We start from the raw sequence: 118,917 nt of genomic DNA on the forward strand, positions 1-118,917 counted from the left end.
TTGAGACAGAGAGAGACAGAGCATGAACGGGGGAGGGGCAGAGAGAGAGGGAGACACAGGACTGGAAGCAGGCTCCAGGCTCTGAGCCATCAGCCCAGAGCCCGACGCGGGGCTCGAACTCACGGTCCGTGAGATCGTGACCTGAGCTGAAGTCGGACACTCAACCGACTGAGCCACCCAGGCGCCCCCGTTTCTCTGTATCTCAACTTTTACTATCCATTATCTGAAACTCAGGACCTGAATACATTCAGAAAACTTAATATCCTTCACAATCTGAATTCACTACCCAGATTTTAACACTTGCTCTCTGAATTTAGAAATAAATAAATTTGGATAGCCAGGCAAAATGGTACAAATACTTTTTCTGTTACAAAAGTTGAATTGTAATATACACTATTCAACAATTTGCCTTTTTTGCTTACATGTATATTTTTGACAACATTCTGTGTTAATTCATAAAGACCGATCTCATTTTTCATGTCTTCATAGTATTCCACTGTATAGTTATATCATAATTTATTGAACACATTTCTTATTGATGAGCCTTTACTGGTAACTTAAGTATATGCACTAACATGGAAAAGTGTCCAGATAATACATATATTTTTCTCTTCCCTTCCTCTCTATGACTGTGGGTCTACTTTTAATTGAGAGCTACATGGTTTGGCTCTTAATTATAAGCTAGGTTATAATTATATGTTTAATGGAGGCATGTTTATCTCATCTTTCCATACGCTGTAAATTGTAGGCTCTTTGGAATGAAGGATTATCTTCACTTAGGTGTCTTCCAAAATACTTATAAAAATGCCGGGCACACATTTTTGCAGATTCTCAAAAAGTTACACATAGTGTTACCCTCTGATCCATCAATCCACCCTTTTTAAAAACAATTTTTAAATATGAATTAAAATTTCTGTTTTGTATCAACTGCATGTTTTTCTTTTTACCTTTTGACTTCCTCCACCCAAACAATCTTTTTAAGTTAAAAAGTATATTGGGCGTGGGGGGCGCCTGGGTGGCTCAGTTGGTTAAGCGTCCGACCCTTGACCTTGGCTCAGGTCATGATCTCATAGTTCATGAGTTCAAGCCCTGCGTCGGGCTCTGCACTGGCAGCGTGGAGCCTGCCTGGGATCCTCTCTCTTTCTCCCTCTCTCTGCCTCTCCCCTGCTCTCTCTCAAAACAAATAAATGAACTTTAAAAAAATTGTTTAAAAAGTATGCTGGATAGCGTGTATAGTCTGTCTAAAATTTTATGAAAGAAAAAAAAAAAGCTGGTTAATATAGATACAGAAAACAATTCTGGAGGAATACTACATCCAACTGGTAACAGTCATCAGAGGTACAGATTGGGACAAGGGAGAGTGGGCAACATGAGAGGTAGTTACTTTTTGTGTTAGAGTTTTCAGTTATGTTTAAATGTTTTTACTATGCAAATATTATTTTAGAAGCAGAAAAAGTAAACGTAAAAAGTATACAAAGGTACTACAAGCAGGGCCCCTGTGTGGCTCAGTTGGTTAAGCATCCAACTCTTGATTTTGGCTCAGGTCATGATTCCATGGTCATGAGATCAAGCCCCACATCAGCCTCCAGGCACTGAGCGTGGAACCTGCTTGGGATCCTCTCTCCCTCTCCCTCTCCCTTTGCCCTCACCCCCACTCACACTCTCTCTGTCTCTCAAAATAAATAAACGAACATTAAAAAGAAAAGCACTACAAGGATGTTTCTTAAGAGAAATTTTTTTTAATGTTTATTCATTTTTGAGAGATAGAGCATGAGCAGGGGAGGGGCAGAGAGAGAGGAAGACACAGAATCCGAAGCAGGCTCCGGGCTCTGAGCTGTCAGCCCAGAGCCCGACGTGGGGCTCGAACTCACGGACCGCGAGATCGTGACCTGAGCTGGTCGGATGCTTAACCGACTGAGCCACCCAGGCGCCCCAGGAATGTTCCTTGTAATATTGGATGCCATAAATAAGAACTGCGTAAATATATCATAGTACATCCATATTGTGGAATATAATTCGGCTCTTCCCAGAATATAGTTATCATGTCACACTAACAAAAATAACCGATAACAACAACGTGGGTCTTTTTAATTATTATTTTTTAATTTACATCCAAATTAGTTAGCATATAGTGCAACAGTGATTTTAGGAGTAGATTCCTTAATGCCCCTTACCCATTTAGCCCATTCCCCTTCCCACAACCCTTCCTGTAACTCTCTGTTCTCCATATTGAAAGTCTCTTACGTTTTGTCCCCCTCCCTGGTTTTATGTTATTTTTGCTTCCCTTCCCTTGTGTTCATCTGTTCTATGTCTTAACGTCCTCATATGAGTGAAGTCATATGATATTTGTCTTTCTCTGACTAATTTTGCTTAGCATAATGCTTTCTAGTTCCATCTACATAGTTGCAAATGGCAAGATTTCATTCTTTTTGGTTGCCGAGTAATACTCCATTGTCTATGTATACCACATCTTCTTTATCCATTCTTCTATCGATGGACATTTGGGTTCTTTCCATACTTTGTCTATTGTTGACAATGCTGCTATAAACATTGGAGTGCGTGCACCGCTTCGAAACAGCACACATGTATCCCTTGGATAAATACTTAGTAGTGCAATTCCTGGGTCCTAGGGTATTTCTATTTTTAATTTTTTGAGGAACCTCCATACTATTTTCCAGAGTGGCTGCACCAGTTTGCATTCCCACCAGCTGTGCAGAAGAGATCCTCTTTCTCTGCATCCTTGCCAACATCTGTTGTTGCCTGAGTTGTTAATGTTAGCCATTCTGATAGGTGTGAGGCAGTATCTTATTGTGGTTTTGATTTATATTTCCCTGATGATGAGTGATGTTGAGCATTTTTTCATGTGTCGGTTGGCCATCTGGATGTCTTCTTTGGAGAAATGTCTATTCATGTCTTTTGCCCATTTCTTCACTGGATTATTTGTTTTTTGGGTATTGAGTTTGATAAGCTCTTTATAGATTTTGGATACTAACCCTTTATCTGATATGTCGTTTGCAAATGTCTTCTCCCATTCCGTCCGTTGCCTTTTAGTTCTGCTGCTTGTTTCCTTTGCTGTGCAGAAGTTTTTATTTTGATGAGGTCCCAATAGTTCATTTTTGCTTTTGTTTCCTTTGCCTCTGGAGACGCGTTGAGTAAGAAGTTGCTATGGCCAAGGTCAAAGAAGCTTTTGCCTGCTTTCTCCTAGAGGATTTTGATGGCTTCCTGTCTTACATTGAGGTCTTTCATCCATTTTGAGTTTATCTGAGTTATTTTGAGTTATTTGAGTTATTTGAGTTTATTTGAGTTTATTTTTGTGTATGGTGTAAGAAAGTGGTCCAGGTTCATTTTTCTGCATGTCGCTGTCCAGTTTTCCCAGCACCACTTGCTGAAGAGATTGTCTTTATTCCATTGGGTATTCTTTCCTGCTTTGTCAAAGAGTAGTTGGCCATACATTTGTGGGTCCATTTCTGAGTTGTCTATTCTGTTTCATTGATCTGAGTGTCTGTTTTTGTGCCACTTAAAACAATTTTTAATGTTTATTTTTGAGAGACAGAGAGAGAATGAGTGCGAGCTGGAGAGGAGCAGAGAGAGAGGGGGAGACACAGAATCCAGAGCAGGCTCCAGGCTCTGAGCTGTCAGCACAGAGCTTGGTGCAGGTCTTGAACTCATGGACCATGAGTCATGACCTGAACTGAAGTCAGACGCTTAACCAACTGAGTTACCCAGGCACCCCACAATATATTTTTTGTATAGCTAAAACCGTTCATTCTTTCTTTTTTTTTTTTCAACGTTTTTTATTTATTTTTGGGACAGAGAGAGACAGAGCACGAACGGGGGAGGGGCAGAGAGAGAGGGAGACACAGAATCGGAAACAGGCTCCAGGCTCCGAGCCATCAGCCCAGAGCCTGACGCGGGGCTCGAACTCACGGACCGCAAGATCGTGACCTGGCTGAAGTCGGACGCTCAACCGACTGTGCCACCCAGGCGCCCCGACCGTTCATTATTTCTAAGAGTACCTTAGCTTTCACAGTTATTTCTGTAATGTTTCAATTCTTAACAAGCAGCATGAATTACTTTTTCAATTGGGATAAAAGGTTATTACTTAATTCATGTTGAAATTGAGGATTTTACGATATTTTTTTACCTCTTGAGAATTAATTAGTCTACTCTATCAGGTAAGTCTACTGCTTAATTTTTATGTATTAGACTTTGTGCACATTTGCAGGAAACTGTAATGTATTTTAGTAGGAGACTGTTTAGATGCCACTTTTTTTTTTAAGTCTAGACAATGCTATTCAATAGAAATAACATACGTTATTTTAAATTTTCTAGTAACTACATTTTAAAAGGTAAAAGGAGGGCGCCTGGGTGGTTCAGTCAGTTAAGTGTCTGACTTTGGCTCACTTCATGACCTCACGGTTCATGAGTTTGACCCCACATCGGGCTCTCTGCTGTCAGCACAGAGCCTGCTTGGGATCCTCTGTCTCCCTCTCTCCGTGTCTCCCCTGCTCTCTCTCTCTCTCTCTCTCTCTCTCTCTCTCTCTCCCTCTCTCTTTCTCTAAAAAATAAATAGACATTTATGGCACCTGGGTGGCTCAGTCAGTTAAGCGCCCATCTTTGGCTCAGGTCATAGTCTCACAGGTTGTGGGTTCGAGCCCCACATTGGGCTTTGTGCCGACAGCTCAGAGCCTAGAGCCTGCTCCGGATTCTGTGTCTCCCTCTGTCTCTGGCCCGCCCCCGTTCACACTCTGTCTCTCCTTCTCTCAAACATAAATAAACATTAAAAAAATAATAAATAAATATTTTTAAAAAGGAAAAGGAAACCGATGCAGTTAATTTTAATAATGTTCTATCAACCCAAGATATGTATACTATCTAATCTACACTAGGTATACTATCTAACAAATGCTGTCATTTGACATGCAATGAATATAAAAATTATTAATGAGATATTTTATATTCTAATTTTCATACTAGTCTTTGAAATCGCGTGTGTATTTTACACTCACAGCATATCTCAATTCGGATGCTGAATTTTCAACAGTTAAAAATGTCCTACCAACACATTAAAGTGTTTAAAGGGAAAATATTTGACACTGTTTTAGCTCTAAAATTTAGGTTAAAGTTAATTAAAGTAAAATAAAATGATTCAATTCCCCAGTCACACTAGTTACATTTCTTTTAAAAAGAATTTTTTTTTTTTAACGTTTTATTTTTGAGACAGAGAGAGACAAAGCATGAACGGGGGAGGGTCAGAGAGAGGGAGTCACAGAGTCTGAAACAGGCTCCAGGCTCAGAGCTGTCAGCACAGAGCCCGACGTGGGGCTCGAACTCACGGACCACGAGATCATGACCTGAGCCGAAGTCGGCCGCTCAACCGACTGAGCCACCCAGGCACCCCACTAGTCGCATTTAAAGTGGTCAATAGCCACATGTGGCGGGGCACCTGGGTGGCTCAGTCACCTAAGCCTCCAACTCTTGGTTTCAGCTCAGGTCATGATCTCACGGTTCATGAGTTCGAGCCCTACATCAGGCTCCTCACTGACAGTGACAGTGAGGAGCCTGCTTGGGATTCTCTTTCACCCTGTCTCTCTGCCCTTCCCCCACTTCACGCTTCCTCTCTCTCTCTCTCTCTCAAAATAAATAAACAAACTTTTACAAAATTAATAAGGGGCACCTGAGTGGCTCAGTCGGTTAAGCGTCTGACTCTTGATTTGGGCTCAGGTCACGATCTCACGGTTTGTGAGTTCAAGCCTCGCATTAAGCTCTGTACTGACAGTTTGGAGCCTGCTTTGCTTGGGCTTCTCTCTCTCTCTCTCTCTCTCTCTCTCTCTCTCTCTGTCTCTGTCCCTCCCCTGCTCACTCGCTCTGTCTCTCTCAAAGTAAATAAAGAAACTTAAAAAAAAAATCGCCACATGTGGCTGGTGGCTGCTTATGGGACAGCACAGATATAGAACATTTCCATCATTATAGAAGGTCTATTGGACACTGCTGGTCTAGACATCGAGCTCTTTGGCTGATAAAATCTTATCCATCTTTGAAGCCCTATTACTTAACCGTGCCGGTCATGTCGGAGATATTCCGTAAATGAGGGATCCATTCATGGATCCTGAACTGGGATCATAAATGGGATGGTCCCATTTCTGATGCAGAAAGAGAAGGATGAGAAGGATGAGAAGGATGAGAAGGATGGGAAGGAAGAGAAGGATGAGAAGACGGTTCTTCACAGTTTGGCATTGGCTGGCTCTGTTGACTTCCAGCTGAGGAAGGACGAATAGTTATTGTACTGGCGGTCGTTTGAGCTTGGTGCTGCGAACAGCAAATGATCTACGGAGTCTGTTTGTTCTCAACTGACTTAATACCAAAAAGAATTTGTGTAATGGCCCAGTGTACACTGGGCCCCACTGGATCGACACAGTGGTTGTCTGCTGGGGGCAGGAGGGGGCAGCAGAGAGCTGCCGGGGTGGTGAGCTCTGGGGAGCCCCAAAATACTGACAGGTGAGAAAACGGAGTATTAGGGGGAACTCAAATCGGGAACTCACCGGCCAAAAGGAAAGCCAGCCTAGAAAGCACAGTATTAGGAGGGCTGCCAAACCAAGGTGAGACCGAGGTGTAAGGAAAGATGCTGGGGTCTGTAGTTTCCTATCCCACCTCAGAGGGAGATTTGGTCTTTCTTTCTTTTTATTTAAATTTTAAGCAAAATGAAGAAAATTAACATTACTGCCAACCATGCAAAAGTTTTGGCCATTTGTGTAGACAAATCATTAGGTTAACCTTTGGGGGTATTTTCTTCCTCCCTGTATAATCATTTTCTCCCCTATATAATCGTTTTGTTTTGTAAGTGGGTTTTTTCTAAAAAAATGTAATATTCTGTGAACATCTTTCCAGGTCTTTACATACTCTTTTTTTTTTAACATTATTTTTCAAATATTTATTGAAAGCTTTTTTTTATTATTATTTTTTGGAGAGAGAGAGCACACATATGAGCTGGGGAAAGGGGCAGAGGGAGAGGGAGAGAGAATCTTAAGCAGGCTCTATGCTCAGTGCAGAGCTTGATAGTGGGCTCGATCCCACAGCCCTAAGACTATGACGTGAGCCAAGATCAAGAGTTGGACACTTAACTGACTGAAGCACCCAGGCGCCCCTACAACGTCATTTTTAATGGTCCCTTCATCTTTGGTTTGTGTGGATTTCTGCCTGATTTAACCAATTGCCAGTTAGAAAACATCAGGATTCTTCCAAGTTTTCACCATTTGGAACAATATCAACCCTAGGTAAATCTTTGTGCCTGTCCATAACAATCTTCTTAGAACAAGCACCTAAGAGTAGAATGGCAGGCGCGGAGGTCCGCATTGGTAGATTTTTGGACTTCAATTGCCAAATCCCTCTCTTGGAAGGCTGTAACAGCATATACCCTTTCACTAGTGCTCACCCTCCCAAACCCTCAGCAGTTCTGGGTAATATTAAACATAAGCAAGCAAACAGACATCTATAACGCTCCAAAAGCCCAACAATTTTGCCAACTTAGCAGGGAAAAAAATGGCATTTCATTTTTAAATATAGAATTTATCTGGTTATTAGAGATGTTGAACATTTGAGAAAATTGGTCATATATTTGTGTGTATGTGTGTGTGCACTTGTGTTCCTATTGTTATTGTCCACTTTCTTTTTCTTTTTTTAAAACATTTTATTTTATTATTTTATTAATTTTTTTAATGTTTATTTTTGAAGGAGAGAGAGCCAGAGCATGAGTGGGAGAGGGGAAGAGAGAGAGAGAGAGAGAGAGGGAGACACAGAATCCCAAGCAGGCTCTAGGCTCTGAGCTGTCAGCACAGAGCCCAATGTGAGGCTCGAATTCACGAGCCGTGAGATCATGACCTGAGCCAAAGTCGGCAGTTTAACCGACTGAGCCACCCAGGAGCCCCTAAACATTTTATTTTTAAGTAGTCTCTACACCCAGCGTGGGGCTTGAACTCACAACCTGAGATCAAGAGTCACGTGCTCTCCCGACTGAGCCAACGAGGCATCCTATGCTATTGTCAATTTTCTGTAAGATACTTTCCTGTAGAGTTTTCTAAGTGCTGTCTACATAGTGAAGATATTAATCCTTTAAAGTATCTACTGCAACAAACAAATAAATAGCTGTGCATATTTCCCACTGTATATCATCTCTTCATTGTTTTTATATGTGGCTTCCCAGAGGTTATCTTTTTTTGAAATAAACGTTTTATTTTGGAGTAATTTTTGAAACAATTTCACATTTATAGAAAAGGTGCCAGGACAGCACTGAGAGTTCCTATCTGCCTTTCACCCAGTCTGCCCTAATGTTTACTTCTTAGATAACCGTGGTGTATTTGTCCAAACAGAGCAAATACCGTAAGATTTTAAAGTTGCCTGTTCCTGGGTGCCGGACAACCAAGCAACTCCTATCGTCTTCATCTTCCTCTGATGGAAAATTTGGTTTGAAGTTTGGCTGATGGAAATTTGGAGCGCATTTGTTTTTCAGACGCTATGATTTTGTGTTTTCCGGTCAGAGCGCAGAAGTCTATGTAATCCGGAATGTTCTGAAATACATCATTAATAGTTTACTCACAGAGCTGCAGGACTCTTTTTACTATGAATAATAATGTTTCCACATGCCAAGGCATTCAGAGTTTTGATTTTGGAGTGCTCTGGAGGCTGGAAGCTCTGCTGGAGGGTTTAATTTGTAGTCGCGTCTCCCGTGGTTCCATTTAATCCTTCACTCTCCTTACTATCAGGCCGCTTACTTCCTGGGGTTAAAGGGCAAAAGTGGGCAGTGTGCCTAACATCATCCTTAATAGAAAGTAACATGCCATTAGAGCCCTTTTCTAAAGAGAGCTATCATCTTTCTCTTTCTAAATTACAGCTTCCCCACTGATAGATTGATAAAGAAGCATTTGGTCTCAAACGGTCTTTTCCTAGAGCAGAGAAGAATTACTTGGGATAACGGGACAGGCCAGTGTCAGAGCAGTGACCCGCAGAGCGAGGACGGAGCTCCTGGTACCTGCTCCACCTCTCATCAGCCCTCATCGGGGGGCTTTGCGTGGACCGCCTCCTCCCTGGTGCCTCATTTCCTCATCTGCAGAGCGAGGGGGCTCCGATGATCTCTTTCCGGTTGGAGATTTTCTCAGTGATTCTCAAAAATGGGCTTTATTGGGGCTGATGGATACGTTTATGATGTGGCTTGTGGTGAGGGTTTCTTGGGTGCATACACATGTCAAAACTTACCGAGTGGCGTATTTTAAATATATGTAGCTTATTGTAGGTCAAGGATATCTCAATACGGCTATCTAAAAAGAGATTTTATCCAGTTTAATCCAGCTTCCAGAACGATGAGGCAGTGGAAAGGATGGTGCTCTGTTCTGCTAAAAATCTGGTTCCATTGTCAGTGACAGAGAGACATAAACAGTGTTTTCTGGAGTTTTCGTTACGGCCTCCAACTGAGGTTTGTGTTTTCTCCTTCTCTGATTTCTATTTGTTTTTTAAAATTACTGTTTTTGTCCGTTCCAGGCAATGTTCATTCTGCTCATCTCAGGCATCGGCCTCGAATTCTCTCTCACTCTTGAGGCTCAGGAGTGTGGGGTCCGGGCTTCTCTCGGATGCCTACTGCAGCTGTAGGCTCACTTCCTGTTTAAAAGACATTTTTGGGGGGTGCCTGGGTGGCTCAGTGGGTTGAGCATATGACTTCGGCTCAGGTCATGATCTCGCAGTTTCTGGGTTCGAGCCCTGCATCGGTCTCTGTGCTGACAGCTCAGAGCCTGGAGCCTGTTTCAGATTCTGTGTCTCCCTTTCTCTCTGCCCCTCTCCCACTCTCTCTCTCTCTCAAAATGCTTATTTATTTTGGGGGGGGGGGTGGGGCAAAGAGAGAGAGACAGAATCCCAAGCAGGCTCCAGGCTGTCAGCACAGAGCCCCACGTTGGAATGGAACCCCCAAACTGTGAGATCATGACGTGAGCCGAAACCAAGAGCTGGATGCTTAACCGACGGAGACACCCAGGTGCCCCTAGGTTCATTTCCAATAACCTTTTCGGGAAGAGGAGAGAACTCGCAAGTCTCTGACATAGTGAATTCAGTTCATTGGGTAGTACTCCCCAGCCCAAAGTCCTCTTTGTTCGAAAGCGTGCTGTAAGGGTGATAACACAAATCCTTAAGGTGGGACTTCACAGTGTGACGCGTGGGTGCCGAGCTTTGGGGAGGCAGCGTGGAGATCGTGACCCGCCCCTCTTTTAACACCCGCCGGAAGGCATCCTGTCCCCGACTTCTCCCATCTGGTCAGGCTCCAGTCACTCACCACGGACCCGGGGTTCTCCCCCCTGCAATGTCTTGGAGCCCATCTCACACATTCCCTCCGCCACCACCACCTAGTCCAGGCGCGTCACTTGCAATCTGGATTGTTCCAGGAAGCTCCTTACTTGGCTCTCTGCTTAAAGTGTCCCTGCCCTGCAGCCCATCCCGCAAGAGTCATCATTCTTAGGACTGCCTTCCTCAATCACTTACTGGCTCAGCAACCTCCTGCCGCTCTCCATAGCTCCCTTTCCTCAGGTGTAAACTCCTTCTCTTGGACTGTGAGGTCCTTACTATCGGCTCTTCTCATATTTTCTTCTCATATTTTACCTTTCTCACCATGCCCAGGGGCACATCTGCCCAAGCGGTGCCCTGCTAGGCCCAACTGTCTGCCGTGTGTTCTCCAGTTCTGTACCTTTCTCATGGTTCCCTCCCCCCCAGGTCCCCCTCAGGAAATCCTGCCTTAAGACTCACTTAGCTCAGGGGCACCTGGCCGGCTCAGTCCATTAAACGGCCAACTCCTAATTTTGGCCCAGGTCACGATCTCGCAGTTTGTGAGATCGAGTCCCGTGTTCGGCTCTGGGCTGCACAGAGCCTGCTTGGGATTCTCTCTCTCTCTGTCAAAAATAAATAAATAAACGTAAAAAAAAGAAAGACTCATTCGGCTCAGACCCCATTTTTCCAAGAAGCTTTTATTGATTTTCCAAGTATATTCATTTCAATTTCTATGACTACTGTTTACTTGGTAGGTGCTGGGCATGTGAGGATGAACGATGGCCTCCATTTCTTGGTTTCTGTCTTCTCCCTGCCACCCAAGAGAATGAGAAAACATGTTAATCCAGGAGTTTCTGAAACCAGACACACACTACACACACACACACACACACACACACACACACACACACACAGAGCTTTCCCCTTCAAGCAGGTACTTGAGAATTCTAACCCAGCAATGATGCAGAGGACAGACGAAATATTCCTTGTGTCTTTTTTGTGGCATATTCTTGCTGGGCTGAACATAATGTGTGTGAATGATTAAATGCAATAAAGTATGATTCCTAAAAATAGGTAGTTCTTTTTCTTTTGCAATGAAGAACAAAGTCAGATTAATGAAGAATTACGTTTATAGACAAGGGAAGATCACCTTTGTTTAAAAAACCCTTTGCTCAGGGGCACCTGGGTGGCTCAGTAGGTTGAGTGTCTGACTCTTGGCTTCAGCTCAGGTCATGATCTTGTGGTTTGTGGGATTGAGCCCTATGTGGGACTCTGCACTGTCAGCTTGGAGCTTGCTTGGGATTCTGTCTCTCTCTTTGCCCCTCCCCTACTCATGCTCTCTCCCTCTCAAAATAAATAAATACACATTAAAAAACAAACAAAAAAACATTTGCTTAAAAATCAGAATGTATGGCATCATCTAATCTTCAAGGGAAAGCTCTAAAACATAGAACAAAATTTGGAAAGGTATACACCAAATGATTTTCACTGGGTGGAGGAACCATGGGTGATTAAATAAAACACACTTTTTTACCCAAACTTTCTATAACAAGCACTTTTGTTGTCATAATCAGAAAGACATTTTCATTTTGGGAAAAAGCACAGAAACAAGGACATCAATTTGGTACAAATGCTGATGGATCACTTTAGAAAGAGTCCAAAATTGAATATTAAAAGGCCTTCTGTTTTGTTTTAATATAGAGTAAGGATGGGAATGGGCCACCTCTACAGGGAGATTCAGCAGATGTGGACTGAATGGTTGCAGCATTTCAGGGTAAACATTATAAAAATAAACAAATGAGCAAACTAATGGAATGTGATAGACAGGATGCCTGAATAATTAGTCTAAATGCTGTGCCCTTTTTTGTTATTTGGTTTTTGGTGTTTTGTTTTGTTTTGTTTTTTAGTCAGAGACCCAGAAAGGACTTTAACCTCAGGTCTACTAATCTGGCTTCTATCACTGGTCAGAGTTGGTGGCACTTTATGTTCTAAATCATAAATACATGATTTGCCCTTGGAATGCTCTAGCAATTTTGTTTTCTTTCCATCAAAATTTGTTATCTCATGGTGGGAATGGAAAATGTACGAATTGGTGATATCACACAGGTGGGTGTTTACGACCTTGAGAATTTGACATGCAGGTGGGAATTTTAACATGTGGGCATTCACTTGAGTTCTTAGACTGCCTACAGATCAGCCTCAGCCATGGGCCCTATAAATAAAGTTCAGGAATGACACTGAATTCTGGACTCTGGGAAGACCCTCGACCATGAAGTTGATCTTGGTTTTTGGTGCCCTTTTTGGGCATATCTACTGTCGAGAAACATTTGTGGGGTAAGTTATGTCTTCTGGCGCCTCTTTGAACTTTGTTGCCTGATTCACAGAGTCTCACTGGATGGTGGCAGAATAAAAAGGTGTAAGTGTTCAGCAGTTTCAGAGAAGTCCTCTTAGATTTGGAGAGGGGATAGTGGGAATAACAGAAATGAGTGACCAAAAAAAAAAAAAAACAAAAAAACAGAGATGAACGACATTTAAAGGAAAAAAAGTGAAATCTGAACACATATACCTTTTTCTCTCTGTATTTACTCACATCCCTTGATGATCAGAAGGTAGGGATGGTAGACATCAGTGAAAATCAAGCTGTTTGGCCTACTGTCTCGGCGCATCTCACTCAGTAAGTGATGGGTTACTCTCCTACGACCTCCTCCCAGCCATTCTGGGCTCCATCCTCCATATCTGCCCTTCAGACCGAGTGCCCCCAGCTATGGAACCTCATGAAGTCGGAGAACCGGCGCTGCAGATTTCAGCCCAAATCCAACTCTCACGGCTTTGTAGGATTCACCTTTGCTCCCAAGTGTATTGGTTCCAAGATTCTATGAAAGGTTTTAGGCAGCATTTCTTGGAGAGTGTTCCAGGGAGTTAAGGAAGTGGTCAAATAAATTTGACCCAAAGAAGTGGGTGGTCAAATAAATTTGGGAATCAGAGGGTTTAACAAACTATAGGATTTCTAGTGACTTTTACTAAATTCATATGCATTGTAAATCTATAAGAAGGGATCTAGGTTGGTACGTTTACCCATTTTTTTGATCATCAAACTCCTCCCCACTTTTCTTTTTTAACGTGTGGAGAAACTCAAAGGGTTACTCTTCCTCAAAACACAGACCAGTAAACATTAGCCCAAAGCAGTACTTTGCTCAGTACCTTCCCCTTATAAAAGAGGACTCCTGGGCGTCTGTGCACTAACCAAAAGGAATGAGACTCAAATGGAAGAATTTTCAGATCATGTGGCAGGTGGATACCTGGAGGCAGAAGAGCCTTGAAGATCTCACAGTCTGTTACTTATTTTGCTAGCGTTCACTGGAAGTTTGCATGGCACTTGGTTTCAGAAGACCCGGGTTCTGGTCCTTGTATAGGGCTCTATACCAACCCTTTCCCCACTGCACAAATGCTCAGGGCAGTGACTCAGGAAGGCAGCCTACTTGGAGAAAGCGGTAGAAGGCAAACTGCTACCACTGAGGAAGGGCTATACAAATCCAGATCTACTCCCAAATTTCTTTTCTAAGGATATGCGTTGGCTTGTTTTCCAACTTCTCTTTCCTGCCAAGGTGTCCTTGATATCCTTTATCAAGGATAAAGTGTGGATGGGTGCACGGAGTGAGAAGCACTCCATGATTTTTCAGCGTCCTAATTGTCTTTGGCACACCCCAAGTTTGGGTCACATGAATGGGCTTTGGAGACGGCACTCTGATACATTTCAGTTAATGACGACAACAAAAACGTCCTAGGTCTACCCAGATGTGAATTCGATTTCTCTCACAAGCACCAAACTAATTATTCCACTTAAAAAAAAAAAAAAGCCCCAACCTCATTTCTGAGAGGCAGAAAGAGTTTTCAAAGCTATCGCTTTATGACCAGCAGGTGTTATTTTAGAAATAATCATTAGCTAAAGGAAAGGTAACTTTAATGGCAAGCTTCCTGCTAGGAGTAGGTACACCTCTTAATTATTATCTAGATACCATTTCCTCAGGGGAAGTAAGCTCCTCATTCTGGGGATATGGGTCAGTATACCATTTATTAGTTTCTCGATTGTCAAAGAGATTATTAACCGCTTCATTAAACTCCTTCCTATGTGCGGAGACTAACAGCAGGCGTAACGCAACAGGAAACGGTGTCCAGGGTTTGCTTTTAAGGTCATGTCTGGTTAATATCCTTAGGGACCAGGTTCTCGAGGTCGTACCAAGGAACGAAGAACAAATAAGACATCTGGTGGAATTGGAGGCTGAAGAACACCTTCAGGTATCTGTCCTACAGGGAGTTTCTGTTTTGCCACATGACTACTGCACAGTTAGACATGATGACTGGATCTCTTACTTTGGACTGTGGCTCATCTTTGACATGGTGTGAAATGTTAACTTCTGGAGCCGGGGTGTGGAAAACCCAGGCTCCAGTTTCAAGTCTGCGACATCGGGCAAGTCACCTGCCTTCCCTGTGTCTCATGATCCCGTTCAGTATAATGAGGATATAAACATGCCATTCTTCTATCTCAGAGGTTTATTGTACGACTGAAAAGAGAGATCAAATGTGAAAGTTACTTCGAAAAATTGCCGAACAGCTTTAATGCGTTATTTCCCTCCTCCGATAATTTACGGTATTAATGTTCTGTTATGAAATGAATTGGATCACTTGAATGTCAACTGTTAAAAAAAACTGCCATAGTTTTAAATAATCTTTGCCTTCTGTCAGTTTTAATATCTAACCACAGGGGGGAAAAACAATATAACACATATGTTCATGCTTGGATATTTAAAAAAAAGACCCTCTTGCCATATCACAGTGACTCCATAATGATTCTAGTCTTGTGGGCTGGAGGCAAAATGGATACAAATTGATTTCTGGAAATCTATCCATGCTGAGCTGTCCATTTCCCTGGAATGACCCATGTATTGCCTTGGCCTTTTACCCCTTCCAGCTTGATTTCTGGAAATCACCAACCATCCCAGGGGAGACAGCCCATGTCCGAGTTCCCTTTGTCAGCGTCCAGGCGGTCAAAGTCTTCTTGGAATCCCAGGGAATTGCTTATTCCATCATGATTGAAGATGTTCAGGTATTTATTCCACAGACCTTGCTGGTCCACATGAACTGAAGGTCCATGCTTTTTTCTCCTTGAATACCCTCTGCCAGGGAAAGGACCTGTGGGTGCCACAAGGGCCTTCCTGCCATCGGGGCTACCCTGCAGAGTGGGTAGGGAGGCACTGTCCCTCTCCTGTCTGCATTTGGCATGAGTAGGATATGGTAATAAAAACAAAATTTGAGGGAAAGGGCAAAAGAGAGTCCCTGGCATGAAACACAGAGTGCAAACCAAAGCATGTTAGCTGAAGTAAATAAAAGTAAAACGTCACTCATTTAATTTAAGTTTATTTATTTATTTAGAGAGATTGATCGTGTGCGCACGAATGGGGGAAGCGCAGAGAGAGAGGGAGAGAGAGAATCCCAAGCAGGATCCGCACTGTAAACGCGGAGCCCGACGTGGGGCTCAAACCCAGGAACTGTGAGTTCAGGACCTGAGCCAAAATCAAGAGTTGAATGCCTAACTGACTGAGCCACCCAGGCGCCCCTCATTTAGTTTTTAATTGGGGGTTAACTCGGGCCCTGGGTTCCCAGAAAGGCAACCACAGGACTGTCATCCTATATTTTCAGCATCTGGCTGGCCCCAAAGTCCTGTTAATGCCTCCTCCCCTTTCAGGGTGCTCTCGGAAAGGGGGAAAGGCGTGACCCCAGAGCCTGGAGGACCGGAAGAGGATGCTTGGACTGAGGACCGGGGTCTTAGCATTTCCTTCACAACTGTAGATGCAAACGCATGGCTATAAGCTAATCAGAAGTGCGACTGGTTTTATCTTAGGTTCTGTTGGACAAAGAGAACGAAGAGATGTTACTCAATCAGAGAAGAGAACGGAATGGCAACTTCAACTTTGAGGCTTATCATACTCTGGAAGAGGTAGGTGTTTCAAAATGAGTATCAGAGCAATGGGCCATTTTCTCCTCTGATGACAAGGCTTTTGCTTTGGCCTGGTGATTTAATGGCAAGTATTCTCCTACTATTTCCTAACTTCTCCAATTTTCTCTGGGATTTCACAGCCAGTATCAGTGTCCCTGCCTTAAGGCAGGACCTGAAGCCCACATACCCATTCCAGGAGCCATTCCATTAGTTGGAACCGTCTAGGAGAGTCTTCAGGGAGCACACAGCCGCTCATGCTGATGAGCCTCTCCCCTCAAGGCCCCTTGGCCAATTTCTGACCTGTGCTGCCCACGAAGCCACCTGAGAGTTGTGCTTCATGGCTGGAATTGATGAAGACAGACACCTCTGCCTGCCAGCGGAGGGTGGGGTCTCCCAGTCTGACGGATGTGCCCAGACCTCATAGAAGCCGAGGCTTGTGAGGTCTCTGCTGTCTTTTCTGTTGGCCTGAAGAATGCCCCCTTTCCTCCAGCTGGGTCACAAGCTGCCCCCTGGACACCTGGGCAGGGCCGCACCGCACTTGCCTCTTTGTGACACTGAGCTTTTCTCAGGGTCCACAGGGGGTCTATTTGCACTAAATGATTTGGAGTGGGGGAATGGAGGGGAGGGGGTGACAAGACGGGGTGGGGGTGAGGTGGGGAGGTGGGGTTGGAGGGGAACAGGGAGAGGCGGGGGAATAGGAAAGAGCCAGGGCGGGGGAGAGATCTGGTAGGAACTCGTCCCCTAAATCACCAATTCTAAATGCCAAGAACCCTGAAATCAATCGTCCCCCCCCCTGATTTATCCGATGGCAAAAGCTGACCCGACCTAAACGCATCTGGGGACAAACTCTGCCCTGAACTGCCTTGCTACTCATTTGTTTCACCGCCGGCAGTACGAACGTGTTCGAACACGGAGCCAGGCCACGTGCATCATGTGCAACATACGCTTCCCACGACCCTTCTGAAATTAAAACCCCAAAACGAAACGCCGCCACGATTCTTTGAAATACGCAAGGCCCCGACGAAGCGCCGCCACGATTCTTTATGTGAAATACGCAAGGCCCCGACGAAGCGCCGCCACGATTCTTTATTTGAAATACGCAAGGCCCCGACGGCTTTCGGACAAGGGACTGCGAACCACTGGGGAGAGCGAGGGGAAAAGGGAGCGGAGCAAGCGAGGCGCTCCCGCGCGCTGCCCGGGCCTCGCACACCGGCGTCCGTGTCCCGCGGACAGCAGGTGCCGGCAGCGGCCCCTGGAGGGGCTGTTTTGCCTGCCGGTCACTCTCCGGACACGTCTCACGCCCAGCCCCGGACGCAGCGGCGCAGCGTTTCCATCAGCCTCGCCAAGAGGGGCCCGAGGTAGCCGGCGGCGGACGCGCCTCACGGGCCGGCGCCCCTGGCCTGAACCCGCCCCGCTGCCCGCAAAGCCACCTTTCTGCGGGTGCCCCTGGTAGTCGCGGCCCTCCGCCCGGGAGGGCGAGCGGGGGACGCCGCCCCGCAGGGCTGGGCGGGGGACGGCCTCGGGCAAGCCAGACAAGGGCCATTTTGTCGGAAGCACAAAACTGGAACGAGCCGCCTCCGCTGCCACAAAATGGCTCCCCCCCTCGCCGGCCCCTGCAGACGCCCGGTGACTCATCATCTCTCCCCTCCGCTCCCCGCGTCCCCCATCCTGCGGCGTCGGCCGCGCGGCCCTCTCCGGGGCCCGGAGGGAGTGGGAGTGGAGGAGGGGGGAAAAGTCGCTCACGGGGGCGTCACGTCATTCATTTGCAAATGTCTGTTTGTTCATCTTAAACACTGCAGATTTCCCAAGCAATGGATAACATCGTTGCCGAGCACCCCGGTCTAGTGAGCAAAGTGAACATTGGCCATTCTTTCGAAAAGCGGCCCATGAACGTGCTCAAGGTACACAGGTGCAGCTGTGGGTTTTCCTCCCGAGAGGCTTCTAGAATCCCGCTCCTCCCAGGCGGGCCGTCAGTCCTGGCTCTGCCTGCAGAGCGGGTCCCTTTTTTTTTTTTTTTTTTTTTTCCCTTTCCCCCTTTTTTCCCCCTCCTAACCGGTCCTTGCTGGTTTTGAGTATCCAGCTCCCCACAACCCCCGCCCCCCCTTTCTGTTTCTTTTTTCTCTTTCCTGCGCAAGCTGACGCAGGTCTGCAGGAGTGAATTAATGCTCTCATCTTGATAGATTCACTCGCCGGGAACCAGAGGCGAACGCGCCAATAGGAACGGAGGAAGGGGGAGGCGGTGCGGGCCCCAGGGCGAGGGGGGCGGATGGAGGAGGTGACGAGGGTCCCAGGGTGAGAGGGGGTGGTGGAGGAAATGACGAGGGCCCCAGAGTGAGGGAAGGTTGGGGGTGGCGGTGCGGGCCCCGCGATGAGGGGGGGGCTTTGGAGAAGGTGGTGTGGGCCCCAGGGTGAGTGGGGGGGGGCGAGAGGGGATGGACGTAGGGGTGCCGCCTTGGGGTGAGCAGGGGAGGATGGGGGAGGTATTCTGTAATTAATCAAGGTAGGAGTTCTGTACCTTGTTTCTCTTCTCTTTTTCTTTTCTCTCTCATTTTTAAAGTAAGAGATTTACAAAGAAAAAAAGCGCCAAGTACTTGCCTGAGCTGCATTTAAAAAACAGAAGCGTTCCTGCAGCGAGCAGGAGAATGACAGGGCAACTTAACTGCGCAGGCAAATGCCCAGAAAACCGAAGGCTTTTCTTTTCCTTCCTTCCTTCTTTCCTTCCTTCCTTCCTTCCTTCCTTCCTTCCTTCTCTTCTTCCCTCCTTCCTTCCTTCCTCCCTTCCTCTCTCCCTTCCTTCCTTCCTTTCTTTCTTGGTGCTAGTTGAAAAGGGTTAGTTAGGGTTTTACTCCAGCCTGTAACCTCTGACAGTCTTAGTGCTGATAGTTTCAAGCTTTTGCACTTTGCCCAGAAAGAATGAAATTTATTTCCGAGTTTCCTAGAAAGAGTTTGTGAAAGAGAGAGAGAGAGGGAAAGAAAAACAGAAAGATAATGTCACAACTCCCTACTAAATTTGGAAATGTTATGGCTGAGAACCAAGGGACTCATTGGGACAGATGGATTTCTCCAGAGTGTTTCTCCCAAAGCAGGCTTGAGAGGAGTGGTTTGCCTATTTTATGACACCGTGGTACATTTGCTAATATTTACTACCTTCTTTAAAAAAAATTTCCTTTTCTGTGTTACTGCTACCATTGGGCCAGGAAATCCCAGATTCTTCTCCCCCTTGGATTGTCCTGGCCTTCTCTTATCTAGGGTGGTTCGTGGTTGAGAATGTTCTGTGTTTTTTTGAAAGGTCCGCTTTTTACAATTGAGCTCTTTGGAGGAAAAGATATGAAACCCTTTCAACTAAAACTCTCAAAGCCCATGAAATGTAATTTTTAGCAAGGATTTGCATTTCTCATTTACCTTATCTGCTATGTTTAGAATGCAGCACTGAGACAGAAGTTGATGGTGCAAACAACCATCTTCTTTTCCTTCCCATTTACTGATCCAATTGACAAAGCCACTCTTCCAAATAAAACTGAGACCCTTAGGTCATAAAATTTAAACTCTGGAAAACACCTCCAGAGCCTACTACCTATTCTGCTTCTATGAAGGACTCGAAAGGTTATCCCAAGCATTTTTATCACAGAAATAACACAATCGGTGCACAAGTTGGAAAACAGAAACAAAAAAGGAAAAGCATCCCCATGTTCCTAATTCCACAACTACGGGGTGATCGGTGTTAATATTTTGTTGTGTATCTTGCTATGTCTGTGTTCTCTCTTCTTCCCCCTCTTCCTTTTTTCAGATGGTTGTGTGCATACGTATATAGACATGCGTGAACTGGCCTTTCGAGAGAATCAAAATGGCATCGCACTAGTCTGTAACCTGTTTTAGAAAATTTACCCCAAATGATGAACCTGTGTTTTCATGTCATTACGTTACCCGCAACGATTTTTTTACAAACATCAAAAAGAAAGTCCATGCCCTCTTGTTAGCTTGCATTTAAACTTATGGTAAAAGCACGGGGCCAGGAAAATCACGTGAAATGGGAAGAGTTAGTTGACAACATCACTGTCTCCACCTCCTCCTTCTCTCTCGATCACATCAAGTACAGAACGAGGGACAGACAAGGCCCCTGGGGGAAAAGAGGGGGGACAGGAGCCCGCAGAGGTGGAGCCGTTCACATTTCTACGCTTGTCTCACAGTTCAGCACCGGAGGAGACAAGCCGGCCATCTGGTTAGACGCCGGGATCCATGCTCGTGAGTGGGTTACCCACGCTACTGCGCTGTGGACAGCAAATAAGGTCGTTTTTCCTAAAATTCCTCGATTATTTTGACTTTCTGGGTTAGGCCCCACCCAAACACACAACAGTCTTTGTGATCCGAACGGCCAACGCTGATGCTCTCGGGGAGGCTTTCTCTTGTCGTACTGGCAGGAAGCAGGCCCATTCAACCTTTTTTCGTATTTTCTGTATTGCACTGTCCCTGGGCCTGCCGGCCACTGTGTGCTCGGTTAACAGACACCGCCAGAAGAGATTGAGAGGGTGGTAAGTATAAGGACCCCAGGAGTCAGATTTCAGCATAAGAACAGACTAGAGAAAAATTGCTTCGCTGCCTGGAGCCGTGAGGGCTGAGGGACTTTGTGCTAGAAATCTACAAAATCACCAAAGGGGCTCAGATGGAAAATAGAAATGGGTGCCAGAAGAGTTTACTCTGGCCTACGGATCCAAAGTGAAATTAGCTAAGGGTTTTTGGGTTTTTCTGAAAAGTTTCCACATCAGGTTTTGAAGTCGGAGTGTGGCAATACCTTTCTTCCACATGTTCGTTGGAATTAGAGTCAGGACACCGGGCTGGGTGTGACCTAGTCTGGTATTGCTTAAGTAATTCAAAAATGACACGCTATAAATCAGAATGTTAATTCATGAGCAAAAGAAATCAATCCACATCAGATCATTCAAGCATGTGCAACCACGTGCATACCGACTGATACATTTTTCCCTTCAATTAAAATGCAGTTACCTTTAGGGTATTATGAAATGGATATTTAACAGTTGAATAATAATGCCTTAGGATGGCTGAGCACAGGAAATGAATAAATTTTAATCCAGCAGAAACTCCAGCCCTACTGCAATTGATGGCAAGTAGAAATTTAATTCCCCAAATGGAATTTAACCGGTTCTCTGTATCTTCAGAAAAGTCTCTACCCATTTAAGTAATCTGTTGTTTGTCATGAGTACTTTTGGAAAGCCTGCCTATGTGACGACGAAGAAAAAACTGAAAAACATTTCTTTGGTTCTTAGCTCCCCTGTAAGCCATACAACGCCATCGCGAAGTGCTTTCCCAGAATGAACAGAAAGAATTCTGCTTTTGAGAGAGAATGGATAGGTGATATCTGCGTTTTAGTTCATATAAGTAAATTATCCTGACTAGAGATAAAAGTATAGACATTGACGTATTGAACACAGGAGCGTTGCAGGAGACCGGACTGTAGTCCTGGCAGGCTCTCATTGACCGGCAGTATCTGGTCATGGTCATGACCGTGGTCATGGTATCTGGTTCATGTTTGAAAAAAAACCACATTGTCTTACTATTCCATCCCTTGTTCCCTGGTGAAAGGGGAGTGTGAGATTGACATATTTGTTGTCTCTGCTCAGATTGCCTCTGGTTATGGAACTGATGTCTCCATCACTTCCATTTTGGACACGATGGATATCTTCCTGCTGCCGGTTACAAACCCCGATGGATATGTGTTCTCTCAAACCAAAGTAAGCCTGGACCTTTTTCTTCTTCAATAAGAGTTGATGGAGATGCGTAGGACTTTAACAAACAAACGTAATCTTTCTGTTCGTGATTTAGCAAAAGTGGAATGACTAATTTCTCGGTAGTGGCCCTGGATGGAGGCACATAGTGGCGTTTATAATCACCTTATTCCAGCACATGATGTCTTTACGTATTGCCGCGGTCAGAGCCCATTTCAGCGGTTAGGCTGGGCTATTAGAGCTCAGCGTTCACAGTGAGTCACCTAGGAGATTTGTTCCGATTCTCTCTGCGTTTTTTGTGGTGGGATTGATAGAAAAGAGGAGGCGGATGTTACCTGCTGACAATTAGATGGCAGTAGGATTTGGGTAGGCAGTACAATGCATTCGGCATGTTACTTACAATCTGTAGAAGAAATCCTCTGTAATATCACTAAAAGGAGTAACGTAGTTTCTTTTCTTTTTTCATTTAAAGTCTCATTACAAAACACCGTTGTGGCAACTGTGACCCCACATATATTCAGAGTGAATCAGAGCTTCAAGTTTATTTTTGGAGGGAGCCGAGTACGGTAGTGTTTTCCAACGGGCGTTTAAAAAGAACTCGTACAAATACTAGTACTCAGATACCCTATGAATAGAGAGTTCCACGGTCAAGTTTGGGAAGTACCGCCTACTGTATCCCCCTCCTGGAGCATCGTAGAAAACATGAAAGTGTTAAAAAAAAACAAAAAAAACCCAAAAAACCCTAGAAGTGCTGAAGTAAATTAGCCAATTTAGCTCTATATTTTCCTGAAAGATTCCATCACAGAACCCTTGCTCTCTCCCCGCTTTGTTTATTGTTGTTTTTATTTTCTGTTATTGTTAAGAGAACTGGTATTCTATGGAAAATGGTTTGGCAGGTATTGACTTGAAGAGATGGGGATTATTTCTCGTCTCAGTGAAATGACCAAGAAGCTCCTGGCAGAACCCTGGAGGAGGACTATTCGCCACCTTTGTGGGCAAGGGAAATTAGCGTCATTCCAAAGGGACCTTCCCGGGAGGAAGCAAGGGAAATTAACAGAATTCTAAAGGGACCTTCTCATCAGGCTGAGTGACGGTCCTTCTTTTTTTCTGTGTTCTCTTTCGGTTGGATTTTAAAGAATCGTATGTGGCGGAAGAGTCGGTCCAGGGTACCCGGAAGCCCCTGTGTTGGTGTTGATCTTAACCGGAATTGGGATGCAGGGTTTGGAGGTGAGCGCCGGGCCTTGCCCCCCAGGGATGGTCCGAAGTTGTCTGGCCCAACTGGCTATTTTGCATGGTTGTGCAGTGTCGTCAGCCTGCTAAGCCCATTCAGGATTGAAGCCATTTAAAAACCCATTTAAAAAACACTTAAGTACATTCCCTTCACAGGCGCGCAGCGCTGTCCCAGATCTCTGAGCAGCATTTAATATATTTTGTCTCACATCTTAGTTTTCCCACAAGCTGTAGCCCAGCTCGGCTTCGCTTCTGAGTTTTCAGAGCGAGACTCGGCACAATGGCGGGAGGCCTCAGGAAGCTCCAGACCAACCACTAGAGGGGGTTAGGATCTACTCAGAGGAGAAGCATTACATCATCTCTGGATGTTTCGAGAAATAAAACTAAAAAGAAGTACAAATAGGATTAGGAAATTGATTTTCAAAAACAGATTCAGAGGGAAAGTGCTGGCTTGCTGCTCTGGTCTCGTTGACTCGTGGCTCTAATTTTTTGGCAGGCTGGTTGGGGGGCTCCTTTATGCTTGTAGGGACCAGTTAAAACCCCTGTGTTTCTCTAATTACAGAATTGAAATTTGTTTGTATTTTTCTCATTAGGCCTGGTAACAGTGAGGTTAGGAGCTGTCTTTTTCATCGTACTATCCCTAATACGTAGTACAGGTCTGGCATGATTTAGGCGATCACTAAATATTTGTCAGACGAATGAACTAATGAGAATTATTGAACCAAGAAAGGACCCACTAGGGAATTGTGACAGGATGTGGATGAGTGGCAACTTCATTCATCGCTTTTACAATAGTTTTTTTAGCGTAGGAAAAAAAAATCAAAGCGTACGATCTAAAATACCGCGCAATGCCCAGGAATTCAACGTCAGGCTCCCCACCCCCCCCAAATGTTATTGTTCTTATTAACTAATCTTGAAATAAAGTGACAGGTTGTATTTATACTTTGTTTATATCCTTTAGAGACCCTGGGGAGTCCCAGCCCCTACCCAGCCCCTCGGAGTTTTTCTAGCATTCAGAGCCCTGGCCAGGTCATAGTGGACCACTTTGGTGGTCACGAGTAACTCTAGTTGCTGAGAAAATCAAGGCCAAAGGTGGCCTCGTTGTCGTCAAGTGTAGTGATTTCCTCACCGCAAAAAGGGTGTCAGGGTTCCTTGCATTTGTGGCTTTGTGATTTAGAAGTACAGATGCATAGAATCTTCTACTCTTGGACGCTAAGAATTGGAAGCAATCCCAGAAAAGAGCTTGCTCAACTCCCACCCAAGGCAGGAATTCCATCTATAATGTTAAATCTAGCTTTTCTTCCAGCGACTCCCACAGAGAGGAGATGATCTAATTTGATAGCTCTTTCTGCCATATAGAGGAACCATATTTCTAAAGAAGAGAGATGTGTCCAGAATCACTTCAGTTTGGCCTCCCCTGTGCCCTTAGACAGCAACTCGGTGTAGTGCATGGACAACCTTGGTCTGATTTCCAGAGGAAGAATTTAGTGATGCATGGTAAATGTATCCACATGGTGTCTCCTTAAAGCTCACTGTTTCTACTGGGCGTCTTCTGCATCCCATCAGGACCTGGAGCCAGCAACAACCCTTGCTCTGATTCCTACCGTGGACCCCAGGGTACCTGTGAAGTTGAAGTGAAATCCATAGTGAACTTCATCAAGAGCCATGGGAGAATCAAGGCCTTCATTACCCTCCACAGCTATTCTCAGCTGCTGATGTTCCCCTATGGGTATACATGTACCAAGCCTGATAACTTTGATGAGCTGGTAAGTTTCTGAAACTTCATTTCAGCTCAGCCACGAAGGTCCATTGTGTGGACAAGTGTCAGTCGTACAGTCAGGTACTGAGATGGGGGTGTACTAGTGACAGGTTACAAATGAATAGGTCCAACTGCTGAGAAGTTTGAGATACTGGCAGATGTTTGAAAGACTGGTTGTGGACTTTCCTAAATTAAGTTTCTTTGGGAAATAGAATTCATGAGATTCCTGTTACCTTAATCCAGATGAGCAGGAGCCTAAATTTGACCATAAATTTCCAGGATGTGCTCTCTGTTGCTTAGGAAATAACCCACTTGAATTTGGACCTGAGGCTCTTAGCTCTGTAGTCAGATGCTGTTGTATGCCAGGGAATACTGTCGCCCAGCTCTGTGCCTCATACCTTCCTGGTGCTTTCGGCTCTATGACCGGTTATCATGCTGTGCCGATGTGTGACGTTGGGCATAAAACACTCAGCCTGCCTAACCTGCTACCTTCCATCATCTCTCCTGTTTCGGAATGAGCAAAATGGTGGTGGCCTTAAGTCAGATGGTGACATCTCGGGGGCTACTTATAATTCAGCAAGAGCTATCTCCAGCTGAAGAGAATGTGCAGATATTCCCAATTTGGCTTTTAGGCTTGGTTTTCGAGACCCATGTGTTAGAGGTAAACCCTGAGATGGGACTTTTTGGTCAGTTTACTTTCAAATGCATTATTGACAGCAGCTCCTGGCAGAAATGGAATAAATTATTCCAATTCAGGCGTATCTCTCATCTCGTCAGTTGGATGTTAGCCCTGTAGGGCAATTTTCAGGGTTTTGATGGTGAGTATTACCACTCAAGGTCAAATCAGAGAGAACCTTAGGATTGAAAAGAACCTAAAAGGTACTTTTCGTGGACCCAGATGACCTTAAATTATCCAAACTGGGTGCTCACATCTCTGCCAGCCTGTGTTTGGACAGTTTTCTGCCTCCAAGGGATTCTATTCCATGTTGGGGTATAATTGATTGTTTGAGTTCTTCTTATGGAGACCCAAATCCTTCTCCTTAATGGTTTTTACCTGCCAGTCCTGGTTTATCACCTTGCTCCATAGAGCAAGTTTGTTTCCCTTTGAAAAGAAGCAAATCCGTTAATTACTTGAAGAGTTGATAACCTGCTTTTCCTAGGTTTTTCCATATCCCTACTACATACCTGCTGTTCCCTCAAGCACTCATACCATGGTCCCAAGTTCCCTCACCATTCTGGTTGCTTTTCTCCCAACATGCCTTGGTTTGTGCGTGTTCTTCAAGGGTAGCTCCCAGAAGTGAGTGTAAAACTTGTGTCGTGGGTTAACCAGCACAGAGCAGAGCATGACCATCACTGCCCTCATCCAGACCGTGCACTTCTGCTTAAACAGTTGAGGGTCACGTTAGTTTTTTGGCAGTAGCATCGTGCCGTTGACTCACGTTGGGCTTGTTGACAACTGAAACCCCCAGGCTCTCTGAGGATTCTGCCGAGCCAGGTTTCCCCCATCTGGTAATTGTACGGTTGTTTTCCTGGACCCAAGTTCAAGACCTTACATTTATCCCTAGCAAGGACAGTAAAGCCTCAATCAGTCAAAATTGGAACCCTCAAATAATGGAAACTATTTTGCTGAGCTCTACTTCTTGGAAAAAGAGACAATCATAGGGAAGGAAGCCAACGTAGGGATCTAGTAAAAAAAAAAAAAAAAAAAATCCACTTCCCGGGTACATCCTGGGGTCAGTACGTATTTTCTTTAGCCCCTCACTCCCACCCTATTTCCATCCACACCCCTGAGCAAGGACAGCTGGTGGCAAAATAATGACCCTGGTGTAGCTGTTGCAAACACCTGGAAGAACACATACACAGTGAAGGTCTTCGTGTTGTATTTTCCAAGCCAACAGAAGTGAGCTAGTGCTCGCTTGTCCGTGAAAATGGCCGGAACGAAAGGGCATGGCGCTTAAGCCTAAGTCAACCGGAGTCCAGTTAATCAGACTGCCTCGTGCCACATTCTGCTATTGGGCATCCGTTCTTCAAGCGACAAGTGTTATCCATCCACCTTTCCTTGGTTCTCTCACTCTAGAATGAAGTGGCCCAAAAGGCTACCCGGTCTCTGACAAGCCTGCATGGCACCAAGTACAAAGTGGGACCTATCTGCTCAGTCATCTGTAAGTATCTGATGTGTTTTCACAAATGACCCAGGTACGATGGCAGGTACGATGTGGTTTTGGGCCAGAGCCTTGCAATGCCCTGATGTGAAATGGAGAGGTCTTCATGCATGGCACCCGGCGTTGCCCAGTTTCCCTCTGTGAGGCTAGGTCCCTCCCATGGGATACTTACTAGGTGATATCTGGAACAGAGAACTTCTTAAATATCTGAGTTACGTACGTTCCTCTCTGTTCGTCCTGATCCTTACAGCTCGCTGTCATCGTGTGGAATCTTGTGGCCGAAAAATAAGCTTTTGTCAAGACGTGGTCCTACGTTACCACTTTTATTAATTATCCCTTTCTTGGCTAAGAGGGATGGTGCTGTGGACAGGGTGTGGGGACAGAATGGGTGCGACTTTTTAAAAGGACCCCGATATTTTAGTGGATGGCCTCTATCGCAGTCCTTTGTGCAGGTACCGTTTGGGGAGCCAGAGGGGAGGATAAGTCAGAAATACCGGCAGCGTCAGGAGTAAAGCTGGGGAGCCTGCTGGCGGGCGTTCTGAGACTCCCTTCTCCCACGGTGCACTGGGATAGAAACAGGAAACTGCAGTGCTGTGGGAAAGCCTAACGCATCCGTCCAGATTCTGAGTCCCCCAGAGGAATCCCCCGCTTCCTTAGGGACAGACCCAGAAACTCAGGACCCCACAGTCGAATGCTCAGGAGTCTCCCAGTGCTCCCGTGCCCGTGGATCCTTTGGAAACAAATGTCTCTTACAGGCACGCCCTCTGCTCAACACGCATTTATTAAGCATCTACTGTGTGTGCATCATTGCGCCAAGTACTACAGACATAGAGAACTCATTGTTTAGTGTGGGAGACGAACAGGAAGACAAACGAGGTTCAGTGTGCTGTGTGCAGCAGTAGGTCATAAGTGGTAGACAGCTGGAAGGATTGGACAGTGGCAGAATCAGGAAAAGCCACATACGGGAGGAGGACAGGATTTTGATGGCAGCTCACCAGATGGCCGGGGGAGGAGAAAGGGATGGGGCACAGGCATGGAAGTGAGAACGTGCAGAATGGGCTCTGTGACCCACAAGGAGATTTGGGACTGCTGGGATAAAAGTGGGAACAAGGGGAGCGGGGCGCTCAGGTTTTTGCGTGCCATGGTAAGTTTAGGTTTTAACCCAGAGGGTTCTCAAAGCCTTTGGAGAGTTTTCATCCGGCAGTGAGTGCGCTGAGGCTTCGTGCTTCAGGGAAGACACAACCAGCAGCAGTGTGGAGGACGGAGTGTGGTGGGCTGGAAGTACAAACATCCCGCAGGAAGAGTAGGAATTGTTCAGGGAGAAATGGTGGTCCACGCTAGTGTAGTGCCAGTGAGGGTGGAAGGCGGACATTAAGCAGGTAAAACCAAAAGGCTTTTGTCGTTCATTAGAGGGGAGAGCTTCTCACCGAGGGGTCATTAGATCTGGGCAAGTTGAGGTTGAGAGAACTGTGGCGTTTTCAAGTGGGGATGTCCTGTAGGCTTTGGGCTACGTGGCGCTGGGATTCTGGAGAGAGGCTTAAGAGTCGTTGACGCGGAGAGGATGGTTGGAACAGGAGAGCAAGGAGATCACTTGAGAGGGAAGAGCCCTGGATGGAGGAGGGGAGCAAGATGTCGGACAACAGAAGGGGTTAGTGAGGGAGGGACACACAGTGGGCCTGGGCAGCGGGGCCGGGAAGCTTGTGTTTCGGAAACCAGGGAAGGAGCAGTTGTTGGAAAGGAGGCAGTGGTTAACCATGACGAAAGGCTACAGAAAGGTCAACTCTGACAAGGACAGAACATTTACCATTGGATTTTTTTTTTTGAAATGTTTACTTATTTGTTTTTTCGAGAGAGCCAGAGAGAGAGCATGAGTGGGGAAGGGGCAGAGAGCGGGGGTGGGGGACAGAGAATCCCAAGCAGACTTTGCACCGTCAGTGCAGAGCCGGGTTGTGGGGCTCGAACTCAGGAGTTGCGCGGTCGTGACCTGAGCTGAAACCATGGGTCGGAAGCTTAACCGACTGAGCCACCCAGGCTCCCCCTTTGGACTTTCATCACTAGCTTATTGGTGGCCTTAACCAAAGCAGTTTCCTAAGCGTGGTGAGGGTCAGGGGAGGAGTACACGGGGTGGGGGAGAGCGGAGGTCCGGTGAGTAGACTGCTCTTTGGAGGATCTGAGATGAGAATGGAAAGAGAGAGGAATGGAAGGCTTCGTTTTTGAGATGAGAGCCTAACGTACTGACTGTGGGAAGAGGACCAATAGAGAGGGAGAGGTGGGAGATACGGGAGAGAGGAGAAGTGACCAAGGCAGTGCCGTTCCCAAGTGGAGGAGAAGAGGGGCAAGAGGGGTCCAGCAGAGGTGGGTAGATCAGGCTTGACTAGGAGGAGCAAGTGTGCAAGCATGCTCGAGGCACCAGCACGGCTCCATTTGTAGGAGGGGGGTGGTGGGAATCCAAGGGAAGGCACATTTGTTAGTCATGGGTTTCTCAATGGGAGTCTTGGAGAGCGGAGGAGGAATAGTTGACTTACCATATCTAGAACAATTGATGGAAATCCAGAAACTACTGATCATGAAAGTTTTTTTTTTTTCCAGTTGGTGGTTTTTCTTTTCTATTTTTTTGCTATGATGATACATTTAAAAGACTTCATAATGGGGTGCCTGAGTGGCTCAGTTGGTTAAGCATCCGACTTCGGCTCAGGTCATGATCTCGTGGTCCGCGAGTTCGAGCCCCGCGTCAGGCTCTGTGCTGACAGCTCAGAGCCTGGAGCCTGTTTCAGATTCTGTGTCTCCCTCTCTTTCTGACCCTCCCCCGTTCATGCTGTCTCTCCCTGTCTCAAAAATAAATAAATGTTAAAAAAAATTTAAGGATAAAAGGCTTCATAGAAAAAAGAAATGGCAATAATCATCATATTTTCTTTCAATTTCATCAGTAATTTTGTCAGTGAACACAAATGTATCTAGTTGTAATCAACATCTATATTCTATTTTGTGTCCAGTTTTTTTCAGTTAACGTTGTTTCCTGTATAGTTTCATGTATTTCCACTCTAGGTACTTGTTATTCCATTACATTGCTGTATCCTGGTTATTGGGCCTTTGTATTGTCTGCTAAATGGTGCTACTACATGTTGGTACAAACTTGTTTTTCTTCTAAATGATCTCTTTGGTGTATATTCCTAAGGCAAGATTAGCAAGTCAAATGTTGAATGAACAGATTTGGAGTTATTGTTACATACTGTTTTAGGCTATTCTCTGGGAAGACTGATCTGCTTCCAGTTGCCCAGACTTTTTTTTTTTTTTTTTTAAGTTTATTCATTTTGAGAGAGAGAGAGCATGAGCAGGGGAGGGACAGAGAGAGAGGGGGAGAGAGAGAGAATCCCAAACAGGCTCCACGCTGTCCGTGCAGAGCCTGATGTGGGCTCGATCTCATGAACTGAGATCATGACCTGAGCCGAGATTAAGAGTTGGATGCTTAACCGACTGAGCTGCCGAGGTACCCCTACAGTTGTCCTGTTAAATCATGACCTTTTAAATCATGTTCCATGTGGAATTGTCCTCTCCTTTGGCAGAGGCACCTCCAAAAAGCAGAGCTCTCCGACTGGTGGCACTGGGGAGGAAGGCCATCATGGCCACTTAAGGCTGAGGAATGCACGTTTTCTCTGTTTGGCAGCCTCTGAGTGGAGGCTGGAGTTCAGAATGTCAGCAAAATGGCATCATATGTCCCCCCCACATGGGATCTCAACCATTTTATTACAAGGAGTCTAGTTTTTCACCTTTCTTATCTGCGGTGTGTACAAGGGAGGTAGATCTTGGAAGCCTGAGGTTTTTTGTGCTTTTCTTGGTAAGGTTACAGATATTTCTATTTTTAAAAAGTTTATCGGAGAGTGAGAGAGGAGAGAATCTGAAGCCGGCTCCACTCTGTCAGCACAGAGCTTGATGCGGGGCCCAAACCGTCAGATCACGCCCCGAGACGAAATCGAGAGCTGGACATTAACCGACTGAGCCACCCTGGTGTCCCCAGATATTTCCTTTTTTTCTTTTTAAATGTTTAACCATTTTTGAAAAGGAGAGAGAGTGTGTGTGCACAAGCGGGGGGTGGGGGCAGAGGAGGACAGAGGATTCAAAGTGGGCTCTGTGCTGACAGCAGTGAGCCCGAGGTGGGACTCGAACTCATGAACCGGGATATCAAGATCTGAGCCGCAGTCAGATGCTCAATTGACTTAGCCATCCAGGTGCCCCATAAATGAGCAAGTATCAGACAAGCATAGCGTTTGCTGTCTGATCTTTTGGAGCCTGACCATTAATGGTCAGGCAAGTTCTGGCTGTGTCTTTGCCCAGAGCTGACTCTGTTTTCGTTGATTCTGGCCTCATTCCAGCTTGGACAAGCACTGCCTCTAAGAACAAGGCTCAATTAAGTACTTTTGCCTCCTGCCCCAGATTGGTATGTAGCTCTGGGCTGAACACCTGCTTCACTCCACCCACGAGGTGGCTGGACTTCTGTGGTGGGTGAGACATTTCCTGGGTAGTTTCTCACCTGGAAAGGGCTCTGAGAAGCTGCACCACAATAGGTGTTGTTACTTGAGTTCTTTCTTAGAGAGGTAGTTGGTGAAAAACCCAGACCCTGGGGGGAGAGGCCTGGTTTTGAGTCCTAGTTCTGCCACTTTGAAACCAGGTGATCGCGGGCAGGCCACTCATTCTCCCTTTTTATGTATTTATCTTTTTTGTTCTTCTGTGAAGAAGCTTGTTGAGAAGCTCAAGACAAGAAGAGCTTGTTGAGAAGCTCAAAAGATAGAATGTGGAATGAAAGTGTTCACTAGCGTTAAGGCATTGTATACATGTTGCTGGTTAGTTTCCTGGGGGATTACTCCCCTGCGGGTACCTCGTCTCTTTAATGTGGTCCAGGTTTTTTGATAGGATCATAGTCATTTATTCACGATGATGGTTCCAGTCACAACGGAAATTTATCGAACGCTTCTTCTGCATACTTTATCCCAGCTCCCTCGCTTAATTTCTCAGAACCTCGGTTTCCTCGCTTGGAAAATGGGAATAATACTAGTATCTACCTTGTGACCCATGTGGGGGTTAAATCAACCAATTTAGCGTAGTACCTAACACAGTTAGTAGGTGCTCAACAGGTGTTGGAGTCAGACACATAATATTATCCCACTGCATTTCTCACTGTGAGCCAAGTACTGTAATATTATACCTGTTTGGCAGATGAAGCCTTTGGGAGTCAGAGAGGTAAGTGCCGTACGTCCCCCAGCGAATGATCTGCAGAATCAGGATGCAGTCTGCAGCCAGGGTTCCGTCCACTGTGGGCCTCTTAGTGGGATAGGCTGGGTCACGTAGCATCGGTTAGTAATTTTGGTACCCTGGGGGATTTAGTGCAAGTCGGCAACCATTTGGGTGAAGGCCAAGGCACAAATCACAGGCGTTTATAGTGTTAGTTCACACAGTAACCACTAATTCTACTTCTCCCTGGTACAACGCCCTGGTCTCCCTGTCTGTCCAGCCCCATTTCTTTTTAATTTAAAACCATTTTTTATATATTTATTTTGGGAGAGAGAGAGAGAGAGAGTGTGTGTGTGTGCGCGCGCACGGGGAGGAGCAGAGAGAGGGAAAGAGAGAATCCCAGGACGCATGGCTTGAACCCATGAACCGTGAGATCATGACCTGAGCTGAAAGTAAGAGTCGGACACTTAACTGACTGAGCCACCCAGGAGCCCCTGTCTAGCCCCATTCTTAGGGGCTAGGTGACTTCTTCCATCTCTCCCATTCGTTTCTTCCATTTGACCTCTACCTACCTTCCCTGGGAGGAGCTTCAGAGCTCATCCATCGCTCAGATCTTCTGAGTCACGATTGCCATTAAGTCTTTGTAGGCTAATGCCACCTTCCTTCGTCATCTATCACGTCAGCGGCCACGTGTTACACAGGTGCACATCACTTTATTGATGTAACCCATCACATATGGGTGCTGGGCATATTATTTGGTATCAGAATAAAACTCCCTCCACCCTTACGCTGAAAGTTCCCTGAGGGAGGGCAGGGGCCAAATCTCTTACTCTATTTGTAATCCCTCCTGTCCCATAAGAGAAAATAATGTCTACACCTAGCACTCATCTAAAGAAGGAAGTGATGGTGTGGCCTCCTTAAGGTGTAGAAGATGCCAATGAGGAGAGCAGGCAGGATTCCAAATGGGTAGATGAAGCCAGAGGCTCCTAAAAATGCCAAAGGAAGGCTAAGTATAGCGTCCATTTAAGTAACTTTTTGCTTTTCAGATTAATCTTGTAATTTTTCATAAGTGTGAGCCCCTACAAAGCTATCTCTGCTTTCAAGGTCCGTGAAGATAGGGGTCTGACTTATCTTTGGTAATGGTGAAACTTAACATGGAGGTTGATAGCAGGAGAGGCCAGCGGGAATAGCATAACCAAACTTTATTCTCATTTGCCCTTCAGACCAAGCCAGTGGAGGAAGCATTGACTGGTCATATGACTATGGCATCAAATACTCATTTGCCTTTGAACTGAGGGACACAGGTCGATATGGCTTCCTCCTGCCAGCCAATCAGATCTTGCCTACAGCTGAAGAGACCTGGCTCGGCTTGAAGACCATCATGGAGCATGTGCGAGACCACCCCTATTAGGGCTCTGGGGAATAAACACCATTAAAAGTTCTTTGGTTTAAAGCAAAGTTGGGTTGTGATTATTCCTTTTTCCAATCCTGATCTAGGAGCACTATTTCTTTGATTTATGTTGCCCTAAAACATAGTAAGCCACTTAGGTTACCCCTTCATCTTAAAAAAAAATCTGTCTTGAGTAAAAAGCTTCCAACATGCTTTAAAAAATTTTTTTTAAATTTTTTTTTAACATTTATTTATTTTTGAGATAGAGAGACAGAGCATGAACGGGGGAGGAGCAGAGAGAGAGGGAGACACAGAATCGGAAGCAAGCTCCAGGCTCTGAGCCATCAGCCCAGAGCCCGACGCGGGGCTCGCGCTCACGGACCACAAGATCGCGAGATCGTGACCTGAGCTGAAGTCGGACGCTCAACCGACTGAGCCACCCAGGCGCCCCTAAAAATTTTTTTTAATTGCAAAATATACAGATCATAAAATTGATCATTTTCACCAATTTTTTTACAGGTTTATTTCTTTTGACAGAGTGAGAGAGAGAGAGAGAGAATGAGTAGGGGAGGGGCAGAGAGAGAGAGAGAGGGAGAGAGAGAGAGAATCCCAAGCAGGCTCTGTGCTGACAGTGTGGAGCCCAACAAGGGGCTCTATCCCACAAACTGCGAGATCATGACCTGGGCCGAAATCAAGAGTCAGATGCTTAACTGAGCCACCCAGTCACCCCCATTGTCACCATTTTTAAGTATGCAATTCACTGGCATTAAGTACATTCACAGGGTTGTGCAATCGTTACCACTGCCCATCTCCAGAGATTTTTCATTATCCCAAACCGAAATTCTATACCCATTAAGCAATAACTCCCCATTCTCCCTCCCCCCAGCCCCTCGTAACGTCCATTCGAGTTTCAGTCTCTATGAATTTGCCTATTCCAGGTACCTCCTGTAAATGAAATCATATAGGATTTGTCCTTTTGTGATTGACTTATTTTACCTAGCATAATGTCCTCAAGGTTCAACCGTGTTGTGGCATGTGTCAGCTGCTTCACCTTAACAGAGTAGTGTTTAGAGCTAGCAAGGGACTTTCGAGTTCATTTATTCAACAAACACTAATTAAACAACTGCATTGTGCCAAGCATTATCCTAGGTGCTGTGTGCCTTTTGCTTTTTTCAATTTCTAGTGTGCCGCATTATAAAAGCAAGTGGGGACTCAAACAAGTGACACTCCTTCTTCCTGGTTGCCCCATCAAGCCTGGGCTCTCCGATTCTCTATATGTTCTTTTTAGACATTCACTTCCATTAGGGATTGAGATTTTCTTCATGTTGATGGTTTTCTCTGGGAGAAAGGGTGGGAAGTGAATTTCAGCTTGCCTGGAATTCTGGGTACTTGATTCTTTAGTTCACATTTCTTGCCGATTTCAGCTCTCAGCTCTTCTTTTTACTAATTTCGGAGCTGAAATCTGTGTCGGAGCCCAGCCTTCATTATGGACCAGGGTGGGCGTGGGAGTTCAGTTTCACTGCTGACAGGACAAGAGTCCTAATAAAGCCTCTAGCTCCATAATTCCTGACAAAGACTCCTTGGCCCAAACTTACTTAGGCTTCTCTGAGCCCTCTTTTTGACTGGGCCTTGTCCGTGGGCCCTAAGTCAGTCTTAGCAAAGGATCCTGTGAAGTCATCCCCCAGTCCTTGATATCTGATTGAGTGCCTCATCCTCCACCTTTGATGACTAAGTCCTTGGTCTGCCTGCGGCAAGAACCCTGTTAGTCCAGTTAAACAAGAAGCCCCCTAGCCCTGATGTCTTCCCTCAGCAGTTTTCCATCTACTGACCACCCCCCCCTACTGTCTTTACTGTCCTAGGAGTTGAACACAATTGCTCTCTTCTGATGCATGAGCCCTATTGGAATAATCTTGAATAAAGTCTTCCTTACAGTTTCAACAAGGGTCAGAACAATTTTTCTTTAACACTCCCAACCGTGATCTTTGGTTGTGTCCACTCCCCTTGGGCAAGAGCAGAACGAATGATGTAGGGCATAGGGACAGTGGGATGGGGGGAGCCTTTGGGTGTGGGGCTCCAAATTTGAGGATTTGGAGCTCCCAGGACAGACTCGAAGGCCTCAGAGTCCCTGAAGAAGTTGTGGAGATCACGAGTGCCTTTCATATGTTCTGCTGTGATTTGGCAGAAAGGACACTAGACTGAGAGTATAGTGAATGTAACAGAGTCTTATTATTAATAATACCATTAAGCCTTACCTTTACTCAGACCCCAAGGAAAACTGAGATTTTATCCAGACTAACACTTCTTCCTATCCCATTTACCTCCTGTATTTCTACTTTTTTAGTGGAGTCGTAAGAATTAGATGTCAGATTCATAACAGAGGTCACAAACTCTCATCGTTATGACCTGTTCTGGTGAAATTCTCTGACAGGGCTTATGGAGTGTGTGGTCTTGAAGTTGGCTTGGGGTTTCTTTGATAGTCTTCACTTTCTTTCTTATTCTAGAGGTAACTTCATTTCAGGTTTACAGTTTGGCCTCTCCTATCACCGTAAATTCTTTCCAGCACTGTGGGACTTCCCTGTTTATTCAAAAAACACTATTTAAATACCAAGTGATGAGCAACGTGGCACCCTTGGCACAGGCTTTTCCAGCCTGAGGAGCAAGTTCCTGACCTTGTAAATCAAGAGGGTTGGCCTTTATCACTCGAAAGGAATGGAAGAGGCATTGGTAGGTGCCCGTCTGACCTACCATCACAGTTGCAAGGGTGATTGGGAATCGCATTAGCATTTTTGAGGACATGAGTCTGCTTCAGACTCTTTATAAATACAGCTTGACTCAGTCACTCTATGACTGACACCCTTGGGACATGAAGTGGATACTGTTCCTTGGGGCCCTTATTGGGCTCAGCTTCTGTGGCCGAGAAAAGTTTTTTGGGTAAGTTCCTTTTGGACTTACTATTACTATTATTCTTATTCTTATTATTATTATTTGGCTAGTTCAGAGATATAGGAGCCAAATGGACTTGAAAATGAATGGCTGATTGTATCTCAGGTGGAGTGGCATTGGGAAAGAAGACATGAGCTTCTGTCCCAGTCCTTCTGGGACAAGTTCCTTCTCTCTCAGGCTCAATTTATCTGTGAAATCAGGACTAGGTGGGCGCCACAGTCCCTCCCCAGCTCCCTAATCTCCCATCAGTTCTCTTACTTCCTAGTTCTTATTTTTAAGGTCAGTTCCAGGCCTTTCCTACTTTCTTCCATATTATGAATTACTGAGAATTCCCAGAAAGTGTTTCTAATTTCTGCCATGCTTAGGGGGAAAACTTGGGTCTTATTAGGCTTTTTGGTTTCACCTCTTTGTTAATGGTGAAGGCTTTGTAGAGCTGGTGTTTTCTCATCAGTGCCTGGGACGTGGAGATTGCATAGGTCTTGCCTAGCCACAGCTGTGAAAATTGACACAGAAGGATACACTTGTACACTGTGTGTGTGTGTGTGTGTGTGTGTGTGTGTGTGTGTGTGCGCGTGCGGTGTGTTTGCAGAATGCTTTGCGCTTTGCAGTGGAGAGGACATCTGGGAGGTAGGTGAGATGAAGGGGTGCCTTGGTCCCCCGCTAGAAGATTGAATTCTAGTAACTCATTACCGCATAATGCTTTGCCATTTGCAAAGAGCTTTCATGTGCATTATCTTTTGGATCACGCAGCAACTCTGCCAGGCAGGGGTGTTATTTTCCTCAATTTAAACATGAAAAAACTCAGCCTTAGAAAGGTTAAGGAACCTGCCCAAGGCCACTTAGCTGGTAAGCAGGGGAGCTGCAACTCTGGAGGCAAAACCCATACCCTTTTGCTATCACCCAAGTTAGTCTCCGGACAGAATCCTGTATCTCACAGATATGTCTATATGTGTTAGTTCACTCTCTAATATACTATCTGGCTGGAGGGACTTTGGGGATGCTTATTGACGTAATTACTTATACGAGATTGAGTAATTTTTATGGTGATGATTTCTTTTCACCCCCGGTGTCTACTGTCAAAGAGCTCAGAGGGGTTGGGCATAGCAGGTGGCCAGAGAAGGAGATTTTTCCGCAGGCAGCTCAGCAGTAGGTGTGTAATAACTATGCTCGCTGCCATGTGGGCTGACGCAGAGAGCCGTCAGGCTCTCACTGCAGCTATTCACGTGGCTGGAACAATCTTTATTTCTCGGGATACAGACTTCGCTTACAGCGCACCGGACGGACCCCTGAGTTGAGACGGCCGGGTCCGGCACTCGATCGCCCGCCACAGGGACTTGCACCGAAAGGGCTGCGTGCCTGAGCTAATTACAGCTGTTTTTAACTGCTGCTGTCATCCTCACCCCCCCAATCTGTTCTCATCCTATAGTAGGGAACCCAGTAAGGGTGGTGGTGGAATCCTTCCTAGGGTCCATAGACATGTCCCAGACACTTGGCTCAGTGAACGTTTCTAGCAAGGCCTTTCTGGGCATTCATGTGGTAGGAAGCCAGAACCCAGCTTGGCTGGGGGTTGGGGGGCAGTAGTGATGGAGATGAAGATAATGGTTGCTCTCCCCCTGCCCCCGTCACCCCCTAGCTTGTGTTTCTTTCACCTGACTCCCTACTTCCCCAGTGTGTCTCACTCTGCTGGGGTCTCGTGGCCTGGTCTTCGGCCATCTGAAGGATGGACGGCGGCCAGGATGCCTAGAGGTGCAGGGCAGGCAGAGAACAGGAAGTATGAAATGATGTCTTGGGGTGGCTGCAAAGCCCGGCCGGCGATCTGGGCGAGAAAGGCACAAGGGCCGGGCCTCTTGGCTTTGCCCTCATGGAAATGGGGGAAGGATAGAAGCTTGGCACTAGGGCGTCCAGAACATGGGATGAGTGTGAGGGTGAGTGAGAGGAGGTCACCAGCCATCGCGCTGGTGGCAGCTGGACAGCCCGAGGTGTGGAAGAGGACCAGAGTTAGCAAGAGCGCGGAGATCACCTGTGGGGAGCAGCAGGGGTAGACGAGGCAACTTGCAAATCCCAATATATCCCCTGTCCCGGACCAATCTTGCATTTCCAGGAAGAGTTTGAGGTCTTTGACTGGATTTCCAGATGGCAGAGATAGGTTGGGTTCGGCCACCCACACTCCCAGGACCGGGAAGGAGCATTTTGCAAACAGAGACAAGGACAATGAGGGCAAGAAAATGGCTGCCTTTCACCCGGCACCTACTTATGTTCTCTCTGCTTGTAGGCACTGGCGGGCTTACGCTCATGAGAATGATGTTAGATCCCCTCAACCCCCCCCCCCCCCCCCCACTTTTTAGGGCCATCTGAAGACCATCCCTCACGTTGCCTCCGGGTTGGGGAGAACCTCATGGCTGATGACATTGGTTCTTGGAGCCTGGGTGTGAGATTGCCAGGAAGATAAGGAAAAGGGCTAGCAACCAGGTAGAGGGAACAGCATGTGCAAAGGCACGGAAGGGCAAAGTACGCGGTGAATTTGGGATTTCGGTGAGGCTGGCGCTGAGAGAGTGTAGGAGGGAGAGGGGGAGGAGAGACAGATGGGGAAGGGCCCCACTCCGCACCAGCCCTTCGACTCTGCCTCCCTGCACCCCACAGTTTTGTCTTTATCCCCGGTAGCTTGGCTGATAGGGTATGATGAAATGTGCTGTGGATTTACTCACGCTCAGGGCCAGTTCGATTCACTGTGTTCCGCTGCTGTGTGGACTATGCCCAGGAGTGTGGACGTGCTGTTGTGAACTTACCACCCTGGGAAAGTAAAACACACGTTCGGGGTGCACGTGTAGCGTGCCGTTCATACTCTCGAGAGCTCCTTGCTCTTGGTTCCTTTTTTTTCTTTTTCTATTCCCATTCCTCCTCCCTCCACTCCTTTTTTATGATTGTTCTAGTCAGCGTTGTGTTTTACAAGATGCCTCATTTTGCCAATCGAGATGTCAGTGCACAGGTGCTCTCTAGAACACTCATTTTAAAGACTCCTTGTTTCTGGAGTGCTGGGGGTGGGTTGCGACAGAGCGTAAGTTCGGCAGATGGGGCCCGGGACTTAGCCAGGAGTAAGGATTCCCCTTCTGTTTTCAACCTGTTCCTTTTTTGCGAGGCTGCTTGCCTGCGTCCGGGAAATGGTAGTCTGACTCCCCACCTTCCTAGGGCTGCAGTTCAACTCCTGGCAAGCCTGTTGGGCTCAGGCTGAGACCCCCCCCACCACCCCAGCCCAGCCAGTGGCTTCTCCAGTGTGGCCTCAACAGCTCCGGGGGGATGGGCTCAGCTGCCCACCTCCAAGGACCCTGTGGAGACTGGACGCCTTGGGAGAAAGTGAGCCCTTGGCATTGGCATTTCCACCAGACCTCCCCCCCGCAGCGGAAGCAACCCTTGCCTCCTCGGGGCTGGACTAGACGACCCCCTGGAGATTCTCCAGAACCTCCCAGAACAAAGTTAGGCCCTGAGAGCCCCATCTGGATCGAGCCGGTTTTCTGATCAGAAGATGCGGATCTGCCACGTGAGGCTGCACATTTAGCTCCCTGTGACAGAACCATTTTCTCTGTCAACAGGTCCTTCAGCCCACAGCCCTCTCCAGCAGCTCTTCCCGCATTCATTCGTGTAAAGGGATGACGCATGTGACAGCGTTGAGTGCGGATTCATTCGGGCCGTCACCTAGCAACGGGCTAATGGCTCCCCTGGCTCCCTGAGCCGGCTGAGGGCACAAAGGCAGCTTTTCAGGCTCGGCCTTCTCCCGCCCACACACAGGACTTCGGGGGGCCTCTGCCCCTGCCGCTGCTGCGGAAGCTAAATGGTGTACACGAAGCGAGTTCAGGACAGACGACAAAGGGGGGCTCGGGACTGGCCGGCTCCCTTCTGGGCCTTCTCAGGGCCCCCTCGGGAGGACTGAATCCCAAGTCAGCCCCAGCACCCTAGCCCGTATTGTAATTCGTATTTGTATAGAGTTCTGGAGCTGGACAGGATTGAGAGACCACCCAGCAAATAGCTAATAACCCTCCGAGGACAGAAGGTCTGTTCTCTTTTCCAGCTCTTTCCAGCACGGACCTTTAGCCAGAGTTTCAGTCCTAGCCCCTGACAGTGAAGAAGTGCTTCTTTATGTCTTGAGTTAGCTTTGCGTGTAACTCAGGAACATTCCTTTCTGCAAAATATATATGTTTTTCATTATAAAGTAATATGACCACATTACAGAAAACAGATACAAGGGGAAAAAAAGTAAGTCATCCATAATCCCACGACCCGGACATAAGCACTGTCAGCATTTGCTATATTTCCGTTGTCTGTTTTTCTTCCAATGCATCTGCTTTTTCCATACTTGTAATCATGGCATACATACAATTTTGTGTCCTGCTCTTTCGCTTAATATTTCCCTTCAAGTTATACTATAAGCCCTTTTTCACATTTGCCACGTAGTCTTATTTTTAATGGCTATACGTTATAACCAAAGACTAGACCGTTTCCTCTCATTCGGCCCAGTTATGTCTGGGAGAGTAGGCTTGGGGTTTATCTGCCAGCTGAAAGCTGACCATTATCTCTTGCTTTTTTTTTTTCCCTCCCCCTCCAGGGACCAAGTTTTTAGGATTAACGTCAGAAATGGAGACGAGATCAGCAAACTAAGTCAGCTAGTGAACTCAGACAACTTTAAGGTACCTGGTTCTTCTTAGTCCTCTTGGGTATCTCTGACTTTGGTGAGAGACGATTAGCACCGCTGGCGAGGTTGCTCCTGAAGAGTTTCTGTGCGTAGTCCTGTATCAGTCAAGTGCCTCCGCACGCCTAAGAGGGCTGTAGGTCACAGCGCTGCTGTCCTGGGAGATGGGAGGCCTCAGCAGTGGGCTCCATCTTTCTGTCTGCCATCGACTTTTTACTTCTTGGACTTTGCCAGGTATTGCCTTCTGCGTAGGCCTGACCAGACACCGCCGCGAAAAGGGCAGCGTTTGCCCTTGGGCGGAGCCCAGCTCCTCAGGGATCACCCTGGCTTTTGGCAGTTGTTCCAGAAGAATGAGCTCATTGTGCCTTTTACCTGAACTGTCCTTTAACCTGGTTTTATTTCTGTTCTCTTCAGCTCGATGTTTGGAAAGCTCCTTCCACCTTCAGTCGTCTTGTGGATGTCCTGGTCCCATCTGTCAGCCTGCAGCCAGTCAAATCCTTCCTGAAGTCCCAGGGCTTAGAGTACTCAGTGACCATCGGAGATCTGCAGGTGGGTAGAGCAAGGTCCCTAACTGGTCTTGCATAGGCCAAAGCATCCAGAGTGGATCCGAGACGCGTGCAAATCCTGGTCTTATCCTTCTCCATTCTATAGATGAGCTCATTGAGGCCTAGGGAGGTCAAGTGCAGTGACTTGTTAGTGGAACACGTAGTAGAAAAGAGCATTATGTCGGTTAGGGAGCTGGGCAGATCTGGATCCAAATCCTGATTTTGCTAACTACCAGCTGTGTGACTTTGGACATGCTATTAATGTCTCGAGCCTCCACTTCTTCCTCAGTAAAATGGCACCAGGGAGGACCTACTTCCCACAATTTGTTGAGAAAATTAAGTGATTAAGCGCATGTAAAATGCCCAGCAGTGCCCGGTCTGTCGTAGGTGCCCCGCAAGTACTATACCTCCGTCCCTTTTCGTATTTGAAGTCAGGAGGGAAGAAAAGAGTGTGCGTGTGTATGCGGGGGGGGGGGGGGGGGGTGTCGGAGACCAGTCATGAAAAGCGCCCTTTGAGAAAGAGGGAATGTCACCAACAGTTCTCAGCAGAGGGGACATCACCACCCATCCAGACACCAGCCTCACGACCTGTATCTGAGCAGCAGGACAGTGCCTGGCTCATGTTCTCTCCTTCACCGAGGTGGGTTATGGACTAATTGGTGATTTGGCCCGGGAGTTTCCTGATGGCGTGAGCAGCTGTGAGCTTATTAATCATCCTCACATGTCACAGACATCTGCCAGGAGCCTTCAAAGTATGAGTGGTTATAAGAATTTCTTTGTTTCTGAATGGTTTCCCAAGCTGTGTATTTCAGAGGCACTGGATACCAGATGCGGGCTGATGCCTAGAGAATTCACAGCGTAGAATAACCAAATAGCACATATGTTGCTTTTGGGGAGTAAGTGGGTTTCGAATGGGGTGATGTACATCGGGTGCCAAGAAGTAAGCTTTTATAGATATGGAGAAAAAAATCTGACCCCCTTTTACACCCTGGCATTTGTGTGACGAGGGTGCCGCCATCTTGGCCAGCTCGTGCCAAGACATGGCAGAAACAACACGAACCTCCATGTCCAGTGGGTCACTTCACGACATTGCCGTGTCTTTTTTCAGGCCCTTTTAGATCATGAAGATGAAGAAATGCAACACAATGAAGGGCAAGAGCGGAGCGGTAATAACTTCAACTATGGGGCCTACCATTCCCTGGAAGCGGTAAGTGTCTCAGAGCAGGTTAAGAGAAAGGTCGTCAGAACCCTGGGTTTTGTGACCCGTTTTCTTACTTCCAGGAGGTAGGTGTTAGTCCTTAGCACAACACCCTTTTACTAAGGGGCTACAATGTGAACGCTTCAATTTCTTCGTAATTCTTGGGTCATTTATCTCCCACCAGCACCTAAGAGCACAGTGAAACACAACTGAACATTTTCTCCCACATGTATCCTTCTTTTCTAAGGCAACCCCTTAAAGAAAACCATGGAATAATTACAATCATTTCCGTCCTTGTAATTCAACCTTCTTATACCCCACCATAATCCCTGTATTTTACTCACCCAGATTAAAATGTTACTTATTCCAGGCAAGTAGACAAGTGGTTATTTCCAAGGTTAACCAAATATTTCCACTCATTTATCATGATTACTTACAACGTATATTTGTTCCCTAATGTGTTTTGGTGCTGTGTTTAGTTAAAAACCACTTTATATAGATGACTGACTTTCAAGGTAAGCCAACCCGTACAATAAAACACTTGGAGCAGAAAAATTTAATATGCTATTAGAACTCAAGGAATCAAGAGGGGCTAGAGAAGGGGACCGCATCACATATAGCAGAGTTTTGTTATGACCCTCGATGTCTTCTGCATTAGTCTGGAAGCTCTCTTCTAGCTCAGAACAACACCTCAAAACGAAACTGTTACTCTCCTTCCTGTACCTGCGTACATGTTGTTCTTTTTATCCAAAGACGGTGTTCCTGGCACGCTTTGCATGAGGCATATACTTTGAGTCGTTGTTCTTCTAGATGAGGGGTGATTTCCAAGGTTGACCAACTGTTTTCACTTCTTTCCCCTGATTGTCGGTAGCTTTGTTTATTGTGTATACTTCCAACCGCACTGGCCCTTGATCCCTCTTGTGACCAATGACACACATCTGCAGAACAGCTGGATAAAGTTAGGAGTTCAGTCCCGGGCCATGGACAAAAGCAGAGCTCAGGGCTCACCCAGGGATCAAACCCATGACGTTAGCTTCGTTAACGTGGGCCACTCCCTAGCTGAGCTTAACCGGTTGCAAATGTCACCCAAGACCCCAGGAACTCCGTCCCCTCGCCTGCCTGCCATGGGATCCTCACTCTCTCAAGCACTTGCTTTTGCCCTCTGGCTCTAGGTGTCCCCCCCCCCCAACCCCTCCCGTGAGGGCCCCCGCTGGGCATTGGCGTGCTATCTCCCTCTTGGCTCCGTCACATGCAGTTCTTTCTAAAAACAGCTTTGAAGAGCTCTCATCCCGTAGCCACTTAGGCCTTCTTACGTCTCTGGTGGGAATGTCATGTTTGCTGTTATTTCTGTCAGTTGCTCGGACCGAGTTTCCCCTCATGCCGGCAGTGTGAATTGGACCCCTCCCTCCGGATGTAGCTTGGCGTTGTAACTTTACCTGGGTGACTCTCTTGCCTGTCCTGGCTCGGTGCGGGCCTCCGGCTTTGGCTTCACTTCCTGGGGTCAGTAGGTAGAGTTTCCAGGCCCTTTTCGTGGCTGGAAGGGCTGGTTCCCAGCTGTCAAGTTCCAGCCCCTTGCCCACGCCGGGTCCTGTGCTCTATGTTGCTATTCCTGGTTTGCCGCAAACCCGCAGTGCCCATGGCAGGTGTTGGTCCCCGTGTTGCGTTTTCTACCTTGCACCCAGATGGCTAATTGTTCCCTTTTCATTTCTTGCCCCTGCGGTGTCTCCTTTCTTGAGTTTTAAACTTGGCTGTGGGTTATTCTCATTGTAGTTTGCCTGGCTTGCTGTTATGCATGTGGGGGGGGGGGGGGGCGCGGTCTCTTGCTTCTCTGCTCAGTCTGCCATGTTGACTGCAGCTCTGATAAACCATTGAAGCTTGATTTTATTTTATATTGACTGCACGTTTTTCTCCTCTGTAAAGCTCCCTCTTCCAATTTTAAGGTCTAAATATAAACTTATTTATTTCCTTCTTTTGACCCTCAAGAGGTTTGAGCAACTAAGATGGATGAACTCTATTGAAATCAAATTAAAAAAAATTGAAAACAAATGGAAGCATTTGTAACTATGATTTACAGTGCTTCACTTGTTCTCTTAAGGCCGATAGAGGAATCTCCAAAGTGGGGTGCTTGCACTACAGGGGGTAAGGAAGACGCCTCACTGGGATGGAGGAAGAAACCTTACAACTTCTATTGACGTTCTATATATGTGTATATCTACTATTAATGCAATTATTAATGTTTTTGTTTCTTTGGGTTGTTTTATAGTGTACGTAGTATATTTTTGTGGTGCATTATTCCAGTGATATAACATACATAATATATGGTATGCACGTAGAATACATAACATATGCACATTATAAAACAAATACACACACACGCGCGCACACACACACGCACATAGGGCGTATGGTAATTTTTAAAAAAAAACCTCGTGGAGAAAGTGATCAAAAAGCTTAGAGAGGATCGTTTTTCAAGAACCTTGGCTAAATGGGGCAATTGCTGATTTATCCAGTCTAGTATATGGCGCAAGGCACCACACTGTTGGAGAAGTATCTGCACAAGTCTCTCTCTAGGTTAGTGGCCTATAATTTTATGGACAAATAAAATGTGTTATTTTCTAGAATATTGTTGAAAAGGACTCTTTAGGCAGTTCTTCAAGAATAAGTATTCCAGGGCGATAATGTTGCCAATCCCACGATCACAGGGCTGGTAGAAATCACTGAGATCGGTAAGATGAAATTCGCAGATACCTACCCAGAGCTGAACAAAATTTTTAAACGCCCCTGAGTTCACTTTTTCGTGCTTCAGATTTATCATGAGATGGATAGCATTGCTGGAGATTTTCCTGATCTGGCGAGCAGAGTGAAGATTGGGCATTCATTTGAAAACCGGTCCATGTATGTACTGAAGGTGAGACCCCAGGCTCTTCAAGGGGCTAGACTTGGACTCAGGCTCCTGGTCCCTTGTGTCTAGGACCCAGCCCTCAGGCCTCTGAAGGAGACAGCGTCTTAGGATCTCCTTGACTTCAGGGGCGTGGGGAGACATCTACTGGGGTTCAGGTTTGGTCTGACAGAGAGTCCTCTGCTTTTGCCTAATGTGGAACGAGTTAGAACTTAGAAGGAATCCATCCCATTGCAAGCTTTGACTGAAAGGCAGGATCAAAGGGAGTGGGGGTGAGGGGTAGTGGGGGTGCGTGTGGGGTGGGTTCGATTAGTATTCCAGAAAGCTCTCAGATGGGCCACAGTCTTTTGCCCTCATTCCTACCTCTGTAAAGTAAGACAAATGGGGATAGTTCTACAAATTCTCTTCTGCTTTTAGGGGTACTTATTGGAAAAGCAATCTAGGAAGCTAATTTTAGGGTTGATGTAATTTTAAGCCCAGCCTATGCTCCTTGGCTGCACAAAGCCTAATTTCTAGATATTTCTAACAGATTCAGGTCTATATTGGCAAAAGAGGTAGGGAATTTATGGCAGGGACATAAATTACATAAATAATCCAGCCAAATGAATAAAAGGAATTTGGAGATAGGAACCACGGAGCAACTGATGGTGCTAAGCATTTGTCAAATCCTTAGCTTTGTATAAGCCGTGAGGAACCCTGGCTCATAGCGGTGCTTGAATTACCAGCCGGAGGAGATTTGCCACTGAACTGCTTGCCCTAAAATAATCCCCATAAATTTAGATTATTTGCCAATCTGATGCAGACTCTGGCTTCATTAGCACCACACTCTGACCCAAGGCGGCCCAGCCCCACACTAAAAGGCGGGAGCCAGAATTCATTTCATGCCATTTACAAAGAGCTATAGTGAACCTCTCTCTTCCTCCTTTTAAAATCGAATTCATTTATTGCATCAACGAGAACAGGCTGGTTCATGCACTTTTGTGTCTCTCTCTGTCGGGATACCATTTGAGGTCTTTCAAGAGACATAATATTATCTCTAATCACACTGGCATTATAATTCACAATAGCAATTGTTTCCCTTTCCCATTTGCTTCCAACCCGGGGGCAGCTCAAGCTGCCCGGAGCTTCGGCTGGGCCCTGACAGCCAACCAATTAAGCTCCCTGGTCACGGAGAAGCCTGATAAATAGATGGTGCCCTCAGGAACATTTGGTCTCTGAATTATCTTAAATGGATTAAATGAATAGGGGTGAGCTGGGGAGAGGAGAGGTGAGTGGAGACATGGGCAGGAGGGTCATTTTCTGGCCTCTTTCTCCTTCCACAGTTCGGCACTGCAGAAGGCGGGCGGCGGCCGGCCGTTTGGCTGAACGCAGGCATCCATTCCCGGGAGTGGATCTCGGTGGCCACAGCGATCTGGACTGCGAGGAAGGTCATGTCGCCTGGTATTAGCTGAGAATTCCGGTGGGCCAGGGGTGCCCCCGCAGCATCCCATGAGGCTGGGCCTGGGGGACGAGGTGGGAAGGCACTCTGCATAGACACAGTAGGCTGGGGGCCTTTTCGGATCAGAGAAGCAAGAGGTCAGAGCCCCTTGGTCAGGGCACTGCGGTTAAATGACAAAGTGCATTCATGGCAACGAGCAAGCTAATGAGCTGCAGAGGTGGCCCCGAAACACTGACCCGCAGTCAGCCCCGCAGAAAGGGAGCAGAGTCTCCTCAGCAGTGAAACTCAGACGAGCTTTGCCTTCAGTCCCATCCTAGCCCTCCAGACCCTCGAGGACCTCATGTTGTCTCCGTGTCCCTCCGGAGGGTCTGCTTTAAGGCAGCGCTAGGGAGAGGAAGGGTGCTGCGCGTGGAGGATTTATTTTCCCGAAGCTTTAGCGTGGGGGCCCAGATTCCCCCCAAACTATCATGATATGTGGCTCTTCCCTCCCCTCTTCCCACCCCCTGGAAGGAATGAATGAACCAGGCAGCCCTGGACTCCTTGCAAATGTTGACGTCCTCATTGAGCCATGTGCCCCCAGGTTTCGAAGTGCTCCAAGAGCTTTGCACGGGGGCCGTGTCTATGAGGGCGGCAGGGAGGCTGCAGAGGAGGCATCTGGGGAAGATACACCCGGCTTAGACCTAGCACCCAGCCTGCCCTGGCATCGCTGACGAGCTTTTCGTCTCTGCTCAGATTGCATCTGATTATGGGAAGGACCCAACCATCACCTCCATCTTGGAGAAAATGGATATTTTCTTGTTGCCTGTGGCCAATCCTGATGGATATGTGTACACACAAAGTCAAGTGAGTAATACTGAGCGGGCCGGGCTTGGAGTTAAGGAGAATTGGTTGAATCCCTTGCTTTGCCGCCTGCATAGCTGTATGAACGTGGAGAAAACTCGCACACGTGTGCATGTTAGGAGCTCTCTTGGGCTCTCGTTTTTCAGTCTCTCTCTGAGCCGAGAGTCACCAGGGAATATTTTTGTTAGAGAGAAGAGTCTAATGAACTCCCTGTCATGGCTCTTGAATAATTATCAACACTTTACCAATCTTCTTTTCATTTCTTTCCCTCCCACACCTTTCCCCCCTTTTCTTTAAAAGCAAATCCCAGACATCAGGTTATTTTTACCCCGAACTCCTTTAGTATGCATCTCTAGTCGATGATAATTAAAACAAAACAAAACAAAACAAAACAAAAACCCAAACAATACACCACTGTCACCTTTTAAAAAATGAATGGAAGTTCTTTCATATCATCTAATTCCCCCAATTATCTTTAAAATGTCTTTTGACTCAATTTAATGAAATCAGTACCCACATAAGGCCTGCGCTTGTATTTGGTTGTTCTCGCTCTGCAGGCTTTTTAAATCTACAGCAGTTATCCACCCCCGCCCCACACGCATCTTCTAAAATGTCATTCATTTGTTGGAGAAATCGAGTAAATTGTCCTGCAGAATGTCTCACGTTCCGAATTTGGCTGATGGCTTCTTTGTTGTGTGTCATTTGTTTCCGGATCCCCCATATTTCCTATTCACTGGCAGTCAGATCTTGAAGTTTGACTGGATTCAGGTTGGTTTTTTAGGCAAGAATAAAATAGTTGCTGTGCACTTCCTGTCACTCGCGCCAGCGATCATTTGGGTATATGATGTCTGTTTGTCCTACTTTTGCTGAAACCGAGAGTTATCCGGTGGGTTCAGGTGGTATCAGGCTGGTTCTCGCATTATAAGGTCCTTTTTTTTTTTTTTTTAATTTTTTTTTAATGTTTATTTTTGAGAGAGACAGAGACAGAATGCGAGGGGCAGAGAGAGAGAGGGAGACACAATCGGAAGCAGGCTCCAGGCTCTGAGCTGTCAGTACAGATCCTGACGCGGGGCTTGAACTCACGATCCGTGAGATCATGACCTGAGCCGAAGTCGGACGCTCAACCGACTGAGCCACCCAGGCGCCCCAATAAGGTTCTTATCAGGACACTTTGGGGGAGTCCTTCTCTCTGAGCCAGAAGGGCTAAGCCTTTCCTTCCTGGGAGATGAGCGGAGACGGCTCAGTCACTGAGGACCGGAGCCCCGGTGAAACTCCAGGCAGAGCCACAAGCAGCTTGCCCCCTCAGTGGTGCCCGTCTCCATCATAGACCCCAGAGAAAACCTTCGCCTCTTCCTGTGCCCTGACCCGTCTCTGGATGTGTGTTCCTTTCTTGATGGACTTTTCAGAACCGATTATGGAGGAAGACACGGTCCATATATCCTAGAAGCCGTTGCGTTGGTACTGATCCAAACAGAAATTGGAATGCTAGTTTTGCAGGTAGGTGGGGACATGGTTTTCAAAGCCTGGACCACAGGGCTCCCAGGTGGCGGCGAGGGAGCCAGTTTCTAGGCTGGCTCCATTCCTGCTTCACTGAGAGACTTGGGCCAGTCCCTTACACTATGTCTTGGGTTTTTGTGTTTCTTGTTTTGGATAATTCTGAAAAGGAGCAACTCTGCAATTCTTGTTCTCCTAAAAGAACACTAACATTTGGGGCACTTGGGTGGCTCAGTTGGTTAAGTGTCAGACTCTTGATTTCAGCTCAGGTCATGATCTCACGGTTCGTGAGTTCGAGCCCCGCGTCGGGCTCTGCGCTGGCCGCTCAGAGCCTGGAGCCTGCTTCAGATTCTGCGTCTCCTTCTCTCTCTGCCCCTCCTCCTGCCCCCCCCCCCCCAATAAATTAAAAAAAAAAAAAAAAAAGAAAAGAACACTAATGTTTGAGAAACTGTTGTAGTCTTGGATATACAGATCCATGCCTTATACCCTGGTCACCCCGCTTCTCTTGGGCGGGTGGCTGGATAGATGGACGGGTTCCTGGTGGTAACTCGCAAGAGGGCAGCTTGCCTGCCACACACACCGTTGGCGGGGACAATAATGTGTCTGTGGGAAAGGAGCTGATAGAAATGTGGGAACTGAGGGCATCAAAGTGAAGTCAGATCTTCCCACAACTGGGGTGGTTTTACACTCATGCCAAATACCTCAGGGAGCTCTGTTGTGGAGTACAGAAGGCAGTATTTCTAAATGCCTGTCAAATACGAGACTTTGGCCACAACAATAGATTATTTTTGGCAGCCCTTGGCCATTAAGATCTGAACCAAGAGAATGAGTTGACACCCAGAATAAATGGAGTCATTTTCGTTATTAATTGGTCTTCATATTAATTATCTCGAATACTTGTTAATTACAACCCATTGTCAGGTGTGATATTAATTATTTATGACAACTGTTGAGCGATACAATACAAGGTCAACTCTATCCGTTTAAAGGATTCCTCCCAGTTTTCCTCCTCTGGAGGCAGATGCAGTACCCTAACTTCCCACTTCTGCGCCCTCCCTGCCATGTACGCAGAGTGTGGACTAACTAGTCTCTTGCGGGGGGTTCTAGCATTGACCTGTCCACTGCCAACGCCTTCCGCCCTTCTTCTGGGTTGAGTGTCCTGCATTTCTGTTTTCTTGCCTACGGGTTAATCTTTCTGCTTGGGCCACCTCCCCACCCCCCACAGGAGAGGGAGCCAGTGACAACCCTTGCTCTGAAATATACCACGGACCCCATGCCAATTCGGAAGTGGAGGTGAAATCGGTGGTAGATTTCATCCAAGAACATGGGAATTTCAAATGCTTCATCGACTTGCACAGCTACTCACAGCTGCTGATGTATCCGTATGGATACACAGTGAAGAAGGCCCCAGATGCTGATGAGCTGGTGAGTGATGGGCTACCTTCTACCGAGCCCTGGGCCTGCTTGACCCTGGGGTGCTGCCACAGTGGTTGTTCTCCAGCTTATAGGGAAAGTCCGGGAGCTTGGGCTTATTTCATCGGGCCGGGTCTTCTCTCTCTGCCCTTTGGAATGTGCCATCAGACCTCCTGGGGGCAGGTAGAAGTCCGTTCTCATTATTTCTGTGTTTGCTGTGAGTTTCAAGGACTGTACCCTGCACCTGTCCTTTCCTTCTCAATTATTTTTCTGACCAAAATGCGTTACGGACCCACTGCTTGCCAAGAACTGTGGGTGGCACTGTGGAGGGTCAGGGGGAGGTGCTCCTCATTCTGGTCAAGGTATAACTTAAGTAGGGTGCAGGCTACAGCCTAGGGGTGCTCCGTGTCACATACAGTGACTCGCCCCAGGATGTGAACAGGCACTCAGGGTGGACTGGCTCAAGCAGGGCTGCACCTGCAGGGCGACTGCGCGCTTCTCCCACTGTGCTGGTCGGTTCGAGAGCGCCCCCCCTGCCCAGGGCCATAGCTGGCCTATAAGCCTCCCGGCAGATGCAGGCCTCATGCTAGGTGTGGACTAGATTCTGGTCTCAGACAGGCATTCTGCATAGGGCACATCCACATACGGTGGCCCCGTCTCACTTCCACTCCGGGAACGCCCAACTCTTAGAAGGTTTCCTCTGGGACGTAACTTGGCCTTCTCACATGTTCACGACCACGACATTCCCGTCCCTCGGGAGGGGTGAAGATGGTGGTGTATTTACTAGATTCCCAATGGGCTGGTGAGCAGCCCTCCACATCTCTGTGTATCAGGCTTTGGCTCTGGTTGGATGGGAAGGAAGGAGACCAGAAGGGAAACCCAGGGGAGGGGCCGAGAACCTTCCATACCATTGCAGTGCAGAACAGCTGGGGGATGTCAGGCTGTGGGATCCATTCTTTCTCACTCTGCCGATTCCCCCTTCTAGGACAAGGTGGCAAGGCGTGCGGCCAAAGCTCTGGCTTCCCTGTCGGGCACGACGTACCAAGTGGGTCCTACGTGCACCACTGTCTGTAAGTACTCGCTGTGTGCATCGGTTATTTAGAAAATGCTTTGAGAGGAAACTTGAGAAGAAGGAAGCGGGAGAAGAGCTGCAAGTTAGGCTTTACCGCACTGTAGCCGGATTGTTAGTTGTTAGCGGTAGACCAGATTTGTGTCAAGCCTGTGTGATCGTCCGTGCTGCAGGTGTCGTCCTCATCGGTACCGTCACCACTGCTGGGCCATTTATCACACGCCCACAGTGAGGTGAGTCCTGCTGGACTGCGTTCCTCACATTCCAGGAAAGATCCTGACGTAGGATTTTCAAAGGAAAATTCAAAGGAAAGCCACCTCTGGATCGGCAGACCGAGGTGGTGGTACTGAGGGTGGGGAGGCGGGTTCGCTCACCTTCCCGTCAGTAGTGAGCACGTGTTGGAGCACAGCATGCTGGGATCTGGGATCTTCTGTGCAATGGTTAACATCAAGCAGAACCGCCCGCCCCCCCAAAAAACCTCTACCGAGACTCCAAACCTGAAGGTGGTCTTGAGGCTCATTACCTACAGCTTCAACCTTTGTTCTGGTTTCTCACTGAAGTGTCTCATCTGAGCATTTCACTCTGTTCCTGCTGAGAACCTTCCGGTTCCCTTATTCTGTGAGCCTGATCTTTAAAGGTCAAATTGAAGAATATTCTCGTTCTCTACGGGTCTAGCTATCAAGGGGAAGTAAAAATACAAACACGAGGAGCACAATTCTGGCACCTTTTAAGATGGCGCCCTTCTTCCCCCCCACCCAGTGCCTCCTCTGTAGGTAACTTTCCGACAGTTGGTCCACCCTCAGAGCCCCTGCAAACTTGCTGATACTTCTGTCCTCTTCCATCCCATGACCGTGCCATCCAACTGCTTCATCCTCGGCTAGCTTGTCCCTTTCGCCTTCCCCTTCTGGGAGGATGCTCCATCCGCCCTGCTGGGCCCTCTGGACTCTGACCTCAGCCCTCTTGTCTGCCTTTCATACACCGCTGCCATCATGGCCACCGCCACCGCCACCGTGCTGTATAAAGCAATTAGCCTGATGTTGTCATTGTGTGGCTAATTGCAGCAACCGTCCATTAATTATTCATGGTTTATTGTTATTAGTGTTGTTAAATGGGGCCTCCTCAGAGGAGAAGCACGTCAGGAGAGTCTCCATTCTCTGCTTAATTAGTGAGGACAGAGTTCGGGACTACAGAGAGCTAGAGAGACTTGGTAGGAGTCCTTTGACGAAGCCTTCTCAAAAGAGCTTTGTGGGTCACCACAGTCGGGGCTTTGGGGTCAAACTCCAGTTTAAAAGATGGCCTTGTCGTCCCACATCAAACGCATTCTTTCCAGCTTAAGCTGTGCCAAAATCAAGAGATACTCGTCGGACTCCTCCAGAGCGAGAGGAAGAAGGCTCTTCTGAGTGTCGTCCAGGAGACATAATATTTCCTAAGTCTTTCCAGAGTGCATCTTCTGTATTCTTTAAAGGCTTTGTCTGCCCCCTTGGCTTTCCAAAATGTAATCAATTTTTGTGTAATAACACCCCAATTCTATGGGTTATTATTGCATGTGCTACACGAATAGTTGACATTCGTCCCTTCAAGTGCTGGACCTTTTCTTAGGTTAACCATTTTAGCTGAAAACAGTTGTCAAGTGAATTTCATACTTTCTTGCCTTCTTTTTCTTTTTCCTATTTTTGAGAGAGAGCGAGAGCCTGCAAATGTAAGCGGGGGCGGGGCCAAGAGAGAGGGAGACAAAGGATCCAAAGCAGGCTCTGTGCACACAGCAGCGAGCCCGATGTAGGGCCCGAACTACTGTGAGATCATGACCCGAGCCAAAGTCGGACCCTTGACCGACTGAGCCACCCAGGTGCCCTGCTTTCTTGCCTTCTTAAACAGAGCATGGACAAGAGATTTAAGCTCCTTTTTTTCATGATGGAGTGGCCTTCTGAGCATCATTGGTTATGTCCTGAAGGCTTTCTGTGCCATACCGCGTTTTCAATCCCTGTGCTGGACAGCCCCAGCCCATTTTGCTTCTTTAATTCTTGTGTCTGCGTTAAAGAGTTTTCATGTCCCCTTCCTCTGGTCAGACTGTGCGGCTTCAGGCCACCTGCCTCTAGCAACCCTCGCCCCTTCCATTCACTGATTCTGGTCTACTCAGGGCTTGGACACAAGTTCTCTGGGCTCATCTGACTCGTGAGGATGAAGGATGTTCATGACAGCATCGTTTATAGTCACGGAAGACTGGTGAACACCTAAATGTCCGTCAGTACAGTACTGAATAAAAGCATTCACACGGTGAGACAGTGTGCCCCCCCCCACAAATGAATGAGGTGCATTTATATGTGCTGATAGGGAATAATTTTCCAATGTTAATTTAAAAAGACAGTGGGGTTTTTTTAGTGTTTATTTGTTTATTTTGAGAGAGAGAGAGAGAATGAGTGGGGGAGAGGCAAAGAGAGAGAGGGAGAGAGAGAATCCCAAGCAGGCTCTGCATGGTCAGCACCGAGCCCAGCTCGGGGCCCGATCCCATGAACTGTGAGATCACGACCTGAGCCAAAATCAAGAGTCAGACGTGTAACCGACTGAGCCACCCAGGTGCCCCTACGTGTGTCTTTTTTTTTTTTTTTTTTTTACGTGTGTCTTTAATAGCATATTAGTAGTGTGTTCCCACTCGTGTTAAAAGAGTGGGTAGATTCTGAGCAGAGACCCAAATAAAGTGAAGTACATGCACTTGATCACTTTGCTCAGCAGAGATCTTCTTGGCTCCTTCCTGAATTCAAAAGGTATTCTGAAATACTTGAGTTTGCCATATAAATAACCTCTAGAAATTTCTGGTGCCATCATCTGTTTTTTATTCAGCCTTTTCCCAGGGTAGAGAAGGACGTGGTAACCGCACAAGGATTTCGGAGACTATAGGAGGGTCTGTTCCGTAACCTCAGGGGGCGTGTCATCGCAGTAGAAGCAGCATCTCTAGAAAAATCACAAATGCTATCATGGGAAACAACCCTCAGGAATTGTGGGAAAACAAAAGGAACCCATGTCTTCATTTAACAGACGTGTACTCTACTCAATGGACTGGGAGGAGGTTGAAGAAAGCACGGGCTTTTATCAGCAGAGGGTTTCAATTCCAATCCTGCCATTTTCCGTCTGTATTTCCTTAGGTAAATTACCCACTCTGAGCCTGGATTTCCTCATCTGAAAAATAAGGACAGTGTTACCCACCTCACTGGGGTTTTTATTTTTTATTTAAAAAAAATTTTTTTTTTAACGTTTATTCATTTTTGAGACAGAGAGAGAGAGACAGAGCATGAATGGGGGAAGGTCAGAGAGAGAGGGAGACACAGAATCTAAAACAGGCTCCAGGCTCTGAGCTGTCAGCACAGAGCCGGACGCGGGGCTCGAACTCACGGACCGCGAGATCATGACCTGAGTCCGCCCAAGTCGGACGCCCAGCCGACTGAGCCACCCAGGCGCCCCTCACTGGGGTTTTTAAAGATTAATGAGGTCATACACGTAAACTTCCCAATATAATGACGGGCTCGTGGTGGATGTTCAAGAAATGATGGTTGCTGTGGACGTCATTATTTGGCGATTCAGTGTCACCCACACTTTGCACTTTTAGCCAGTTTCTGCTCTAGTAGAGTTTGGCTGGGAAGAAGCAGGAAGGTAGGCCTCTTTCCTTTCCCCAGCCTTTTGGCAAAGGGACAGCCTCAAGGGCATGCTTCTTTCTCTCCGTGTATCCCTTATCTCTTGCTATGTAAAGAGTTATCCTAAAACTTAGCAGCTGAAAATAATATAAACATTTATTTTCTTCTGCTGTTTCCCTGGGTTAGGAATTCAGGAATGGCTTAGCTGCGTGACTCTGGCTCAGGGCCTCTCCTGAGGTTGCTAGTCTAGTTCCAAGGCTAGAGTCATTTAAAGGCTCGACGGGGCCGGATAGGTCTGCTTCTAAAGTGGCTCACTCAGGTGCTTCCCAAGCGTGCTGAGTATCAGCAGGACGCCTCAGTTCTTTGCTACATAGACCTCGTCACCGTAGGACGCTTTCTGACTGTCCTACTTGGCTTTCCCCAGAGCGAATGATCCAAGAGAGCGCGGTGGAAGCCACAGTGTTTCTGGTCTAGCCTTGAAGGTCACACACCATCATTTCTGTAGCCGCCTGTCAGTTACCCAGGCCAGGTCAGCCCTACTCACTGTCGGAGTGCACCGTGCAAGGATGTGAAGACCAGGAGACCAGGATCACTGGGGCTGTCTCGGGGGCTGCCTATCATACTCTGTGCAGACTGGTTCTGAGTGACCTGAAGGAGTCTCCACAGTGAGTTAGTGACAAGGTGGGCCTAAGGGTTTAAAAATCTCTTGGCTTGAGACTGTTGAAGATGCTCATCAGGCCAGTGTTCATGGGTCGTAGGCCTGATGACCTACAGAAAGGACTCTAGGGCCCTAAGGAATCACGGGCAGGCTGAACCCCTGGCTCCTTCCCTTCTAACCCTGAAAGAAGCTGGGCTTCAAAGTGTTTTCTTTTCTGACTTACAGACCCAGCTAGTGGGAGCAGCGTTGACTGGGCATACGATAATGGCATCAAGTATGCGTTCACGTTTGAGTTGAGAGATACCGGCCACTATGGCTTCCTCCTGCCAGCCAACCAGATCATCCCCACTGCTGAGGAGACCTGGTTGGGGCTGAAGACCATCATGGAGCATGTGCGGGACAACCTCTACTAGACGAAGAGCCCCACCCTGACCCTGTCTTCCGCCATTTATCCCCGCGTCTGCCTGCCCGCTAAAGCACTACTAAAGGGAGCTTGTTCTTTCACGCGTGAGTCAGAGCCCTCTGGCTTTGTGGGGCACGCAGGGCAGCCCCTCTCCGGCCCTCATCCTTGAAGCTCGTATGTTCTGGTGGTGGACCTTAGAGAGGCGCTGCTGCTACCCTGCTGTGTTTTGGTCCTGCTGTTTCACTGGGCCCTTCGTAGGCCCTTCCGTTCATGTGATTGTCTGGGTAGGCCACACGTAGGGTCACTCCTTACCGGGTGGCATGCCTCTACCTCATTTTTGGAACAAAAAGACATTGAACGTGGTTCTCTAGCCTTATCCAATCTAGCCTAGCTGGTGACCTTGCTCTGCTGGGGCCCCAAGAGAGGCACCATGGGAGAGACCATGGCCCGTCTTTGAGATCAGTCTCTGAGATGACACCGAGCTTCCTTTCATTTATCTCACTCCTTCTTGAATATATTTGTCTTTGAAAAATAAATCTTGTAGGGCTATCCGTGGAGGTCTTCCTCTTTTGTTTTCTTTTGTTGGGTTTTTGTTTGGTTTCGGTCTGATACAAAGTAGTGGATCACTCCTCCTCACTGGGCCCCAAATTCCCAGATACAACAGTCCCGATCACGGTCTTCCCTTTGTTAGGCGGTGGAACTGGGATCGCAGAAGGGGATCTGTGTCAGTGTAGGTGCCGCTCACCCAGGAACCCTTAATGACGGGGTGAGCTAATAGCCGGATGGCTGAATTACCCCCATCTGTCCTAATGGGCTCACCTCTACTTTGCCTTTTGAACTTACTTCAAAGATCTTGCCCTCGCCCTACAGGTCCTCAATCACTCCTCTGGCCTGGATAATCTCACCACCCCGGCACATTCCTGTTTGTGCTCTGGTGCACCTTGTGTTTCTTTTGGTCTTAAAGTCAACTTCTTCTGTTTTGCATCCCGGGCCATGGGCGTCAAGATGGAGCAAGGATTCATCAGTCAGGCTTCTCTTGTTCCGTTCCTCCTCAGCACGTACCATCTGTCCTTTTTCCCCCCCTTTTTTTCAAACGTGTCCGTAAATCTTATCCTTCTGCCTAGGATTTGTGCGGCATCTGGTGTGTGCTCTTGGCCAATAAATATTCAGTATGAGTCTCATGATCACCTCCTATTCTTCGCCTTCACCTGAATGGAACCACGCCATGGTTTTGAATATGCAGCTCTTTCAAATGTCAAATGTCAATTTTAATCCCCGTCTGTATCGCGTGACATGTAGGAAGGCCTTGTCCATCAGGCCCAGGGGCCTCCAGGGCAGTGTTACCTTGGTGATTTTGCTCTGGTCCTGGGTCTCGTTCTTAGTTTTTCAGCTCAGAAGCTTGATATTCTCAGTATCCGTGTTGATTAGACTTGGGGATGCTGACTCACGCCCACAGAGCTCAGATGAGGCAGATGATAAAATCAGAATACGAATTTATTAATTTACATCATGGCATGTAACTGTTTAGTGGATTGAATCCTCACGTCGGTCTGAACAGTACATTCTCTCCCTGTAGGCAAGATACATGGGAAGCCAAATTATAATCAGAAGGTTGTTTAGTGAGCGGGGCGTCAGAGCAAGGAAAGTTAATTACAGTCTATGATTAGAATTTTTAATGGTATCCAGTTCTAATAGCATGATATATCCAATTCTATAACCAGAAGACACCTGCCAGCCAGCCAGCTGGTCGCTTGTGCTGGCTAGTCAGGGCTGCCTTGGACTAGACAATGCCCCAGTGGGCATGACAGTGCTTGCGTCTGTGACTCGCCTATAACCTGGCTCTATTTATAGACCTTCTCACCCCCAAGACTGAGATTGTCCTTTGGATTCCTTGAGGGAAAGATTTCTTACACAACACAGGAAAAGCCATAAAAGGAGTACCTGTGACTGTAATAAAACTAAGAGCCTCCGTTCCTTAGAAGACACCATAAAGAAAGTGAGAAGTGAAGTTATAAACTAGAAGGTATTCAACTATATTCATAATACATACAACAAAGGACATATGAGGAACCCCGACAGATCAATAAGAAAAGCACAAATAACCAGTAGAAAAATGGACAAAAGCTATGAGCAAGCGTTTCACAGAAGAGGAAGCAGGTATATCTGATAAACATATGAAGAGGGGCACCTGGGTGGCTCACTCGGTTGAGCGTCTGACTCTTGATTTCGGCTCAGGTCGTGATCTCCTGGTTCATGGGATTCAGCCCTGCATCGGGCTCTGTGGAGCCTCCTTGGGATTCTCTCTCTCCCTCTCTTTCTTCCCCTACTCCACTCACTCTCTTTCTCTCTCTCTCAAAATGAATAAATAAACTTAAAAAAAAAACATATGAAGAGATGGTTACTGATTGAGGACATACAAGTCAAGACCACAATGAGATGCCATTCTATACTCGTTCAACTTATAACAATCAACACGTTGGAGAGGGGGTGGATGATAGGATCTCATATATTATTGGTGGGCATGTGAATTCATAAAACCACTTTGGAAAATAGTTCGGCGTTATCTTCAAAAGTTCACGCTTCATGGTCTAGCTGTTTCACCCCAGGCATAAACCCAAGGAATTCTTGCACATATACAACAGGAGACATATATGAGAATGTTCACAGCAACCCTGTTCATAATAGCAAAAACCTAAAAACAACTCAAAAGCCCACCAGGGGGAGAATGGGCGAATCAGGTGTGGCATTTTCACATACTGGAATACTCTACAACAGTCAAAACAAAATTTAGTATGACTTCCTTTCTAGAAAGTTCCAAATAATGGAACAAAATAGAAATAATAATTCCTTTTCAGGAAGACATGTAAAATTTGACAGAACTGTATAAAAAGGGAAGAAAGATAGGAGACATGCTCAGACCTCTGTTCCTGTTCAAGTGCACGGATTCCCAGCTGCCATGAGTGTTTTCTGCCAGCAGCTCCATTCCTCTCTGGAGAATTGCCGCTAGCCAGCTGGGGGCTGACTCACCCAGGAAGCCATGCACTTGCTTTTTCTGTATCACCTCCCCAAATGTCAGCCAATGATTGACTGACTCTGGGGCACAAACACCTCATCTTCTGCCTCAACGTAGGGTCATACCGTGGGGCAGTGTGTGCTCCAGAGCTCTGAATACCATTTCCACCTGATTCCACATCCTTGCTTAGCCTTTTTACTCTGCCCTGTCCTGCTTCCCAAACTCCCCTTCCCCTGAGAACTCCCTCAATAAGTCACCTAAACAGGATTCCCATCTCAAGCTCCATTTCCAGGGGCATAGACATAAGACAACAGGAAATGAAGAGCCTGGGTTCTGAATGATGATTACCTTAGATGGGGAGGGGCAGGAGGATGAGTTAGGGGTAGGAACCTTAGGGTTAAATGCAGGGCCTTAGCTTGTGTTGTAGGTTCTGTCTTTTTTTCAGGTATTTTTTACCCGATTTAAAAAAAAAAAACCAAACTAATTCAACAGCGAAATAAATCATAAAAGAGGGCCACGCATGTATCAATGAGGAACATGCCATTAGCCAAGGATTATGATTAATCTATTTCTGTGGACCTGAAGTCCGGTTTTAAAAATGTTTGTAAAGATACAGATTTCAACAAAGAAATGTTTGTGTCACAATGCATCAATATGCATTTTTTGAATGTCTAGTGTGTGCCAGGGACAGTTTTAGATGCTGGCAATGCACTGGCAAACAAGGAGACAAAATCCCTTCTTGCATGGAGTTTCATTGTAGCTGGAGAGACAGAAAGTACTCCCGAAAACAAATGAAAAATTTTAATTCGGTTACTGAGAGCTGCCATAAATAAAAGAAGACGGGCTGCTGTGAGGAGAGAGATGTGTAGTGGTGGGGCCTGTAGATTGGGAAAGTTCGAGAAGATGGTATTTGGGCTTGTGTTATAGAATTATTCTTCACTCTTTTCTTTGTATTCTTTTTGTACTCCCCAAGCCGTATGAAACATGTGGGCTAGATGTTATTATCCACATTTTGCAGGTGGAAAAATCTCAAGAGCAGTATGTTTTTCTTGCCTCTGGCAAATAATATTTTCTGTTCTCTAAGTGAAGACCCCATCGAAAAAGAGAAGGCTTGAGCCATTAAGCATTCATGGACACAACTTAAATTTCTGAAACACACTGAACTTTGAAAGGCTTTCATACCTCATCAAACCAGTCTCTGTGGAATTTTCCACTATTAAGGACACCAGTGGGGATGGAAAAGGGATAATCCATTGATAATGGAAAAAGGTATTTTGAGTCCTCTTTTTTTTTTTTTTTTTTGCAGTACTGGGGGTGGGGTGGGGTTTGCCGAGCCATTCCTAAGTCTTACACCCAGTCTTGTTGGGGTCCAAAAAGAGACCTCTGTGAAGTAGGTGACAGGGTGAGGGATACAGTCCATGGCTGCCGATGAGATTAGCTATTATGCCTGTGCTGCCCACTTGAAACTAGAACCATCCATTGAGCTGCAGCCACCTGGGGCCTGACAAACAGACCACATCTGCTTCTGTTCTAGATGGTGAGGAGCAGGAGAGTAGCCCAGCTCCTGCTCTTGGCCATGAAGGTCGTTGGGTCTTAATGTAATTTCCGGGAGCTCAAGTTTCCTGATCTTTTCTTTTTTTAAGCTTATTTATTTTGAGACAGAGAGAGAGAGAGTGCATGCATGAGTTGGGGAGAGGGGCAGAGAGAGAGAGAGAGAGAGAGAGAATGAATCCCAAGCAGGGCCCACTCATAGTGGGCTCAATCTCATGACCCTGGGATCATGACCGAGCTGAAATCAGCAGTTGGATGCCCAACTGACTGAGCCACCCAGGCGCCCCAGTTTTCTCATCTTTAAAATGAGAATAATGGTGGTATTTACAGTAGTGTATTAAGAGAATTCAGTAAGCTCATGCATTAAAGTATTAAGCACCTTACCTGGTAGAAGTTATGTGGTATGTGTTAGCTTGAATTATTATTCTCACCAAGTGGTAGAAATTCATTTACGAATCAGGTTATTGGCATTTCCCCTAACATCATCCTTTAGATTTTTCATGAGGCCTAATGACAAAGATTTCAACAGTTCACAAAAAGGCACTAGTTGGATGCTAAATCATTTTTAGTATTACATGGGTTTTGAAATACTGGAGTTCTTTCTCTGGGAGCTGATTTCTCATGTTAAATAGATCTTGATGCCCTTCTACGGGGTTAATACGAAGGATTATTGCCTGAAGCTGTTACAGGTCCAGCTTCCAACCATGTCAAGTCTATGGGGCCACCTTTGATTTTTACAGGTTCTGGGAAGACCCTGCCGTAATGCAAATCTGTGGCAAGTGAAGTTGAGGGTAGGTTCTGGCTCTGGAATATCCTATGTAGGCTGCACATTGTTTAGGTCCCTATACGAGGACCGACTGTGAAGAATCATTTGTATTGTTATCATCATCATCCTTATCTTTCTGTTTGATGACTTCTGGAATTTTGCCAAACCAGACAGCTTGGAAAATAAATTCTCTCTACTATTTGTATCGGGCCCTAAATCATGAACACCAGCTGTTTCTTGTATTTGAGGTAAAGCTCCAGGTGTATTGGGGGCATCCAGAGAGCACAGTTTTTTCCTCCTCTACAGTGTATGGGTGCTGTGGTGCAGCTGGGCAGCTTTCTCCTTTAATCCAAAAAGTGAATCTCATGGTTGTGTGTGTGTGTGTGTGTGTGTGTGTGTGTGTGTTTTGTATCTCCTACAAGGTCGAGCTCAGCAGCTAGTAAATATTTGTTGATTTGATTTGCTGCAGGGGCAGTGAGTTAACAATTGCATAAGCCCTACTCTCAACAAGTTAGGGCAGCAGGAAGAGGGGACTTTTTCCGACAAATATTAATCAGTGGAATTCTGGAGAATAGTTTGGAATGCAGGTGCCTAGCTAAGTTCTCGGAGAGAGCATAAATGAAGCCTTCAGAGATAAGAAAGACTTGATATGGGCTAAATTTTGTACATTCTTGTAATGATTTATAGTTTTCAAAGTGCTTGTCTAGATATTGGATAATTAAATTATCACAACCGCCTGGTGACATATGCAGGATGGCTGTTTCTATCCCTGTTTGACTGATGAGGAATCAGAGTTTTATGAAAGTGAGGTGATGAAGCGGATGCTCAGGAGCAGCACGATAGGTTGTTGCTTCGGAAGCAATTTGAATACCTTTAAAATCCACTGAGTTCCTCCAGTGCCTCTGGTCTCACAACCCTGTATCTTCTGCCTGGCTCCTCAAACCTTTGTTTCCCGTTTTGCAGTGATGTGGGGAGGAAACAGGAGCTAGGTCTCCCTCCCTGGCTGCCACTGCTGGCTGATGACGACCACGATGGAGGGGCATTGTGTGTGGGTCCTATGGGTCTGCTCCTCTTGTACCCACACCCGAGATTGCCATCCAGGGAGAACTTGGGGGTAATTTTCAAATTATGACGAAACATCCAGAATGGACGCGAAACGCTATTTTCACTGTTCAGGGTCTTTATGCCCTTTCACCGGGATTCGACAACCCACAGAACCACCAAACCCTGTCTTTAACTATTAGCTCTCAAAGTCTGGATGACAAAATGCCCACTTCTCTCAACAAGCAAATAGATACATTCTGTTTGAGTATTTCAACAACTTGGCCTAACCTTAGGAAAATGTTAACCCAGATTTGAGGCTTGTAATTTTCTCAAGGGCAGAGCCAAGGTTTTATTTATTTTGGATCCCTAGCACCGAAGCATATACTGGTGCATCACAAAGGTATATTGAATGGATATCTGCACACGGTGTCAGTTTCACACCTGATCCAAAAGAAGCCCGGCGTCGTCTTCCCACTTAGCTGTCTGAGGCGGCCTCCCTCCTTCAGCTCTGAGTACATTGCCATGGCACTGTTCTTTTCTGATGGATGTGGGAAACACAGAGATCAGGGAAAGCAAAGCCCTTCTCCAATTTCAGCAAATCTCTGTTAGGGAGCTCAGAGACACCAGGCCCAGTGGAAAGGGAAGGATGACCTAGCCCACTGTTGTGACGTGGTATTTCTAGAAGTCTTCCAGAGGCAGCTGGTGGCAGACAGGCGTTAACTTGTTAAGGAGGCACGTCGAAGCAGAAGGCACCGGATCTTCCTCCGCCCCCCTCTTGCCTAGGGCCATCAGTAGGATCAATATTTAACAGGCATGTTTCTCTGTGTCCTCAGGCTCCCTAGTACCTGGCAGGTCTGGGCCCTTCCCTTTGCTCTGGAAAAGAAGTGAGGGACTTGCGTAGCCAGAAAGATATTTGATCAAGCCGGATAGTAGACAGGTTACTGGATTGGGGAAGGCCTGGTAACGAATAGCACTGGCCCTGGGGAGGGTGTTTTCCTCCCTTGCCAAGGCTTTAGGATAGTGGAAGGGTATAGATGCCAGCTCGGAGACCTCAGAGGCCAATGCCATCAATGACCTTTCGAAATGAAACGAGGAGATTAGGAAAAGTTGGTCCAGAAATATTTCCCTTATTCCCAATAGAAGAAGAAATCATAACAAGTTGATCCATGTTTTCCTGAGTTACTCAAACCCGACGTGGCTTTTCCTCCAGCAATATCAGGATTTTACTTAAAAAAAATTTTTTTTCAACTTTTTTATTTATTTAAAACAATTTTTTTTAACGTTTATTCATTTTCGAGACACAGAGAGACCGGAACGTGAGCTGGGGAGGGGCAGAGAGAGGGAGACAGAATCCAAAGCAGGCTCCAGGCTCTGAGCTCTCCGCACAGAGCCTGACGCGGGGCTTGAGCTCACTGACCGAGAGATCGTGACCTGAGCCGAAGTCGGACGCTCAACCGACTGAGCCACCCACGTGCCCCTTTTTATAATTTTTAATTTTAAGTTTTAAGTAATCTTTGTACCCAGTGTGGGCCTCGAATTTACAGCCCTGAGATCAAGAGTCACACACTCATAGGCTGAGCCAGCCAGGCAACCCCAGGATTTTGCTTTTTATTTCTCTGACCCTCGGATCCAAATTTTGTGGACTCTTCCCTAACCGTTACCTTCGTCAATACGTGAGGAACGTACGGTTTGGCAACATAAGGTCGCTTAGGATTTAATGGCCCTGGGTTCTAAACCTCTGATTTTCAACCCCCCTGAGGTATCTTTCAAACAGTTTGTCATGATCTCGACACCCATGGTATTTCTGTGGTCCTGAGAAAGGATAGGCCTTACTCTAATTGCGAGAACCGTGTCCAGCAACAGGCTCTCTTCTCCTTTCATACAGGAGAAATTCCTGAACACAGCTGTACATAAAGGCCCAAAGTATGAAAGTCTAGCAGGAGACCCAGACTATGATGAGAAGCATATTCTCAGTGAGCCAAGATCTTTCCACTCAAAGTTGAATGCCAACATCCGGCTATCCCAGGGAGCTTGTCAGAATCTCTGGCTTTGCTCTGACTTACTGAATCGGAATCTGCGTTGCACATGAGTCCCAGGTAAATATACCCATATCATATACCCGGCAAAGTTTGCGAGGCCCTGAGCTAAACACGAATATTACTAATTATTTCTCACCTCATAATCTCTCGGACAGGTGGACTCCACCCTGTCTGTACATCAGAATCACCCGGGGGCTCTTGTAAACTGCTGATGCCTGGGTTCCATCCCAGATCAGTGAAAACAATCTCTAGACATTGGTTTTGTAAAAACCTGCCCAGGTGATGCTGATGGACAGCCAAGGCCGAGACCTTCTGTTTTAAACCCGGTTTCCACGGCCCTTTCCCCGGTGTTTTTACACATCGGTTGGGAGACGATTCTCCACGGATCGCTTACGTTTCTACCCGCCTGGATCACACCAGATTCAAAGAACTGAAATCATAAAAGGTTTTGGGTTCCCTTCGCTCACGGTTCCTCTTCTGTGATTCTGCCCTACTCCCCGTGAAGGTGTCACCTGGCCCCCCTTTGTGGAAAAGGGGGCCCACGGAACTGGCACAAAGACCGATATTGCCATGAGTGACAAAGTCCGTGTCTCCAGCCCCCGGATTTTTGTTTCTGCCGCCGGCATCCATGAAATTGTGGCAGGCTAACGTATTAGCTCGAAGGTAGGGCAGACTCTTCGAGCTTTCACAGCTCTGGATAACATCTTTCATAGTTTTGTTCTTCTGCCCAAATCAATACCTCGCTACCTGGGTTAATCCAACAAATGTCTGACGAGGCTATTTCCTGCGAGAATGTCAATCTCCATCGTTAGCTCAGTCGCATCAGGTTCACCTCAATTGTTTCATCATGGGCACTGGTTTACATTTTCCACGAATTTTTACAAAATATGGGCGAAACGCACGAACCCTGCTGTTTAGGTGAAATCAAATAAACTGAGAAGCTACATTGACAAGCGGTCCCCCGGCCGCCCGCTTGCGGTCCTTCCATTACTGCACAGAAGTCTGCTGTTGTAGAAGAGACTATTCCTCACGCACAGGGAATGTTAGTATATAATTGGTGTCAGTCAAAGAGAGCCTGAAGTTAACATGGACCCGGCATTAGTTTTAAACTTCTTGATCCCAAAGGCCTGCCAAAGGAGGATGGTTCTTACTCTTAGTGACAAAAAGGAACAGGAAAGATTAAAATCCCCACCAGACATCAGGTTCCAAAAAGAGAACCTTGATCATAGCAGTGCTCAAAAAATAGCTCCCCCCACCCCGGCCGCATAATACACTGATTTCAAGGATAGTGAAATTCTTCAATATTTGTCCACATTGACTTAAATACATTTTAAATAAAAAATCAGATTTTGCCATCCAACATAATGTGAAAGGAGAGCCACTTACAGAAACAAAAGCATGACCGAGATAAATCGGTCCCTGATCATTAGGCCAGGATTCTTCAGACGTTTTTCATCCTGCACCCATATAAGGAAAACTTTTTAGGGGTGCTCGCGTGGCTTAGTCGGTTAAGGGTCCGACTTCGGCTCAGGCCATGGTCTCACGGTTCGTGGGTTCGAGCCCTGTGTCGGGTTCTGCGATGACAGCTTGGAGCCTGGAGCCTTCTTCGGATTCTGTCTCTTGGTCTCTCTCTGTTCCTCCCGGCTCGTGCTCTGTCTGTCTGTCTCTCTCTCTCAAATAAATAAATATTAAAAAAAAAAATTTAGCATATCACACCCAACATACATAGTTACCTAGACATCCTGTGCAAGTACCATTGTACTATGTATTTTACAAAACACAAACAAAAATTGAAATAAAAAGGATGAGATAAAAGTACACAGAAGTCTTTTTTTTTTAAATTTTTTTAACGTTTATTTATTTTTGAGACAGAGAGAGACAGAGCATGAACGGGGGAGGGTCAGAGAGAAGGAGACACAGAATCTGAAGCAGGCTCCAGGCTCCGAGCCGTCAGCACAGAGCCCGACGCGGGGCTCGAACTCACGGACCGCGAGATCATGACCTGAGCCAAAGTTGGCTGCTCAACCTACTGAGCCACCCAGGCGCCCCAAAAGTACACAGAAGTCTTAATAATTTCTTCCTTTCCCCCCAATAGGAGCGAATGCCTCACTTTTGGAGATCATTGGATTTGATGGGAATGCTTCGAACACGGGTCTCTGATTTCCCTCGAGCTCTGTCATGGCTTCTCATAGTCTTATAAATGAATGCCTGCCTCTTCCGTTAGACCAGGAGCAGGCAAACTATAGCCTGCAGTCTAAATCTAGTCTCTACCTATTTTTCTATAGCCCCAAAGCTAAGACTGCCAACTGCTTGGCTTAGGTTCAGGGACGGACACCGGTCCAAGGGGAGGAGAAACCAAGACCCTGGTATTGGAGGGCTGCTCTTAAGGGTGACACCAGGTGAGGCCTCTGACTGTGGCGGGTGGGAATGGGGTCCAGGGAACTAAAACTGGGGAGCAGAACAGAGCAAAGGTTGGGGAGCTCTGAGTGGATGGATGCAGAACTGGTGGCACAGGCAGGGGGCGAAGGCCTAGGAGGCAAGTGTGGGTTCCCCAAGCTCTGGGCAGTGCTCACCGGAACGAGGGAGTCAGCGAATCAGTCAATAGGTAGGTCGTGGCCAGTGGCCTGGGCTGCACGCAGGGCTCCCGGGTCACATAGGTGAGGATGACCCAAGGAGATTGTTCCATGTCTAGGCTGATGCTTGCAAACAAATAGAATCTATGCGGTTTGTGATGGTGGAGAGGGGGGCACGAGGCGTGATCAGCTAAATTAAAAGTGTGGTGAGTCAGCTATGGCTTCCCCGGGGGGGTGGCCCCAGTGTGGGGTTTTGAACCATGAAGTGGATCTAGAAACTCCAGAGCAGCATTAACCACCTTTTGGGGGGGGTTATTGTTTTCTTGGATTTTCATTGCTCAAGTTCCTTGGAAAGCGCCTGTCTGGCATGTGTCTCGAAGGTGGGATAAGCCTGGTTTTTGTTAATTAAATCACATTTTGAGTGTACCGGGGGGAGCTGGCTGTAGTTAAGAAACTGTAGTAAATCCTCTTGTTAATCAAAGGATCCTTTTGTAATGTGAACGATGACACTCCTGTTAATTCTGTGTTTTAAGATTCCACTTGATATATTTATTTCCGTTACACGCCCAAAGGGGACTTTTGGAAATCAAACATAATTTAGTTTGGGAGTTTTATGTGTAAATATTGGAGCACCTCATGCCATCTCTGGAGACCCTCGGGGAGGTCCCCAACCAAAGTGGGAATTAATACGTTTAATGAAGAGGGATTCAGGGCAAGAATCAGATTTCCTGCAACCTCCCCACCAGCTTCGGCTGGTTAACTCCTTCGTATCTTTACCTAACTCAGCTCAAATGCCACCCTTTTTTTGAGCTTTAAGTTTTTGGTGTTGTAAAATAGGCCTAACGTGAAATTTACCACTGTCATCGTTTTAGGCGAACGGTTTCGCAGCATTAAGTGTATTCACGTTGTGCAACCGTCGGTACCATCGACTTCCAGAACTTTTTCATCTACCCCGACTGAAACCCTGCCCCAATGAAACACTACTTCCCCCGTTGCCCCCACCAGCCTTTGGAAGCCACCCTTCTATTTTCTGTCTCTGTGCATTTGACTACTCTAGGTATCCAATGCTGCTTTTTTAATTTTTAAGTTTTTATTGTTTTTATTTTATTTCATTATTTTTAAATTTTTTTTTAACGTTTATTTATTTTTGAGACAGAGAGAGACAGAGCATGAATGGGGGAGGGGCAGAGAGAGAGGGAGACACAGAATCAGAAGCAGGCTCCAGGCTCTGAGCCATCAGCCCAGAGCCCGACACGGGGCTCGAACTCACGGACCGCGAGATCGTGACCTGAGCCGAAGTCGGACGCTTAACCGACTGAGCCACCCAGGCGCCCCTTTATTTCATTATTTTTTAAAGTGTATTTATTTTGAGAGAGAGAGCATGAGCAGGAGTGGGGGAAGGGCAGAGAGAGAGAGAGAGAGAGAATCCCAAGCAAAGCAGGCGCTGAACTGTCAGTGCAGAGCCCATTGCGGGGCTCGAACTCACAAACCATGAGATTGTGAGCTGAGCCAAGATCAATAGTCAGACGCTTAACCTACTGAGTCACCCAGGCGCCCCTTATTTTTGATTTTTTAAAAGTTTATTTATTTATTTTGAGAGAGAGCGAAAGCGTGAGTGGGGGCAGGGCAGAAAGAGAGGAAGAAAGAGAATCCCAAGCAGGCTCCACACTGTCAGCGTGGAGCCCAATGTGGGGGGCTCGAGCTCACGAACCGCGAGATCATGACCTGAGCCGAAGTCGGACCCTCCACTGACGGAGCCACCCGGGCGCCTCTGCGATGCCACATTTTGAACTTGACTTTTATTTTAATTGGTTATACGATACAGTGTTTAAAGAGTCAAATAGTTTCATAAGACTTGTTATAAAAAGCAGCCAAGCCCTCGTTCCTCCTTCCCACGTCTTGCTCTCCAGCGACAACCATATTGAATTCTTTTAGACTTGACATTCACATCCATAAACCTAGGTAAGGTGTTTATATTGCTACTTCTTGATTTTTCTGTTTTAGGCATTTTCTATTGATTTCTCATTGTGCAAAATAAGAATTTAGCTTTCCCATAGTTCATTTGAAATAGATTTTATTGGGAAGTATATCCTACAAAAGCCTGTATAAAACGTCCGTAGCCTTTTAAAAATAAAATCCTGTTACTTCAGTTTAAGAATGAGACCCTGACACTGTGAGAAGCCTGCATGTGCCCCTCATGGCACTCCCTTCTCTCTTCCAGATGAAACCACTAATCTGTACTAATAATTTCCTTCCGTTTCCTTATAATTATCCTGTGTGCACATATTCCTAAACAATCTAGTGTTACCTGTTTGTGAGTGCATTTAAGTGGAAACATATGGTATGTTTTCTGATTGTGCTTCTTTCACTCAGCTTTATGGTTCCAAGTTTCATCCACTGGATGCATGTAGCTATAGCGGGTCCATTTCCTCTACTCTGCTGTGTCCTATAGGAACACGACTAACTACATCCCCATTTATCCAGTCTTGTCCATATAGCTGGTAACCATGAGCAAGAGTTTCTCCAGGCCACACAGGTGGGAGTGGAATTGTCAGGGCGTAGGGTGTGCGGTAACGTTTCAACTTTACTAGGAAACAACTGTTTTGCGAGGTAATTTCATCCAAGTTCCACCAGAAGTGAATGAAAGTTGCTGCTCCCCCGCCCCGCCCCCCGCAATCCTCGCTGACACTGGCTATTGACTGACTTCTTAATTTTGGCCAATTTGGTTGGTGTGATACGGTAATTTTAGTGCAGTTTTCATTTGCTTTCCCCTATTACAAATTTTCATGTTTTGAAAAGATCACTTGTGAGTCATCTTCTGTGAAGTGGCATTCATATATTTTGCCTGTGAAAAAAGTTAATGCACAGGTGTTCTTGGTACATCACGGATATCAATAGTTTACTTCCAGTTTTATGTGTTGCAAATAGGTCCTCTCAGTTTGAAGTCGGCTTTCTTTTTTTTTCTTTTTTTTTTTAATTTGAGAGAGAGAGAGTGCATGCATGCGCATGCGAGCTGGGGCAAGAGGCAGAGAGAGAGAGAAAGAGAACTTTAAGCAGGCTCCACACTCAGCATGGAGCCTGAGGTGGGGCTTGATCCCATGATCCTGGATCACAACCTGAGCTGAAATCAAGAATCCGATGCTTCCTGGGGCATCTGGGTGGCTCAGCTGGTTAAATGCCTCACTTCGGTTCAGGTCACGATCTCACAGTTCGTGAGTTCGAGCCCTGCGTCGGGCTCTGTGCTGACAGCTCAGAGCCTAGAGCCTGCTTCGGATTCTGTGTCTGCCTCTCTCTGCCCCTCCTCCCCTCATACTCTCTCTCTTTCTCTGTCTATCTCTGTCTCTGTCTCTCTCTCTCTCTCTCAAAAATAAACATTAAAGAGTTGGATGCTTAACCAGCTGAGCCACCCAGGTGCCCCTGAAGTCAGCTTTCTACTCTGTCAAGGGTTTTAAGAACAGAAGTTCTTAAAATTTAATTTAACTTTAATTTTCTTGATTTTATCCATCCTTCCCTCTATGGGAAGGTTTATGTTCTTTTTTTTCCCATTTGTGTCTTATTTAGAAAAATCATTCCCTATTCCAGTGTCAGGAGATATTCTCTATGTTGTCTTCCAAGTGTGTTATAGTTTTGCCTTTTACATGTAAGTATTTGAATCTACCTCAAATTGCTTTTTACATGTGGTGCAATAGGGATTTAATTCCAGTTTTTCCATCTATACCTACAATTGTCCCAGTGACACGTATTGAATAGTCTGTCTGCTTCACAGTAATCTGCCGTGCCGAGTCTGTGAAAAATGAAGTTTCCAAATATGCTTCGGTTTGTTTCTGGGCTCTCTCTGTGCCAATACCATACTGTCTCAATTACTATAGCTTTATAATATGTTTTCCTGTCTGGCAGAGAAAGTCTTCTGTTCTTCAGGATCATCTTGACTCTTCTTAGGATGTTTGCTTGTTTGTTTGTTCGTGTTTTTGGTATACATTTTTATCAGCTTGTGACAGTTGGTGAAATGGTTGGGTTTTTGACCAGAATTGCATTGAGTCTCTAGATCTATTTGGGATAGCTGAAGAATAAATACATGAAGGTAAAACTAAAGGACATCAAAGACAAGAAGATCTCCAAAGCAACCCGGGGTAGGAAAAGATCACCTACTAAGGAACAGTGAATAGACGAATTAATTACCTTTTAACGGTAAAAATGGAAACCAGAAGACTGTGGGAGGATGTTTCCAATGTGCTGACAGAAAAGCAATAATCAACCTGGAATTGATACCCAGTTAAACTCTTTTAAGAATGAAAGCAAGATAACAAAAATTTCAAACAAATGAAAACGGAGACTATCACGAAAGGAAAGTTTTAAGAGCTATACTTCAAGCAGAAGGAAAATGGCCATAGACGCTAGGTATGTTCTTCCAGGAGGAAGATCAAGGACTCTGGGGTTGAGGGAACTCTTCCGTGGGGAAAATTTGCTGACTTCTCTGATGTCTGCCTTTTACTTCTTTTGGGGATCTGTAGATTCTTACTTTCATGCCCACTCAGTGATGTGTTTTAACGTTTATTTATTTTTGAGACAGAGAGAGACAGAGCATGAACGGGGGAGGGGCAGAGAGAGAGCGGGAGACACAGAATCCGAAGCAGGCTCCAGGCTCCGAGCGGTCAGCCCAGAGCCCGACGCGGGGCTCGAACTTGCTGACCGTGAGATCGTGACCTGAGCTGAAGTCGGATGCTTAACCGACTGAGCCACCCAGGCGCCCCTCAGTGATGTGTTTTAAAAGTTATTAAAAATATTTCATTTTATCCAGAATTTTAGTGGATAAAATGTTTCATGTGGGCAGGGTTGTTTGGGTGTCTAAACCACCCACTCACGGGAGGTAAAAGTCCTCCAACAAAACTTCTTTCAGGAAACTCTCCCTGTCTCAGCCCGTGCGGAGTCCTTGTTATCTGTCCTCATGGTAGATTGTATTTGCGCCTTAGAGCACATACGCCAGCTATATTTTTAGAATTATTTATATGCTCTTTAAACTAATTGTCTACTCACCCCATTAGAAATCTAAGGTCCAGGTCTGTATTGTTCTCTGTTTTATTCCCATACTTTATTCCTAGTAAGCAAGTGCCTGGCACATTATAGATATGCAGTAGACGCTTATTGAGTAAATGATTAGATGAATAATTATTTTTTGGTTAGAAGCAAATATTAGGTATTAAGTCAAGCCCCACTGTGTGTCTCTGCTTCATATCCAGCCATTGAAGGCACTGCTTTAGGGCTAGTGAATTCCCATAGAACTGTACCGTGTAATATGATAGCCATCAGCCACCGTGGTATTTAAATCAGTGAAATTAATTCAAACGAAATCAAATAAAAAATTCAATTCCTTAGTCTCACTGGCCACATTTCGAGTGGCTAGTGGCTATCCTATTGGATGGCACAGGCACGGAACATTTCCATTATCACAGAAAGTTCTACTGGAAGTTCTCAAGAATTCCGAACTGCTCTTCTCTCTTCCTCTCTCTTTTTCTTTCGCTCTCGCTCTCGCTCTCTCTCTCTCTCTCTCCCTCTCTCTCTCTCTCATCCCACCCCTAAACCAAATACAGGGATAGTTGTCTTATTATTAGTGACTTAAATGATGCTTTTGAGCGAGACGATGCTGGGTACTTTTGGTGCCTAGCACCATCCCACTTTTTTCTTTTAAATTCCTGAGCTGTTGTTTACTAGGACATTCTTTTATTCCTGTTTCTACTAAGGCTGAATGTTACTTGGGTGGAAAGCCTAATTGCTTTCTTTTCTAGGTCCTTAAACCCTTTGTTAATGTTTCTGTCTGAGAGTTCCCAAAGCCAGGGTTCTAGGAGAGTTTGGCATGTCTGAACAACTGAACCACGAAATAATGGAGTAGGTCCGGCGGGGTGTGGGAGCAGGGCATTCTGTCAATAAAAGAGCTCCCCTCTCTGCACACATGGCCAGTTAATTGGCCATTCTGGGAAAGTATGGATGGGGAGGGGGGCTTCTGAGAATCGCCGGTGACAGTTAAGTGGCCTTTTGTTGACGTCCTCTGCTGAACAACTTTGTTGGATTTAGTCTCTGCCTTCCCCCCCCCCCCCCCGCCCCCCGCCTCCTGTGGATTTTCTGTTAGTTTCATCATTTACCATTCACACATCATCTTTCACTCTCTCCTTCCAATATGACTGCTTTGTGTGCTGGCCTCGGCTTTATTCCTGCTATTCCCAGCCCATAAAGGGGGCTGTGTGGGCCTTCAGCAGGACTGAGAAATTGACTCTGCTGTCTGTTGAGAACTATAATGATTGCAGTGACCTTCACGTCTGGCAGAAAATCCACTACCTGTGCCGGCATAATGGCGGCCAGCCGAACATAGAGAAAAGGGAGTCTTCACTGAATTCCTTCTCGTGCTATATGGATTTCCTTTGTTCCCCTCTCTATTCCCTTCTGTCCCCCTTCTCCCCACTGCAACTGGAGTGCTGACCTAAGATGCAGCTGTGACTAAGAGTTAATGCTTGGAAATAATAATACATTCTATTTTGCAGGCTTTGCCAAGCCAGTTCACCCACGTTGTCTCATCTAATATTCCCCGCAACCCCTGTGAGGTAGGGAGGGGAGGTATTATTAACCCCATTTACTGATGAGTAAACTGAGACTTAGAGAGATTAGGGCAGTTGCCCGAGGTCTTTTAGACAGGAAGTGAGCCCATGGTCCCTGTCTCTAAACCGGGCGTTCTTTCAATGGCGTCCACACCCTTATGCGTAAGGGGGACGTGGCCCAGGGGAAGCGTGAGCGGATGGGGAGGGAGAAGGAGAGCAAAAGAAAAGAATTAAATGAGGAGGGAGGAACGGAGTGGTTTCCTGGGGCCTTCCAGCTACTCTTCTCTTTCTCCGGAGAAGGAGGACTTGATGTTCACCAGAGGCTGGCCCAGCAAACCTCCAGGGAGGAAGGAAAGCCAAGAGCCTCGTCTTCCTCTTTTCCTCTTTCCTCTTGCCAGGAGGGGATTTGCCTAGCCGGGGGAAGGGGTGGCCCTAGCTCTGTCAAGGCCCTGCGTGTGGGAGCCACATGCTGGGTCTCCCCCAGAGAGAACCTAACGCCCCTTCTCAGGCCGGGCCTGCCGGCCTTTAGGTGCTGTCCTGTCCTGAGGCTTCGGCCATGCCTGCGCACGAAGAAAGGGCTTGAAGCTCGCCTGAAGGAAGAAGCATGCAGGGGGCCCCTGGAGGAGGCGTGGGCCCTGGGCTGTCCCCTGTGGACAGGTGGACGCTCCTGGTCTTCAGCTTTATTCTGGCAGCAGCTTTGGGCCAAATGAATTTCACAGGGTGAGTGGCTGCTCCATAGTGGGAGGAAGGGCTGCTGAGAGCTTGGGGACCAGATGTGCCAGCAGGGAGGAGGCTGTCTTCCTGGGACCTGGTCAAAGTAGAGGGAGTTGGGACCTCACTTCCCATTCAGGTCCATAATCTCCCACTCTCACACTCAAGGGTGGGACAAGCAGCTGTCTTACTGTCCTTCCCCACATGAGTTCTTTCTTCTTCTTCTTCTTCTTCTTCTTCTTCTTCTTCTTCTTTTTAAGTTTATTTATTTATTTTGAGAGAGAGAGCACGAGTAGGGCAGGGGCAGAGAGAGGAAAGGAGAGAGAATCCCAAGCAGGCACTGCACTGAGAGCCTGATGCGGGGCTTGAACTCATGAACCACGAGATCATGACCTGAGCAGAAGTCAGACCCAGGCGCCACCTCCCCCCCCCCCCGCCCCCCCTCCACAGCATGAGTTCTTAATCTGCAGCCCATGGGGAAGTTTCCAGGGCTCCAAGATTCCCCCGATTCTTGCTTATATGTAAAATTGTTTATCTATTTTTTTTCTGGGGGGATGGTTTCCTCTGATTTTGAAAAACTTTTTTGAATGTTTATTTATTTATTTATTTTTATTTAAAAAAATTTTTTTTAAGTTTATTTATTTTTGACACAGAGAGAGAGCGCGAGCATGAGCTAGGGAGGGGCAGAGAGAGAGGGAGACACAGAATCCGAAGCGGGCTCCAGGCTCTGAGCTGTCAGCACAGAGCCCGACGCGGGGCTCAAACCCACAAACCGCGAGATCATGACCTGAGCCGAAGTCGGATGCTTACTTAACTGACTGAGCCGTCCAGGTGCTCTGAATGTTTATTTATTTTTGAGAGAAAGAGAGAGGCAGAGTGTGAGTGGGGCAGGGGCAGAGAGAGAAGGAGACACAGAATCCGAAGCAGGCTCCAGGATCCCAGCTGTCAGCTGTCAGCACAGAGCCCGACATGGGGCTCGAACTCATCAGCTGCAAGATCATGATCTGAGCTGAAGTCAGACACCTGACCGACTGAGCCACCCAAGTGCCCCTGGTTTTCTCTGATTCTTAAAGACGTTAGTAACCCCCAGAAGACTCTGTATCCCTACCATATGGATACAGTATTGTCTTCCTTTGAATACGAATAAGCATTAGGATTTTACCCCAGGCCCTCTAGGGACATGTTTCTCAGCTTCCCAGACATCACCTAATGGAATGACCCCAAAGTATCCCCATAGTAGTGATTGGAGGGGGTTGGGGGGGGGGGCGGGCTTCATCTTCCCTGATATCCAAGCCAGTCAGGAAGGGAGTCAGCGGCATCCCGCGTGGCGGACACCGGAGGTCACGCGCACAGCCTCTCGCGGCCTCCCCCCGGGATGGGAAGGGCTCAGCTTCCTCTCGTATGTTAGCGTGAGGCTCATCTCCCCTTCCATGTCCTCAAGCTCTTGAGAGAAGGCTGGAAGGGGCACAGGGTTTGGACAGACCACGGCCTTCGGCCCTTGTACGAAGAGCACTCGGGGCCACTGTTGGTCTCCCCTGCCCTCTGTATCTATTCTTTTCTCCCCTTCGTTCCTTTTGTTTCCCAGGCCTCCTCCATTCTCCCATATTCCTGTCCCATACTTCCTCCCCTGTCTTGCTGCTGGGTTCGTCACTAGTTGTGACGGGCTTTATTTAGTGGCTCGGGTGGTCTGTCCTTGGTCTGGAGCGACCGCTGTCCCATGCTGAAGGACTCGCGTGCTTCCCAGAGTGGCAGGTCCTTCTGCTCAGTCTCCTCCAGCCTCCCAGCCTTCCTGCCGGGTCCCCTCAGCCTGGTCCTCAGGGTCCCCTAGCCCAGCCTTCCAGGGAGCCGTCTCAGCATCTCCCTCCACCCTCCCTGTGTCTTTCCAGAGACCAGGTTCTTCGAGTCCTGGCTAAAAATGAGAAGCAGCTTTCACTTCTCAGGGATCTGGAGGGCCTGAAGCCCCAGAAGGTGAGGACTCCTCAGGGCTGGGGAGCGTGTTCTCCACTTTCTTACAGTGGCCTGCATCTCCAGCCCCCTGTCCTGCTCCCCGAACCCCAAACCTGCCCCTATCATATCTGCCAAAGATCACAACACCGTGGAAAATCAAATGTGGGATCTTCTTCGGGAAAGGTTGGGAACACTCGCCCGGAGAGTTGGGTGGCCTTTCTTGGCCTTCTCCTCTGTCCTAGATGGGGAGCTGCCGAGCAGACCCTGTCAGGGGCCACCTCACAAATGACTGGAATGTCCGGAAGCCACCTGGGGAGTACATATGTCTCTGGGTGGGATGCCAAGTAGTATGCAGACTAGACACATCGGTTTCCCCCGCTGAAACGGCTCAGCTTGGCGAACCTGTGTTTTATTTGGGTTCGTCCCCGTCAGCCCGAGCATTTGTCTCCGAGAACGTTTGTCCTCTGCGAGTATTCCACAATGGAAAACATTTTCTTCAACAGTTACAGTAGAAGGGTTTTGTTTGAGGGCTGCCGAAGCAACCAGGTGTTTCTGGATGTGGCCCAAAGCCCCTGTCCCTATTCGTCTGAGTGCCCCTATCTACCAGGACTCATAACACTTTATAACAATTCTCTCCCTTTTCCAAGTTGGTGAGTAGACGTAGCATTTGGAGGTCATGGGAATCCAGGTCGGGTTCCTCCCCCCCCTCCCCAGGGCTTGAGGGCAGCGATGCCTCCTCCTTCTGACCAGGGTTCTTGTCCATGTGAATGCCCCGTATGATGAGCTGTCTCACTTTTAGCAACTGTTTAGGGTTCTTGGGGTCCAGGCGAAGTTGGAGGGAGGCTGGGAGCGAGGGTGCTCGGAATCGGAGAAAGAAACGCAGCTCGGGGGTTTTGTTTGCCCCCATCTCTGTGCTTGGCCTGAGGGTTTTCATTTCGGAACTGGGGCCCTTTTAACTGTCTAAGAGAAGAAGACCGTCTGCCTGTCTAAGGTGCCCACAGGATCATGTATGAGGACACGCGATTAAACACATCCCATTTTCCTTTCCTTTGTGGCCAAGGTGGACTTCTGGCGTGGCCCAGCCAGGCCCAGCCTCCCGGTGGATATGAGAGTTCCTTTCTCTGAACTGAAAGACGTCAAGGCTTACCTGGGCTCTCACGGCCTTGCTTACAGCGTCATGATAAAGGACATCCAGGTGAGGTCCTGCCCCAGCACCATGGCTAGGGTTTCACCTTCCACGTGCCTTTCTGGTTTGAGCCCAGCCCAGAGGAAAGCAACCCAGGGCTCACAGTGGACAGGTTTCTAGAGTTCCGTCTGCATTCTTGTGGACCTGCTGTAGAAGGAACGACACCTCACACTTCTCAGAGAATATGTAAAATCTAGGACAGAGCCCACGGTCGGGGGAGGGGGGGACGTCCTCCTCGTGTGGTAGTGGCAGTCACTTGTGGACGAGTCCTCTTGTGGGGGGATTTGCAGCTCACAGAAGAGGAGGAGACCAGGGAGGAGGGACACAGGAGCAAGTAGCTCGGGTCTTTCCTGGGCACCCGGGGGAGGCAGCTCTGGAAGAGTCCCTTTGCTTTTCTGACCGTCCCTGCCGTCCTGGCTGTCCCACGACACTTGAACCGCCAGGCTCTCGGTACTAGGAGGTCCCAGGCTCCTCTCCCAGGCAGGATCCTCCCAGGGGAATAGCTTTGGGAGGGCTGCACACCCACCCTCGGGTAGGACAGAGAGAGAGCCTTCATCCCGGCCGCGCCAGTGTCCCCGCCCGCCCTGGTCGGCGCAGCTCACCGTGACATTTTATTTCTGTTGTTCTGTCTTCAAGGGTATCCCAAGGAGCCCCCTTCCTAAAGCGCTTCTTGTGGGCACCGCGTGCTGGTTAGGCGCCTCTGGCCGCACCCCTCCACAGATGCTGCGGTGCCCCTGCAGGATCGCAGCCCCAGACATTCCTCCCCAGCCATGGCGCGCTGCGGCTACTCTCTGAGAACCCAGTCTCCCGGAGGGCACACACATGACATCACATGCCAAGGGATAAACGCATCAGGGGCATTCCTTCCCCGCGAACGCACCGGGCTGGGCCACTCAGATCCATGCCCAGACCGTTGTCCCTCATCGGGCACATGTGTTTGCTGCTCAGTGCGTAGGGGTGGCCTCTTCCTCTCATTAATCCCCCACAAACCCAAATGGGGAAACTCCCGCAGACAAGACAGGGGACCACATCGAAAGAAACAGCACTCAATTCTCATTTTTCGCCCACGCGGGCATCTTCAGGTTCGCATTTCCTCGCTTCTGCCCCGCCCTGAAAGCCCGCAGCATTGAGCCAGCAGAATGCGAAGAGGTCTCTCAAAATGTTCTGTTGATTTCTGCACATCAGGAATGGCCCCAGAGGCACCTCTGAGCCTGCCCCCTGGCTCCTCTGGAGCTGTCCTCTTCAAGTTCCTCAGCCTGTCCTCCCCCCGTCGTCCCCAGGCTGGAATCCCTTCTGGGGGCGTTTTTACTCCCTGTCAGTAGATGCCCTGGACTGTCTGCCCTAACCCAGCCGGGCAGGATTTCCCCCAACACCTCGCTCTGTCTGCAGTGCATCAAGCTCCCATTGTCATACTTAAGATCCCATTTTGGCTTGGAGGGAGCTGGGGGGGGGGGTAGGGGAGGCTGCCGTGTTGAGTTGATTTGTGGTGACGAGGGGGAGGGTGTCCAGGAGGAGAGAAGCTCAGAGGCGCTAACAGGAGGGGAAGGCTTTGCACCACTCAGGTTTTTGGCCTCTAGCCTTACGGTTCGGTTATTGACGCAGGGGCCTAATCTCTTCTGAATCTTCCGGATCTCTCCGCCGCAGCGTTTGGCGTAGCGTCTCTTGCACGGCGGGCCCTCAACGGTCTCCACAATGACTCTGTTGGCAGGTTCGCAAAGAGTGTGCCCAGAGGCCTTGCTATTAGGTTGGTCTTTGTCTCCAGGGCCCCCTCTCCTGAGCCCCTCAAGGTCCAGGCTCGGGCCTCTTATCTATCTTTATGCCCTAGCGCCTCCCATGGCACCTGCCACTCGGTTGGGCTTAATAAATGTTGGTTGAATGCATGGATGTGAGGAAAGGAAAGAAGTGAGGGTGTGTTTGCTCGGCAGCACTAGGCTGAGAGGGAGCGTGAAAAACCTTGGTGCCGGCTTCCGGCTTTCGCTTTGGCCAGGGGTGCTGGAGATTTTTGAGGAAGGGAAGTGTCCCCTGCTCCCCGCCCTGCCCCCCCCCCCCCAAGCTGTGATCAGACGCGTGCTTGAGATGGAAGAGCTGGGTTCGTTTGTTCCATCTACTGATATGGAGATACCTACTGTGTGCAAGGTGCAGGAAACACAAAGACCGGAACTCCGGTTCCGGTTCCGTATCCAGGGGAGCCGGGTCGCGGGGGTGGGGAGTGGAGGGGAGTAAAGCAGTGATTACAATGGAGTGGATGAGCTTGCTGATGGAGCTGATGGCGTGCAGCAGGTTGCTATGGGAGCCGAGGACAAGAGGCTCTGCACTAGGGAGGCTCTGAGAAGGCGGTAATTACGGTGCGGCTGAAGAGCAGGCGAAGGGGGACCGGGAGGGGAAGGGCCCCCCCCCCCCCCCGCCCCGCCCTGTTGGCAGTGAGGCCCGACCAGATCACAAGGGGCATCCTCTGTTGGGTGAAGAGGTCGAGATTTATCCCGAAAAATCATGGGGGAGCCATGGGAGGGCTCTGACGGGATCAGATTTGCATTTAAGAAAAAAAAATCCCTCTGACAGTGACAATGTTGAGTTGGGGACAGGAGCAGGGAGAGACTGACAGGCAGGAGGGGGCTGAGGAAATTGCAGTGGGCCAGGCAAGAAATTATCTGATTCCGAGTGAGCTCTATTTGCATTTAATTTTTCTTCACCTCCCCCTTTTTTCTCAGCCCTTTGGTTTTGGTGTTGTTGTGTTTTTTTTTTTTTTTTTCTCTAGGATGAGTCACCATGGAAAAGCTTCACTTGAGCAATCAGCTCTGTGGATTTTAATGGCTTTTTTCTGATTACAAAATTAATAAATATTCATGTTAGATAATTTGGAAAATAGGGGAAAGCACAACGGAGAACACAAAAATCACCCGGGCTCTGAGCATCTAGAGCAAAATGCAATTTAGTGTAAATATTGCTTTGCCAATTTCCCCCTCTCTACTGGATCATTCTCATTAGCATACAAATGTAGTTATTTCTCTTACCCCCCAAAATCCTCTCTCGATCCCGTCCCCCCTGTCTCCAGCTATCACCCCATTTCTCGGCTTCCCCGTACAGCACAACTCTTGGAAATACGGGCCATACTTGTCACCTCCATCCTTCTCCGTGGGTGGACTGTCCACCCCTCACTTCACCAAAACTGCCCTTGACATTCGTCACCCACAGCTCCTACGTCCAACTCAGTGGCCAACTTTGAGTGCCCGTTGTTCTTCCACCTTATTTAGCACAGCTGGTTGCTCTCTCGTCTTTGAAACATGTCCTGTCTTGGCTTCCGGGACACTGTCCTCTCCTGGATGTTATCCCATCTAACTGGCTCTCCTTTGCATGTCATTTTCCTATTTCCCAGTTCTGTCCTTTGACTTCCCCTGGATCCTCTCATTCAAGATCACGGCGTTGGATACCTTCAGCCTCCTGAATATTCCCATACTTGCATCTCCAGCCAGACTCCTATACTCACCCTGAACTCCAGACTCGAGTCTCTAACCCGCCCCTTCCTCATTTCCACCTGCCTGCCTAACGGGCGTCTCAAATGTCACCGTTCCCAACCGAGCCCCCCCCCCCCCCGCCCCCAACTTGCTCCTCCACAGCCCTTCTCCATCTCAGGAAATGACAACACCATCCTTCTGGTCACTCAGGCAAGAAGCCTGGAGTCGTCCTCAACTCCTTTCTCGAATCCCACATTCACCAAATCCCTTTAAATTGTATCGTACCAGGGCACCTGGCTGGCTCAGTCGGTTGAGCGTCCAGCTTCATCTCAGGTCATGATCTCACGGTTCGTGAGTTCGCGTCCTGCTGTCAGCACAGAGCCTGCTTCGGGTCCTCTGTCCCCCTCTCTCTGCCCCTCCCCTGCCCCATCCCCACTCTCTCAAAAATCAACATTAAAATAAATAAATAAATAAATAAAATGTATCTTACCATTCTATGCTACCATCTTGGGCCAGCACGCCGTCAGCCCCACACCTGGATTGTTCTAAGAGTTTTCTAACTGCTGTCCCTAATTCCTTCCTTGCCTCCCTGTTGCCTAGTCTCAAAACAGCACTCAGAGGGGGCCTTTAAAATTATTATTATTATTGTATATTATATCCCATTATGTCACTTCTCTGCTTAAAACCCTCAATGACTTCCTAACTGAGAGTAAAAGCCCAAGTCCTTATGGCCCTGAAGTACAACACCCTCGTCACTGACTGCCCTCCCCTGGCTCGCTCTGCTCCAGAGACCTGGACCTCTTTACTGTTCCTTGAACTTGCCTGACCCATTCCTGCCCAAGGGCCCTTGATGAGATTCCCGTCTCGGGGCCTTTGCACTTACTGGTCCTTGTGAGTAGAATGCTGTTTCTGCAGATACCTGCATGACTTATTCCCTTGCTGCTTTCAAAACCTTGCTCACAGGTGAGTCACCCCCCAAATTACTGTCGCCCTGCCACCCTCCTCTTGCTCCTCCTCATGGCTTCGTGCTAGGCGACGCTCCAAGCATTTTACGTGTATTAACCCCTCTAAGCCTCACGGGAACCCCTTAAAGAATGTGCTCAAGTGTGTGCTAACGTGACCCCCATGTTTGAAGGCACAGAGAGAGATGAATACTTTGGTAAACCGAGGCCCAGAGAGATTAGTGCCCCGTTAGTGATGGCGTCGAGATTTAACCAGAGGCAGCCCGGCCCCGGGCCCTGCACTCTTTGCTACTGAGCCATCTGCCTCCTCCACAGTTGTCACTGTTGTTTGTGTGGGTGGTTTTAACTCTGCCTTTGGGGCAGTGCAGCCACCCGTTCAGCCTTGACCTCTGAGGGGGTCCACGCTAAGAACCCCGGGTCTGTAGCCACCCACCACGTAGGCACAGACTGCATTTGCTACCAGCCACGCAGCTGCTTCTGCAAATGTTGGGCCTGTTAGAGAAGGCCAGGGACACATGAGGAGGGGTGACTGCTGCTGTCACGGAGCGGGGGTGGGGGCGGGGGGGGGGTGGGGAGATGCGTCCATTTTACGTCTGCGCGGCTGGAGTTCAGCGGCAGAGTGCTGGTTCCCTTCAGGCGTCAGCTTCGCCCTTCCTGGGCCTCCCGTGGCCTCCTGCCCTCCTCCATCCTGGAGGTGCTGTTCTTTGCTTAATGTTCCCGTCCTTCCTCACCCCTGTCATAAATTAATTCACACCAAGGTATTACTTTCCTTGTCAGGTTATGGCTTCCAGGGAGGCAAATGGCTTGCTTCCGAGTCGTTTCTTTTTTTTCTCTGAGAAGCCTGACAGGGCTGTAATTAGGCTTCCCCGAGCCTGTGGCAAGACTGCGTTCTCAGTTCTCCCCTCTCCCCTCTCGGCCTCGTGAAGGGAGCCAACATCTGTGTATTTTTCAGGCCAGGGTAGATTAGCGTTCTTGGGATTGGGGCCCAGCTGTGAGGGCTGAGCATTCCCAATTTGTGAGCGGGTGTCACATCCATTCACAGGGCTGTGAGGGTGTTTGGAAAGTTATTTGCAGTTTGGTGCCCATTTCCCATTTGCCCCCAAGCCGTTCTGTGGAACAAAGAATGGCCTCCTGGGAGCTGTTTGCTGCTGTGGGTGTCCCTGGGCTGTGGGAAGAGCTTCCCAATTTCTCCTCCCTGTCCTCCACCTTTTCCCACCGCCTCAGGTCCTCCGCCAGTCCCTAGGAAGTTCATCTCGGTGGGACTGGAGGGGGACTTCCGGGTGCACCAGCCCCGGGCTGCTGGCTCCCTGCGGCTGCTCACCACAGCTGGTAGTGCCCGGCCCAAAGTGATGGGCACACACTGGTCACGGTGGGCTGCTGAGATTTCCGTTGGTTTCCTGGGAGAAGACAAGTCCCTTTTGTTAGAGTGTCCCAGGGAGGTGCCTGCGCCAGCAAGGGTCAAGGCTCCTCCAGGCTTCCTTACTTGCCCAGCAATCCCAGCTTTGCCCAAGTGGGAATGTATCCAGCTTAGCTAATTCAGCCAAAAAACACTGCAATCACAATTGCCTAACGTGTGGTCGGTGCCCAAAAAGAAAAGAAAATGAGGCCCAAGCAGCGATCTCCAGTCCCATTTTTAAATCTGTGAACTTGAGGGTTGTGAGCAAGCTGACTGGGGCAGCAGGGTGAGTGGGCACTGGACAACGGCCTCGTCTGCGGGGATGGTGGTGATGCCTCTTTTCCAGCCCTGGGACTGAAGAGTCCATGGCTGCTACTTTATTTTAGCCATTGGGCCTTTTTGTTTTTGTTTTAGTATTATTTATTCATTAGAAGATTTTACTTATTGAAGTAGGACAAGCATGCTGCCAAAATATAAAAATAGGGAACATTTAAAAATTGCTTGAAATCATAATCTTTCTATCCTAACAAGCATTGTTTTCATAGTGGTATTTTCTGACATTTTACTGTCTTATTTTTCTATGCTCAGGGTATTGCTTTTTTGTTATTTTTTTCAAATAGTTTTTTTTTTTATGTTTATTTATTATTTTTTGAGACAGAGAGAGAGAGCATGAACGGGGGAGGGTCAGAGAGAGGGAGACACAGAATCTGAAACAGGCTCCAGGCTCCGAGCTGTCAGCACAGAGCCCGACGCGGGGCTCAAACTCACGGACCGCGAGATCGTGACCTGAGCCGAAGTCGGCCGCCCAACCGACTGAGCCACCCAGGCGCCCCTCAAATAGTTTTTTTAAATGTTTTACTTTTATTTATTTTGAGAGAAAGAGAAAGAAAGCAAGTACAAGTTGGGGAGAAGCAGAGAGAGAGAGAGAGAGGGAGAGAGAGAATCCCAAGCAGGCTCTGTGCTTTGAGCGCACAGCCCGACGTGGGGCTCGATCCCATGAACCGTGAGATCATGATCTGAGCCAAATTCAAGAGTTGGACTCTCAACTGACTAAGACACCCAGGCACCACACTTTTTTTGCTATTTCAGAACACCTTTTAATTGCAAGAATAGTATGATGGATTTTTCACTTGTTGTTAACATTTTACACATTTTCTTGCCCTCTCTGTACATACACACACATATACATACCTACACACACACAGATAAACATATAGTGGACCCTTGAACAACCTGGGTTTGAACTGTGTGGGTATACATGGATTTTTTTTTTGATAAATACAGTACAGTACTATAAATGTATTTTCTCTTTCTTATGATTTTCTTAATAATATTTTCTTTTCTGTAGCTTGTTTTATTGTAAGAATACAATATATAACACATATAACATACAAAATATGTGTTGTCTGTTTATGCTATTGGTAAGGCTTCTGGCCAACAGCAGGCTATTAGTAGTTAAGTTTTTTGGAAGTCAAAAGTTATGTGTGGATTTTCAACTGTGGGAGAGTTGGTGCCCCTAACCCTCTCATTGTTCAAGGGTCAACAGTATATACCTATAGGTATGTATATCTATCTATGTGTGCGTATATATGTTTGTTATTTAGTATTACATATAATATATACATTTATTATTCTTATTCACCTTTAGTTTTGATAGCTAGCCAGCCTTAAGGAACCCAAGGCTAGGAATAGGATGTCTGGGCTCTTACCTCACCTTTGCCCCTTGTTGGCTTTGCCATTAAGTCCCTTCACCTCTCCAATCTGTTTTATCTCTGAAACATGAATAGTGAATTCCTGCCCTGTCATTTGGTCATCTGACCAGACCAATGGAGATAATGAGGATAAGGATGCCTGGTAAACTGAAAGGCTCTGCCTGAAGCAAGACATCATCAAGACTCCCTTGTGTGACTTTGGGTCGAGGTCTTCTGCTTTCCCAGCATCCTTTGTGGCAGAGAGGCCGAGGCACTTCCCATGCTGCCGGTCAGTGCAGAGTGCTGGGGTGCCTCTATCCCTGGGTGCCAGTGTAAGGGTATGAGCCTGGGGTGAAGGGCACTTGCCCACCTCACTGAATCCCAAGCTGGGAAGAGTGTCCCAGAATGATGTGGGAGGGCAACCCAATCCAACTGTATGCCCTCCCCATGGCCAGTGAGAAGTACTGTGTGTGGGCGGAGTACCAACTCCAAATGATACCCAGGACATTGCTTTTGGTTCATCCATACTTGTGTTTAAGAGGCAGTTAAGACAGTAAGTAAAAGATTGTTGGCATATTGGTTTTGTAATTATTTGGATCAGCTTGCTCCATAGCTGGTTTCCCAAATGGCCTGGACATCAACTGTGTAGGCTACCCCCTGGGGGTAGAATAGAGTGGGTCGGGGGGGCCCTCTGCTCTCCCAGGGGGTCCAGTGTACGTGGTTCAGCTTGAGCCTTGACTCAGCAGTGTTCATAGAGGGCAAAAACAATGTTGGCAATAGATCACAAGCCCTCTTCTAGAATACTTTCATATCCCTTATTACATCTTATCCTATGAGCTGGGCAGGGCAAGATATTGCTATCCTAATTTCCATGCTAAGGAAACTAAGGCAAAAACAATGTTGGCAATAGATCACGAGCCCTCTTCTAGAATACTTTCATATCCCTTATTACATTTTATCCTGTGAGCTGGGCAGGGCAAGATATTGCTATCCTAATTTCCATCCTGAGGAAACTAAGGCCAGGGCTCCACAGCAAGTTGGTGGCAGACTTGGAATGCAGCTCTCTGGACTCCTCGCCCCGTGCTCATTTGGGAAATGGAGGCACGAACACCAGCTGGCCAAGCAGAATCATCCAGCAACCGGCATCTCCTCCCACTGCGCAGCTCACACTCATGGTGGCTCGTTCCCCTGTATCGGTGGTGTCTTTGTGCGCGGCCCAGCCGATGCGGGGTTCGGAAGAGGCCTGCCTGGCCCGGTTCTCCCCTTCCCTTCCAGTATGTGCTCTTGTCTCCTAGGTGCTGCTGGATGAGGAGAGAGAAGCCATGGCCAAATCCCGCCGGTTGGAGCGTAGCACCAGCAGCTTCAGTTACGCCTCTTACCACACCCTGGAGGAGGTAGGTCTGCCCAGTTGAGCTCCGGGCTCTCTTGTCCCTTTGGGCCCTCGGGGTCTCCCGACTCAGGCAGAGACTAGTGAAAGATTCTGAGGCCCATGGGAGAGTGTGAAATGACTCTTGGGGAGTCTCTGGAGAGCAGAGCAGACACCCGGGGAAGGTCTGTCAGACAGACAGCTTCAAATAGGTCCGGAAGCCAGGATTCATATAGGGATAGAGAGAACGCAACACTACAGCCCAGGGCAGGTCCGGGACTGAGGAGCATAGGTTCCATTTTCATGAAAAAGATGTGATGGGATTGACATTGTCCCCTCTGGTATCACTGTCATTACTCTCCCGTTTCACATGGCCTGGAAGAGAAGATCCATTTTTTCCCATATGTTTGGTAATTCAATTATGTACATTGAAAGAGTGAGGGAAGGGGTTAATATGGCCTGTCAGTATTTACTGGCATCCGAGATAAATAGTCCTGCTTTCAAACGGCTTAGAATCTCTAAGGGCCGAGAAGACCAAAACAGCTGGGTCTGTGGGGTCTGTCAAACGGACTGAATGGGCCAAGAGAGTGGAAGCAAGAGAAACTTCCACCCTGAGAGCCTTGCAGGTTGACCCTGGGGACTGGGTAGGGTGAGGACACTCCTCTTCCAGAAAGAGGCTCAGCTCTGCACAGGGCCAGTTGCCTTCGACACCAGCTCCGCGTCTTTGATGTGTGCAATTCTCCCGCCGGGTCCTTTTAGACCCTCAAGGGAGGTGGGACAGCACGGGGAGGGTGGAGTGGGGGAAGGAGGGTATCCGGGGAGAGCCTGGGCCCCGCCCCTCCCTGCCTCCCTGCCGGTCTGACAAACTTCATTCCTTTCAGATATATAGCTGGATCGACAACTTTGTAGCCGAGCACTCAGATATAGTCTCAAAAATTCGGATCGGCCACAGCTTTGAAAATCGGTCCATTGTTGTCCTGAAGGTAAAAGCGGGCAGTGTTGACCACCAGACTCTACAGTGAGAGCCCCTGGCGTAAGACTGAACTCACGTAGGGTCATGGCAGGGTGGGAGTTTTAGGGACAGAGAAGATGTGTACACTCCTGCCCTGAGGTGACCCACAGCTTTGGGGCTGTGGTGTTCAGGGACCTACTCTCGCAGGTATGGACAGGTGATGGTGCAGCGACCTGGCAGGTCCTGGGTCAGGAAGTAGGTGGGAGGGTTGCAAAGGAGATGGAATTGCAGGGTGGTGGTCATCACCCCTGGTCTTGGGAGGTGAATGCGGGTGAGTCAGCATTCTCCCTATTCCCTTGGTTGCTTCATCTGTGAAATGGGAAGGGAGATAAATAGAGGCCTCATTTACAAATGATTGAGGTCATCTGGCTCAGGCAGCCCCACAGATAGGCCCGAGTCTGTGGGGAGACCTCCCAGCCCTTCACGGGGGCCACTGGAAACAGTTGGAGCAAACTTGACGGCGGCAATGGCCTTGGTCATGAAGAAGGCAGGATAGGTAGGAGTGTGGAGTCGAGCCAAGCCCAAAACAAGTCTTAGTATGTGCCCTAAAGGGCCCCCTCAAGGCACTTGACGTCCAGCTCTCAGACAAGACGGCGCTCCAGCTCTCGACGGCCCTGGGGGACTCTTCCAGAGGGCCCAGTGTTCTCATCTAACTTGGGACTTGACCTCCTCATTCCCTGCTTTGATTTCCCCCAGGGGCTGTCCGTGTCCTCTCTTTAATGTGACCTAGGACCTTGCTACTCAGAGTGGGGTCCTGGCACCTGTAGCAGCACCCCCCGGGAGCCCGTTAGAAACGCCCAACCACAGACCCCTCCCCAGACCTACTGACTGAGAGTCTGCATTTTCGTAAGATGCGGGGGGATTCGTGTGCCCTTTAAAGTTTGAGAAACACTAGTCTCGGACACTTTCAGGCCTGGGAAGCTCTGTGCTTCCAGCTGGATCACCTTGCTTCCCCAGTGCACCACTGTGTCACCGGGGCTCCCACGCGTGTGCACTTCACGGACCCATGCACAGGTCCCTGCACATACAGCCCCTGTCTCGGGACACAGGGCCGCCCCAGGCAGTGCCCATACACCTGGGGCCACCTTCTGGGAGCCTAGGGACAGCTCTGTAGCTGTCTCCGTTCAAACCTGTTTGGGACCCGGTGCTTTTACCCAGTTTAGCACTGGAGGACCTCAGCGCCGGGCCATCTGGATCGACACTGGAATCCACTCCCGGGAGTGGATCACCCATGCCACTGGCATCTGGACCGCCAAGAAGGTCAGCACAGATGATGGGGGTGGGGCTGGGGTGGCGGCTACTCGACTATTTTAGGGCGCCCCTGGTTGCGAGATTGTACTTGGCTCGTTTAAACCTCGGGGGCTCTCTACTCCCCTGTCCTTTGGAACAGCTGCCACGCGCTCTGGCCTTTTGCAGCGCAGCGCCCACATCCACCCTCCGCCTTCTAGTTGTTTAACCTCCAAGCCCGCAGAGAATGTATCTGATGGCCTGACGCCACCCCTGCCCGCGGCCACTGGCTGTGCAGAAGTCCTGACCTACCTCAGAGGAGAGCCTGCCAGCGCCTCCCATCCCTCACCCTGTACCCACTCTGCCCTGGCCTGCAGATAGTCACTGAATATGGCAAAGACCGCACGCTGACGGACCTACTGAACGCCATGGACATCTTCATGGAGATCGTCACCAACCCTGATGGGTTTGCGTTTACCCACAGCATGGTGAGGACATTCGGGAGGGAGAGGGTCAGGGGTCAGGGTCAGCTCTGCGGGGGGGGGGGGGGGATGCAGGAACGGTCACTGTGGCTTTGGGAAGCTGAGCTGAGGTTCACTGGGGGCTGGCCCCTCAGGGGCTCCTGGTGGAGAGTCTCACGAAGGCAGGCAGGTGACTCAGGTACTACAGCTGCGACTCAACCCCTGTCCTGCTGCCCAGGGAAGGCCACTGTTGGCAGCCTGTCCTCGGGCCTCTCCCCACACCACAGCTTTAACCATAGGCGATCCGCAGTCTTGGCCCAGCCTCGTAGCAGCCCCATCCTGCCCTAGGCATTCCTTCCTTTTGCCCCTCTCTGTCCCACCAGACACCCCCCACCCCTTCCTAGGACAGGATGTCGGAGGCTTCCATCCCTGGGAAAGGGGTGAATGTCCCCCGCCCTGGGCTTTTCAGAACCGCCTGTGGCGGAAGAACAAGTCCACCAGACCTGGAATCTTCTGCATCGGTGTGGATCTTAACAGGAACTGGAAGTCAGGTTTTGGAGGTATGGCAATCTGCTGGACCTGGGGGCAGGGCTGGAGAAGGTCGTCTTGGCACGTCTCTCACACAGTCAGGTTATGTGGACTCATAACCGGAGAGGCAATGTAGTTAGTTAATGCGAGTGAGTCATGGCAGGAACAGGCAAGCACACGCCTAGGATTGGCTGTGCGATATGGGGAGGGGTTGCACACGCGTGGGCCATGTACGCATCCGCTCCAGCTTCGTGGGAAACGCGGGAAACGGCTCCTTGCTGCAGGGGTCAAATCCTAAATATGGCAGGGAAAGGTACAAGAGAGTCTTCAGGTTGTCCCTTCAGGAGGGACAAGATAACCTTGCTGGTTGTTGAAAACCTAGAGTTTATATGCCCCCCAGATCTCTCCAGCCCTTCCTTGTAGGGAGCCCACCAAGAGAAAATGCCTTCAAACTCATTTCCCGAGAGTCATGACCTGAAATTTGCCCTTTGGGGAGGCCAGAACAGTAGTTTAAATCTAAAATAAGCCAAGTTCTTATCATTGACGCTGACTTGAGCCTGGTTTTTACTTGCGACCCAGTTGCTTTGTAATCCTAGGCTGATGGACTGGTGCGTATCTGCAGGGCCATATTTCTTCCAGGCAGAGGTGGGCAGCTTCCTCTCAAGTTCTTGGTGTTCTTCCTGATTATCACCCTTACCACACCGGGGACATAGGGATTAGATGGGGAAACTGAGGTCTCCAGAAAGCCTAGGGACTAGAATGTGGACCCTGGGAATGCAGCGATTTGATGAACGGGATCCTGGGTCTAGCCAAGACGGGTTGCGTGGGCACCCCCTATTCTGGGGGTGTAGTGGGGTCAGAGTTTGGCTCCACAGGAGGCAGTCCCATTGCCGTGGAAAAGCAGATCCGCAGATGGATGGCCAGACCAATGAGACAGAACATTGTAGATCTGCCCATCACTGAAAATCTAGCTTCTCTCAGTCTGTTTTCATTGAAAAATAAGCGTCTAAAGCATCCAGAGCAAGGCGCTCAGCCCATGGTGTGGGGGCTGCCTGAGGATCTGGCACTGTGTGTGTAACCGCTTGTGTAAGGGAACACAACCGTGTAAAAATGGGTGTTTTCACCTTCAAATGACCAACCACTTTGCCCCAAGTTGCAATCCGCGAGGGCCCCTCAGAACCGGCTGAAGTGAGTACCCACGGACCCTGAGACAGACTGGCTAGCAGAAAGACAAATTACCTTTTAAAGAAAATAACTTTTGTGTGTTTCACCACAGGGGGCTGGAGGAAATCAGTATATATACAATGTAAAAAAAAAAAAAAAAAAAAAGTATGGAAAAAAAAAAAAAAAAGCCCAGAGGGGACAAAAAGCTCCCATAATCCCACCACCCAAAGATTACTGCTTTTAATAATTTACCATGTCCTTCCAGAGATTTCCCCTTGCTACAAATTACATTTTCAGAGAAGGAAAAATAAATAGCTAATGAATCCATTAGCAGGTACTTGTGACACAGGCAGGCTCAGAGGACTTTGACTATGAACGTCAGAGAGAGGCAGGCAGCTAATTCCCATTTGGTCAGGGGAAGATTAGTTTATGCTGCTTAGCTCAAACCAGAACTAATGGCCTGAAGTGTTTCTCCATATTTGGGCAAAGCCACCTGGTCGTTGGCAGGGGAACCGCTTTCCTTGCGTGGGCTGCAAACGCAGACAAAGCTTTCAGCCTCCCCCGCTCTGCTCATCTGTTGCTGTTTGTCATTCAACAAGTGTAGCAAGTGCAGAAGCTCCCGGCAGACACAACAAACAGGGCCACTGTCCAGCCTGTGGGGCCGCTCCTCACCCTTGCGTCCTGCAGGCGCATCCCCTTCTCACCAGGGTCCCCGCCCCGGGCGAGGACCCACAGACCGCAGACCGAGGGGGTCTCACTCCCCGGTGACAGAATTGCCTCCGGGCCTGCCTGTGGACAGAAATAGTGTGTGTCTGGGTTGGTGACTCAGGCTGGAAGATTTTGTTTATGGTTTTATCATTGCCTTAATTTAATTGCTGCATAATGAGTAATCTGTAGACCATCCCTCCCACTCACGCTGCCCTCCCCTGCGCTCTTGGGGAGGACCGGTTTGCTGCAATCCTAGTGCAGCATCCGAACCAGTCCATGGGCCAGGCCCCCCGGTCCTCGGGCCAGTGCACTGCCCTGAGGGTCTGGGGGCGGGGGGGATCCTCTGGCATCCTTGGAAGGCTCCAGAAGTTGGGGTGATCCCTGACCTCTGCATTGGGCTTGTGCGCAGTCATTTCAGGAAGGAGGAAGAAGAGGAAGAACAGGGATGGCTCCTTCCAAATAAACCCCAAATCTTGACCAGCCCACAGCCCAGCCCCCCATGACGCGGCCCCTGGGGAGGGCAGGCAGACAGAAGAGGAAGAAAAGAAATGGAAAGCAAAGAAGGGCAACAGAGTCGCTGAGTCGTGGTGTGGTTGGCCCTCTAAGACTAGGGTTTGTGATAAATACCCATCGAAATCTCAGTGGCTTAATATAGTAAAAGTTTGTTTTTCATGCACAGGAAGCTCAATGTGGGTAGGTGACTCTCCTTGGCAGCTTTCTCCCAATCGTGAGAGAAGGATCCGGGATGCTTCCTCCATCTAGAGGTTTTTGCTTTCAACCACATAGACTGAGGAGAGTGTGGAGAAGTCATGCCTGCTCTTACCAGCCTCCAGCTAGAAGTGACACCTCATTACTGCTCACATTCTCGTTGGCCAGAAGTGGTCACATGGCCTCAACCAAACTGCAAAGGAGGCTGGGACATGTGGAGGAGTCGCTGGATATTTTGTGAGCAGTAAGTGTCTTTCCCAAGCCTTGGAATTTGAAGCCTCTGGGTGCTTTTATTTTTCTTCCAGGAAATGGTTCTAATAACAACCCCTGCTCTGAGACTTATCGTGGGCCCTCCCCTCAGTCGGAGCCAGAGGTGGCTGCCATCGTGGACTTCATCACATCCCATGGGAACATCAAGGCTCTGATCTCCATTCACAGCTACTCTCAGATGCTCATGTACCCTTATGGCCGCTCACCGGAGCCTGTTCCAAACCAGAAGGAGTTGGTGAGCTTGGCTGCTGGGGGCTTGGGGGAGGCATCAGGCAGGCTCCCACAGGGTTGAGGCCCTCACTCTGAAACAAGGGTCTGGACCAGTTAGTTGACCCCACGGTAGGAAGGAGAGGAGAGCTTGTTGTGCTCCCATGTGGTCAAGTTCAAAGCCGGAGGTGCTGTGCTCCCTTCTCGTGAGAGTCATCTGCATAGCCAACTTCCAGGACGCCCGAGTTCCCGTTTCTCAGCAGCTGGTGAGGGTGTGGGAGCACGGGGAGCCCCGGCCTCTCACCCTCTGGATGTAATCTCGCAGTACGATCTTGCCAAGGACGCAGCGCAGGCCCTGTATGAGGTCCACGGGATCCGGTACATTTATGGCAGCATCAGCACCACCCTCTGTGAGTGACCCCTTGCCCTGGCTGCTGCTTCCGGCACCACATCCACCGGGGGGCTGGGGGGGGTGGGGGGATGGGCGGGTGCAGTCTCTTTGCCGACTGGCAGCACTGGTTGGCCACAGGGCCGGGCCATAGGTCTGACCTGGCTGAGTCAGAGCTGGTTTCCAATCGGAATAGAGGGGTGAGTGGTGGCACCCAGAAACAGGCAGCTGCTTCTCTGCAGCACTAATTAATGCCCAACTCCCAATGCCTGGCTCTGTGATGGTCCCTGAGAGAGGAGATCTTAAGGGTGGTGGCCTCGAGGAGCTTTCCCTTTGCCGGGGAGAGAGAATGGGGAGAGAGGGCAGGGGGTGGCCCAGGTTGAGGCCTGGGTCAGGAAGCTGGATGTTGTCCGGGGTGAGTTGGGGTCAAGCTCCCAGGGCCCACTTACCACTCGGGATGCCTCTTAGCAAAACACCCTATTCTTCCTTTGGGGGCCATTTCTTTGCCCTTTTTTTTTTTTTTTAATTTTTTTTTCTTTGCCCTTTTACATCCAGATGTGGCCAGCGGGATCACTGTCGACTGGGCCTATGACAATGGCATCAAGTTCTCCTTCACCTTCGAGCTCCGGGACACGGGGCGCTATGGCTTCCTGCTGCCGGCCTCCCAGATCATCCCCACGGCCCAGGAGACGTGGCTGGCGCTTCGGACCATCATGGAACACACCTTGAATCACCCCTACTAACAACACCACCGGGGGCAGAGCGGGAAGGTTCATTCCCTTCCCCGAGGACCGGGGCTCCTCCTGAAACCCAAGTGATGCCTCCTGTTCCCCACACCCCAACCCTGACCCCTTAGGAGATAAATACAAGTTTGAACAGGCTTGATGGCCTCTGGGGCTGGCCACCAACCCCTTTGGGCTCGCATTGAGGAGGGGAGAGGGGCACTTGAAACGCCTCTTCAGTCCCCAGGTACTCAGGAGGGTGAGGGGCCAGCCGACCTTACACTTGCTCGTCCTGCAAATGTGGGTCCTCCAGGCCCACGGCAGACAACGCACCTGCTGGGGGCTGCTAGTAGGCACATTGTCCCCTTGGTGTTTACATCCTAAGATGATCCTGGAGGGGACAATGTTTGATCAAAAGCAGCGGCTCTCCGGTGGCGACATTTCCGGCACCTTGAGGGAGAGGTGGGGACAGGCAGGCAGCTTCCTCCTCTTCCTGCTTCATTTCCTATGTTGGTAGGGGTCAGGGGTTCATTTCAGACTCCCCCTCTTTGAAGATCCCATTCACCCTCTAAAGGAGAGTGAACAAGTCACTGGTTTGCGACCTGCTCCTCCTGGGCACCCTCGCAGTCTCCGGTGGTCCTGGACAGAGTCACGGCCAGTCAGGGCCAGCACGGCGAAGCACCACACATCCAGGGAGAGGAAATCCTCTTTTCCCCCCCTCTTTGCCACAGTCACCATGGTTGTCCTGCGCTGAGCGGTTAGTCCCGGCCCGGCATTTACTAAGTAAGCACTTTATTTAAGGGAGAGAAGGGATAATATTTTGAGACAGAAGAAACAAGATGCACCCCCTCCCAATCCTGAGGTTTCTTTATTTTTTTTTTAGATTTACTTATTTATTTATATTATTTATTTTGAGAGAGACAGAGACAGCATGAGCAGGGGAAGGGCAGAGAGAGAGAGAGCATCCCAAGCAGGCTCCACGCTTGGCAACGCAGAGCCCGACACGGGGCTCAAACTTACGAAACCGTGAGATCATGACCTGAGCCAAAACCAAGAGTTGGACGCTTAACCCACGGAGCCTCCCAGGCGCCCCTCCTGAGGTTTTTCCTAATACTTTCTGCCTTCCTCCACCCCCAGGGAGCAGAGATAGTGGGTCTGTTTGCCCCGCCCTCAGGGCAAGGCAGGTACTCTGAAGAAGCTGGAGGTCAACAGCAACGCTGGGTGGGCCTGTGCATGTCCGAGGCAGAAAGCAAGACTTGCATTTGCAAGGGCCAGTCTTTGGTTTTGTTGCAAAAGAGGAGGATTGTGGGTACCCGGGAGCTGGCCCCTGCAGGACACAGAGCACGGGGTTTTACTCTAAATCGCACACATGGAAGAAAGGAGGGTGAAGTGAGAACAAGTCCCTCTTTCCACCCTAAAAGGAGATAGAAGTTAAATTGGTAGATGGAGGGGATGGGTAGTGATCAGAACTCTAGGTAAGGCCCAGGTCCGAAAGGGCAATGAAGGAGCAGGTTAACAATGGCCGAGCCAAGGGGTCTAGGCAGGTTATTAGAGTGTACCCACGAGGCTGGGTACACTCTGAGCTGTTTAGCGCTCTGAGCAAAGAAATGGTGAGGAGGCCTGGGGTGGAAGCAAGAAGGCCGAGCCGGGGGGCCATGCGGCCAGCGGCCATGGTGGCACAGTGGCCATCGACTGGGGATGCCTGTGCCCAGGACCTGCCATGCCATGAGGAGGCCTGAGCAAGTCAGGGTAATGAACACCTGAAGAACCCAGATCCTCTCCAGGGGAAGAGCCAAAAGAAGGGAAGCATCCCGATTTGCGCTGTGGTTTCTCCCAGGAGACAGATTTTTTTTTTAAAGCTGGAAGTGATTTGAGCAAGCTAGAATTTCCAAGCTAAAGTTTTCTGCTATTATCAGGAATATGAGGCCATGGGCTAAATTAGTATGAGCTACAGATAAATAAAGCAAGTTATACCTTTACACACCGGAGTGCATGATTATAACTTTTGTACCCTCTGTGCAAATATTTGAATTTCAGCCTCTGGGGAGGATATTATCAGTGTTTAAAAATTTTTTTTTCTTAATGTTTTTATTTATTTTTGAGAGAGAGACAGAGCATGAGCAGGGGAGGGGCAGAGAGAGAGGGAGACAGAATCTGAAGCAGACTCCAGGCTCCGAGCTGTCAGCACAGAGCCTGACGTGGGGCTCGAACCCACAGACTGTGAGATCATGACCTAAGCTCAAGTCAGACACTTAACCGACTGAGCCACCCAGGTGCCCTGATATTATCAGTATTAATATGCTTGTACTTCAGATAAGGAAAGTATGATGATTATTTGGACAGGTTTTTTTTAATGTTTATTTATTTATTATAAAGAGAGAGAGAGAGAATGTGCATGAGTAGGAGAGGGGCAGACAGAGAGAGAGAGAGAGAGAGAGAGAATCCCAAGCAATCTCCATGCTGTCAGCGCAGAGCCCGATGCAGGGCTCAACCCCACGAACCGTGAGATAATGACCTGAGTGAAATCAAGAGTCGAATGCTTAACTGACTGAGCCACCCAGGTGCCCCGATTCGGAGAGATTTTAAAGGCCACACAAGATCACATGGATGGGAAGTTGTCAAAGGGGTTTTGAACTCGGGTTTGTCTAACTCCAAAACCACTATGTCTCCATTTGTCCAAGTGTGACCTGTGGCCACATCGGCAGCAGAGTCCGTGGCGAGTAATTTAATGCGAAGATATTCGGGTTTCATTCCCAGAGTGAAACAATCTCTGGGATGTACCCCCTCCCCGCCAAATGTGTATTTTTACCATCTGCCCCAGGAGTTCTGAGGTCCCTTAAAGGCTGAGAACCACCTGCTTTCCTGTCTCCCAGAAGAACAAATTTGAGTTTCCCTGGGGGAGTTGGGGCCTTGGGTCTCCCACCTTTTGCCATTATCTGTTAGGGCCGAGGGTGGTTACAACGGCGGGACGCTGGTCATCCTTTGCCAGAGTATTGCCAAGGGGCTGCCTTAGCCTAGCCGTGGTCTGCAGACCACAGGCATCAGCATCACGTGGGAGCTTGCTGGAAATACAAACTCTCAGGCCACCCAAGACCTCCTGAATCAGAAAGAACCTCTGGGCATGGGACCAGGTGATGCCAGTGCCATGCTGGAGAGGCATGGCCCTAGAGGCAGGAGGGTCTGGACCCTGATGAGCTTCTCAGTAACAACAGTGAAAATAATAACCGTTTCTAGCACGTACCGTGTGCCATTCATGGTTCCAAGCGCATGACAGGTTTCAACACATTGCCTCCTCACGGCTCCGAAAAGTAAGACTCTCACTTTTTATTTTCAAATCAAGAGGCCCAGGATGAGGATAATAGCCAAAGGGCGCCCAGCGACCGAGAGGCAGGCCTGGGACCTGAGTCTTGCCCAGAGCCCCTCAGGACCAGGGGCCAGGAGCTTGTTCTCACAGCCATGTTGGAAAGACCTCTGCGAGGCCAACAGGCTCACAAGAGTTGGGGCTGAAGCTGTTTTACAGATGGCGGTCTTCTGAAAGGCAACTTTCCCTTTAAAACCCTTCAATGACTTAACCCCCCCCCCCCAGCCCAAGGTGCCACGTGGCTGGCCCTGCACACCTCTCCCGCTTTGCCTGAACACCTTGGTCATCAGCCCCAAGCTCTCTGACTTCCTCACAGCTCCTTCGGCTCCTTCCCAACTGGAAGCCCTTGCCTGTGCTCCTCCTTCTCTGGAACATTCTCTCACTCTCCCTCCAAATGACCCACTCCTTAAATTTTCCCCTTCAGTATAATTTCCTCACTTAGTCCTTCTAGGACCATCCATGAGAAGTCGATCTATTGTTCTCTTTGCCGAGGCCTTACGTACTTCCTCGATTACAGTGATAGTAACTGACTTCTTTGTTGCTTTGTCTCTGCCACTAGTTTGACTGCTCTGTAAGGGTAGGGACCACATTCGGGTTATTCACCCTCAGTTCCTGTCAGGTGCACAGTGGGTACTCAGTATTTGTCAAAAGAGTGCTTCTCGTCCTCGTCCTCGTCCTCGTACGCATTAGAACTAGGTTTAGCATTAGGTGACAGAATGGCTTTAGCAGATCGGGGTTTTATTATTTTTTTTCATGTAATAAGTTGCCTGAGGTGGGTAGACCAGCCCACCTGACTGAACCTGACTCCTTGGCGCACTGGGGACCCAGACCTTTCTGGACTGTTCTATTTTGTCACTCGGCCATCATTTTGACCTCCAGTCTACCTCCATCACGTGACTGAATTCCAGGCAGGATGAGGGGGCAAGGGCAACAAACGTGAGCCAGCGGCTGAGTTGGGCGGTCCACGGATTTCAACTTACACTTTATTGGCGGGGACTGTGTCGGTGGCCATGCTCAGCTGCAAGGGAGGCTGGGAAATCACTTTATAGCTGAGCACATTGCTGCCCCCAGTGAAATTAGAGTTCTGCTGGGAAGGAGGAAGGGGCGAATGGATATTGGAAAGACAGCCAGCAGTCGGCTGCTGCTTCTCAGAAGGGAGAGAAGATCTGAAGGGGGTCTCTGAATCAGTTTCTTGGCTCTAGGTAATCAAGTGACTGACTAAATGATTAAGCCACAGAACTTTCCAGGGCCCTTTCAAAGCTTCTGGCCCAACCCCCTCATCTTACAGTTATGAAGGCTGGGGGTCTCTGGACTCGCGAGGCCCTGCATGAACCTAACATCTGGGAGAAGACTAAAGTGAGGCCTCTTCTTCCTATGACCGAGGGGGTCTCCTCAGCAAGCCCAGGGACGTGATGGTTGGAGGAGTTTATCAAGTGAAAGCTCAAGACTTAAACATGTGAGTTTTAGAGATATTACAGAATAATCTCTTTTTCATAAAATCTGAACATTTTTGTTTTTCATTTCTGGGGTGTATAATGCCAAACAGGAGTTCAGTTTTTCTATATGCTGCCTGATTGGTGGTTGTTTTTTTTTTGCCCACCCCCCACCCCCCCTTCCAACAAACTGCTCTTTTTAGGTTATGTTTTTTCATCCTTCTCACCAGTAAAATTTATGAGCATTTATTTAAAAGAAAAAAAACACTGGAAAAACTGAAGAGAGAAAGAGTGATTATACATATGGAAAGCTATAAAGAACCACAGTGAATGTGCTGCGGTTATTGCTTTCTTAAAAAAACAAACCAGGCAGGCAGTTTGGAACCTGAAAGAGTCCTGTGTGAGGGCAGGCGGGTGGCAGAGGTGGAGAGCGATGGCCGAGTGGCCGCGGTCCAGGGAGCCCGGTGAGGAGCCCTTAGCTCTCCCCACCCCCACTCCCCGCCCTCCGCCATCTCCCCTCTGACCGCCCCCCGACCGGCCCAGAGAGAAAATGACTTTACTGAAATCATAAAATTAAATTAAAAAAAAAAAAAGCTGCTTCAGAAAACTAAGAAGGCCCAGACAGCCACTTGCTACAGGCTGAGAGAATCCAGGGAACGTCAGCCTGTCAGTGCTCCACACACGGGTGAAGTCAGGCCACATCTTGAGCTTGGGGGGCAAGTCGTGTTCTTCTGGGGATGGGGGGAGGGGGCCGGTGTCCCGAAGGACAACTTTAGCCTGTTCCGCCTTCCAATGTTCTCCTTCCCCAAGTATGTGGGACGGTCCTTGGCAACCGCGACGTGTTCGCAAATCCGTTGGTCCGGCTTGCTCCTCATTCACCTCTTGCTGTCTTGGCCAAACTCTGTGGCTCCCCATCTGCCCTCCTGCCCTCCCCCCATCAATTCCCCAAAGCACAGTCAAGAACGCAGGGTAACATTTCACAAAATTTGACTTGGGCATACAGAAGGGAAATACAATGTGGAAAGTTAAACCCTTCAACTGGACACTGGCTTTGGAGCTGGTTCGTGTCCCTTTGTGAGACAGCCCCTCCTTCTCCTCCACCCTCTTGACCCCATTCCCACGTTGCCTCTCCCCTCCCCCATTTTCTTTTTTCTTTTTCTTTTTCTTTTTCTTTTCTTTTTTTTTTTTTTACATTATGGGACATTCCTGCTTAGGTCTTCTCTCTTCCACATCTCTGTTCTGAGATTTCGCTTCTGACTTGATGCTTCCTAAAAACCCATTGAGTGTTTCTGTCTTTGGAATACGGATCCTGCCTCCCTTTTGGAGACCCACACTAGCCACTTGAAAGTGGGAGTTCTGTAGCTTCAAAGCAAACAAATAGGTCCTACTGGGCGCTCCGTTAGGAAAGCGAAACTCAAGGAGGCTGCCACCAGGGCCTCGTCCTCCCAGCCTTCTATGAAGCCCCCAAGACCCGCAGCCTCCCCCTGTGGCCTCCCCCTGCAGCCTCTGCAGGACGTGGCCCTCTCCACCCGCACTGTCCTGGGAACACTCATCCATCACAGGCCCCAGGACCCCTGTGGCTCTGCTCTGATCTGTTCACAAACCTGGAGAGCCAATCTCTCCCCTACCCAGACCTGTCATCACGGCTGTGATTCGTTCGGGGGTACAGAATACAAATGTCCTAGAATCATAAAGCGTTACCGCTAGAAGAGACCAAGGAGATCATTCTGTCCTACTCTCTCAATACGTTGATGAGGAAACTGAGGCTGAGGGATGTGCACGTGATCTCCCCAATCATATAATAGGTTTGTGGCGATTTACTTTTGGAAGGCATTCCCTCTCCTGTTTTTTGCTCTTTCCGGAAGTCAGAGGCTGTGTTTTTTGTTTGTTGGTTTTGTTTTTTAGGTACGTGTGATAGAAAGCCTCCTTGCTAAAGCTTGAGGGGGGGAAATGGAACTAATTGGTTCTTCCAAGAGCGGGGGTGGGGGTGGGGTGGCTAGAACCGCCTGAATCACCTGGCCTTAGTTAGAGTCGGGAGGGGTGGTCCTTCGGAAGGAGGAGGACGCCGGGCAGGGAAAATGAGATGTGTTCATTACAGTCCACCGCTTAGCTGCCTCAAATTCTCATAGACTTCTCTTCCCATTCGCACGAGTGTACCACATACAGCCTGAAACACGCGTGCCGAAGGGAGACAGCTGAAGTCTCATCCAGCTCCTGCATCCAGTCATTTTGACTGTGCCCATTTGTGCTCTCTGCGAGGATCCCTCTTGTCCACTGTCTCCTTTGATCCCCAATATGGACATGGGGAACTGATTCTCCTGCCTTTATAACAACCCATTTTCCAGGTTTTAGTTTGGGGATCTTTAAGCATTGTCTTAGAGCCTCTGTTTATCATGCTTGGGCACTCTCTGGCAACAGGGTTGCCATGGATGGTTGTCCAGTTTGTACACTGCACAAAAACATTCTGCTGAGAGGATGAGGGACTATGTCTGCCCAGAGGGAGACTAATGCCTTTTCCCATTTCACATAAAGGCTCCCCTAGGCTAAAATTGTATTGTCTTCTGACAACACAAGCACTTTAAAAGCTTAGTAGATGCATCAGTTAGCAACAAACAATAAGCAACAGTGCTTTTTACAGTTAATAAGGAGGAAATGTATATTCTTTCATATTATATAGTCCAAAGGTGGGGCAACAGACTTGATAATATCCAGAGAAAGGTGTCTCCTTCTCAAGAGTGGAGAAACATTTTCTAGAAGCTTCCTTGCTGGCTTCCTTTCACTTCTTATTGGCCCAACGGAGTCACATGCCTACCCCCAGACCCATCACTTGCAAAAGACAATGGGGTTCCTCAATTGTCTTTTTTTTTTAATGTTTATTTTTGAGAGAGAGAGAGAGAGAGAGCATGATCAGGGGGAGGGGCAGAGAGAGACAGAGACACAGAATCCGAAGCAGGCTCCAGGTTCTGAGCCATCAGCACAGAGCCTGATGTGGGGCCTGTGGAAGAAGGGAGGGACGCTGGACTCTACTCCATGTGGCTTCAGCTGTCCTTCCTCTGTTTGCATTCAGGCCTCAGCCCCGTGACTGGCCCAAGAATCTGCATACCAGGCTGGTGGCTTCTTTCTCATGCTAATAGGTCTCGATGGCCTTCATCTTTGCCCTTGCTTTGGACCAATGTGAAGCAAGCCACTGTGGAAAGGCAGTACTGTGGCCCTCTGCCCCAGGTTTCGTTCTAGCAAATTGGTTTTTACCAAAAGGCAATTTTCAGCACCCTGAGGTGCTTTGGAGGGGCCCAGGGAATTAGGCCTAGCCTCCACCTGAGACCCAAAGTCCTCTCCCATTGTGTTTCCAGCTTCCTGCCCGTGCTGGCCCTCATTTTAGCTTGCAGCATTGAATTAATCTTTTCCAACCTTGCAAGAAAATAGATTACATGACTCTTGGACACCTTAGATGTCTGGCTGGAGGCTTCAAGAGGCCCACTTGGCGGGGCAGGGCCCTTCCCCCACCCCTCCTCCTTTCTGCAATGGGTTTGTCTTTTCTGGAAGGAATTCACAGAAGGCCCAAGAATTAGCCAACACCCCCCCACCCCCAACATGTGTAATGTGCGTGAAACAGAGTCAAATTATAGGACAGCTTTAGAGTTAGAAATACAAAAAGAAATATTGTTTTCATAAAGCAAACTGAAGGCAGGCTGTACGAAACCTCTTTTCCTGCTGGGGGACAGATTTGAAAGCTTGAGAATGTTACAGGGCACTGAGAGATGAGGGGGGAGTAGGAGAGATGGCTAAGAAACAGTTCCTGGTCTGAGGAAGCTTCTAGTCTCGCTGGGAGACATACATTAAGGAGGAGCAAATGTGAGTTTGTGTTTCAGCACCGAATAGTGTAACGAACACCCCTTCCTTTCTCAGCCTAGCAAAATCCTGTCATTAAGACCCAGGTCAGATGTCACCTTCTTGGGAAAGTCTTCCCTGGACCCTCCTGGACAGGCCAACAGTGCAGAGTCCATGGCCTTACTGGTGCCTCTCACGCACGTCAGAGGAAAGGCACTGCTCGGGTCTCCTGCAGTGAGGAAAGCAAGCCAGTAAGACTTTTGCCCTTCCACCCTGGTCTTGGTGACAGCTTCTCGTAAGACCTCTTGGAGAACCGACATGTTGGTTGGTTACTTGTGTTTTTCACACCAGACCGTGAGCTCCCTGAGATCAGGGACCGGCGTGACTTGGGCATCATCCCAGGGCACAGCACAGTACCTGGGCCAGAAGAATGAATAAGGCAAGGGGTGAGCATTCGGAGGAGGGGTAGATACTTGAAAAAGAAGCCAGAGGAAGCTTCGGGGAGAAAGAGGGTCGGGGCCTGGAGGTCAGGCAAGGCTGCTGGAGTGGAGAGGAACAGTCTTCATGAGGTTCAACGTCTGTTGAGGGTGAATTCAGTGTTTCACTGTCTTCTCAGAGCTAGGCTTGGCAGAGAGTGGGGGGTAAATCTAATGGGGTCACTCTGCCCCAGCCATAGAGGGTAGGCCAGGTAGGGGGTGGGATAGGGAGGCAGAGGGAACAGATGGAAACCAGAAAGGGCCACCTTGGCTGTTGTCAGTGTCCGAGCCTGAGCCCCTGACACAGAGCAGGGCCCCCAGATGGTGCTGGGTATCTGTCGGGGGCCCCCTGTGGATTAGGGCGGATTTGTGTTAGATGTTTCTACCATGAGATCAGCATCCAGAGCCCCAGCGAATTCCCCTTTGTGAGTTCCGGTTTCTCCTGTATACTGTGCAGTCCCCACAGGGGTCTGGCCCCGGTTCCCACCACCACGCTTTCTATTCAGATGACATCTGGTTACAGTTCCCATCAAGGGCGACCGCGATCCTGGGCCCTGTAGTGGGGGGGGGGGAGGGGGTGGAGGGAAACACTGGTGAGAGTCGAGTTCCTGCCCCAGCTGCGGTCGCTGTGGCCTGACTCCCGCAAGACCGCCGAGGCCGGCCAGGAGGAGTGGGGCCTTGAAGCCCCCTTCAGGGGGCTGTACCCCAGAGCGGGATGTGCCTTGTGCAGGGGAGGGGCAGCCCTGGACAGAGCCAGTGTGGTGAGAAGCCAGCGGGTACAAGCACTGGATGGGGGCAGAGAGTCCCAGCGTCCTCTGTCCCAGGAACAGAAGAGCTGGCCCTCAGGAGCGTGGGAGAAGGGGACACCCCACACGAGGCTCCAGCTGGTTGGCTGTGGGCGAGCAGGCTCCCAGCTGACCCTCAGGCTCCAGCTGACCCTCAGGCTCAGGCTGGCACTTCATGGCCAAGGGGTTGAGGCCTGGCTTATCTCCCCAGCTGCCCTGTTCCCTGCCACTTTATCAGGGAGGGCAAGAAGGTATCAGAGATCGGGGCCCTCATCCTCCCTCCCCGTGGGACAGGGCCCAGGTGCAAGGCGGGGCGGGGAGGGGACCAGCTCTCGGGCACGGTCGGAAGGACCCGGGAGACCTGGGAGAGTTTAAAAAGCCCCGGGACCTTCTCTCGGCCTCAGTTGATGTTCCCAGCTGGCTGCAGCATGAGGGGGCTGCTGATTTGGAGTGTGCTGCTAGGGGCTGTCCTTGGCAAAGAGGACTTTGTGGGGTAAGGGTATGGAGGGAAGGGGGTGCTCAGACAGGAGATGGGAGGACTCCGCCCCCAGCCAGTGTCTGGAGGAGAGAGACTGACTTATGGGATGACTCCAGAGAGGAGCAGACTAGCGGGCCCTAGGAGGCAGACTGACCGGGCACCGGGGCTGAGAAGGAAGGGGTCTGGTCCCTCTGGGCAGCTTCCCGAGCCCCCGAGAAATCTGAGCTTGAAGGAGGAGTTTTCAGGAGGGGAGGTGGGAGGAGGCCTGATGGGCTTTGGAGAGAGAGAGAAATAGTCTAAATCGGGACGGGGTAGCAGCTGTGTCCAGAAGGCTCCAAGGAGCCTGGGCCTCCCCTTGCGAAGACCCCTCGTGCTTCCCCCTGCTCAGCCCGGAGGCTCGAGCCCAGCCTGGGGCTTCCAGGCCACTGGATGCGGCGTCCTCCCACCTGGGGAGTGTGGAGGGCCAATCAGAGCTGCTCAGGCCCCCAGTGTCCCCTCCCTCTCTGCCCAGGCACCAGGTGCTCCGAATCTCTGCTGCCGATGAAGCCCAGGTCCAGAAGGTGAAGGAGTTGGAGGACCTCGAGCACCTGCAGGTCGGAAGAAGTGGGGAGTCCTCCAGGAGGCCCCAGGGCTCCTCCCGGGCCAGCCGGGCCCACCCCAGGACCCCATCATCCCCTGGGGCCACCTGGGGCCTGGCCCTGCTCTCCTCAGCCACCCAGAAAGGACCCGGGGGACTGCTTCCTGTCGGGAAACGATTTAACCTCCTAGTTCCAGACTCTTCCTGCCCTTGAGCATCCGAGCAAAGGGAGGGCCTTCTCTCTAGCGCTTCTCTTTGCTTGCCGTCTTGAAGCTCCTCCGCGATGCTTCCCGGGCCATTTCCCCGACCGTGGTGGACGCCGTCCAGGGCCCACGGTTTCCCCTCGGTCCCCGGCCCCTAACGCCCACGCCGCAGCCCCAGGTGTATGTGACCCCCTGGCGCCGGCACCCCCTCCCGGCTGGCCCTTGCCCGGCTCACCGTGGCGGTGCCCGTTCTCGTCCTCTCCAGCTGGACTTCTGGCGGGGCCCTGGCCAGCCCGGCTCTCCCATCGACGTCCGAGTGCCCTTCCCCAGCATCCAGGCTGTCAAGGCCTTCCTGGAGGCCCACGGCCTCGGGTACACGATCATGATTGAGGACGTGCAGTCGTTGCTGGACGAGGAGCAGGAGCAGATGTTCGCCTTCCAGGCCCGGTCCCGCTCCACCGACACCTTCAACTACGCCACCTACCACACCCTGGAGGAGGTGAGGGGCCCCCGGGACCCCTCCGCACCGCACCGGCACGGAGCTCTGCATCAGGCTGGCAGAGTGCGGCCAGAGTCAGGGGTGACCTGGGCATGCGCAGCACCCGCCCCGTCTCCGGGGGGGCTCGGGGGCCGGGGGGAGGGGGGTCTGGGCTGCGGCTCCGCTACGTCGCAGGGCCTGTGGCAGGCTGGCTGACGCTGCTGCAGGGGGGAAGTGTCCGGGTGACAGCCGGCCTCCCCTTCTCTCCCTTCTCAGATCTACAGCTTCATGGATATGCTGGTGGCCGAGCACCCACAGCTTGTGAGCAAGCTCCAGATCGGCAACACCTACGAGGGGCGTCCCATCTATGTGCTGAAGGTAACGGGCACCTAGGCAAAAATGGGCACCCACATCTGTGTGTGGGGGCCCGTGGGTGAGCCCAGGGTCACCGAGAACGCTCTGCTATGTGAACCCCCCGTGCTGACATTTGGGAAGGTCGCAATTTCTATGCTGGTCTAGCCGTAGGCATACCCGGGCACACACGGTTCTTAAACTTTTAAGTGACCGAGTGTTTTCAAGCAAGCGTCCCGTTGCGGAAAGTATCCGAGAGTCTGGGTAGTCCAGATAAAATGGTTTATTTGTGACACCCCACAGAGAACTGTGTCTGGGCAGAGGAAAAGAGTAGGGCCCGGAGTTCTGGCTGAGTCATATTTGCCCCAAGGCCAGGGTGAAGGCTGGAGGCCAAGTTCTGTGGGATTCCTGCGCGGGCCCCACCCCCACCCCTCACCTGAGTGATGGCCCCACAAGGAAAGCCTTAACCTGAGATACCCAGGGAGCCGATGGCCTCTGGCCTGGCGTGTGCTCCCCTTCAAGGAGGCAAGATAAGACCCGAGCTGGATCTCTTTGCTTTTCTTGTTCAGTTCAGCACCGGGGGAAACAACCGTCCCGCCATCTGGATCGACACGGGGATCCATTCCCGGGAGTGGGTTACCCAGGCCAGCGGGGTCTGGTTTGCCAAGAAGGTAAGCCGGGGGAGGTGAGGAGGGTTCTCACCTGGTGGGCTGGTGGTCAAGGCCCACGGGAGCCCGGGCCTCCCCTTTGCATCCAGAAGCAGGGATGCAGAGGTGCAAATGTCCGTTGCTCTAGGGTGGCCGATGCCTGGCCTGACCCACTCTGCCTGCGTGTCCCCCCCACCAGATCACACAAGACTATGGCCAGGACTTCACTCTCACTGCCATTCTTGATTCCATGGACATCTTCCTGGAGATTGTCACTAACCCTGATGGTTTTGCCTTCACCCACAGCAAGGTACAGACTTCCTCTCGTTCTTGGGGAAAACACGGCGGGCCCCTGGCCTCTGAGCCCCGCAGGCTACTCACCCCGAATCTCAACCCCCAGAAGTTGAGGGAGGGGCAAACAGACCTGTTCTGCTGGACCAGGGTTCTCATCCTAGGCCTTCTTGATGAGGCCCCTCAACTCTCAACCCCTCCGTTGAGAGAGCCAAAAATGTCTTCAGACATTGTCATATATCTGGGGATGGGGAGGGGGGACAAAATCCCCCAGACCCGCTGCCCTGGACCTTATTTCCTAACTTTATTTTACTTTTATGGCAGGTACAGCCTGCTACCAATCCCGCGTGTCTGGGCAGGGGGCGGGGGGAGGGGCACCTTCGTTTCCGCCGGTAGAAACCTCTGGCCAAGTGCCGTCCACTGTTGCCTCTGTTCTCCTTCAACCAAGAGCCCCCTTTGCAGACAGACCTTCCCGACAACCAGTTGAACGTGGCTTCTGATCCGTGCTGTGTCCACGCCCATGCTCCTGATCGGAGCGCCTCGTGTCGGTTGTGGCCGCTCACGGCCCGCACTGCTCTCCGCGGGCTCTGGCCCCCGGCCCAGCACGGTGACCGACAGGTGTCTGGTTCCTTCCTCAGAATCGCATGTGGCGCAAGACTCGATCCCTCACAACGGGCTCCTCCTGTGTTGGGGTGGACCCCAACCGGAACTGGGATGCTGGCTTTGGGAGTAAGGCCCTGTGTGATTTGGGGGCAGGGACGGGAAACCCAGATGGCTTCTTCCCCGCCTGTGTCCTGCTGCCCCCCCTACCCCTTTCCTGCCCCAGCAGGGAGGGCAGAGATGTCAGCCTCTCCGCTGAGGCTCCCAGGGAGGGAGGAGGGCCTCTGAGATTTTCTTGCTCCTCGTCCGTAGAAACAAATCTCCCCCCATTGGAACTTAGGTCTGAAACCTATGTAGGGGGTTTCTAGAGTAACTTCAGCTCCTTCTCTCTGTGGTCCCTTCACTGCAAGAATGGATCTTGCTTGGGGAGCCCTCCTTCCCTCTCTGGGCACGTCCACCTGGCTGGGGAGGGAGGCAGGCCCCCCAGGTTATAAAAGGCCTTGGCCTTTCCTTAATTCCAAGGTGGGGGTGAGCCCTCCTGCATCCCACCCTTATTTCCACGCAAAGAACTTGAGGGTGTGGAAGCCACGCTGCTTGGCTGTTAAGGAATGCTACCCCCCCTCTCCTCCCACAGGGGCACGTCCACCTGGCTGGGGAGGGAGGCAGGCCCCCCAGGTTATAAAAGGCCTTGGCCTTTCCTTAATTCCAGGGTGGGGGTGAGCCCTCCTGCATCCCACCCTTATTTCCACGCAAAGAACTTGAGGGTGTGGAAGCCACGCTGCTTGGCTGTTAAGGAATGCTACCCCCCCTCTCCTCCCACAGTGGCCGGCGCCAGCAGCAACCCCTGCACGGACACTTACCGTGGCAAGTTTGCAAATTCCGAAGTGGAGGTCAAGTCCATCGTGGACTTTGTGAAGAGCCACGGGAACATCAAGGCCTTCATCTCCATCCACAGCTACTCCCAGCTCCTCCTGTATCCCTACGGCTACAAGGCAGAGCCAGCCCCCGACCGGGACGAGCTGGTATGTGCTGATCCCTTGCTTGCCCTGCCGTGCCCAGCACCCCTTTCCGCGGACCCCTGATGCCTTGGGAAGACCGGCAAGGCGGACTTGTCTCGCTTTCTGTCTGGGAAACTGAGGTACAGAGTGGCTGAGTCACTTCTGTCCCATGACACTGCAAGGGGAAGGGCTAGACTTTGAGCTTGTACCACAAGTTCCATCTGGAGCCGCGGTGTGATCAACGGCCAGCCAGACGTCCCGCGGGGTTCGGGGATCGCGGGGCTGCTGAGCTCCCGCTGTGCGCGGGGCCCCGTGCTCTCTGCTGGGCTACTTCCCAGCTAGACGCTGGGCTACCCTGGCCCTGGCGTTACTGGCCGTAACAGGTGGTATCGCTTGGCATTTTCTCCAGGATCAGCTGGCCAAGTCTGCTGTGACGGCCCTGGCCTCTCTGTATGGGACCAAGTTCAAGTACGGCAGCATCATCAAAACGATTTGTAAGTGGGTGCACGGTCTCTGGGGTGGCACCGGGAGGAAGCTTAGCCGGCTTTTCCTGCCTGACGCGGTGTTCCTCCTGGAGGAAGCAGCCAGGGGTGTGCCTAGATCTGGGAGCATGGGCGAGGACAACAGCCCTCGGCGGTGCCTCGGGGAGCAGTGGGGCCCTTTCCTGAAGTGAACTCTGCCTTCGTCGATACCTTCAGACAAGCCTATCGGTTCCTCTGAGAACTTTTGTCCCCTTGTCTGGGGTTAAGTCCAGCTTTAGGAGGGGATGGAGAGTTCCGCTGGCGTTTGTAGATCACCAAGAAACTCACCTTAAAAAAATACGCTTCCTCCAATGCCTTTCAGTGAGAGAATATGTCCTATCTTTTCCCAGCTTACTTGTACGTGCAATGCCCCTGCGAGGAGCACTGTTATGTCAGAATGGAATTAAGTCAGCAAATGTTCATTGAGCACCTACTCTGTACCAGGCCTTGTTTTCTGCGCTTGGGAAATAGTTGGAAATAAGCGAAGATCAGGAAACGTACGTTCTAGTCAGGGAGAGTGACAATAAACACGAATGAGTAGACGATACAGTGTGTTAGGCCACGAATGCTAGGGAGAAAAAGAAAAACTAGAACCTGGTGAGCGGAGTCAGGAATATCGGGCATGGAAGTTGGGTGGGTGGGTTGAAGGGTAGGCCTCATTGAGACAGGAAAATTTGGGTCAGTGTTGAAGGACACGAGGAAGGGCGCCAAGAGGCTATCTATCTGGGGGAAGAGCCTCGCAGGCAGAGGAACCTTCTAGAACAAAGGCCCTGCCATGTGATCTGGACTGGCGTGTTGGGGGGATAGCAGGGACAACATGGAGCCCTAGGTGATGGCCGCAGGGTGAGAGCACACGGGGGTCATCGGGGACAGGTGGGGGGCGGCGGGGGGGCAGATCCCGTAGGGCCCTGAGGAATGCAGTAAGTTTGCTGGCCGACGACAGGCAGAAGTACTGAGTCAGAGGCCGAGGACAGAGGTGAGAGGGCTTGCAGGCACCCTTCACGTACCTCCGCCCCCGCGCGCCCAGGGCTTGGTAGATGAGTGGGCCACGGTCTTACTGAGGGCTGGCCTCGCTTTTGGACTTCAGGCCTCGTTTGGAAATGGGTTTCAAACCGCACCAGAGGTTGTCGCTTCGGTCGGCGTTGCCAGGTTAAGTCCGGATATGCAGCCCACCTCCCACACCCCTGCCCAATTCAAAACCAACTTCGTTACCCGTTGTTAACCGCAAACCTGGGCAAAATTCCCTCCAGAAAGACAGACGAGGGGCCTGTGCTTTGCCTCTGGCCTTCTGCACTCTCTCCTGCAGACCAGAGCCCCAGGGGACAGATCCTGGTTACTCAAGCGGGTAACTCTGGTATATTTGGAGGTTTGACCAAAGCAGCTGTTGGAGGGAGGTGGTTTTCAGCGGGGCTTTTGCAACAGCAAGAACTTTCTCGCATTCCCCCGTGATAGGAGATCCACTGCCGGTCCTCCTGTCTGGGCCTCTGGAGCTCAGACCCCTTGGGGGACTTCCTGGGAGGGAGCCAGGCTGCTTGGTCAACAGCAGGCACTTAGTAGCCGCTGACTCCAGTCAACCCTGCATGAGGCTCCGGGTTTAGGACCGTTGGCCCAGCCCGTACCAGTGTTTCTAAGTTTTTGACCTTTGCTCTCCGGCATCTGCTCCTGCCCCAGACCAAGCCAGCGGAAGCACCATCGACTGGACCTACAGCCAGGGCATCAAGTACTCCTACACCTTCGAGCTCCGGGACACGGGGCGCTATGGCTTCCTGCTGCCGGCCTCCCAGATCGTCCCCACGGCCCAGGAGACGTGGCTGGCGCTTCGGACCATCATGGAACACACCCTGAATCACCCCTACTGAACTGGTCCTTCGGCCCTCTCTTCTTCCTCCTCTCTGGCCCCACCCGGGCGACCAAATAAAGTCTGAGTGTAAGTGGAACAGAATCTTGGGGGCTCACGTGTGGGAACGTACGTGGCACGTCCGCCTTTTCAAGCTAGGGCAGAAGTGATTTAGTTCCTGCAGGCCTCGCCGGAAATGTGCGGGCGGTTGGACTAGATGACCCCTCGATTGCCCCCGCCTTCCGAGGTCCTCTGAATTTGGATCCAAGTGGCGTCTGTTTTAATTAGACCACCCTGGGCTTAGCTCATCGGTGGGGCGATGTGTTCATACCTTAATAGCAAGCGGCAGCCACAGCTGCTGACCGAATGCCTGGGACCCCGCAGTGGTCAGGAATTCAGCTCGTACGAGAGTGTTGCCAGTTGGATCCATGTATCTACAAGAGCCGTAACTCTAAGTATGAGACAGAATAATCCTGGTGGCCACCGCTGTCCCAAATAGACATTGCAGCCAGGCCCGGCCCATTTCTGTAAAGCCAGATACGGTCTCCCACTCCTGGATTAAATCGGAAGAAAACGATTAGGTCGAATGAAATAATTTACTGAAGATAAAGAACGAACACCAGTCCCAGAATCTTTTACTAACTGTGGTGCCTCGTGACGACTTTGCCTTTAGGGACAGAAGTAGCTTTCTTCTCATACGTCACATCCTTTCTAGCATCCTTCGGGTCTCCACTTCCTTTTCTATTTGACCACCATTACTCCTTATCATTTGCAACGTTTCTCACATAGAAGGCTCTCCTCTTGACACTCTCCAGAGCTCCTAAAACTCGTTGGGTTTCCTCCTTTGGCTTGGTGATTCTGCTGGCTATGAGATCACACTCGGCGGCCAGTACAATACATAGGGCATCCCGACTCTTGTCAGAGCAAGAGTCTAACTTCTGTTCCTTCCGAGTCTCTTCGGACGCGAATGCGGAGCAGGGGTTACTCCCACGGAAGTCACTGGGGAGTGGGTGAGGGTGGATTGGTAGCTCCCCAGAGATGGAAACTGGGGGTGAAGGTGGCGGTCTTGCCCTGTATCAGCCATTTGAGGTGTTACAGGGCATCCGGCTCCAAGATCTTAAAAGTCTTGTCTTTTCCACAGAGCACAGCCTGTAGGTCAAATGCTTTTTCTTTCTTTCTTTCTTTTTTTTTTTGCTACCATTCTAAAAAGCAAAATGTACAAGGCAGGATATATACCTATTTATCAATCGTACATAAACTTAGACACATGCAAGTGTATGAGGCAAGGAAAAATGGTGTTTTAGTCTTTACGGACAAATGACCTAAAGGTTTTATAACACTCCCTTCAAGTTATCTTTCGGGAAACATTTCCATTCAACCTATGAATGGAACCCATTTTAATGGCTCAGTTTGGGCCAGTGAAAAGCCAATCGTATTTTTTGCTTAATAAAAATGGATAGGCAAAAAAATGTTAAGTTAGCAAGGACAGTAAATCTTACGAAATTGGATTACTTAGGCTTCCAGGATAGAATTGCTTAACTTAAGGTTAATTGTGCTTCCTGAGAGCAGGCACCACTTTGGCATTCAATCTCCAAAACCACCAACAATAGTTGACGTACGGATGCCCAATAAATGTTTGTTGAGTGAATGTTCTCTACTTTTACTAATGAATGAACTTAAGAATTTTATAATCTGTAGAGTGTAGGCTCGTGAGTTATTTTGAATTCCCTGAGTTGTAGTTTAGACAGTGAGGCTCTGAGCAAGAGTCTTTTTCCTTTTTTTAAATTTTTTAATGTTTATTATTTATTTTTTTTTTAATTTTTTTAACGTTTATTTATTTTTGAGACAGAGACAGAGCATGAACGGGGGGAGGGGCAGAGAGAGAGACACGGAATTGGAAGCAGGCTCCAGGCTCTGAGCCATCAGCCCAGCGCCTGACGTGGGGCTCGAACTCACGGACCGTGAGATTGTGACCTGAGCTGAAGTTGGACACTTAACCGACTGAGCCACCCAGGCGCCCCTACTATTTATTCTTGAGAGAGAGAGATGGAGCACGAGCGGAGGAGGGGCAGAGAGAGAGAGGGAGGCACGGAATCCAAGGCAGGCTCTAGGCTCTGAGCTGGCAGCACAGAGCCCGACATGGGGCTGGAACTCTTGAACCACGAGACATGACCTGAGCCAAAGTGGGACGCTCAACCGACTGAGCCACCCAGGCGCCCCAGAGCAAGAGTCTTAAGAAACCTGGTAAGACAAGGAATGAAGCACCAGAAAATTCCATGAGGGGAGAGACTGCACTGTTTTGTTCAACACGTAATCCCTACTGGTCTGCCAAATACACGGCACAGAGTAGGCACTTAATAAATACTTGTTAAATGGAGATAGGGAACTTGTTAATACTTTTTTTTTTCTATTTTCAAGCATAGGAAGAGGTTTACATTTTGTTTGCAGATACATAGTTTTACAAATCTGTGGGTAAGAAAAATTTATACATAAAAGCATGAAGCTAAAAGAGAAATAATACTTTTAGAAAATATCGTAGCATATATGAAAAAGTATTAATATTCTTGAAGGGAAAAGAGTTTTTATAAGTAAAAGGGGTTTAAAAATTTTTTTTAACGTTTATTTATTTTTGAGACAGAGACAGAGCATGAATGGGGGAGGGTCAGAGAGAGAGAGGGAGACACAGAATCTGAAACAGGCTCCAGGCTCTGAGTCATCAGCACAGAGCCTGATGCGGGGCTCGAACTCACAGACTGTGAGATCATGACCTGAGCCGAAGTTGGACGCTTAACCGACTCAGCCACCCAGGCGCCCCAGTAAAAGGGGTTTTAAATAAAAAAGGACTAAAATTTCCAAAGAAAAATAAGCAATTCCCCAAAGAAGAAACACAAAAGGCCAATAAACGTATGAGAGATACTGATCCTCTGAGTGATTTTTTTGTACATTAAAGAAAGGCAAATAAATCATTTTTCTTCCATCAGATTGACAAAGAATAAAAAGACTGACAACTCAGTGCTATCAAGGGTATGAAGAAATGGGACCTGTCATGTACCATTGGTGTGAAGACAGATTTCCACCTTCCTGGGGGGCAGAAGGTGGGGTGCCACATAAATCAAAATTTCACATGTATTGTTGCCTTAACCCAGAAAGTCCACTTGGAGAAAGTTAGTTTATAAAAATATTCAGACAAATTCAAATGCATGTATGTACAAGGCCGTAATAGTAAAAAATGAAATATAAAGGAAAAGAGCCTAAACAGACACCAGTCTTGATACCCCTATGACATGTTTAAACAATGGAGTCTCGTGAAGCCATTGCAGCCCGTGTAGACGTGGGGAAATGGGTCACGCGATACTGAAAGAAGCCAGCCACATGATGCAGATGTTCTAAAATAGGATTGTGGTAATGGCTGCACAACTCCGTGAATTTGCTGAACACTGAATTGTATACTTAAAGTGCATGGATTTTATAGTATATGATTTATACAGTTGCTTAAAGAAAAGTAGTTACAAAGTAGCATGTTGAGTATGAATTGCATTTTTGTTTGAAACACACACACACACACACACACACACACACAATGCCTGGAAGGATATACTCTCCAATGATAATTGAGGTTGCCCTGGATAGTGGTGATGGTTTTCCTCCTTGTACCTTTTTGGATTTGTTGCAGTAAGCTTTTATAATCAGGAAAAAAAAAACAAACTAGTTCACACACACCAAATAACCCCGTGGCTAAAGTTATCTAAAATCAACTTAATACCAACATCTAACATCTAAGCGGTCATCTTCATTTGCGCCCAGATTCTTTTTTTACAATCTGCCTCCACTCATTTCTTCTGCTCTGGCCTTCCATTTTACCACCTTGCCCAGAACAATGTATCTTATCACTGGAAAAATTCACCCTCCCGATAGAGCTGGAAGCAACCGCGTTTCTACCAAGGGAAGGGTTTTCTCCCGCTCCCAGTTGGGAGCTGTTCCCTAAGCACTCTGCCATAGCTCAGACGAAAATCCCCAAGAGCCCTTTCTGCTCACATTCAGTTCCTGTAGCAATCCGGGGAATTGATTACGCTAATGCCTATTCTCCAGGGCTTTTCAAAAATCTTTATTTTTAAAGGAACTCATTTGACTTTTTTCTGAGACCCTTGTATATGGTTCTCCGTGTGGCCTGTGAGCCATCGGAGGTCCGTGAGAATCCTTCGGGTGGTCTCTTGAATACGCTGATACGCATGTGTAGCTTTCTGGTTTTGGCTTGAAGTTAAAACTGAAATGTCATTGAATACAATCCAGGTATGACCTCACTGGTCCTTCATCCAGTGCATGGCCATTCATCATCTCAGCAAGTGCTTTGCAAGGGCAAGTGGGGCTAGGTGGGTTTGAGGATGCAGAAGGGCTCTCGCTCTAAGGACTCTAAGGACAGAAACATCATTCTGTCCCAGACGCTACTTACAGGAAACTGATATGACCAACCATAACATTCAAATTGGCCACACGAAGGAAGAGCTCTGAGAAAAAAGGCACGGGGTGCCCGTCAAATCTGAAAAACAGTCAAAGGGTAATGGATTTTCCCCAAAGCTTTCAAGATCTGCATTAATTTGGCAACCCAGATCGCGAGCATCATCTAAGAGCCCCAGAGACCGAGACTGCCAAGTGCTTATTGCCAAACGCAAAGAAGAAAATTGAAAGTCTCCTGCTCAACCACGGCAGCGGGTTTCAAAACAGCACGGCGGAAAACAGCGCTCCGGGAACGGGGGCCGAGGCAGAGGCTTGCGGCTTGCCACGGCTTCCTCCGGGAGGCCCAGGCCTGTGGCCGTGAGCCAATTCACGCACCTTGGGTCCCCGCCTAAATCAGAGACATCACCGCAAAGCAAAGCAAAGATCAGACACGAAGTCCTAGCAGTATGGTTTATTAAGTGAATGGTTCAAGTTACGAGAACAAGCCCACTTCTTTTCCAACGGTCTAGGTAAAAGTTTTTAAGTCCCATTCCTTAAGTGAGACCTCATTAGGGTTCACTCAGGAACGAAACCAATCGCAGAAACCCTGGCGCACCGGTCCTCGAGATCGGTCATTCGATGCAGACAGTGGATATAGGGAAACACGTATTCCCAGGAGATGTGCCGCCTCTGAGTTCCTGTTGCCTTTTGTGTAGACGGGGTGTGTGGGGGGCGGTGGAGGCGGCTTTTGGAGGGGCGGGGGGATCTCTGGTGACGAGGAGGGAAGGGAGGCCAACAGCCAGGGGAAAGTTGCATTTGCGTGGGTAAATTGGAGGCATCGCCGAGGGAGCGCGTGGCCGCACCTACGCAGAGCGAGCACAGAGCCGGGCGGCTGAGCGAGAACTTGATCTGAAGCCCCAATCCTCAGGCTGGCTCCTGGCGTCTCCACCTTTAGCTCAGTGAGTCAGGGCCTCACGATGAGTTGCTTAATTTCCACCTGATCCTCAGTCTCCTCCCCTGACACTGGGGCACCCATCTCACGGGACCGTCGCGAGAGCGGAGGGTCAGAACGCGTAGGAGGAGTCTGGCCACACTGCCTGACACAGAGGGAGCACTCCACGCGTGTGTGCTGGGGTTATTCTCCCGCGAGCTTCAAGGTGTGAAACAAAAGAGAAAAAGAGCCCACTCTCGGTGGGGACGGTGTGCACCTGTGCGTGATGAATTCTAGAGGCTACTTTGAGCCCGAGGAGACCCTGCAAACAGGCCTGGCAGACTGCAGACGGCCAGGGTAATAACGACACCCCTAACGGCTCCCAGGGTGCCTCCTGCAGCAAGTAATCCAAAAATCTCAGGGTTGTGAACGCCTCTCCTACAAAAGCAGGATGTATACAGGGAGACAAAAGATAACGAGCTTTCCGGGTTTCCAGAACGGCAGACCAGCACTGAGTGGCAACCACCATGGGCATTGCCTCCCGGATTTCCGTCTCGACAGGTCCGATCGTTCACGGACGCTTACTAAAGGTCGCTGTCGTATCATTGGCCATTTTCACCCTCTGGGAGCTTATAGTCAAAATAATTTCGAACAGAAGACCTATTTGCGTCCTTTAAAAAAATGCAGTCCGTCACTCAAGAGCACTTAATAAGTGGCCTCTGTCTGTCACACGTTTTTACCAAGTGTCTCAAGATGTTACGCAGGCGGAGAGAATCTGCTTCCGCGTTCGCAACAAAGGAGGATCAGCCAGAGAGGGAGACCATAAGGGGATCGCGGCGTGACAAATATTGTTTTGTAAACACACATAAAACCAGGCACTGAATCCTGTTTTGTCAGAATTCAGTGCGGAAAAATTTCCGCCGTTACATTTTTTTTATGCTGTAACTGACCTATGGATCAGTGTGAGGGGACCGCAATAACAATTTTATTAAAAATTACTGCAATTTTAGGAGAGCAGAGTATTAATAACCAAATGTATTCTGAATGCTCTGGAAGCACAGTGTGTTTTATTTCCTGGCTTCACAGGAGAAGCGTGTTTGTTAATAAAAAAATTAATTGAACTGCGTATCAGCCTAGCATCATGCCCACATAATTGAACTGATGAATTATAATCTATGTTTCTGACATTTCTTGTAAAGAACGAAAAGTATCATGGGAATAATATCTTTGAAAGAATTGTGAAAATAAATGCATATGAAAGACACGGGGAACATCTCGCAGGTGGGGAAAGAAAGTTTCTCAGTGATAACCATCAGTCAGGCAAGAAGGGGAGTTATGAATGTAAAACCAGGAGGACAGGAATTCATTACAGCCCCCGCCAAAACGTCGGATAACATAAAGACGGAATCTATGACCAATATGTAACATGACAGAAATCAAAACCAACACAAGAAAAATGACCTACATCTTTCTTCCTAGCCTCGGACTCTGATTTCACTGATATGCCACCAGGGAATTAGGGAAAAGAAGGTTTTTGTTTTGTTCTGTTTTCTTGGTGTAGCCTAGAGTCTTAAGAATTTGTGTATAACCTTGATAGCAGCACAGGAAAAATCTCCTCAGCAGCTAATGAACACTATTTTTTCTCTTAACGATTCTGATTCACACTGAGTCCAATGTGACTGTGCTGATTCCGGTTTTCTACTAAAGGTAAAAAGATAAAACGACTTTTAGGCCATTGGCATCATTCTATACCTTTCAGTGGATTAGACCTGACATATTTACAGCCCGAGACGTTCTTTTTGTTTTCAAATGAGTTATATAGCTTTCCTTTTCAGTCTTCCCTCCTCCTTTTCTTGCTTCCTCGCTTCTCTCCTTTCTCCTTAAATATACACCCTCATAAAGCACTGAGCGTATCATCTAGACTTTGCCCATCACCACTGCTGAGGCGAAGCTGAAGTTATACATCAGTAAAGCACCCACCATCATGTAGGGGGGGTCAC

The 118,917-nt window shown here is 48.8% G+C and overlaps 4 protein-coding genes and 1 long non-coding RNA gene across 9 annotated transcripts; 4 read left to right on the plus strand and 1 right to left on the minus strand.

Moving 5' to 3' along the window:
* The first annotated feature begins 12,500 nt into the window (after positions 1-12,500).
* Positions 12,501-33,870, plus strand: CPA2 (carboxypeptidase A2). The gene is made up of 11 exons (XM_019452751.2): positions 12,501-12,633; positions 14,514-14,595; positions 15,269-15,403; positions 16,199-16,294; positions 18,094-18,195; positions 20,482-20,580; positions 21,931-22,041; positions 23,172-23,262; positions 24,832-25,031; positions 27,102-27,186; positions 33,636-33,870. Exons 1-11 carry the CDS (start codon positions 12,569-12,571, stop codon positions 33,821-33,823), a joined length of 1,254 nt encoding a protein of 417 aa, XP_019308296.2. The 5' UTR covers positions 12,501-12,568; the 3' UTR covers positions 33,824-33,870.
* A 1,792-nt stretch (positions 33,871-35,662) lies between these two features.
* Positions 35,663-75,186, plus strand: CPA4 (carboxypeptidase A4). 3 transcript variants are annotated; one of them, XM_019452749.2, is made up of 11 exons: positions 35,663-36,733; positions 41,343-41,424; positions 41,841-41,975; positions 43,080-43,178; positions 45,976-46,077; positions 47,391-47,495; positions 48,239-48,349; positions 49,753-49,843; positions 51,066-51,265; positions 52,239-52,323; positions 55,161-55,979. In XM_019452749.2, exons 1-11 carry the CDS (start codon positions 36,666-36,668, stop codon positions 55,232-55,234), a joined length of 1,152 nt encoding a protein of 383 aa, XP_019308294.1. In that variant the 5' UTR covers positions 35,663-36,665; the 3' UTR covers positions 55,235-55,979. The 3 variants fall into 3 exon arrangements, with proteins under 3 accessions (XP_019308294.1, XP_053752887.1, XP_019308293.1); XM_053896912.1 differs by lacking the exon at positions 55,161-55,979 and adding an exon at positions 75,091-75,186 and having other exon boundaries at positions 35,664-36,733; XM_019452748.2 differs by lacking the exon at positions 55,161-55,979 and adding an exon at positions 56,832-57,558 and having other exon boundaries at positions 35,673-36,733.
* LOC109268991 (uncharacterized) lies at positions 40,236-41,540 on the minus strand. The gene is made up of 2 exons (XR_002080877.2): positions 41,429-41,540; positions 40,236-40,919 (listed from the first exon to the last, which is right to left on the minus strand). It is a non-coding gene; the product is annotated as an uncharacterized LOC109268991 (long non-coding RNA).
* On the plus strand, positions 75,187-99,522 carry CPA5 (carboxypeptidase A5). 2 transcript variants are annotated; one of them, XM_019452747.2, is made up of 12 exons: positions 75,187-75,302; positions 77,180-77,261; positions 78,301-78,435; positions 87,223-87,321; positions 88,175-88,276; positions 89,464-89,565; positions 89,910-90,020; positions 90,463-90,553; positions 93,407-93,606; positions 93,904-93,988; positions 94,522-94,736; positions 99,338-99,522. In XM_019452747.2, exons 1-11 carry the CDS (start codon positions 75,187-75,189, stop codon positions 94,707-94,709), a joined length of 1,311 nt encoding a protein of 436 aa, XP_019308292.1. In that variant the 3' UTR covers positions 94,710-94,736; positions 99,338-99,522. The 2 variants fall into 2 exon arrangements, with proteins under 2 accessions (XP_019308292.1, XP_019308291.1); XM_019452746.2 differs by lacking the exon at positions 99,338-99,522 and having other exon boundaries at positions 94,522-94,847.
* A 5,414-nt stretch (positions 99,523-104,936) lies between these two features.
* CPA1 (carboxypeptidase A1) lies at positions 104,937-111,657 on the plus strand. 2 transcript variants are annotated; one of them, XM_019452754.2, is made up of 10 exons: positions 104,937-105,064; positions 105,561-105,642; positions 106,095-106,328; positions 106,584-106,685; positions 107,228-107,329; positions 107,505-107,615; positions 108,235-108,325; positions 109,019-109,222; positions 109,783-109,784; positions 111,393-111,560. In XM_019452754.2, the coding sequence occupies exons 1-10, from the start codon at positions 104,979-104,981 to the stop codon at positions 111,558-111,560; spliced, it is 1,182 nt and encodes a 393-aa protein (XP_019308299.2). In that variant the 5' UTR covers positions 104,937-104,978. The 2 variants fall into 2 exon arrangements, with proteins under 2 accessions (XP_019308299.2, XP_019308298.2); XM_019452753.2 differs by lacking the exon at positions 109,783-109,784 and adding an exon at positions 109,604-109,688 and having other exon boundaries at positions 104,939-105,064; positions 109,019-109,218; positions 111,387-111,657.
* The last annotated feature ends 7,260 nt before the right edge of the window (positions 111,658-118,917 follow it).

The sequence above is a fragment of the Panthera pardus genome, unplaced genomic scaffold, assembly GCF_024362965.1.
Source record: "Panthera pardus isolate Hobbes unplaced genomic scaffold, ASM2436296v1 HiC_scaffold_8, whole genome shotgun sequence".
NCBI classification, from domain to species: domain Eukaryota; kingdom Metazoa; phylum Chordata; class Mammalia; order Carnivora; family Felidae; genus Panthera; species Panthera pardus.

Coding starts and splice junctions, on each gene's coding strand:
- CPA2 (XM_019452751.2), top strand. CDS start 12,569: ATGAAGTTGATCTTGGTTTTTGGTGCCCTTTTTGGGCATATCTACTGT. Junction 12,634..14,513: donor TGTCGAGAAACATTTGTGGG/GTAAGTTATGTC, acceptor TAATATCCTTAG/GGACCAGGTTCTCGAGGTCG. Junction 15,404..16,198: donor TCATGATTGAAGATGTTCAG/GTATTTATTCCA, acceptor GTTTTATCTTAG/GTTCTGTTGGACAAAGAGAA.
- CPA4 (XM_019452748.2), top strand. CDS start 36,666: ATGAAGTGGATACTGTTCCTTGGGGCCCTTATTGGGCTCAGCTTCTGT. Junction 36,734..41,342: donor GGCCGAGAAAAGTTTTTTGG/GTAAGTTCCTTT, acceptor CTCCCCCTCCAG/GGACCAAGTTTTTAGGATTA. Junction 41,976..43,079: donor TGACCATCGGAGATCTGCAG/GTGGGTAGAGCA, acceptor GTCTTTTTTCAG/GCCCTTTTAGATCATGAAGA.
- CPA5 (XM_019452747.2), top strand. CDS start 75,187: ATGCAGGGGGCCCCTGGAGGAGGCGTGGGCCCTGGGCTGTCCCCTGTG. Junction 75,303..77,179: donor GGCCAAATGAATTTCACAGG/GTGAGTGGCTGC, acceptor GTGTCTTTCCAG/AGACCAGGTTCTTCGAGTCC. Junction 89,566..89,909: donor GCATCTGGACCGCCAAGAAG/GTCAGCACAGAT, acceptor CCTGGCCTGCAG/ATAGTCACTGAATATGGCAA.
- CPA1 (XM_019452753.2), top strand. CDS start 104,979: ATGTTCCCAGCTGGCTGCAGCATGAGGGGGCTGCTGATTTGGAGTGTG. Junction 106,329..106,583: donor CCTACCACACCCTGGAGGAG/GTGAGGGGCCCC, acceptor CTCCCTTCTCAG/ATCTACAGCTTCATGGATAT. Junction 107,330..107,504: donor GGGTCTGGTTTGCCAAGAAG/GTAAGCCGGGGG, acceptor CCCCCCCACCAG/ATCACACAAGACTATGGCCA.